This window comes from Mustelus asterias, chromosome 8 (genome assembly GCF_964213995.1).
Source record: "Mustelus asterias chromosome 8, sMusAst1.hap1.1, whole genome shotgun sequence".
NCBI lineage: Eukaryota > Metazoa > Chordata > Chondrichthyes > Carcharhiniformes > Triakidae > Mustelus > Mustelus asterias.
This window is the reverse complement of record NC_135808.1, coordinates 133,162,777-133,301,607: the sequence shown is the minus strand read 5'-3', so window position 1 is coordinate 133,301,607 and position 138,831 is coordinate 133,162,777. Positions and strand designations below refer to the sequence as shown.

The 138,831-nt window shown below is 45.8% G+C and overlaps 4 protein-coding genes across 4 annotated transcripts; 2 read left to right on the top strand and 2 right to left on the bottom strand.

Annotated features, from left to right (window-relative positions):
* The first annotated feature begins 5,369 nt into the window (after positions 1 to 5,369).
* LOC144497565 (guanine nucleotide-binding protein G(I)/G(S)/G(O) subunit gamma-5-like) lies at positions 5,370 to 26,784 on the top strand. The gene is made up of 3 exons (XM_078218992.1): positions 5,370 to 5,578; positions 22,738 to 22,889; positions 26,462 to 26,784. Exons 1-2 carry the CDS (start codon positions 5,498 to 5,500, stop codon positions 22,861 to 22,863), a joined length of 207 nt encoding a protein of 68 aa, XP_078075118.1. The 5' UTR covers positions 5,370 to 5,497; the 3' UTR covers positions 22,864 to 22,889; positions 26,462 to 26,784.
* Positions 26,785 to 29,566: 2,782 nt separating this feature from the next.
* Positions 29,567 to 54,279, bottom strand: rpf1 (ribosome production factor 1 homolog). The gene is made up of 9 exons (XM_078218989.1): positions 54,040 to 54,279; positions 41,584 to 41,640; positions 40,690 to 40,770; positions 39,872 to 39,967; positions 38,316 to 38,469; positions 36,425 to 36,507; positions 35,273 to 35,454; positions 30,886 to 31,012; positions 29,567 to 29,927 (listed from the first exon to the last, which is right to left on the bottom strand). Exons 1-9 carry the CDS (start codon positions 54,220 to 54,222, stop codon positions 29,886 to 29,888), a joined length of 1,005 nt encoding a protein of 334 aa, XP_078075115.1. The 5' UTR covers positions 54,223 to 54,279; the 3' UTR covers positions 29,567 to 29,885.
* A 14,327-nt stretch (positions 54,280 to 68,606) lies between these two features.
* On the bottom strand, positions 68,607 to 89,413 carry dnase2b (deoxyribonuclease II beta). The gene is made up of 6 exons (XM_078218988.1): positions 89,279 to 89,413; positions 85,003 to 85,180; positions 81,469 to 81,547; positions 77,504 to 77,665; positions 74,859 to 75,056; positions 68,607 to 71,314 (listed from the first exon to the last, which is right to left on the bottom strand). The coding sequence occupies exons 1-6, from the start codon at positions 89,383 to 89,385 to the stop codon at positions 70,941 to 70,943; spliced, it is 1,098 nt and encodes a 365-aa protein (XP_078075114.1). The 5' UTR covers positions 89,386 to 89,413; the 3' UTR covers positions 68,607 to 70,940.
* An 18,192-nt stretch (positions 89,414 to 107,605) lies between these two features.
* On the top strand, positions 107,606 to 138,445 carry uox (urate oxidase). The gene is made up of 8 exons (XM_078218990.1): positions 107,606 to 107,734; positions 113,470 to 113,685; positions 117,228 to 117,344; positions 125,015 to 125,093; positions 130,127 to 130,313; positions 134,463 to 134,586; positions 135,899 to 135,982; positions 138,102 to 138,445. Exons 1-8 carry the CDS (start codon positions 107,702 to 107,704, stop codon positions 138,174 to 138,176), a joined length of 915 nt encoding a protein of 304 aa, XP_078075116.1. The 5' UTR covers positions 107,606 to 107,701; the 3' UTR covers positions 138,177 to 138,445.
* Positions 138,446 to 138,831: the final 386 nt, after the last annotated feature.

Below are 138,831 nucleotides of genomic sequence, written 5' to 3'. Positions count from 1 at the left end.
GTTAAAGTGGATTGGGGACTGGCTATCCGACAGGAAGCAAAGAGTCGGAATAAATGGGTGTTTTTCCGGTTGGAGGTAACTAGTGGCGTGCCGCAGGGATCGGTACTCGGGCCGCAACTGTTTACCATTTATATAGATGATCTGGAGGAGGGGACGGAGTGTAGGGTAACGAAGTTTGCAGACGACACAAAGATAAGTGGAAAAGTGAATCGTGTGGAGGACGGAGAAGATCTGCAGAGAGATTTGGACAGGCTGAGTGAGTGGGCGAGGATATGGCAAATGGAGTATAACGTTGAGAAATGCGAGGTTATACACTTTGGAGGAAATAATAACAAATGGGATTATTATCTCAATGGAAACAAATTAAAACATGCTACCGTGCAAAGGGACCTGGGGGTCCTTGTGCATGAGACGCAAAAGCCCAGTCTGCAGGTACAACAGGTGATCAAGAAGGCAAATGGGATGTTGGCCTATATTGCGAAGGGGATAGAATATAAAAGCAGGGATGTCTTGATGCACCTGTACAGGGCATTGATGAGGCCGCAGCTGGAATACTGTGTGCAGTATTGGTCCCCTTATATGAGGAAGGATGTATTGGCATTGGAGGGAGTGCAGAGAAGGTTCACCAGGTTGATACCGGAGATGAGGGGTTTGGATTATGAGGAGAGGCTGAGGAGATTGGGTTTGTACTCGTTGGAGTTTAGAAGGATGAGGGGAGATCTTATGGAGACTTATAAGATAATGCGGGGGCTGGATAGGGTGGAGGCGGAGAGATTCTTTCCACTTAGTAAGGAAGATAAAACTAGAGGACACAGCCTCAAAATAAAGGGGGGTCGGTTTAAGACAGAGTTGAGGAGGAACTTCTTCTCCCAGAGGGTGGTGAATCTCTAGAATTCTCTGCCCACTGAGGTGGTGGAGGCTACCTCGCTGAATATGTTTAAAGCGCGGATGGATGGATTCCTGATCGGTAAGGGAATTAAGGGTTATGGGGATCAGGCGGGTAAGTGGTACTGATCCACGTCAGATCAGCCATGATCTTATTGAATGGCGGGGCAGGCTCGAGGGGCTAGATGGCCTACTCCTGCTCCTATTTCTTATGTTCTTATGTTCTTATTGTTGTCATCTCAAAATTATTTCTCAGAACCATCTCCAGAAGTACCAACTTCTTTAGTCCCGAGTATTGTGAATGCTATTGCGAATGGAAGACTTAAATGAAACTGACTTGGCTCGATGATTGTCTCTGCTAATGTACCAAGTGGAAATGATACAGAATTAGTTCCAAGAGGTTTCTACTAAAGCTCTCAATCATACTTCTTGGGTCAAGAACAGCCAAATTTCAGAATGTCATATACAACCAAAGAGGAATAGATGTCCTCCTGATTGACTCTCTTATTGACTGTGCATAATAATGAATGGTGTATAGTATTGTGTCTAGAGTGATTTTTTTTGTCATGACCACAGACAGAAAGGGGGAGGGATGTTATACATTTAAAACAGTTGCAGATTACTTGAAGAGCTGATCATATGATTTGATGGTGATGTCATTAGGGTGTTGCAGAGAGCTGTTTTCCTTTCAGCTTTGTATTCTGTGCAGTGCATTGGACACCTTGTTCAATAAAACCTGTTGTGTATTAGTATGAATCTCCATGTGCAAACCATATTTCTGTATAAAATCCACAACCCCTAAGATAGTTTGAACATTACAGTGTCCAAGCAAGGTCCAACAATCTTCAGCTGCTTCATCAATGACCTTCCTTCCATCATAAGGTTAAACATGGTGGTGTTAGCTGATGCCTGCACAATGTTCAGCACCATTCATGACTCCTCTGATACTGAAGCAGTCCATGTCTAAATGCAGCGAGACCTAGACAATATCCAGGTTTGGGCTAACAAATGACAGGTAACATTCACCCCACACAAATGCCAGGCAATGATCATCTCCAACAAGAAATAAACTAACCATCGCCCCTTGACATTCAATGGTATTTCCATTGCTGAATCCCCCACTATCAACATCCTGGGGGGTTACCATTGTCCAGAATCTGAACATGACTAGCCATATAAATACTGTGGCTACAGGAGCAAGTCAGCGACTGGGAATTCTGTGGTGAGCAACTCATTTCCTGACTTCCTGTCCACTACCTAAAAGGCACAAGTCAGGAATGTGATAGAATATGCTCACTTGCCTGGATGAGTGCAGCTCCAACAACACTCACACAGCTCAACACCATCCAGGGCAAAGCCCGCTTTTGACTGGCACCCCATCCACAAACATCCAGTCCCTCCACCACTGAAAAACAATGGCATAATGTTTACGGATCCACAAGATTTAATTTGATTTGATTTATTATTGTCACATGTATTAGTATACAGCGAAAAGTATTGTTTCTTGCGGACAAAGCATACCGTTCATAGAGAAGGAAAGGAGAGTGCAGAATGTAGAGAAAGATCAATATGAGATAGGTCCATTCAAAGGTCTGATGGCAGCAGGAAAGAAGACGGCAAATTTATTTCCCCGAAGGGAACTAGTTTTGATAACAATCAGTGATAATTGTCATGGTCACCATTACTGAGACTAACTTTATATTCCAGATTTATTCATTAAATGCACGCAGGTTGCCCTGATGGGATTTAAACCCAAATCTTTCAAACACTAGCCTGCACCATGAGGTTACTATTCCAGTAACCTTACCACTGTGCCACCATCTCCCTCATTTTTTGCAATTCCTTTAACTCCATAACTTGGAATTCAAACTTTTTTTTTAGAAGTTAATGGTCTCTATAATGATGGTAACAAAATCTCTTTCCTTATCCTCAATTTTGCCTTTATGTCTTTAGTAATCTGTAATGCCTCATTAGGATTTAATTTGTTCTTGGTATTTTGAGGAATATACATTACCTGGACAAACACCATTTGAAGTATTTCCTGTGGTTAACCATTATTTGCCAGTATTGCTGTCTATTTTACTTTTATTTCTCAGCCCCTCAAGAACAACTTCTTTCCAATCGATCACCCAATCTTTAACAGACTTATGTCCTTCACAGTTTTTATCCTACCTCCATGTATTTTTATTCATTCAGTAAGGCTGGGGCCAGTCTCCTATCTTTTAGAGATACAAGGTTGCTGCATCATGGAACATGAACGTCACCTGAGGAGGAGAGTAGTACCTGGTACAAGGTGACTCCAGCAGTGCATGTAGCTCCGCCTGGATTGGTTACAGGGATCCTGGATGTAAATGTGGAACTAGAACCTCCAGTTGTTTCAGTAACTGAGAATACAACAGTTACGGAGGACGATCTAGACCTTGGGCTGATGAGTTTGCCTTTTGTCTCGGCCTGATTGCATTTCTCAGGTCCAGATGAACCTTGCTCGGAGCTGAGACGTTCCACAAGCATTCAGAAGTCATTAGACTGGCTAAATGTAAGATGGGGGTTTCCCTTAAACCAAAAAAGAAAACGCTGCAAAATCTCAGCAGGTCTGGGCAGCATCCGTAAGGAGAGAAAAGAGCTGACGTTTCGAGTCCAGATGACCCTTTGTCAAAACTTTGGTCTCTGCTCTGCTCATCCCTTCTGTCCCAGTAATGGTGCCAGTTCCCCTCAGTCACATAGAGCGCGTAGAGTCTGCTTCAGAGCACAGTCAAAAATAATCACGCAGCATGTGTCTGGAGTGTGTTTAAATGAAAGGTCAGTGTGCTGGAGATTGGTTTACTGTTCTGAGTGGTCAGTGCATTTAGTTTGTGTTCTCTCTCTCTCTCTCTCTCTGAGCGGTCAGTGAGCTGTAATGAGTGGTCAGTGAGCTGTATTTCTGGCTGTAATGAGTGGTCAGTGAGTTGTAATGAGTGGTCAGTGAGCTGTTGCCATATCGAGTGGTCAGTGAGCTGTAATGAGTGATCAGGGAGCTGTAATGAGTGGTCAGTGAGCTGTTGCTGTAATGAGTGGTCAGTGAGCTGTAATGAGTGGTCAGGGAGCTGTAATGAGTGGCCAGTGAGCTGTAATGAGTGGTCAGTGAACTGTTGCTGTAATGAGTGGTCAGGGAGTTGTAATGAATGGTCAGTGGATATGCAGATATCCACTCCATCTGACGAAGGAGCAGCGCTCCGAAAGCTAATGGCATTTGCTACCAAATAAACTGTTAGACTTTAACCTTTTGTTGTTAAAACTCTTACTGTGTTTACCCCAGTCCAACATCGGCATCTCCACATCATGACTGGAATGAATAGTCAGTGAGTTGTAATGAGTGGCCAGTGAGTTGTAATGAGTGGTCATTGATTCTTTTCTTGCTGTAATGAGTGGTCAGTGATTTGAAATGAGTGGTCAGTGAGTTTAATTTCTGACTGTAATTAGTGGTCAGTGAGTTATATTGGGTGGTCAGTGTTATATTGGGTGGTCAGTGAATTATATGAGTGATCAGTGTTATATTGAGTGGTCAGTGTTATATTGGGTGGTCAGTGAGCTATATTGAGTGGTCAGTGAGTCATATTGGATGGTTAGTGAGTTATATTGGGTGGTTAGTGAGTTATATTGGGTGGTCAGTGAGTTATATTGAGTGGTCAGTGTTATATTGAGTGGTCAGTGAGTTATATTGGGTGGTCAGTGAGTTATATTGAGTGGTCAGTGAATTATATGAGTGGTCAGTGTTATATTGGGTGATCAGTGAGTTATATTGGGTGGTCAGTGAATTATATTGAGTGGTCAGTGTTATATTGAGTGGTCAGTGTGTTATATTGAGAGGTCAGTGAGTTATGTTGAGTGGTCAGTGAATTATATGAGTGGTCAGTGTTATATTGAGTGGTCAGTGTGTTATATTGGGTGGTCAGTGAGTTATATTGAGTGGTCAGTGTTATACTGAGTGGTCAATGAATTATATGAGTGGTCAGTGTTATATTGGGTGATCAGTAAGTTATATTGGGGGGGTCAGTGAATTATATTGAGTGGTCAGTGTTATATTGAGTGGTCAGTGTGTTATATTGAGAGGTCAGTGTTATATTGAGTGGTCAGTGTTATATTGGGTGGTCAGTGAGTTATATTGAGTGGTCAGTGTTATTTTGAGTGGTCAGTATTATATTGGGTGGTCAGTGAGTTATATTGGGGGGGTCAGTGAATTATATTGAGTGGTCAGTGTTATATTGAGTGGTCAGTGTGTTATATTGAGAGGTCAGTGTTATATTGGGTGGTCAGTGTTATATTGGATGGTCAGTGAGTTATATTGGATGGTCAGTGTTATTTTGAGTGGTCAGTATTATATTGGGTGGTCAGTGAGTTATATTAAGTGGTCAGTGAGTTATATTGAGTGGTAAGTGAGCTATGTTGAGTGGTTACTGAGTGTATTTCTTGCTGCTTATCTCAATGTGGACAGTGCGGGGCGCAGCAGCAGATGTGTAAAAGGGAGAGACCGGAAAAAGCCTGAGCTCCGCTGAAGCGCCTGGCGGAGTCCCCGGCACACGGATTCAGACAGAGGATCGCAGCTTCGCCGCTAGCAGCCCCCTGGGGAGCAGAGATGTCCGCCACAGCCAACCTGAGCGCCACCCGGAAAATGGTGCAGCAACTCCGCTCCGAGCTGGGAATCAAGAGGCTGAAGGTGAGCTGGTTAGCGATGCGACTTTACACTGAGCAGGGCGGGGTAGCGACACAAACACCCACTGAAAACAGGCTACAACGCCATTCCTCTGAAACACGCAGAAAGCTGCGACTCCGGGGGAGAACTACTCACCTCCCCAACACTGGCTGGGACACAAGGAGGCCATTCGGCCCGCCGTGTCTGTACTGGCCCTTTCATAGAGCCACCCACTGATCCCCGCTTCCACATATTCCTGCAACCACCTCCCCCCCCCCGGCCCGCCCAATAATTATCCATTCCCTTTTGAAAGTTACCATTAAATCTGATTTCAAACAGTGAGGCTGTCGCCTGGGTGAGGTTACTCGCTGGCTCTTGGGGTTGTGTGGTGTCAGAGACAAGCTTTATGTACAATTAACCCCAAATTTTTCCCCCTGCTCTGGAGCTAGCTAATCCCTGTGTAAAATCCTCTCCTTTTAATGAGCTTGATCAAGAACATTTCTTCAATCGTGTCTAAAATCCAGCAATCCATTCTCACTAGGACTGAATTTCCAGTTTATTACCTGTCTTGACTGTCAGACCTCAATCTAACAAAGCTCACATTTTTTGCCCCTTTGTGTTTTTAAATGAATTCCTGAGATGTCTCCTATTATATTATGGATCACCTTCCCTCGTCTCCATGTCAACAGCCCTGTATTCTTTTTTTAAGTTTGGCACCATATTTGAAAGGGGGTTTAGGTAGTTCCAAGTTTAAACATTAAGGACATCTTTGGAACATGTTTTTTCTTCCCACCCAGTCGTTTCTTAATTAACAAGTTCAGAAACCAGCAAGCAAAAACGATTCCCTCTCTTTCTCTGAAGAAAGATCTTTTTAAAAAGAAAGACTTCCTTGAACTCAGCAAATGCCCAATGCTTTGTAAACTTCCGTGTCATTGTTATGAGGAAGCAGATTTTCAGTTTTCTTCGTGAGTAACATCATGGCACTAAGTTGCAGATTTCAGACCAAATATCGAATTAAGCTTCATCGCAGGGAGTATGCATTTGCTTTCAGAGCTAAGGGAACCAGATTAATTGCTCTAAAGTCACTAGTTCCTGTGAGATTCGGCAGGGTTTTATTTGCTATTCTGTTCAATGTTTCAGTTTCTGTACTTGACACATTCACTCTCAAGGCCAAAGTGAGAATATTGCCTCACATTCAGTCAGCAAACCAGGAAGCTGACAGGAATTTGTAGGAATCTTGTTGACGGTTGAATTGTGTAAAACATGTGTTGTGCAGAAGTATTTGCGGAATTAGTGTCCCTGTTGTTGTTCTAGATATTTGTGAACTTCAATGTTAATCTGAATTCTGGCAATAATCCCCATTTTGGTTATAGTTTGAACAGTATAATGTGACATTACGGTGCTTGTTGTACATCAGGATCAACAACCAGATTTCATAAAAATGTGACACATACACACACAGTTGTAAATTTCACAAGTTGGGAGAGGAAATTGCAATGTGCTGCAATAGTGTGTTGAGGAGAGCGCCCCACTTGCAACATCCACACTGCAAGTGTATCACTGCCCACATTCTAAGTCCTTTCATTATTCAGAGCACCATCAGTGTGAATCTTGTATCACACCAGTCTGATAAGTGTTTCATTTTAATTTGGAATATAAATCTAATTTGTAATTTGATGTCATAGAGTCATATAGGTTTACAGCATGGAAACAGGCCCTTTGGCCCAACTTGTCCATGCTGCCCAGTTTTTACCATTAGGCTAGTCCCAATTGCCCACATTTGGTCTATATCCCTCTATACCCATCTTACCCATGTAACTGTCTAATTGCTTTTTAAAAGACAAAATAGTACTTGCCTCTGCTACTGCCTCTGCTACTACCTCTGGCAGCTTGTTCCAGACACTCACCACCCTCTGTGGGGGGAAAAAAGTGCCCCTCTGGACCCTTTAGTATCTCTCTCCTCTCACCTAAAATCTATGCCCTCTAGTTTTAGACTCCCCTACCTTTGGGAAAAGATGTTGACTATCTATGCCCCCTCATTACTTTATAGACTGCTATAAGACCACCCCTAAGCCTCCTATGTTCCAGGGAAAAAAGTCCCAGTCTACTCAGCCTCTCCTTATAACTCAAACATCAAGTCCCGATAGCATCCTAGTAACTCTTTTCTGCACTCTTTCTAGTTTAATAATATCCATGTTGTGTAAAAAAGAAAATCCTTTTGGTTGCATTCGCAAAGATATTCTCTGAGCTCATTGCTTAGAATCCCTGCAGTGCAGAAGCAGGCCATTCAGCCCATCAAGTCTGCACTGACTCTCTTCTGTTGGACTTTAACCTGGTGTTGTTAAAACTCTTACTGACTCTCTTCTCCAGACCCTCTTCCCCCACACCCTATCTCTGTAATCCCCAGATATTTTACCACGGCTAATCCACCTAAGCCACACATCTTTGGTCTGTGGGAGGAAACCGGAGCACTCGGAGGAAACCCAAGCAGACACGGGCAGAACGTGCAAACTCCACACAGACAGTTACCCGAGGCTGGAATTGAACTCTGGTCCCTGGCGCTGAGGCAGCAGTGCTAGCCACTGTGCCACCACACCACTTGTTCAGTATATTCTATTTTGAAATTTACCTCCTGCGTTTGTATTCACAATAGTTGTCAAGAGTTCTGAAGGCATGGACTGGATTTTGAACAGGGTGAAGGAGGGGAAAAACAAGAATTTTAACACAGAAAATGTTTTGGAGGGTTTGTGGCAAAGGGTAGGATCAGACAATGAGTTGTGGTACTGGTTACTGGTGCTGGGTTTTAAGAAGATATTTAAAGATGTGGCAGGAAAGAATTCCAGAGAGTAAGGGCCAAGATGGCTGAAGGCTCTCCTTTCAATAATTAGCTTAAAAGAGATGGAAATACATCAAAAGTTAGAGGGAGTTGTAAGATTGGAATCAGAAGGAATGGGCAAATCATTGGGGGGTTAATTTACGGACCTTTGGAATTTAACAAACATTTGGCTGCTGTGACGAGGATCTTGTCAACATTCTAAATGGATTGGTGGAATTGGCTTTCCTCATCTGTATTTTGTGCTGCTTTTGACTGCTCGTGTACCAAACATTTACAAGTTGGTTTTCTTATTTGGTGATTCATCTGATTGAGCCTCTTGTTAAGGATTAGTCCTCTTGCTATAGAGTGCCGGTTTCTATCCAGAGAACCAAAATCTTTTGCAATTATTCATTTGTGGGACATGGGCATCGCTGGCTGGCCAGCATTTATTTGGTATTTGCTACCAAATAAACCTGTTGGACTTTAACCTGGTGTTGTGAGACTTCTTACTACAGCATTTATTGTCCATCCCTTGTTGCCTGAGGGCAGTTGAGAGTCAACCACATTGCTGTGACCCTGGTAAGGACAGCAGATTTCCTTCCCTCAAAGATGTTAGTGAATCAGATGGGTTTTAATTTTAATTCTAATTCCTATCATGCCTTTAACAAAATTTTAAAAAGCCCAAGGTCTTTCACAGGAGCATTATCAAACATAATATGACATCAAATCACACTGAGATTTGAGTGCCGATGTACAAAAGCTTAAAGGAGTGTCTGAAGAAGCACAATGGAGAGGTTTAAGGAGCTGAGGGCCATGGCAGCTGAAGGCGTAGTCACTGGTGGTGGAATGAGTAATATCAGGGATGCTCGTGGTCAGAATTGGAGGAGCTCAGATATCTTAAAGGCTTGTGAGATGGAGAAGATTACAGAAAGAGGCAAAGCTAGGTAGGTGTTTGAAAACAAAGGTGAGATTTTTAAAATCGAGACATTGCTTAACTGGGAATCGGTATAGGTCAGAGAGGTGATAGAGGAACAAGAATTAAGACAAAGGCAGCAGAGTTTTGGATAACGGAGGGAAGAATGTGGGAAACCAGCGTTTGGGTACTGATCGGAAACCCCAAGGTATGCTATGAAGCCACACTAGACCCCAACAATGTTTCTATTTTGGCATTAGTGTGAGGACAGGATGTTTCACTCCAGGTGTGATTCTTTTTGATTTGATTTATTATTGTCACATTGTATTAGTATACAGTGAAAAGTATTGTTTCTTGCGTGTCATACAGACAAAGCATACCGTTCATAGAGAAGAAAAGGAGAGAGTGCAGAATGTAGTGTTACAGTCATAGCTAGGGTGTAGAGAAAGATCAACTTAGTGCGAGGTAGGTCCGTTCAAAAGTCTGATGGCAGCAGGGAAGAAGCTGTTCTTGAGTCGGTTGGTACATGACCTCAGACTTTTGTATCTTTTTCCCGATGGAAGAAGGTGGAAGAGAGAATGTCCGGGGTGCGTGGGGTCCTTAATTGTGCAGGCTGTTTTTCTGAGACAGCGGGAAGTGTAGACAGAGTCAATGCTTCCCGCATTGACACACTAGGAAGCTTTTATCAAAAAAAACTGTACAGTTTTACTATATCAAATGAATCAGTATAACATTTAACATTTGAACACGACTTAAACAAGATATATTTCTTAACTGTTAACCTATCTCTATTAGTTCCAATTTGAGCAATATTTCTCTTACAGAATTAAACTCTTCAAAATCAATTGCAACACACCAGCTTGCATTTTTGTACTTCAGCTGCCAGTCCTTGAGCCTCCAGAACACCTCTGGAGAGAGAGACAGAGACCTATTTCTCCTAACTGATCCCAAACAGCAGCCTCCAAAGAGAGAGAGAGAGAGACTGTTTGCTTCATTCAGAACCCAGCAGTAACTGCCTGCTTTTCCCTGTAAGCTTAGCTCCTCTCCTTAAACATATGACTCTGTCAGTCAACTTTATCAAAAGCCTACTCTGAAGCCCCAGTGAAAAAACCAAAATAAAAATGAATCAACGCAGATTAAAAGAAACACATCTCTAGCTAAAATCAATCATTAGCTTGCACTCTCAGCATGTGAGCTACCTGGTGCAGATAAATTGGCACTGTGTAAAACAGAGCTGAATTCTAAACATACCCCTCACAAGAAATATGATATAAATACATTTCATAAAGGTTCAGTATCATCATACCAGCCAGATGTAAATTAGAATAGTTGAGTCGAGAGGCAACAAAGGCAGCAGGTTGGCTGAGCAAGGGACAGAGTTGCAATATTATGGAGGTGGAAATTAGTGATGTTAAGCCTGGTTTAGCCTCGGCCAGTTCCTAGAGAGAGAAGTGTAATTGCGAGCTGGAGAACAGTGTGAGGCGCCCACTGGCTTTGCTCTTTCTGCTCAATATTGAATGCCAGGTAAGCAGTCTGATACAGACCGTGCAAACATGGAGAGGAGGGCCGGCGAAGGGGTCGGGAGGGCGGCCAGCGAGGTAGCATTGGTTGTCAGCAGTGTACAATTGTGTTTTTGGATGATGTCGCTGAAGGGCAGTATGTCGATGAGAAATAGGAAGAGGCCAAGGATAGATCCTTGGGTGGGAAAGCCAGTGCAGATGATTCTTTGACTATGATTAGAAATTGGTGTGAACGGATCCACCCAATTGCGCAATGCAGGGTAACCTTGACAGCATTAACTAACTGTCGGTAACTGGTGTGGGTTTTAAAAGGATCTGGTAACTATTATATTGGGAAACACATGGTCCATGATTGGTCACCAGATGTAGCTGCCATGTGGGCGACACGGTCACACAGTGGTTAGCACTGTTACCTCACAGTGCCAGGGACCCAGGTTCAATTCCAGCCTTGAGTGACTGTCTGTGTGGAGTTCGCACATTCTCCCCATGTCTGCTTGGGTTTCCTCCAGGTGCTCCGGTTTTTTTCCCCACAGTCCAAAGATCTGCAAGTTAGATTGATTGGCCATGCTAAATTGCCGCTCAGTGCCAGGGGGACTAGCAGGTAAAATATGTGGGGTCTGGGTGGGATTGTTGTCGGTGCAGGCTCGATGAGCTGAATAGCCGCCTCCTGTAGGGATTCTATAATGCATGAGGCAACAAATGCAGCCTTGTGCTAACTTTAACACTGTTACAGACAGTGTGAAGCTAGCTGACCGCAGACTGTACACTGGTATCTTAGGATTTTTACCAATTATGTCCAGTTCTAATGTAAACTAAGTGTTCGTATCCCATGCAGATTAATAATTTTTGGAACAATGTGAGTTATGGCTATAGTCAAAATTCTAACTTTGTTTGATATAACCGCAAGTGAAATATGTTCACAAAGGCAGCCCAGGGCATACTGGGAACAAAGTGATGTCTTCTGTTGCATCCTCCCCGCAAACATTAGAATTAAGAAGAGTTTTCAAATCATTTTTTCTATGAAGTCTCATTTAAGAGGATTTAAATTATATTAAACTTCCTTCTGCAGATATCTCCTGCATTCTCATTTCTCCTTCAACATCCTCATTCTGTCTGGCTTTGAACTTGTCAAACAGTTTCTTACTTCACAACTCTTCAATTACTCATTATTTCATGGGATGTGGGTGTCGCTGGCTAGGCCCCAATTTCGCCTTGAACTGAGTATCTCACCCAGCCATTTTAGAGGGCAGTTAAGAGTCAACCACATTGCTGTAGGTCTGGAGTCACATGTAGGCCAGATCAGGATGGCAGATTTCCTTCCCTAAAGGATGTTAAACCAATTGGGTGAATTTTTATGCCAATCGTTGATGGTCAAATTGGGATGGTTACCATTACTGAGACTCACTTTTTCATTCCAGATTTTATTAATTGAATTTAAATTCCCGCAGTTGTTGTACCCATGTCACCTTAACGTTTGCCACCATCTCCCCTCAAGAGATCCCGACCATCTTCCTTCATCAAGTGTTTTTCATGTTTTTAATCCCTAATCCATTTGCATTCCAATTCCAATTGCATTTGTAGTGTCTTTGGGATTGGCTATTTTTCTCTCAGAACAAAGAAAATTACAGCACAGGAACAGACCCTTCCACCCTCCAAACCTGCACTGAACATGCTGTCCGTGTGAACTAAAACCCCGTACCCTTCCGGGGACCATATCCTTCTATGCCCATCTTATTCATGTATTTGTCAAGACACCACTTAAAAGTCACTATCGTACCTGCTTCCACTGCCTCCCCCAGCAGTGAGTTCCAGGTAACCACCACCTTCTGTGTGCTTGCCTCGTACATCTCCTTTAAACCTTGCCCCTTGCACCTTAAACTTATGCCCCCGAATACTAATTAACTTCACTGCCCGTTGACTTGTAGAACAACTTATCACTTCACTACTTTTACTATTTTTTTTAAATGTGAAGTTTACACTAAGCAATAAGAGAACTGGGGCCAGCATTTCTACTGTAAACCTGTAGCTGGTTCAGTGCAGCTATACAAGAACAGGATTATTGTTAGCAAAGCTCATTCGTTCAATACTTGTCTGCTTTGGCCCTGTTGACTTTATTATACTTCACTGTAATTAATGTGCTTGACGCACAACACCTCCTTCAAAGGGTTTAAAAAGTCTGCCACGGCTGAGTTCATCGTGCTCTCACTTCTCAATCTGAGGTTTGTGGATTCAAGTCCCATACCAGAAGCTTGAGCTCATATTGAGGCAGTACCTAGGGAGTGCTGCACTGTTGGTGGTGACATCCTTTGGATGAGATGTTAAACGAAGACCCCAACTGTTCTCTGAAGTGGATGTAAAAGATCTTGGGGCACTATTTTAAAGATATTGAGGGAAGTTTGTCACCATGAGGAGCGCTTGAGGACTTTGGGTCTATACTGGATGGAGTTTAGAAGGATGAGGGGGAATCTAATTGAAACTTACAGAATACCGAGAGGCCTGGATAGAGTGGATGTGGAGAGGATGTTTCCACGAGTGGGAGAGACTAGAACTCGCGGGCAGAATCTCAGAGTGAAGGGACGCTCCTTTAAAACTGAGATGAGGAGGAATTTCTTCAGCCAGAGGGCGGTGAATCTGTGGAACTCATTGCCACAGAAGGCTGTGGAGGCCAGGTCATTGAGTGTGTTTAAGACAGAGTTAGATAGGTTCTTGATCAATAACGGGAGCAAAGGTTACAGGAAGAATGCAGGAGAATGGGGATGAGAGTCATATCAGAGACTCGATAGGCCGAATGGCCTAATTCTGCTCCTATATTTTATGGTCTTATGGTGTCCGATCAAATACTTATCCCCCCCCATCTAACACTCCAAACAGATGTTGTGGCCGTTTAGTTAATTGCTGTTTGAGTAATCTTGCTTTGTACAAATTGGCCGTCTCATTTTCCGACACTTGATATCACTTCAAAAGTACTTAAATAGCTGTAAATCGCTTTGGGACGTCCTGAGGTCCTGAAAGATGTTTTAAATGGTCCTGCATTGTAGCTTCACCAAGGTGACACCTAATTATTTTGGGTTTGCCTGGTGCTGCTCCTGGCATGCTATCTTCATTGAACCTGGTGGTAACAATAGAGCGGGGGATATGCTGGGGCATGAGGTTATAGATTGTGCTGGAGTACAATTCCGCTGCTGTTGATGGCCCACAGCGTCTCATGGATGCCTAGTTTTGAGTCGCTAGATCTGTTTGAAGTCTGTCCCATTTAGCACGGTGATAGTGCTACACAACACGATGGAGGTTATTTTCAATGTGAAGATGGGATTTTGTCTCCACAAGGACTGTGCGATGGTAACTCGTACCGATATTGTCATGCACAAATGCATTTGCAACAGGCAGATTGGTAAGGATGAGATCAAGTGTGTTTTTCCTTTTTCTTGGTTCCCTCATCACCTGCCGCAGACCCAGTCTAGCAGCGATGTCCTTCAGGACTTGGGCAGCTCAGTCAGTGGTGGCATTACAGAGCCACTCTTGGCGATGGACATTGAAGTCTCCCACCCACAATACGTTCTGCATGTTGCCACACTCGGTGCTTCTCCCAGGTTGTGTTCAACATGAATGAATACTGATTCAGCAGCTCAGGGGGGGCACAGTAAATGGTAATCAGCAGAAAGTTTCCTTGGCCGTGTTTGACCTGGTGCCATGAAACTTCATGTGATCTGGAGTCAATGTTAAGGACTCCCTCTCAACTGTACTTCACTGTGCCACCCAGCTCTGGGTCTGCTCTTCCAGTGGGACAGGACATACCCAGGGTTGGTGAGGGTCGTGCCTGAGTCACTGTCTGTAAGGTACAAGTCTGACTCTTACAGAGTAAGGTGGTTTGACAACTCTCCCAATTCAGCCTCCACTTCCTGGCAGTGCATTCCAGACCCCAGCCACTGGCTGTGTGAAAAGATTTTTTTTTCTCACATCACATTGCTTGTTTTTCAAGTCACTAAGTCTGTGCCCCCTCTTGATTTACAAGTGGGAACAGTTTCTCCCCGTCTACTCTTTCCAGCCCCCTCGTGATTTTGAACATCTCTATCAAATCTCCTCTTAGCCTCATTCTCTCCAAAGAAAACAGTCCCAACCTCTCCAAACTATCCTCATAACTGAAGTTTCTGATCCCTGTAACCATTCTTATAAATCTTTCCTGCACTCTCTCCAACGCGTTCACATTCTTCCTAAAATGTGGTGCCCAGAATTGTACACAATACTCTCGCTGATGTCCAAATAGTGTCAAGTTGGACATAACGTCCTTGCTCTTATTATACAAAGTCTCAAAACTTTGTTACGCGCCAAGTATCCAAGTTCAGTTTCACTTCTTTATACACAAAGTATTCAAACTCTGTTCCACAAAAGATATCAAAACTCACGGCTTAGACCTGATTCGTTAAAAGGCAAGGTGATCGATCTCTCTCTCTGTGGATTCTGATGTCCTCTCTCGAGTTCCAGACGCAGGAAGCTGCTTCTTTCGATGGTTGTTCTTGCAGGTTGTCGCTCCAGAAGTTCCTTTGTCTCTCCTTCTACAGATCTTACTGGTAACCAGTCATGTACTCACAGAACAGGAACTAATCAATTACTGTATTGGTCATGCCCCTCTCGGGCGGGGTGGGGGGGGGGGGGTTGGGGGCGGTTGTGTCCCTCTCAGGAGCACAACATGGGTTTGTATTTAATTCACACCTTCTATTCTCTCTATGGACTGCAATTAGCACCTCTTAGCCTTTCCCCTTGTTTTTGTGGCTGTAACTCATCTTTCATTCCCTCACCCTGCAGTATAAATATCTCCCACTTTCTGTGCCTTTTAGCTTTGAAAAGGGTCATCTGGACTCGAAACGTCAGCTCTTTTCTCTCATTACGGATGCTGCCAGATCTACTGAGATTTTCCAGCATTTTCTCTTTTGGTTTTGCATTTAATTATTGTCCATCTAGAACATAGAACATAGAACAGTACAGCACAGAACAGGCCCTTCGGCCCACGATGTTGTGCCGAGCTTTATCTGAAACCAAGATCAAGCTATCCCACTCCCTATCATTCTGGTGTGCTCCATGTGCCTATCCAATAACCGCTTAAATGTTCCTAAAGTGTCTGACTCCACTATCACTGCAGGCAGTCCATTCCACACCCCAACCACTCTCTGCGTAAAGAACCTACCTCTGATATCCTTCCTGTATCTCCCACCACGAACCCTATAGTTATGTCCCCTTGTAATAGCTCCATCCACCCGAGGAAATAGTCTTTGAACGTTCACTCTATCCCCTTCATCATTTTATAAACCTCTATTAAGTCTCCCCTCAGCCTCCTCCGCTCCAGAGAGAACAGCCCTAGCTCCCTCAACCTTTCCTCATAAGACCTACCCTCCAAACCAGGCAGCATCCTGGTAAATCTCCTCTGCACTCTTTCCAGCGCTTCCACATCCTTCTTATAGTGAGGTGACCAGAACTGCACACAATATTCCAAATGTGGTCTCACCAAGGTCCTGTACAGTTGCAGCATAACCCCACGGCTCTTAAACTCCAACCCCCTGATAATAAAAGCTAACACACTATAGGCCTTCTTCACAGCTTTATCCACTTGAGTGGCAACCTTTAGAGATCTGTGGATATGGACCCCAAGATCTCTCCGTTCCTCCACAGTCTTCAGAACCCTACCTTTGACCCTGTAATCCACATTTAAATTAGCCCTACCAAAATGAATCACCTCACATTTATCAGGGTTAAACTCCATTTGCCATTTTTCAGCCCAGCTTTGCATCCTATCTATGTCTCTTTGCAGCCTACAACAGCCCTCCACCTCATCCACTACTCCACCAATCTTGGTGTCATCAGCAAATTTACTGATCCACCCTTCAGCCCCCTCCTCATTAATAAAAATCACAAAGAGCAGAGGACCAAGCACTGATCCCTGTGGCACTCCGCTAGCAACCGGCCTCCAATCCGAAAATTTTCCATCCACCACCACCCTCTGTCTTCGATCAGACAGCCAGTTACCTATCCAATCGGCCAACTTTCCCTCTATCCCACACCTCCTCACTTTCATCATAAGCCGACCATGGGGGACCTTATCAAACGCCTTGCTAAAATCCATGTATATGACATCAACTGCCCTACCTTCATCAACACACTTAGTTACCTCCTCAAAAAATTCTATCAAATTTGTGAGGCACGACTTGCCCTTCACGAATCCGTGCTGACTATCCCGGATTAATCCGCATCTTTCTAAATGGTCGTAAATCCCATCTCTAAGGACCTTTTCCATCAATTTACCAACCACCGAAGTAAGACTAACCGGTCTATAATTACCAGGGTCATTTCTATTCCCTTTCTTAAACAGAGGAACAACATTCGCCATTCTCCAGTCCTCTGGCACCATCCCCGTGGACAGCGAGGACCCAAAGATCAAAGCCAAAGGTTCTGCAATCTCATCCCTTGCCTCCCAAAGAATCCTAGGATACATTTCATCAGGCCCAGGGGACTTATCGACCTTCAGTTTATTCAAAACTGCCAGGACATCCTCCCTCCGAACATCTATTTCCTCCAGCCTATTAGCCTGTAACACCTTCTCTTCCTCAAAATCATGGCCCCTCTCCTTGGTGAACACTGAAGAAAAGTATTCATTCATCACCTCGCCTATCTTTACTGACTCCATACACAAGTTCCCACTACTGTCCTTGACCGGCCCTAACCTCACCCTGGTCATTCTTTTATTCCTCACATAAGAGTAAAAAGCCCTGGGGTTTTCCTTGATCCGACCCGCCAAGGACTTCTCATGTCCCCTCCTAGCTCTCCTAAGCCCCTTTTTCAGCTAATTCCTTGCTAACTTGTAACCCTCAATCGAGCCATCTGAACCTTGTTTCCTCATCCCTACATAAGCTTCCCTCTTCCTTTTCACAAGACATTCCACCTCTTTCGTGAACCATGGTTCCCTCACTCGGCCATTTCCTCCCTGCCTGACAGGGACATACCTATCAAGGACATCCAGTATTTGTTCCTTGAAAAAGTTCCACTTTTCATTAGTTCCTTTCTCTGACAGTTTCTGTTCCTAACTTATGCCCCCTAATTCTTGCCTAATCGCATCATAATTACCTCTCCCCCCAATTGTAAACCTTGCCCTGCCGTACGGCCCTATCCCTCTCCATTGCAATAACAAAAGACACCGAATTGTGGTCACTATCTCCAAAGTGCTCTCCCACAACCAAATCTAACACTTGGCCCGGTTCATTTCCCAGTACCAAATCCAATGTGGCCTCACCTCTTGTTGGCCTATCCACATATTGTGTCAGGAAACCCTCCTGCACACACTGCACAAAAACTGCCCCATCCGAACTATTTGACCTACAAAGGTTCCAATCAATATTTGGAAAGTTAAAGTCCCCCATGACAACTACCCTGTGACCCCCACACATATCCATAATCTGCTTAGCAATTTCTTCCTCCACATCTCTATTACTATTTGGGGGCCTATAGTAAACTCCTAACAACGTGACCGCTCCTTTCCTATTTCTAACCTCAGCCCATATTACGTCAGTGTGCAGATCCCCCTCGAAGTGCCTTTCCGCAGCCGTTAAACTATCTTTGATTAACAATGCCACTCCTCCACCTCTTTTACCAGCTTCCCTACACTTAGTGAAACATCTATACCCCGGAACATCCAACAACCATTCCTGTCCTTGTTCTACCCACATCTCCGTAATGGCCACAACATCGTAGTCCCAAGTACCAATCCACGCCCCAAGTTCATCTACCTTGTTCCGGATGCTCCTTGCATTGAAGTAGACACACTTCAACCAACCTTCCTGTCTACTGGTACCCACCCTTGACCCTGATACCTTCCCCAATACCTCACCACCCTCACTGACTTCTGGACTACAACTCCTTTTCCCACTCACCTGACAAATTAGTTTAAACCCCCCTGAAGAGCCGTAACAAATTTCCCTCCTAGGATATTGGTGCCCCTCTGGTTCAGGTGCACCCCGTCCTGTTTGTACAGGTCCCACCTTCCCCAGAATGTGTTCCAATTATCCACGTATCTGAAGCCCTCCCTCCTACACCATCCCTGCAACCACATGTTTAACTGCACTCTCTCCCTGTTCCTCAACTCGCTATCACGTGGCACCGGCAACGTACCAGAGATGACCACATGTTTTGTCTTGGATCTCAGCTTCCAGCCCAGCTCCAGAAATTCCTGCTTTAAATCCCCGTCCCTTCTCTTACCTATGTCATTGGTACCAATGTGTACCGCGACTTGTGACTGTTTCCCCTCCCCCTTCAGAATCCGGAAAACACGGTCTGAGACGTCACGGACCTTGGCATCCGGTAGGCAACATACCATCCGTGAGTCTCTTTTGCTGCCACAGAACCTCCTATCTATCCCTCTAACTAACGAGTCCCCAATAACTATTGCCCTCCCGCTCTGCCCCTTACCCTCCCGAGCCACAGAGACGGACACAGTGCTGGAGATCCTTAGCTGGAGACCTAAGTTATATCAACATCTCGCATGAGGTGACTGCCCAATCAGCTCTTGTGCCCTGTTCATGGCCTGTTGTATGCTGTAGACCGTAGCAGTTATGCTGTTCCCACAATTCTTATGCTGATGCAAAGAGCCTTTTTACCCATCATACTTTGCTGGTGTCTTCTCAAATGCCCATCAGGCTTCATGTCTCTCCATGTTCTTCTTACCAATATGCATCACCTCACACTTCTCCACATTGAACTTCATCTGCCACCTATCTTCCCACTTCACCAACTTGCCTATGTCCTTTTGAAGTTTTACACTGTGCTCACAGATTACAATATTTCCAAGTTTTGTGTGATCCACGAACTTTGAAATTGTCCCCTGCACACCAAGATCTGGAAAGTTAATGTACATCAGGAAAAGCAAGGATCCTAATACCAACCCTTGGGGAATACCACTACAAACTTTCCTCCAGCCCAAAAAATATCCACTAACCATTACTCTCTGCTTCCTGTTATTCAGCCAGTTTTGCATCCATGTTGCTCCTGTCCCATTTATTCCACAGAACTCGATTTTGTCTCTAATCCAACCAAATCTTTCCTGACATTCCTGCCCTATTTCGAAAGGAACCAAAATCTTTGGCCCAGAAAGGGTTGCTGGCTGCTCCGAACACATCTGTTTGCAGATTTAAATGATTCACTTGCTCTCATGCTGAATCTCACTGAATAATTTCCACAAATGAGTTGTTGATCTCTTGGATGTTAACCCAGATTACTTTGGGCAAATATATATTGTTCCAGACAATAAACATCTATTTCCACGCTCTTTCAACTTTGAAGTTCCAGTGCCATCTTATTCTATCTTTTTTTTTAGTGTGTGTAGTAATCACCAAGCCAGACAGTAACTTTCGCAGTGGCTAAATGGAGCTGTCTGAACCCTCCGCTGAATGGTGTTGAGGGGGCAGTCTGCAATGATGTGAATCATTGATTGGGGGCACCACAGCTGCAGGCCGGGCTCCCTGCAAGGCCCCACTTGTGTCAAATTGCTGCACAAAGGCCTTGACGAGGGCGCAAACGGTTCAGGAGTGCCCAATGAGTGGCTGGTTGAAGTCAGGTGAGGGAGCTGTGAGATCTGCAATGAGAAAGTGGTGGTGTTATGGTTCCATTCCTCTGCCAAAGGGCCTCTGCTGTTATTCCTTGGCATGCTGGCCATAGCCATGTAGGCTGGTGTGATGGGAGGGGAGCGGCCAATGGATTGATAAGGTCTTTGTGTAGTGACAGGCTTGGGTTGATGCAAACCTTTTCCAGCTTTCTTGATATAATCGCCTTCTTCATTTGACGGGATGGTATGTTGCTCAGGGAGCCAGGGGAGTTAAGTTGTTTGGAGCGTATCTGGGATGATGCACATTGTTGTGTTGAGCTGTGTATCTACAAGACTGGAATGGGATGAGTTGTACCAAACTGGCGCACAGTACTCTGCAGTCGTGTAGACAATAGCCAGAGCTGAGGTCTTCTATCAATTTTCTATCAATAGAATTCATTAACACTGAAGCCTTCGACTGACCTTTGCAAAATAATTGAGAGGGGATGTAAAGGTCTATCTGGATCATCATAGTCCATATAGAATCAAAAGCACACTTTCAAATAGGGAACTAAATAAAGAAAGAAATCCTTGCAAAATCCTCCAGATTCCCGAATGACGTGGAATGCTGGGCAGGTTGCCACTAATTCCAGGCCTGTGCCTAACCCTCGTGGTGAGTAATGCTGATGGAGTTGGATGGAGAGAGGTGAGATGAGGCTCATGTGGAGCCTAAAAGCTGGCATGGAGCAGTTGAGCCGAATGGCCTGTCTCTGGACTGTGTATGTTCTGTATTGAGCCAGCTGCTTTTAACAAGCACTTCAGTAACCCAGTGAACTTTGATTCTTAAAATGCCCTCTGAAATGGCCTAACAAGCCACTCAGTTCAAGGGCGATTGGGGATGGGTAACAAGTCCTGGCCCAGCCAGCGATAGCCACAACCCATGAATGGATTTTTTAAAAGTTGAACTGTTTTTCATCAGCATGACTGCAGTGGTCACGGTGACCAGCTTTCGACTGTTTATAATGGTGCACTTTTTAATTTTCCAAACTTCAGTGATTCAGGAAAGGATGGAGGCGAAGGAAGTTTATAGTTTATATGAATTGCATGTTTCACACAAGAATGGCATTTTCAGAATATTGAAGTATTTTGGCTCAAGTACAATGTTTGTTTTCTTTCCGTATTGTTCTTTTCCCAATTATGCAGGAAAAGTGAGCAGGATTGCAAAATGCAATTCCTCAACATTTTATAAGTCCTGGATTTTGCGATGCTAAAACCCCAGTGTGACTTTTTAAAAACATTTGCCAGAAGCCAGTGCTGCTGCTAACCTTTGTACAAATGTGAGCCTGGCATGCTCCGAGATGAATACAATTGAATATTTTTGCCCCGAACTTAATTCCTTTTGAGTGGTGTTTTTAGACAGATTCTGAATCCGTGTCCTGGTCCTACAATCAATTCTTTAATGCAGTGAAGTAAATAATAGACTCGCCGTCAAGTCTGACCAGCACATCAGACAAGAAATTGTAATTATTTTTATTATTCATTTGTGGGACATGGGCGTCGCTGGCTGGCCAGCATTTATTGCCCATCCATAGTTGCCCTTGAGAAGGTGGCGGTGAGCTGCCGCCTTGAATCGCTGCAGTCCCCGTGCTGTGGGTTGACCCACAATGCCGTTAGGGAGGGAATTCCAGGATTTTGACCCAGCGACAGCAAAGGAACGGCGATATATTTCCAAGTCAGGACGGTGAGTGGCTTGGAGGGGAACTTGCAGGTGGTGGTGTTCCCATATATCTGCTGCCCTTGTCCTTCTAGGTGGAAGTGGTCGTGGGTTTGGAAGGTGCTGTCTAAGGATCTTTGGTGAATTCCTGCAGTGCATCTTGTAGATACTATACACTGCTGCTACTGAGTGTGGGTGGTGGAGGGAATGAATGTTTGTGGATGTGGTGCCAATCAAGCGGGCTGCTTTGTCCTGGATGGTGTCAAGCTTCTTGAGTGTTGTTGGAGCTGCACCCATCCAGGCAAGTGGGGAGTATTCCATCACACACCTGACTTGTGCCTTGTAGATGGTGGATAGGCTTTGGTGAGTTACTCGCCGCAGTATTCCTAGCCACTGATCTGCTCTTGTAGCCACTGTGTTTATGTGGTGAGTCCAGTTGAGTTTCTGGTCAATGGTAACCCCAAGGATGTTGACAGTGGGGGATTCAGTGATGGTAACACCATTGAATGTCAAGGCGTGGTGGTTAGTGTCTCTTATTGGTAATTGCCTGATATTTGTGTGGCGCGAATGTTACTTGCACAATTGAATAACAATGGAAAGTCGTAACATTGAATATAAATTTAATTCTCGTGTCTTCTCTTTGCCCCACCCACATTCAGGTGTCTCAAGCAGCTACAGATTTGAAGCAGTTTTGTCTGCAGAATGCACAACAAGATCCTTTGCTGATGGGAATACACCCAAATACTAATCCTTTCAGACCAGCTAAACCCTGTTTGCTATTGTAGCTGAAATGTGATTCTATTTTCTTTTGGTAAGTAAATGTGTGGTTCACCAAAAACAATTGTTTCAAATGTTGATGGTGATTCAAATAATGCTGGTGTTTGATTCAAGGTGGAAAGCCCAAGATTGGTCGATGTACTATGCAAAGGCAGGGCAGGACTTATTCAGTTAATGATAGGTCATTGGGGAGAGTTACAGAACAAAGAGATCTAGGGGCACAGGTTCATAGCTGCTTGAAAGTGGAGTCACAGGTGGAAAGATGAAGAAGGCAGTCGGCATACTTAGTTTTATTGGTCAGAACATTGAATACAGGAGTTGGAATGTATTCTTGAAGTTGTACAAGACATTGGTAAGGCCACACTTGGAATACCGTGTACAGTTCTGGTCACCCTATTATAGAAAGGATATTATTCAAGTAGAAAGAGTGCTGAGAAAAGATTTATTAGGACACTACCGGGACGTGATGGTTTGAGTTATCAAGAGAGGCTCGTTAGACTGGGACTTTTTTTCCTGGAGTGTAGGAGACTTGGAGATAAGAACATAAGAAATAGGAGCAGGAGTAGGCCATCTAGCCCCTCGAGCCTGCCCCGCCATTCAATAAGATCATGGCTGATCTGAAGTGGATCAGTTCCACTTACCCGCCTGGTCCCTATAACCCCTAATTCCCTTACCGATAAGAACATAAGAAATAGGAGCAGGAGATGATCTTTCCAAAGGTAGGGGAGTCTAAAACTAGAGGGCATAGGTTTAAGGTGAGAGAGGAGAAATACAAAAGGGTCCAGAGAGGCACTTGTTTTTCCACACAGGGTGGTGAGTGTCTGGAACGAGCTGCTAGAGATAGTAGTAGAGGCAGGTACAATTTTGTATTTTAAAAACTGTTTTGACAGTTACATGGGTACAGAGGGATATGGGCCAAATGCTGGCAATTGGAACTCGCTTAGTGGTTAAAGCAAAAGAGCGGCATGGACAAGTTGGGCAGGAGGGCTTGTTCCCATGCTGTAAACCTCGATGACTCTATTATATACTGTAGGACCAGAGTAGGCTGGAAAGGGACATCCTTAGTTAGATCTGTTCATGCATGTTGTCATTTTTAAAAACCTTATCACAAGTTAGTTGCAGGTGTAAGCTAATAATGGGGCAGCAAGGAGAAGGGGTGGGCCTTAGTGACTGCTGCCATCAGTGAGAGCAAAGGATTGGAATCTAAACAGAGGCATGAGTAAAAGTGCTGGAGGGAGAACAGTTGCAGAGAACATTGGGAGAACTCCCCGTTCTTTAACTTTGTGCCCACCCAAGCAACATGCTGGGTCTTTTTTTAACCACAGGATTTGAACAGCATCTATTGCCCATCCATAATTTCCATAGAACCATTGAATCTCTACAGTGCAGAAGGAGGCCATTCAGCCCACTGAGTCTGTGCCAAAAGAGCTGCCCAGTAAACCAGTCAATTGTGATAATCCAGAAGATTTATTTCAATCCCCCAGTTGTGATGATTGGAATTTGAACTCCTGTCTGTGGATCGTTTGAGCAGGGTGAGCTGTTGCAGCATCCCCAGCCAAGGAAGAGACTTCAGACATTGAAAAATTCCCTCAGTGCTGCACTGAGAGTCATCCAATTGGTCCACAGCTCAGTTTGCTGGAGAAGCATTTTGACCCACTGATCAAGGACATGGAGGCTTTGGAGAGGGTATAGAAAAGGTTTACCAGGATGTTACCTGGTATGGAAGGTATTAGCTTTGAGGAGAGTGAATAAACTGGGATTGTTCTCCCTGGAAAGACGGATGCAGAGGGGTGACCTGATAGTTTATAAAATTATGAGGGGTCTGGATAGGGTGAACAGTTGGAAGCTTTTTCCCAGGGCAGATGACAATTACAAGGGGCACAAGTTCAAGGGAAGGGGGGAAAGGTCCAGTGGAGATGTGCAGGAGAGGTTTTTTACACGAGGGTGGTGGGGGCCTGGAATGCACTGCCAAATGAGGTGGTTGAGGCAAATACGTTAGGGACATTTAAGACTAATCTGGACATACACAAGAACAGATGGATATAAGCGGTTGGTCTAGATAGGACAATGTGATCGATGCAGGCTTGGAGGGCTGAAGGGCCTGTTCCTGTGTTGTGCTGTTCTTTGTTCAATAAGACTCTTTACACGCCATGACTCCTGGCAGAATGATAACAGGTTATCATGTCCCTTTTGACCAAAAGACTGGATATCGTTAGAGAACACTTGCAATAAGCAGGTGAGGGATGGGGATGAACTGGGGAATGATGTAAAAACTCTATAAATTGAGTGGGTTGGAGGTGAAAATGGGATTATGGACCAAATTGCATGTCAACATTAACAGTACAAAGAACAAAGAACAATACAGCACAGGAACAGGCCCTTCGGCCCTCCAAGCCCGCGCCGCTCCCCGGTCCAGGATTGAATCCTGAATCCAGGATCCCCGCCCAATTTTCCAGCCTATCTACATACCAATATCCTATCCACTGAGCTGTCCCTCACAGCTACGATGCTTTGTTCATCACAACCTATTAACTCACCCCCACCCCCCCATTCCAGACCATGTGATCTCCAGGGAGAGGCGAAAACCCAGAGTGAAAACCCCAGGGCCAATATGGGGAAAAAAAAATCTGGGAAATTCCTCTCCGACCCCCTGAGGCGATCGAAACGAGTCCAGGAGATCACACTGGCCCTGATCGGAAAATGCTTCCCAACCCTATTCATTTCCACTTCCACGAACACCATATGAATTCCCTGCCCCAGAGACAGGTTCCCAACTATCCGCAGTCTCGCTCTGTACTGGCACCAGCAAGATGATCATAGAATGAAGCCTTGAAACGAGAAACAAGGAACAATTAGCCCGTGCCGCTCCCTGGTCCAAACTAGACCACTCTTTTGTATCCCTCCATTCCCATTCCGTTCATATAGCTGTCTAGATAAGTCTTAAACGTTCCCAGTGTGTCCGCCTCCACCACCTTGCCCGGCAACACATTCCAGTTAAACCTCCCCCCCCCTTCACCTTGAACCTATGACCCCTCGTGAACGTCACCACCGACCCGGGGAAAAGCTTCCCACCGTTCACCCTATGCCTTTCATAATTTTATACACCTCTATTAAGTCTCCCCTCATCCTCCGTCTTTCCAAGGAGAACAACCCCAGTTTACCCAATCTCTCCTCATAACCAAGCCCCTCCATACCAGGCAACATCCTGGTAAACCTCCTCTGTACTCTCTCCAAAGCCTCCACGTCCTTCTCAGTACAATGAGGTGGGGGAGAGGACAGGAGTGGAAGAGCTTTTGTTCTGCAGTCAGATGTAAATAGAATTCATGTTACACTCATCAGAACATAGAAATCAAAATTTTCAGGAATTGTCTTTTTGGGGAGGGGAGAGAGACTTGGGGTAAAATGTAATCTTGTTGAGAACTCAAAACAGGCATTAACCATTAAGCCTCCCGCTATGCCTGCTCTTTGATTCTGTCGGTTGCATTTTACCCCCCCCCCCCTGTATGCACCACTGGCACTTAGATTGCCCTGTTTTTGGGCAGTGTTGTGGCCACTACTTGCTGTAAATTAATCTTTGTTCCTTGAACTTGTTTGTCCTTCTTGCAGGTTTCTGGGTCTTAAGTGGGAAATTCACCCTTGGTACATGTTCTGAAAACAATGAAGATGTTTACACTAATCCTGATTCTCAATGGCCTTCGGACCAATGGACAAGACATGTCAGATATGTTTTTAAAAGCCTTTTAAAATCTGTGCCAATTTTCCTTACTGTCACTTTGTAAATTGCCTGTTCTTTGATACTGATCTTACACCTACCTCATTGAAGCAATGAGGTGCTGTATGTACAACTTTAGTTGCTGCTTGTGCACAGTCCTGTTTCTAGAAAGATTTGTACACTGGTAGAGAAAATTTTCAATAAAGATCTGAATTCATTTATGTATTTTATACAGTTAAATGCATCATGAAAGCTCTGACAGAGTTATCCAGACTTTAAGTGTTGGCTCTGTTCTCTCTCCACAGATGCTGTCTGATCTGCTGAGATTTTCCAATATTTTCTGATTTTGATTCCAGCATCTGCAGTAATTTGCTTTTGAAACTATACTGTATTTCCTAATGTAAAAAGTTGGATATTTTGGATACCAAAGGTCCCTCACTCCCATAATATTTGATTTGTAACATGAGCCTCAGTATTATTGGAGGAAATAGCAGGCTGATTGGAATAGTTTATGAAGAGGGAGCAATTAAGAATGGGAACACCTTAAATTAGGGTTTGGTAAGAGGTGGAGTTTCCTTTGGTTCTGGCCTTGGTCCTCTATTGTTCATTATGTTCTCAAACTGATCAGTAGCATCAATTAGCAGATAGGGTAATTCTTTCACAAGGAACTCCTGCAGCGATGTCCTGGAACTGAGATGATTGACATCCAACAATCACAGCTATCTTCCTGTGTGCCAGGCATAACTCCAACCAGTAGAGAACATTCCCCTGAATCGAGGATTGCTTGGTGCCACTCTTGGTCAAATGCTGCCTTCACAGCAAGAGCAGTCACTCTTACCTCTTCAGGAATTCTGCTCTTTTGTCCATGTTTGGATCAAGCCTATAATGAGGTCAGGAGCTGGGAGGCCTTGGCAGACTCCCACTGCTCCTGATTTTGAGCCTTTGGTACATTATTGTTCGGAAAGTATTTCTGTTACCACAGCTAAAGACATCAAAGTGGTTGTAAAAAGTGGGCAAATATTGCAATGTTAGCCCTGGAATATGTTGGAGAGTTTGAATTTTTCAATTGATGAAAGGTCATGAAATATGTTGGAGAGTTTTTGGTAAGATATTGAACTGAAATGTGCCTTCAACCTAGGGGAACAATTCATAGGGTGGCACAGTGGGTAACACCAGGGTCATGGTTCAATTCCATCTTTGGGTCACTGTGCAAACTTCACAGACATTCCCCGTGTTTACGTGGGTTTCCTCCCGTAGTCCAAAGACATGGGTTAGGTTGATTGGCTATGCTAAATTGACTCTGGTGTCAGGGGAACTAGGAAGGTAAATGAGGGTTACGGGAATAGGGCCTGGGTGGGATTGTGGTCGGTACAGGCTGAATAGCCGCCTCCTATACTGTATGGATTCTATATCTACTCCCTACAAATCATAATCACTTGCGTTAACCACAGCATAATACTGAGTTAGTTTAGGCCTGAAGAGAGGAACTATATATTGGCAATCTTGGTTAACACTATATTTAGCTCATTTTATAAGGCCACACCCAATTATTTTGAAATCAAGTATAGACTGAGAAAAAGGAGGCTTGCAGGTTGGGCTGTGGAGAGGTCATGACAGGGGATTCATTGGGAGGGTCCCGATACCAGTGACCTGTATTGCTATGCCGCCAATGATGGGTGTGTGGGTTGGGAGGCAGGGGGTTTCCCAGTTCGAGGCAAACAGCCTGCAACCACACCCCCCCGAAAAAAAAACTGGTAAAATCATACTTCTGTCCAAAACAGTGACAGGGTGGCATAAGATTGCATTTTCAAACTTGCCCCAAAAAAACAGGTCTGAAACTCCCATTTTCTCACTCAGCACTTTGGATTTTTTCGCAAGATCATGCCCATTCTGTACAAGTGGTTACCTTACAGCTTACACAACTCCCTCCTGCAAGTGGCGACCTCATGTTCCACAAGCAACTGATGAAGACATCCAGCAACCTATGAACCATCTTGTACCATAGGACAATGAATACGCTTAAAGTGCTTAACTGACTGCAAGGTCCTTTGGAACACAGTCCTGAAAGACACATATGTAAAAATGTCTCCACAATCTTAGGCAATCGCTTATGATTGAGGGTGACATGTTTCCACTCTGGTCCAAAAGGATGTCCAATGCAGGATCTGCCACTTGCGGCACAGGTGGTGCTTGCAGGGTTGGTAGATGGGCTGTTTGAAGGCTTGTGAAGCAAGACCAGTTGAATGGAACCAACTGGACTGCTCTGAAAAAAAGTTGGCAGGGGTTCAAGACGAAATGAGGACCTCCTATGCTGTACTGTTCTATGTGTTGTATCTAATATGTTGTATCTAAGCATCAGTATCAATGTAAAATGCACAAACATCTGGTTCAGAACAGGATTACATATAATCCTTTCTTGCTGAAATCAACTATTTTGATGGGAGTCGATTTCACATTCACCAACCTAAGCTGAAAGCTTTATTTATTTAGATACCAACATACAAATTAGGAGCAGGAGGCCATTTGGCCCGTTCAGCCAGCTCCGCCACTTGATAACATGGTTAATTTGATTGAGGCGTCTTTACTCTCCAATCTACCTCTTATACCCTTAGATACTTGACTGACAAGGGAGTCAATCTAACTCAAGTCTCAAAAATATTAAATGGCTCTATAGGAACCTGTAAGTTTCGAATAAGACCAAGTCATTTGGCATCTTGAGCCTGCTCTGTCATTTGTAAGATAATGGCTGACAGAGCATCCAAATTATCCATGCAGGTTAAATATCCTAATCTCAATCTTTTCTCTAAAGAATAATTCAATACATCATGTTAACCAACAATTTAAGTTCCCCAAGATTATCTTAAATACTGTTGAAACTTTTCTTTAGAAGATTGCATCCTCTGAATTAAAGGATATTTGAAATGTGGGCACACCTTTTATATTTACAGGGTCAAAATTAGTGTTATTACTTCCAAATTCAAGAGCATAAATCCTGGATATAAATTTAAATCAATAATTTAATTGATCCCAAATTGTAATCCTTTTACAAAGTACATTTACAAGGAGTCCTTTAGCTTGTAATAGATCCAAGTAAATGCGAGTATAATACTTAACAGAAACATTGCTGTAGACTTCAGCAACCAGACATCTACTTCTCCACAATTTATTTTCAAACAATCCAGTTGACGTCAGTTTTGGATAAAAATGGAGGACTGTTTAGATTGTCTTCAGGATATTAAAAATACATCAATGTGTAAAGTCAGTGCTGCCAAGGGAGCCTGCGTCACGGCTTCGAGCGGTCCCAATGAAAGCCCGACTTTACAAGTGGAACTTCCTTCGGCTTGTATCCATTTCGTGACGCTGAGGGAAAAGAAAGTGAAGCAGGTCAGAGAGAGCATGCAATAAAATACCCTGCACATACTCAGCATTGACAGGTAAATCTCCTAACTCCAGTTAGTGGCAGGGATTCATTTCTCTATTAGAAAGATATTAAACACCGCTGCCGAGTAAATCTATACACTCCATTTTTGCACTACATTCGACTGGGAATGGTTGAGCTATGGCACGTTTAGGAATAGTTGAACCAAATTTTCTTTATCCGTCGGGCGACATGGTGGCACAGTGGTTCGCACTGGAACCCGGGTTCAATTCCGGCCTTGGGTGACTGTGAGTTTGCACGTTCTCCCCGTGACCGTGTGGGTTTCCTCCCACAGTCAAAAGACGTGTAGGTTAGGTGGATTAGCCATGTTAAATATGGTTACGGGGTTGGGGCAGGGGAGGGTATGATGCTCTTTCAGAGAGCTGGTGCAGGCTCGACAGGCCGAACAGCCTCCTTCAGCAATGTAGGGATTCTATGGTTCACGATGGTTTGGGCCCCATGTGCATATTTATTGGAAACTGAAGCGGCAGTAAGTCAGCATTAAAATTTTGTCAATGGCCTTAACTGCACCTACTTTCCAGCTTCAATCCCAGACTCGAGATATTTCAAAGAACCAAATTATTCTGCGCTACATGATCGCATTTCAGGAGAATCTACAGAACAATGTTGCTAGCAATAACACTTTACACATCCCTTTCCCATAACCCTCCCTGCAAGTAGATAAAAGCAACATGAAGTGATTTACATAATAGAACATATACAACTCTGTCGTACATATCCTCACACATCAATATATTTATTCTTAATTTTCAGTCACATTTGACTGTGATTTGAGACAGTCAGAATCGTAAAAAGACTCAGCTATAGACATTTAATCTAAAATCACCTCCAGTTAAAGTCCATGTAACCCCAAGACAACAAAACATCTTAAAAACTGACCTTGTGGACCCATTCATATTCTCCATATTTTGAATCAAAGGTCCCTTTCTGAAGTGATCTCAGTTTCAGGGTGAAGCGTGGCCCAAGTTCCTGAAGGCCCACTTTCTTTTCATTTCTAAATATGTACCTTTAAAACAACAGCTCTGTTAGCATCTGGTCGGAATTAAGCGCACACATCAGCTTCACATTCTTTTGATACAGAATTAATTCACAGCGGTGGTTCCTGGGAGGAAGGGATGGCTGTTTAAGAAGTTTTTAAAAAAATATTTGATCATGGGATGTGGGCGTCGCTGGCAAGGACAGCATTTGTTGTCCATCCCTATTTGCTCCTTGACAAGGTGGTGGTGAGCTGCCTTCCTGAACTGCTGCAGGCCGTGTGATATAGGAACACCCACAGTGCTGTTAGAGAGGGCGTTCCAGGATTCTAACCCAGCCACAGTGAAGGAACAGTGATATTGTTCCAAGTCAGGATGTTGAGTGGCTTGGAGGAGAACTTGCAGCCCGCTGGGGCTGTTCCACCATTCAACCACATCATGGCTGATCCTTTAGCCTCAATTCCACACTCCCGCAGTGTACGCATATCCTCAATTCCCTCAGGAATTATAATTTATTGACAATCTGTCTTGAATATACTCAACTTCTGATTATCCACATTCAAACTTGAATATGGAACTCAAAAGATTTACAAATCTCTGTGAAGATATTTCTCCTCATCTCAGCCCTAAGCAATCCACCCTAATCCGGATTCTCGAACCATGTTCTCAATTCCCCAGACACAGAGGCATTTTCTCAACTCCTACACTGTCAGGCTCCTCAGAAGCTCCTTACAAAATTTTCTGTTTCAATTAGATTATTCCTCGAAACCTCAAGAAATATAGGACAAACCCAACCATCTTCAGCTGCTTCAATTACTTTTCCTCCATTATAAGCTCTGAAGTAGGGGGTGGGTGGTTTGTTCATTGCATCATGTTCAGCACCATTTGAAAGTCTGCAGATACTGAAGCAACCAGTGCCCACGTGCAAGACCTGGACCATCAGGCTTGGGCATGCAAGTAACATTCGCATCATACCCGTGCCAGAAAATGACCATCCCCACTTGCAATTCAAGGCATCTTCACTGAATCCCCACCATCAATACCCTGGGAGTCACCATTGACGAGACACTGAAATGGACCAGTCACAGGGGAGAGATACAAAAGTGTCCAGAGGGGCAATTTTATCCCCACAGAGGGTGAGTGGTGAGCCAGAAGGGGTCATGAGTATCTGGAACAAGCTGCCAGAGGAGGCAGGGTACAATTTTGTCTTTTAAAAAGCATTTAGATAGTTACATGGGTACGATGGGTATAGAGGGATATGGACCAAATGCAGGCAATTGGGATTAGCTTAGGGGTTTTTAAAAAAAGAAGCGGCATGGACAAGTTGGGCCGAAGGGCCTGTTTCTATGCTGTAAACCTCTGACTCTATGACATAAATGCTGTGGTTACAAGAGCAGCTTCACCACCACCATCTAAAGGGCAATAGGGGTGCGGGTAATAACTAGATGGCCTTGCCAGTGACTCACCCCCATGCAAATAAAAAAGAAATTCAGCAGTGCCTTCCAGATTGGAACAACTGGCTGCATAATTCTCTCTCTCCCTCGTTTCCACTCTGGTTCTTTTGATCCTCGGGTTATCGAATAGATTGCGGTGCACAAATGATGCAATAGCTCCGACCTCAGCAATATACTGTACTATTATCGAAAAGGTATAGGCAGTGGTTTAACCAAATTTCATTGCACTTTCATTCATGGGACATGGACATCACTGACATGCCAGCATTTATGTCCCTGCTGGAACGCCTTCCTGTTTGTTTGCAAAGTCAGAAACTTCTGTTTTCCGTTGTTAGATTTAAGGTGTTTTACCCCCACTGGGTTGAGGGTTTCAGAATGTCACTGAACTCACCTATACTGTTACATTTTATTTTTACACAGTCTATCCTTTCCTTGCATTTAGTAAGATCACCAAGTCAAATATATACACTACATAGACCGAGGGGCAGCATGGTGGCAGAGTGATTAGCACTGCTGCTTCACAGTGCCAGGAACCCGGGTTCGATTCCCAGCTTGGGTCAATGTGGAGCTTGCGCCTTCTCCCCATGTCTGCGTGAATGTCTTGTGGAATGTCTTGTGAAAAGGAAGAGGGAAGCTTCTGTAGGGATGAGGAAACAAGGTTCAGATGGCTCGATTGAGGGTTACAAGTTAGCAAGGAATGAGCTGAAAAAGGGGCTGAGGAGAGCTAGGAGGGGACATGAGAAGTCCTTGGCGGGTCGGATCAAGGAAAACCCCAAGGCTTTTTACTCTTATGTGAGGAATAAAAGAATGACCAGGGTGAGGTTAGGGCCGGTCAAGGACAGTGGTGGGAACTTGTGTATGGAATCAGTAGAGATAGGCGAGGTGATGAATGAATACTTTTCTTCAGTGTTCACCAAGGAGAGGGGCCATGTTTTTCAGGAAGAGAAGGTGTTACAGGCTAATAGGCTGGAGGAAATAGATGTTCGGAGGGAGGATGTACTGGCAGTTTTGAATAAACTGAAGGTCGATAAGTCCCCTGGGCCTGATGAAATGTATCCTAGGATTCTTTGGGAGGCGAGGGATGAGATTGCAGAGCCTTTGGCTTTGATCTTTGGGTCCTCACTGTCCACGGGGATGGTGCCAGAGGACTGGAGAGTGGCAAGTGTTGTTCCTCTGTTTAAGAAAGGGAATAGAAATGACCCTGGTAATTATAGACCGGTTAGTCTGACTTCGGTGGTTGGTAAATTGATGGAAAAGGTCCTTAGGGATGGGATTTACGACCATTTAGAAAGATGCGGATTAATCCGGGATAGTCAGCACGGATTTGTGAAGGGCAAATCGTGCCTCACAAATTTGATATAATTTTTTGAGGAGGTAACTAGGTGTGTTGATGAAGGTAGGGCGGTTGATGTCATATACATGGATTTTAGTAAGGCGTTTGATAAGGTCCCCCATGGTCGGCTTATGATGAAAGTAAGGAGGTGTGGGATAGAGGGAAAGTTGGCCGATTGGATAGGTAACTGGCTATCTGATCGAAGACAGGGTGGTGGTGGATGGAAAATTTTCGGACTGGAGGCAGGTTGCTAGCGGAGTGCCGCAGGGATCGGTGCTTGGTCCTCTGCTCTTTGTGATTTTTATTAATGACTTAGAGGAGGGTGCTGAAGGGTGGATCAGTAAATTTGCTGATGACACCAAGATTGGTGGAGTAGTGGATGAGGTGGAGGGGTGCTGTAGGCTGCAAAGAGACATAGATAGGATGCAAAGCTGGGCTGAAAAATGGCAAATGGAGTTTAACCCTGATAAATGTGAGGTGATTCATTTTGGTAGGACAAATTTAAATGTGGATTACAGGGTCAAAGGTAGGGTTCTGAAGACTGTGGAGGAACAGAGAGATCTTGGGGTCCATATCCACAGATCTCTAAAGGTTGCCACTCAAGTGGATAGAGCTGTGAAGAAGGCATATAGTGTGTTAGCTTTTATTAACAGGGGGTTGGAGTTTAAGAGCCGTGGGGTTATGCTGCAACTGTACAGGACCTTGGTGAGACCGCATTTGAAATATTGCGTGCAGTTCTGGTCACCTCACTATAAGAAGGATGTGGAAGCGCTGGAAAGAGTGCAGAGGAGATTTACCAGGATGCTGCCTGGTTTGGAGTGTCGGTCTTATGAGGAAAGGTTGAGGGAGCTGGGGCTGTTCTCTCTGGAGCGGAGGAGATTGAGGGGAGACTTAATAGAGGTTTATAAAATGATGAAGGGGATAGATAGAGTGAACGTTCAAAGACTATTTCCTCGGGTGGATGGAGCTATTACAAGGGGGCATAACTATAGGGTTCATGGTGGGAGATATAGGAAGGATATCAGAGGTAGGTTCTTCACGCAGAGAGTGGTTGGGGTGTGGAATGGACTGCCTGCAGTGATAGTGGAGTCAGACACTTTAGGATCATTTAAGCGGTTATTGGATAGGCACATGGAGCACACCAGGATGGTAGGGAGTGGGATAGCTTGATCTTGGTTTCAGATGAAGGTCGGCACAACATCGTGGGCCGAAGGGCCTGTTCTGTGCTGTACTGTTCTATGTTCTATGCGTGGGTTTCTTCTGGGTGCTCCGGTTTCCTCCCACAGTCTGAAAGACGTGCTGGTTAGGTGCATTAGCCATGCTAAGTTCTCCCTCAGTGTACCCAAACAGGTGCCGGGGTGTGGCGACTAGGGGATTTTCACAGTAACTTCATTGCAATGTTAATGTAAGCCTTACTTCTGACTAATAAATAAACTTTACACACACACTCCAACAAGGACTTGTTATGAATACAGTTTGCTTATTATACTTGTAAAAAAGCATACCTGTGAAATCTGAAAAAGATATAATCACGCTGGTTATGAAAAGTTGCCACTTGGCGTCCTACAAATTGTGGATCGTAAGGGAAGAGGGAAGCAAGCATTCTCCCAATACTGTGCCCCAGCCGGGTCGAAAAGTTATTAAGGATCACTTCTGGTATATGCTCTGTTGGATTCTTCCCTTTCCTCTGCAAGAAAGTGTACAGATGTGTGTTAAGATACTCTTTCATTTCTAAAGTGCAGGATCTTATTAAGCATCATTCACTCCTGAGAAAGGGTTCAATAATAACAAGAAAAATCTACTGCAGCAACACTCAAGTCACTAGTTTATGTGAACACTGCTTGATATATTAAAGCATCTGAACAGCTAACAAAGGTGATGTTAACATTGCCGTCTTGACAAGGGGGCTCAGTGAGATTTTAGAATAAGAACTCTACTATTGTTAAGGTAGGCAGAACAGTGCCACAATGGCTAGCACTGCTGCCTCAGTGCCAGGGATCTGGGTTCAATTCTGGACTTGGGTGACTGCCTGTGTGGAGTTTGCACATTCTCCCTGTGTTTGCGTGGGTTTCCTCCAGGTGCTCTGGTTTCCTTCTATATTCCAAAGACGTGCAGGTTAGGGGGATTAGCGGGGTAAATACGTGGGACCACGTGGGCAGGGTCTTGGTAGGATGCGCTGTTGGAAAGTTAGCGCAGACGCGATGGGTTGAATGGCCTCCTTCTCCATTTTAAGTATTCTATGATTCTAACCCTTTGCCTGGTTCTTTTACAAGCTATTTTACGCAAGAAATGGTCTAACAGACAGCATCACCTCACCCACAACATTGTCCATTTTCTGTGGCATTGCGTAAAGATTAAATTTGATATAATTGCATTTATTTAGTTTTCTATTGCTGAAAAGAAACATGTTGCTGAAGCTTTTTGTCTTGAACTCATCAGGACAAACACAAGAATGCCAAATTTCAAACAATCACAACAATTATACTACAGGAGAAAGGGGTGCTGACCGTTTCAGCACCGGGTCTCTCTTTTTCTGTACTACCTTTAATTATATAATTCACTAAGAATTTAGCAATCATTTACCCAGCCAACAGTCAACTTCTTAAAAAATCCAACATTTCACATGGGACATTAAACCAAGTTCCTTAATGCTTTACCTTAAGTTCTTTTGCTAGACGCACACTAGACATCTTGAAATGTGCTGTTGGTCCATTGGGAAGGTGGCTAATAACTAATCCATCTGTCAGTTTTGGTTAAGGCGAAAGAAGTTGAGTTTTCAGGAAACTTCACAAAAAAAATCAGTTGAAACACAAGCTTCTCTTTAAATGCGAGTTGGTGATGGAGTTAGAGTACTACAAGGACTCCCTACCATACTACCTGTTGCCCTATATTGTTACAGACAATTGGTTATCACATAGAATGTAGGCAACGCTGGAAAACCAGCATTTGATTGTCCATCCCTAATTGCCCTTGAAGGTGATGGTGAGCCACCTTCTTAAATGGAGTCAATCATTTTGCTGTGCATCTGGAGTCACATGTTAGGTCAGACCAGAAAAGACGGTAGATTAAAGCAAAATACTGCGGATGCTGGAATCTGAAACAAAAACAGAAAATGTTGGAAAATCTCAGCAGGTCTGACAGCATCTGTGGAGAGAGAATAGCGGCAACGTTTCAAGTCTAGATGACCCTTCGTCAGAGTAGATGGCAGATTTCCTTCTCTGAAGGACATATAAACGACTAGATGTGCTTTTGCATCAATCGATGATAGTTTCATGGTCACCATTGCTGAGGCCAGCTTTCAATTCCAGATTTAACTGAATTTAAATTCCAACAACTACCACGGTAGGGTTTGAACCCTGGTCCCCAGAGTGTTAGCTCGGGCCTCTGGATTACTAGTTCATTAACTCTGTCACAGTTTCTGTATTAAATATTGAACAAAATCATAACTGGTAGCTGCATAAGCTGTGCAGAGGAAGAGGATGTTTTAAAAAAAGGATGCTTAGCTATACTGTGGGAAACAAGTGAGGTTCTGAGGTCTAGAAATTCTGCACAAGGATAATGCCATGCGCACTCGAGCACTAATGTCATTACTGTGCATAACACATAGTTGAGATGTTCTTAACTGATCTATATCAGGTGTAAACACCCACTAGATTTTAATCTTCCTGCTTCTGAATTGTTTTCAACACAGCTATCATGAAAGTCTCACCCCCCAGTTTCCAAGTTTACCATGTGGTTTGTGAAAAGCTGTGTAAAGGCAAGAAGATTTTCGCTCAATGTAACAGCTTACAGAAGCTAATTAGATGGTGCAAATGTGATCAGCAATATTGTACAATTCTTGATCACAGGTACTGATAAGGGCACTCACCTAGAAAAAGCTTACAGCATCTAACTTGCCCAATCTTAGTTGCCGCAAGAGCATTACGTGTCAGCCAAGCAGCGTGCGACTCGAATCGCATGTATGTCAGGCAAGGGAGGGGCTCACGGAAGGAAATTAATGAACTAGTTTTTAAAACAACAGCTGGACAGTTTTCATGGTTCTAAAAATATTGAATTTAATTTCACAACCTTCACGGTGGTGCTGGAGCCACTTGGCGATACTGTATTTAAGTATCAAATAAGAAGTGCTGTGGGTTTACCTCCTCCATGCTGTTCAATGCCACATATACACACTTCTCCAAGGTGCCCTCTTATCTGCTTCCCTTCAAAAGCTCAGGGCCCCCCGATTTCCTCCTACAATACCTCAATTAGCAGGTATCACAGCGAGTAAGACTGCCAAACCTTCTTCCTCACACTTTATTAAAATAACACTACTGAGATGTACAACAATAAGAAACCATTTTACAATGCTATTAGCAATCTCAGGATGTTCCAAAGCATCAGACTGCAAAAGTAGCATTCAAAAAGGAACCAAATAAATATAGCACTGGCAATTTCTGAAATTTGAGGAGGATTAGAATACACGAAACACTGCGGCGAGTCCAAGTTTAAACAAACACTGAAGAAAGCCAATGACATTTTCAAATAAACTCAATAATAAAAGGATACTCGGGACTTTCCGATCTTCATTGATGACGAGCAGGTCTGTAAAATCTCTAGCAACACACTGCGGTATGATTTTTTTCAGAGCCAATCCCCTCCTATAGAAGACATGCGAGTTTGGCACTACCTTTGCCATTTGCTCACATAGCCTTACCGTTCTCTGTAAAACAAAACCATCCATTCAAGATTTTAAAATATGCAGCAGCTGAGGGCAGTGATTAAAGCACTGTGACTGAATGCTGGAACCCTGGGCTTGGAGGAGAGGTGCTAAGAACCTGAGCCCAATTGTTTTCTACTGGGCTCAGCTGATGCACAATTACAGTAAGAAGTCTCAACACCAGGTTAAAGTCCAACAGGTTCATTTGGAATCACGAGCTTTCGGAGCACTGCTCCTTCATCAGGTGAGTGATGTATGGGTGAGTGATCACTCACCTGATGAAGGAGCAGTGCTCCGAAAGCTCGTGATTTCAAATGAACCTGTTGGACTTTAACCTGGTGCTGTGAGACTTCTTACTGTGCCCACCCCAGTCCAACGCCGACATCTCCACATCGATGCATGATTACTACAGGGAAGAAATAACAGACTACAACAAAAACACAATCACACCAGCCATATTATGGCTAACAAGAGCATGTCTCAGGCTGGGAATTTTGTGGTGAGTAACTCACCTCCTGATTCCTTAAAGCTCGTCATCTATAAGGATCAAGTTAGTGTGATGGAACACTCTCCACTTGCCTGGATGAGTGCAGCTCCAACAACACTCAAGATGCTTGACACCATCCAGGACAAAGCAGCTTGCTTGATTGGCACAACATCCACATTCACCTCCTCCATTACCGACGTGCAGTGGGGGCAGTGTGTACCATCTATAAGATGTACAGCAGCAACTCACCAAGGCTCCTTTGATAGGGGTTGCACGTTTGGAAGATACTATCTAGACAGAGGACAAGGGTAGCAGATACATCGGAGCACCACCACCTACAAGCCATCCTGGCTTGGAAATATTTTGGCATTCCTTCTCTGCCACATGGTCAAAACTCTGGCACTCCATCCCTAACAACAGTGGGTGTACCCACACCACATGGACTGGACTATAGTAGTTCAAGGTGCCGGCTCATCATCACCTTTTCAAGGGCATTTAGGGATGGGCAATAAATACTGGCCTTGCCGGCAACACCCATAACTCAAGATCAAATAAATCACACGTACCTTTATTGTGTAAAACAAATTGAAACAGCGGAATGGGAATGGACACCAATCGTGGAAGTGGAAACAAGGAGTGTTGGTCAGAAGAGATGAATTTTAGGAAGATTTTATAATGAGAAGGGATTGGAAAAGGAGAGGAGCTCAGAGACAGAGTTCCAGAGTGCAGCCAAGTCTCTGAAACCCAATGTGGGTGAAGAGAAATAGAGGGGGGATATATAAAAGACCAGAATCTAGTGGTACACATGGAACTTGGAATTGTATCCAAGCAGGAGTAAGTAGCTCCAGGTGAGAAGAACTGATGCAAACTTCCCCTTTACAATTTTCTCTTGTCCTGTCAGAGTTTAATTTCACGTACCCCTCGAGGCCTGTCAGATGTGGTGATGAGGATCTTCGGACTGGTTTCTCGGTTGAAGTAGGACGAAAACTCATCAGTTGCTTCATCGAAAGCCACCTGTGGAAGATTGTTTAATTAAAGATGAAATCAATCTGCACATTCTCCTGATTAAACGTCTGCATAAAACTGTCATCTCTGCCCAGCTCCAATTTACAGCACTTGGAGAACAGTTTTTACTCACATACAAGAATTGATGGAGACAAGAACACCAAAACATTGTTACTTCTCTCTCATCTCATCAATGTCCATTATAAAGAAAACATGTGGGCCCTAAAGCTAAATCACAAGATTCAAAATGGAACATTTTTGGTGTTTAACTCAATGGTAATCATAGAAACCCTACAGTACAGAAAGAGGCCATTCGGCCCATCGAGTCTGCTCCGATCACAATCCCACCCAGGCCCTACCCCCATATATTTTACCCACTAATCCCTCTAACCTACGCATCTCAGGACACTAAGGGGCAATTTTAGCATGGCCAATCAACCTAACCCGCACATCTTTGGACTGTGGGAGGAAACCGGAGCACCCGGAGGAAACCCACGCAGACACGAGGAGAATGTGCAAACTCCACACAGACAGTGACCCAAGCTGGGATTCGAACCCAGGTCCCTGGAGCTGTGAAGCAGCAGTGCTAACCACTGTGCTACCATGCCGCCCGTTGTGCTACCGTGCCGCCCGTAATATTCATTAACATGAACATGCATCCCAATAAAGGACAACACATCAGAAAGGGCCTTTCACTCTGACGAGGAATGAGAGAAAACCTGTAAAATTACCTCTTCATCTTGCGGATCCACGGTTGTTTCGTCATAAACCCGTTGGTTTTCAATCGTCTTCGGAACTGGTTTTGGTGGTGCCTTGAGCAGAAAGGTGTAATCAGGGAGAGCAAAGTTACATTCGCTTACAGACAAGTGATCTGCCCCTATTGGTTTAGCCTGTAGACGCAAACCGCAAGCCCATTTTTACCAAGTCGGCACTCTCAGCACTAATCCGTTGGATGTGAGCAGCCATTTGCATCTTCCAAAAATGGGTTCCCTTATTTAAAATGGATTTAAGATATCATGTATATTTACAGATTATCCTACTTAAATAAGGGAAGCAATTACCAACACTACTGCGCTGCATTCCTGTAAAGAATAAATTCCACCCCCGCCTTCCAACATAGTGGTACAGCAAACCAAACCAGAACAATACCAGGTTGACTTGGGCAGTAACTGTGTGGTCCAAGAACTGGCCCTAGAGCTCGAGCACTGCGGATAGGAAAAATCAATCTGTGCCCCTTTGTTCATTCGCCCTCAGCGCTCTTGATTAATAAACATCAATCATTCAATCTCAGTTTGAAACTGTCAACAAGCCTCCTGCCTCCACAGCTTCTCGAGAGGAGAGTTCCAGACTTATACTCCCCTCTGGCATCAGCCCTGAACGGCCTCGCTCTAATTTTCAGATTATTCCTCATTGCAGTGTTAATATAAGACCACGTGACACTAATAAAATAAACTTTAATCCTTGCTCTGGACAGCAAACAAAATTGTGCTAGACTGCGAAACCGTACTGCAGCAGGTTTTTAGCACCTTCAAGACTGAAGGAACCAACATCACTGAATGGCCAACAAACTGCCAGCATCTCAAAGAATAAGATTATTTTGAACTCGTACATTAAGCGACAGTTACCTTGTCTCCGAGTGCCTCTCTCTCTTTCTGCCTCTTCTTTTTGGCTGCCAATTGCTCCTGGATAACAACAACAGGCAAAATCATTCAGGATCAGAAAGCACATAAAACTTGGTCTCCATTAGAAATCCACCCACAGCTTAAAACTTAGGCTGAATCACAAATACCACCAGTTATCTGTAATTATTTTAGTACTTTCCCAAGAACAATGCCAGTGGAGAGAGCTACTTGTTGAAACTATAGTTAGGGTCAGCACTAACTTGTAAAAATTGTTATAAGTGCACAGAGCAGCGCAGTGGTTGATACAGCTGCCTCACAGCGCCAGGGACCCGGATTCAATTCCAGCCTCAGTGACTGTCTGCATGGAGCTTGCACGTTCTCCCTGTGTGTGTGTGTGGGTTTCCTCTCACACTCCAAAGATATGCAGGTTAGGTGGATTGGCTAAATGGTGGATGCTAAATTGCCTTTTAGTGTCCCAAGACGTGTAGATTAGGGGGATTAGCGGGGTAAATACTTGGGATACTGGAGAACAGATCTGGGTGGGATTGCCCCTTCATGTCTGGGGGATTACAGAGGGTTACAAGGATAGGGCCTGGGTGGGATTGTTGCCAGTGTAGACTCAATGGGCCGAACAGCATCCTTCTGCACTGTAGGGATTCTATGCAAAACACTCAATGGAATTCAGGCTTGATTTTACTACATGGGATCATTCATGTCAGCAGGCACGCGCTTAGAAAGAAATGACTTGCAAATATGTAGTATCTTTCATAACCTGGAACATCCCAAAAACCTTACAGCCAATAAAATACTTGAAGTGTAGCCAATGCTGTAATGCAGGAAACATGGGAACCAATTTGCCACAGTTCCACAAGTGATCAGACAATCGGATTTAGTAATGTTGGTTAAAGGGTAAATATTGGGCAGGAATCTGGGTGAACTTTCCCGCTCTCTCTGAAACCGTACCATGGGATCTTTTACATCAACTTGGCTTAGTGTCTCATTTAGAAAGTAGCACCTCCAGTCAGTGTTGTGTTTCCTCAGACCTGCCTGGTGTGTTAGCCTGGATATAAGGAACACAGGAGCACTGAATCCCTCCTCTGTGTGTTTGCCTCTGAGATCAAAGGTAACCAGGACGAGAGGTCGGTAAAAGGGCTGGAACCTCCGCTCAGCTGAATAGTGGAATGCTTGATCCAAATGGACATTCTACAAAGACAGCCTTTTCTGTTTCCTGCGGCATAAATGTGGGAAATTCAACAAAAATGGGAATGATTTTTCTCCAGAAGCAACTCCATAATTTTAAAATGGTCCGATTGTTAGTGCAATTAGACTCACACTGAAGCCTTCTGAATCCATCCTGTAATTAATGCAATAGGATCAAAAAAGAAATCTAGAAAATATTGCCGAGGGAAAATGGAATCTTCTAAAAGGCAATCTTGCACAATAACACTAAAACACTCCTTGAATATTTGTCTAGCTCCTTCTCGTGCATTTCTTCCCACATGAAAGGACTATGAACCACCTACCCACACAAACATTGTCAGCTTCCTTGCATCATTACCACAGCAATTGCAACATTGAAGAGAATTGTTAGGTCTTGCTTGTTTTTTCCTTCTATCATGCTGTCACAATGTTAGCTTACTATATTGGCAAAATAGAACTTGCATTTTATAAAGTGCCTCATCAGTTCCTAGGAATGAAATCGCCTTTTTGAGGCTAAGTTACAATTATGTGGATAAAAATGGCAACTGACTTCCACACAACAAGGTTGTAAGAATGGGAAATGAGGAATAACCAATTAAAAATATCTGTCGTGTTGGCGGAGAAATTGGGTGGGATGCCAGAACTCTCCTGCTCTTCGTCAAATGGTGCAAGGGGGTTTTAGTTTTACATCCACCCAATAGGCAGATAGAACCAGGTGCTACCATCTCACCTGGGAAAGGGCACCTCCAACAATGCAGCACTCTCGCAATGCCACTTCAGCCTAGAATATATATTTGCCATCTAGAGGATGACAATGACAATTCTGATTTTATCATCACTGCTGCAACTGTTGAACCTACACGCCACTCCAGTGGGCAGCACTGCCATGGTCACAATTAATGCCCACCTCTAGTTGCCCCGAAGCGGCAGCTGTAATCATCTTTTTTCAACTGCTGCGGCTCTAGTTGTAGCTGTGCTCCCACAATGATGGGAGTTTTGGAATTCAGCAATACAGGCAGGAATTGACATTATACATCTTAAGTTAGGGCAGTGTGCGACTTGGGAAGCAATGACATTTACAATGCATTGCTGTTTGGACTTGCAGGCAGCAGAGGTTACAAGGTGCCTGTGAAGTAACTTGGACAAGTTACTGGAGAGCATAAATGCAGGCAGATTGAATCTAGTGGCAACAACAATCAAGTACCCTGTCCTGGGTGTGTCAAGTTTCTAGATTGTTTTCACGGACAGAGCAGTGAGAATTTCAGTCTTCTTATGACAGTTTGAATTCACCACTTTAAATTGTTTTTACTGTGCTGGACAGACCTGCAGCCCCTATACTTCATCTAGTGAGAGTATTTTGAGTTGCATGGCACCAGTCACACTTGACAGGCACAGAAATAAAAGCTATGGAATTGCTGATAGCTCAAGTTGACATGGGTTGAAAATTTCACTTAATCTCCACCATACTTCACTGAAAACTGTTAGCAAACCTGTTAGAGCGTAACTGTCCTCCCTAGAATCAAATGTCACAGTACGGGTATCAGATAACAGACAAAACCAGTTTCATAGATATTGGAACCACACGCTGATAGAGCTTTAAAGAAATGTGGCAATGTATCCAAATCAGCCAGGAGAATATTTGCATCCAAATATCTATCAGACTGTGAAGCATTTGCATCCTACAGGATACTTGCAAGGCAAGAGTCTCGCTGCCTGCAGATAGAGTTTGCAATTTGAAGTTCCAACTAAACCTACCCAAAGTGACTTGAACAGAAGAGGTGGTCACATCAACTAATGCATCTTTATTTTATGTAAGGGAACTGCAACAGAAATGCCTTCTGGAAATGAAAACTATTTTACTTCACCCAATGCTGATTAAAGTGTTCACCATCCGCGTGTGAAGTAGCTTCAAATCTGTCCTGAGAGATGAAACAGCAATGCTTCTACATCTCTTTTATCAACATGAAGCATTGAGAATAACCAGAACCAGCTACCAAAAATAACTCTAAAATCATGAAAATGTAACATTGCAAACCGTCTCCCACTTTCTAACTGGCAGCTGCAGTAAAGACAATAGAAATGTTCAACCCAGTTCATGCGTTTCCTCTACACAAGCTGTAATCCTAATCAACTGAGCACGCCCAGTTCCCATATTCCATTGTTCCCCATTTCTAACCAATTCATAAAAAGTTGACATGGTTTTTGTTATTGACACTAATTCCACTCTCGCAGTCCTCAACCTCAATACACCCACTGCAAAAACAATTTGCTCCTATTCAGTGTCCCAAACTTCTTTTGTTTATAGTTCTGGTTTCTACATTATAAAAAGGATATGGAGGCACTGGTGAACGTGGGGAGAAAAGACTCTCGGAATGTGGAACGCACTGTCACGGGGAAAAGCTCAGCAACTAGAATAATTAAGTGGGAAGCTGCACGACACATGTTCACTAAATTGGTCCCCGAGGTGAGGGGGCTGTCCTATAAGAAGCTGAGTAACCTGGTCGATATTCTCTGGAGTTTAGAAGAATGAGAGGTAACTTCGTTGAAACATACAAGATTCTGGATGGGCTGCACAGAGGTTGTTTCCACTGTTCGGGGAATCTAAAACACAGCGGCACAGTCTTTGGATAAGGGGCTGATTATTTGGGAATGAGATGAGGAGACATTTCTTCTCTCAAAGGGTTGTGGATCTTTGGAATTCTCTACCTCAGAGGATTGTGGGGAAGCTGCATTATTAAATATATTTAAGGCTGGGAAAGCCAGATATTTTTGTCTCTGAATTGAAGTATATAGGGAGTGGGCAGGAAAAAGGAACTGGAGCCTAAAATCAGCCATGATCATACTGAATAGCAGAGCAGGCTCAATGGGTCATACAATCTACACCAGCTTCTATTTGTGCTCACACAAGGGAGAAAGGATGATACTGATAGGGCGAGAAAGAATAAAGTTTCAAACGCTGTGTGTGGAACATAAACGCCAGTATTGACCTATTTGGGTAGAACGGCCTCTCTCGATGCTGCAGACGATGAAGTTTTATGGAATATGTCATCTTCAGTCGATGTAGGAAACTTCCTAAAGCGATCGGATTATATATCGTGCTGTGGCTTTTGAACAAGAGACAGATTTTACTTACCTCTAGCTTTATTCCCCAAACCAGCTAGTTTCCAAGGAGCAACAGTGAGCAGTGTCAGATAAGCAGGAGAAATCAAACCAAAGGTTTGGTTTTTAGCTGTTTAACTACAATGCACGCAGCCTTGTCAAAGCAAAATTATATGTTTGGAAAAATTTGTACCAGTTCCAAGACAGAGTACAATTGGAATGGAAGACAGGGAAATGACAGATGGAAACCAGATGGCAGATCAAGTCAGACTCAGCATAGCGACAGCAACAGGCAGGAGACATCAAAGAAACATCTCAGTCTAGTTCGTTCAGATTTCTCTCTCCCGCTGGGCACCCTCACTTTTTCCCTTTTTATTTCAATAGTGACTACACTTCAAAGGTACTTCATCACGTTGAACGAGATTCTAACCATCCCCCTGCTTGACATTCCACAGATTACCATTTCTGAATCCAAAACACTATCAACACCCTGAGGGTTACCACTGACCAGAAACTGAATTGCACCAGCCCTATAAATACTGTGGCTACAAGAAGTCAGAGGCTGGGAGTCCTGCCAGAAGTAATTCACTTCCTGACCCCCTGAAGCCTGTCCACCATCTACGAACTAACTAGAGTTTTTCTGATGACATAACTAGTAAAATAGATGAGGACTAGTCAGCGGGTGTAATAAGTCCCACATCAGAGGTTAGTGTGCAAAATTAAAAGGACACAGGATTGGGTGTGATGGCAGAGTCATCAGGAGTATAGAAACACAGAGGGACCTAGGTGTGCAAGTCCACAAATCCTTGAAGGTGGCAACACAGGTGGAGAAGGTGGTGAAGAAGGCATATGGTATGCTTGCCTTTATAGGACGGGGTATAGAGTATAAAAGCTGGAGTCTGATGATGCAGCTGTATAGAACGCTGGTTAGGCCACATTTGGAGTACTGCGTCCAGTTCTGGTCGCCGCACTACCAGAAGGACGTGGAGGCATTGGAGAGAGTGCAGAGAAGGTTTACCAGGATGTTGCCTGGTATGGAGGGTCTTAGCTATGAGGAGAGATTGGGTAGACTGGGGTTGTTCTCCTTGGAAAGACGGAGAATGAGGGGAGATCTAATAGAGGTATACAAGATTATGAAGGGTAAAGATAGGGTGAAAAGTGGGAAGCTTTTTCCCAGGTCGGAGGTGACGATCACGAGGGGTCACGGGCTCAAGCTGAGAGGGGCGAAGTATAACTCAGACATCAGAGGGACGTTTTTTACACAGAGGGTGGTGGGGGCCTGGAATGCGCTGCCAAGTAGGGTGGTGGAGGCAGGCACGCTGACATCGTTTAAGACTTACCTGGATAGTCACATGAGCAGCCTGGGAATGGAGGGATACAAACGATTGGTCTAGTTGGACCAAGGAGCGGTACAGGCTTGGAGGGCCGAAGGGCCTGTTTCCTGTGCTGTACTGTTCTTTGATAGATTGGCATGGACTGAGAACTGGTCAGCAGACAGGAAGAGTTTTAACAACACCAGGTTAAAGTCCAACAGGTTTATTTGGTAGCAAATACCATAAGCTTTCGGAGCGCTGCTCCTTCGTCAGATGGAGTGGAAATCTGACGAAGGAGCAGCGCTCCGAAAGCTTATGGTACTTGCTACCAAATAAACCTGTTGGACTTTAACCTGGTGTTGTTAAAACTCTTACTGTGTTCACCCCAGTCCAACGCCGGCATCTCCACATCATAGCAGACAGGATGCAGAGAGTAGGAAGAAATGGGTCTTTTTCAAAGCGGCAAGCGGTGATGAGTGGGGTCCCGCAGGGATCAGTGCTTGGACCCCAACTATTCATAACATGCATCAATTATTTAGATGAGGAAACCAAATGTAATATTTCCAAGTTTGCTGACGACATAAAACATGGTGGGAATGTGAGTGGTGAGGAGGATGTTAAGAGGCTTCAAGGTGATTTAGATAAGTTGAGTAAGTGGGGAAATACATGGCAGATGCAGATTAATGTGGATAACTGTGAAGTTATCCACTTCAGATGGAGAAACAGAACGGCAGAGTATTATTTAAATGGTGACTGATTGAGAAATGTTGATGAACAAAGAGCCATGGGATGCCCTCATAAACCAGACACTGAAAGCAAGTATGCAGGTACAGCAGGCAGTTAGGGATATAGGCAAATAAACGGTATGTTGGCTTTCATTGCAAGAGGACTTGGGTTCAAGAACAAGGATGTCATACTGGAGTTGTACAGGGCCTTGGTGATACTACACCTGGAGTGGTGTGTGCAGTTTTAGTCTCCTTATTCTAAGAAATGAGATACTTGTAAAGGGGGTGCAGTGAAGGTTCACTAGACTGATTGTTGTGATGGCAGAATTTCATTACAAGGAGAGATTGGGCTGACTGGGCCTGTATTGACTGGAATTCAGAAAAATATAAAGGGATCTAATCAAAATATTTAATATTCTGACAGGGCTGGATAGACAGGATGCAGCGATGTTGTTTCCTCTGGCTGGAGAGGTCTAGAACAGACAGCCACAGACTCAGAATACAGACTATGAGGTGAAACCTCTTCACTCAGAGGGTGGTGAACCGGTGGAATTCTCTACCACAGAAGGCTGTAGAGGCCAAATCATTGAATATATTTAAAAAGAAAATAGATTTCCTAAAGGCGTCAAGGGGTATGGGGAGAGACAGGAGTACGGCATTGAGCTAGAGGGTCAGCCATGACTGTATTAAATGGCAGAGCAGGCTCAAAGTGGCGAATAGCCAACTCCTGCTCCTTTCTATGTTTCTACAAGGCACGAGTCAGGAGTGTGATGGAATACTTTCCACTTGCCTGGATGAATGCAAGCCCAATAACACGCAAGAAGCTTGATACCATCTAGGACAAGTTAACACCCCATCCACTGCCTTAAACATTCACTCCCTCCACTACCAATACACACAGTGGTAGCAGTGTGCACCCATCTACAAGACGCACTGCAACAATTTGCCAAGTACCTTTGACAGCACCTTCCAAACCTACAACCTCTGCCACCTAGGAAAAGGGCAGCAGGGGAACACCAACACCTGCAAGTTCCCCTCCAAGCCACTCATCATCCTGACTTGGAAACATGTCGCCGCCGTTCCTTCACTGTCGCTGGGTCAAAGTCCTGGACCTCTCTGCCTAACAGCACTGACTGTACGTCGACTGCAGCAGTTTAAGGCAGCACCAGCACCACCTTTCCAGGAGGCAATTATGGATGGGCAATAAATGCTGACCTAGTCAGAACTGCACAACACATGGACGAATAAAAGTGACCTATGAACATCATGAAATTAGAAATGGCACTACAGAAGTACCAGCACATCATTCATACGCACCAAAACCTCACTTGTCCATCACCCTCTTCCCCCTACCTCTACATACCTGCTCCTCACTCGTGCTGCCACCTCAGCCTCACCTCTTTCCCTACTCATTCCTTCACTGCCAGCTCCTTCCCTCTTAAACATACATTAGGAACAGGGGTAGGCCACTCAGCCCCTTGAGCCTGCTTCACCATTCAATAAGATCATGGCTGATCTGATTGTAACCTCAACCCCATATTCCTGCCTGCCCCCCATAACAAAGAACAATACAGCACAGGAACAGGCCCTTCGACCCTCCAAGCCCGCGCCACTCCCTGGTCCAAACTAGACCATTCTTTTGTATCCCTCCAGTCCCACTCCGTTCATGTGGCTATCTAGATAAGTCTTAAACGTTCCCAGTGTGTCCGCCTCCACCACCTTGCCCGGCAGCGCATTCCAGGCCCCCACCACCCTCTGCGTAAAATACGTCCTTCTGATATCCGTGTTAAACCTCCCCCCGCCGCCCCCCCTCACCTTCAACCTATGACCCCTCGTGAACGTCACCACCGACCTGGGAAAAAGCTTCCCACCGTTCATCCTATCTATGCCTTTCATAATTTTATACACCTCTATTAGGTCTCCCCTCATCCTCCGTCTTTCCAGTGAGAACAACCCCAGTTTACCCAATCTCTCCTCATAATTAAGCCCATCCATACCAGGCAACATCCTGGTAAACCTCCTCTGTACTCTCTCCAAAGCTTCCACATCCTTCTGGTAGTGTGGCGACCAGAACTGGACGCAGTATTCCAAGTGCGGCCGAACCAACGTTCTATACATCTGCAACATCAGACACCAACTTTTATACTCTATGCCCCGTCCTATAAAGGCAAGCATGCCATATGCCTTGTTCACCACCTTCTCCACCTGTGACGTCACCTTCAAGGATCTGTGGACTTGCACACCCAGGTCCCTCTGCGTATCTACACCCTTTATAGTTCTGCCATTTATCGTATAGCTCCCCCCTACATTAGCTCTACCAAAATGCATCACTTCGCATTTATCTGGATTGAACTCCATCTGCCATTTCTTTGCCCAAATTTCCAGCCTATCTATATCCATCTGTAGCCTCTGCCAATGTTCCTCACTATCCGCAAGTCCAGCCAATTTCGTGTCGTCCGCAAACTTGCTGATCACCCCAGTTATACCTTCTTCCAGATCGTTTATATAAATCACAAACAGCAGAGGTCCCAATACAGAGCCCTGCGGAACACCACTAGTCACAGGCCTCCAGCCGGAAAAAGACCCTTTCATCCCTTTGATTAACAAGAATCTAGCTAGCTCTGCCTTAAAAATATTCAAAAGACTCTGCTTCCACTGCCTCGAGGAAAAGTTCCAAAGACTCACGACCCTAAGAGAAAAAACACCTCTGCTTTAAATGGGCAACTTATTTTTAAACAGTAACCCCTAGTTCTCGATTTTCCAACAAGAGGAAAGATCACAATATTGGCTGTGACGTTTCAGAATTTCTTGGATTCTTGTAAGGTCCTAGTGGATTGGAAACATGCTAATGTGATGGGTATCAATGATTTGGATGAGCATGTACAAAGCACGATCAGTAAGTTTGCAGATAACACTAAAATAGGTGGTATTGTAGACAGTGAGGAAGGTTATCAAAAATTGCAGCAGGATCTTAATCAGCTGGGGAAGTGGGCTGAGAAATGGCAAATGGAGTTCAATACAGATAAATGTGAGATGTTGCATTTTGGAAAGTCAAATCAAGATAGGACTTTCACGGTGAATGGTAGGGCCTTGGAGAGTATCGTGGAACAGAGGGACCTCGGAGTTCAGGTGCACATTTCTCGAAAGGTGAAGTCACAAGTAAACAGGGCAGTGAAGAAGGTTTTTGGCATGCTAGCCTTCATCAGTCACGACACTAGGGATTCCATGACAGTCTCAGTGCAGAAGCAGGCCACTTGGCCCATCGAGCGCACTGACCACAATCCCACCTAAGCCCTATTCCCACAACCTCTCAAATCAATCCTACGAATCCCCTGACACTAGGGTCAATTTAGCATGGCCAATCTACCTAACCCCCACATGTTTGGAGTGAGGGGGGAAACCGGAGCACCCGGAGGAAACCGCAGACACGGGGAGAATGTGCAGACTCCACAGAGTCAGTGACCCGAAGCTAGAATTGAACCTGGGTCCCTGGCGCTGTGATGCAGCAGTGCTAAACACTGCCACCCACAGAGAAGCACAGGCCGCATCTGGAGTATTGTGTTCAGTTTTGATTGCCTTGTTATAGGAAAGATGTTGTTAAACTGGAGAGAGAGTGCAGAGACAATACTTTTCACTGTATCCCAATGCATGTGACAATAAATCAAATTAAATCCTCCTACCGCATACTCACTCCCCACACACTGCCCCCCCCACACACACACACACTGCCCCCCCCTCACACACTGCCCCCCCCCACACACACACTGCCCCCCCCCACACACACACTGCCCCCCCCCACACACACACTGCCCCCCCCCACACACACACTGCCCCCCCCCACACACACACTGCCCCCCCCCACACACACACTGCCCCCCCCCACACACACACTGCCCCCCCCCACACACACACTGCCCCCCCCCACACACACACTGCCCCCCCCCACACACACACTGCCCCCCCCCACACACACACTGCCCCCCCCCACACACACACTGCCCCCCCCCACACACACACTGCCCCCCCCCACACACACACTGCCCCCCCCCACACACACACTGCCCCCCCCCACACACACACTGCCCCCCCCCACACACACACTGCCCCCCCCCACACACACACTGCCCCCCCCCACACACACACTGCCCCCCCCCACACACACACTGCCCCCCCCCACACACACACTGCCCCCCCCCACACACACACTGCCCCCCCCCACACACACACTGCCCCCCCCCACACACACACTGCCCCCCCCCACACACACACTGCCCCCCCCCACACACACACTGCCCCCCCCCACACACACACTGCCCCCCCCCACACACACACTGCCCCCCCCCACACACACACTGCCCCCCCCCACACACACACTGCCCCCCCCCACACACACACTGCCCCCCCCCACACACACACTGCCCCCCCCCACACACACACTGCCCCCCCCACACACACACACTGCCCCCCCCCACACACACACTGCCCCCCCCCCACACACACACTGCCCCCCCCCACACACACTGCCCCCCCCCACACACTCACTGCCCCCCCCCACACACTCACACTGCCCCCCCCACACACACACACTGCCCCCCCCCCACACACACACTGCCCCCCCCCACACACACACTGCCCCCCCCCCACACACACACTGCCCCCCCCCACACACACACTGCCCCCCCCCACACACACACTGCCCCCCCCCACACACACACTGCCCCCCCCCACACACACACTGCCCCCCCCCACACACACACTGCCCCCCCCCACACACACACTGCCCCCCCCCACACACACACTGCCCCCCCCACACACACACACTGCCCCCCCCCACACACACACTGCCCCCCCCCCACACACACACTGCCCCCCCCCCCACACACACTGCCCCCCCCCCACACACTCACACTGCCCCCCCCCACACACACACACTGCCCCCCCCACACACTGCCCCCCCCACACACACACACTGCCCCCCCCCACACACACACACACACTGCCCCCCCCCACACACACACACTGCCCCCCCCACACAGCCCCCCCCCACACACACACACTGCCCCCCCCCACACACACACTGCCCCCCCCACACACACACACTGCCCCCCCCACACACACACACTGCCCCCCCCCACACACTGCCCCCCCCCACACACACACTGCCCCCCCACACACACTGCCCCCCCCCACACACACACACTGCCCCCCCCCCCACACACACACTGCCCCCCCCCCCACACACACTGCCCCCCCCCACACACACTGCCCCCCCCACACACACACTGCCCCCCCCCCACACACACACTGCCCCCCCCCACACACACACTGCCCCCCCCACACACACACACTGCCCCCCCCCCACACACACACACTGCCCCCCCCCACACACACACACTGCCCCCCCCACACACACACACTGCCCCCCCCACACACACACACTGCCCCCCCACACACACACACACTGCCCCCCCCACACACACACTGCCCCCCCCACACACACACTGCCCCCCCCCACACACACACTGCCCCCCCCACACACACACACTGCCCCCCCCCACACACACACTGCCCCCCCCCCACACACACACACTGCCCCCCCCCACACACACACTGCCCCCCCCACACACACACACTGCCCCCCCCACACACACACTGCCCCCCCCCACACACACACTGCCCCCCCCACACCCACACACTGCCCCCCCCACACCCACACACTGCCCCCCCCACACACACACTGCCCCCCCCACACACACACTGCCCCCCCCACACACACACTGCCCCCCCCACACACACACTGCCCCCCCCACACACACACTGCCCCCCCCACACACACTGCCCCCCCCCACACACACACTGCCCCCCCCCCACACACACACACTGCCCCCCCCACACACACACACACTGCCCCCCCCACACACACACTGCCCCCCCCACACACACACTGCCCCCCCCACACACACTGCCCCCCCCCACACACACACTGCCCCCCCCCCCACACACACACTGCCCCCCCCCACACACACACTGCCCCCCCCCACACACACACTGCCCCCCCCCACACACACACTGCCCCCCCCCACACACACACTGCCCCCCCTCCCCCCTCCCCCAGCCCGCACCTGCCGCCGGGCCCGCTTCCAGCGCTGGAACATGAACTGCCGCCGCTGTTTGTTTTTAATCTCGGACACACTGAACCCGGGCGGGAACAGGACCTCGGGCTGGGCCCCGGGCTCGGGCTGAGCCTCCCCCTCGGCCCCACCGCCCGGTTCCCGCCGCTTCCTGCTCTTCCCCTCGGCCGCCATCTTTCGCACACCGGCTCTCCCCCGTGACCTTTCACCCAGCTCCGCTCCACGCCGCCGCCGCATCCACTTCCGGGGACAAGTCGACGCCGCCACTTCCGCTTCCGGGGGAGGTCAGCGCCACCTGCTGACGGGAGAGAGCACGGCCGCCTGGGGCGCATGCGCGATACCAGCTATACCCAAAGAGCCAACATTGAACCCTGATTAAACCAAATGAGAAAATACAATTGTTGCACCAGCTGACACTCAACCTGTTGCAAAAGGGGGTGGAATATAAAAGTAGGAATGTGTTGCTACAGCAGTACAGGGTCTTGGTGACCCTGGATCGTCCCAAACTTTAGAGGATTATCCCATAATTAGGCTAGTTGTCCCATATCTCGCGCAATGATCTCGTCAAGGCCAGTCCTCCAGTACAACAGTGCTTTATTGAAATAAATAAAAACGCTGCGTCTGCAGTTTACAAGAATTCAAACGAGACCTATAAACTCTGGATCGTGGGTTTTAAACCCACACTACATGAAGCTCATGGGGAGATTCATTAGTGATGCCTCGTGTCCCTCATGTCCGCTGTAACATCTCAGAACAAAGTCTTTCACCATATTTATGGCGTTTGAGATTTGTTCTGGCAGCATCCACCCCCCTCCCCCACCCACATCAATCTCCCCCACTGTTGCAACTATATAAGACCCTGGTCAGACCACACTTGGAGTACTGTGCTCAGTTCTGGTCACCTCGTTACAGGAAGGAAGTGGAAGCCGTAGAAAGGGTGCAGAGGAGATTTACAAGGATGTTGCCTGGGTTGGGGAGCATGCCTTATGAGGATAGGTTGAGTGAGCTCGGCCTTTTCTCCTTGGAGAGACGAAGGATGAAGGGTGAACTGATAGAGGTGTATAAGATGTTGAGAGTTATTGATCGAGTGGATAGTCAGAGGCTTTTTCCCAGGGCTTAAATGGTTGCCACAAGAGAACACAGGTTTAAGGTGCTGGGGAGTAGGTACAGAGGAGATGTCAGGGGTAGGTTTTTCACTCAGAGGGTGGCGGGTGCGTGGAATGGGCTGCCAGCAACGGTGGTGGAGGCGGATTCGATAGGGTCTTTTATGAGACTTTTAGATAAGTACATGGAACTTAGTAAGTTAGAGGATTATAGGTAAGCCTAGTAATCACTAAGGTAGGGACATGTTCGGCACAACTTTGTGGGCTGAAGGGCCTGTATTGTGCTGTAGTTTTTCTATGTTTCTATGTTACTCGTTCGCACCAATGTCAAACAAAACTTTTCACTGGGCATTCCTTACTCTGGTGTCAGCACAGCTAGAGGATTGTGTGTCATAAGAACATAAGAACATAAGAAATAGGAGCAGGAGTAGGCCATCTAGCCCCTCGAGCCTGCCCCGCCATTCAATAAGATCATGGCTGATCTGACGTGGATCAGTACCACTTACCCGCCTGATCCCCATAACCCTTAATTCCCTTACCGATCAGGAATCCATCCATCCGCGCTTTAAACATATTCAGCGAGGTAGCCTCCACCACCTCAGTGGGCAGAGAATTCCAGAGATTCACCACCCTCTGGGAGAAGAAGTTCCTCCTCAACTCTGTCTTAAACCGACCCCCCTTTATTTTGAGGCTGTGTCCTCTAGTTTTAACTTCCTTACTAAGTGGAAAGAATCTCTCCGCCTCCACCCTATCCAGCCCCCGCATTATCTTATAAGTCTCCATAAGATCCCCCCTCATCCTTCTAAACTCCAACGAGTACAAACCCAATCTCCTCAGCCACTCCTCATAATCCAAACCCCTCATCTCCGGTATCAACCTGGTGAACCTTCTCTGCACTCCCTCCAATGCCAATATATCCTTCCTCATATAAGGGGACCAATACTGCACACAGTATTCCAGCTGCGGCCTCACCAATGCCCTGTACAGGTGCATCAAGACATCCCTGCTTTTATATTCTATCCCCCTCGCGATATAGGCCAACATCCCATTTGCCTTCTTGATCACCTGTTGTACCTGCAGACTGGGCTTTTGCGTCTCATGCACAAGGACCCCCAGGTCCCTTTGCACGGTAGCATGTTTTAATTTGTTTCCATTGAGATAGTAATCCCATTTGTTATTATTTCCTCCAAAGTGTATAACCTCGCATTTCTCAACGTTATACTCCATTTGCCATATCCTCGCCCACTCACTCAGCCTGTCCAAATCTCTCTGCAGATCTTCTCCGTCCTCCACACGATTCACTTTTCCACTTATCTTTGTGTCGTCTGCAAACTTCGTTACCCTACACTCCGTCCCCTCCTCCAGATCATCTATATAAATGGTAAATAGTTGCGGCCCGAGTACCGATACCTGCGGCACGCCACTAGTTACCTTCCACCAACCGGAAAAACACCCATTTATTCCGACTCTTTGCTTCCTGTCGGATAGCCAGTCCCCAATCCACTTTAACACACTACCCCCAACTCCGTGTGCCCTAATTTTCTTCAGCAGCCTTTTATGGGGCACCTTATCAAACGCCTTTTGGAAATCCAAAAACACCGCATCCACCGGTTCTCCTCCATCAACCGCCCTAGTCACATCTTCATAAAAATCCAACATGTTCGTCAAGCACGACTTTCCCCTCATGAATCCATGCTGCGTCTGATTGATCGAACCATTTCTATCCAGATGCCCTGCTATCTCCTCTTTAATAATGGATTCCAGCATTTTCCCTACTACAGACGTTAAGCTGACCGGCCTATAGTTACCCGCCTTTTGTCTCCTTCCTTTTTTAAACAGCGGCGTAACATTAGCCGTTTTCCAATCAACCGGCACTACCCCAGAATGCAACGAGTTTTGATAAATAATCACTAACGCATCCACTATTACCTCTGACATTTCTTTCAATACCCTGGGATGCATTCCATCCGGACCTGGGGACTTGTCCACCTTCAGTCCCATTAGTCTACCCAGCACTGCCTCTCTGGTAACATTAATTGTATTAAGTATTTCTCCTGCTGCCAACCCTCTATCGTTAATATTTGGCAAACTATTTGTGTCCTCCACCGTGAAGACCGACACAAAAAACTTATTTAAAGACTCAGCCATATCCTCATTTCCCACTATTAACTCCCCCCTCTCGTCCTCCAAGGGTCCAACATTCACTCTAGCCACTCTATTCCTTTTTATATATTTATAAAAACTTTTACTATCATTTTTTATATTAATTGCTAGCCTAGCTTCATAGTCTATCCTTCCTTTCTTTATCGCTTTCTTAGTCTCTCTTTGTTGTTTCTTAAATTTTTCCCAATCACTTGTTTCTCCACTATTTTTGGCCACTCTGTACGCAGCTGTTTTTATTTTAATACTCTCCTTTATTTCCTTCGTTATCCACGGCTGGTTCTCCCTTTTCTTACAATCCTTGTTTTTTGCCGGAATATATTTTTGCTGAGAACTGAAAAGGATCTCCTTAAAAATCCTCCACTGTTCCTCAGCTATCCTACCTGCCAGCCTGCTCTCCCAGTCTACCTTAGCCAATTCATCCCTCATCCTATCATATTTCCCTCTGTTCAAACAGAGGACACTGGTTTGGGACCAAACTTTCTCCTCTTCCATCTGAATCAGAAATTCGACCATATTGTGGTCACTAGACCCAAGAGGGTCCTTCACAATAAGATCCTTAATTCTACCTACCTCGTTACACAATACCAGATCCAAAATAGCTCGTTCCCTCGTCGGTTCCGTAACATGCTGTTCAAGGAAACTATCCCGACAGCATTCTAAGAACTCTTCCTCCATTCCACCCTTACCGACTTGAGTCTGCCAGTCAATGTGCATGTTGAAGTCCCCCATGATTATTGCCGTTCCGTTTTTACACGCATCCCTTATCTGCTTGTTTATAGCCCTCCCTACCTCAACATTATTATTTGGGGGCCTATATACCACACCTACTAGTGTCTTTCTCCCTCTACTATTCCTCATCTCTACCCATAATGATTCCTCAGAGCCTATGTCATCCCTCAGTACTACCCTGATATTATCTCTTATTAATAGCGCGACCCCACCACCTTTTCCTTCCTGTCTATTCTTCCTAAACGCTTGATACCCCTGGATATTCATCTCCCAGTCCTGGTCACCTTTCAGCCACGTTTCTGTAATGGCCACTAGATCGTACCCACTTGTGCTGATTTGCACCATCAACTCATTTACCTTGTTCCGAATGCTTCGTGCATTCAGGCAAAGTGTCCTTATTCCAGCTTTTATCTGGACCCGCTTTGATGAGTCGCGAACACCCTCTCCCTCTATTCCCTTATCTAAATTACCACCTTCATTCACTTGCACCCTCTCCTCTACCATTAATTTTGTAATTCCCCTTACCCCTGCATCCTCCCCCCCATCAATTAGTTCCTTGATCCTAGTCAACTCGTCTAGCTCCCCTCCCCCCAACCTATCTAGTTTAAATTCTCCCCAGTAGCCTTAGCCAACCTACCGGCCAGGATATTGGTCCCCCTGTGATTCAAGTTCCACCCGTTTTTTGTACACAGATCACCCCTGCCCCTAAAGAGGTCCCAATGGTCCAGGAACCTGAATCCCTGCCCCCTGCACCAGTCCCTCAGCCACACATTCATCTTCCACCTCACTCCATTCCTGCCCTCACCTTCCCGTGGCACAGGCAGTAATCCTGAGATTACTACCTTTGCTTTCCTCTTTCTCAGCTGTCTCCTTAATTCCCTGTACTCCCTTTTCATGACCCCTTCTCCCTTCCTACCCACATCAGCGGTACCAATATGTACCGCTACCTCAGGCTCCTCTCCCTCCCACCTCAGGATTTCCGGGACGCGACTAGCGACATCCTGGATCCCGGCCCCAGGGAGGCAGACCACCATGCGAGAATCCCGCCTACCTCCGCAGAAATGCCTGTCTGTCCCCTTCACCATCGAGTCCCCGATTAATACCGCCTTCCTCCTCTTGTCCTTAGCCCTCTGAGTTACAGGGCTGGACTCCACTCCTTCTAGTGTCCTTTTAGCCTCCTTGAGGAGGGATGTAAGGAGGTCTTGTGGCGCAGTGGGTAGTGTCCCTATCTCTGGAGCTGTGGTTCTGACCTCAAGTTCCAATGTTCCCAACGGATCTCCCACTCACCTGACGAAGGAGCAGCGCTCCGAAAGCTAGTGGCGTTTGCTACCAAATAAACCTGTTGGACTTTAACCTGGTGTTGTTAGACTCCTTACTCAAGTCCCAACCCAGGACTTGATTGTCACAGAAGGTGAGTTGGTAATGTGGCCAAACAGGTTGATTATCAGTTTGTAAATCCTCCCAATATGCCTGATGGCAGGCAGTGAGACTAGGAGAATTCCCAGGTCGTTCTTTAAAATGCAACGGGAAACCACTGCACTACCTTACCAAGCATAATCAATGAAGCCATCCGAATGGATGTCTGTGGTCACTAATGCCCTTAAGGATATACTTGCATTGGAAGCAGTTCAGACAAAGCTCGTGAGGCTGATTCCTGGGATGGAGGGATTGTTTTATGAGGGAAAGTGGAGCAGGTTGGGCTTAGACTCACTGGAGTTTGGAAGAATGAGAGGTGATCTCATTGAAGCAGATAAGATTCTGAGGGGGTTTGACAGAGCGGCTGCTGAGAGGATGTTTCTCCAATTGGAAAAATCTAGAAATGGGGGGCACATTTCAAATATGGGGTCTCCCACTTAAGACAAAGATGAGGAGATTGTTTTTGTCTTTCAGAAGGTCATTAATCTTTGCGATTCTTTTCCCCAGAGAGCAGTGGGAGCTGCATCATTGAATACATTCCAGACTGAGTTAGACAGATTTCTGATTGATAAGAGAGTCAGGCAGGAAAGTGGAGTCAAGGACACACTCAGGTCAGCCATGATCCAATTGAATGGCAGGCTTGAGGGGTTCGAATGGCCTACTTCTGCTCCTATTTCTCATGTTGTTACATTGACATCCTATTTGATCCTGAGCTAAGCCATATCCTCCCCATCATCCTGTGGTCAAATGGACAACAGCCTGAGCAATTAGGCCCAACATCAAATTGGACACTTTAAATTAGTGGGTTTCGTCCGGGTGCTCTGGTTTCCACCCACAGTCTGAAAGACGTGCTGGTTAGGTGCATTGGCCATGCTAAATTCTCTCTCAGTGTACCCGAACAGGTGCCGGAGTGTGACGACTAGAGGATTTTCACAGAAACTTCATTGCAGTGTTAACATAAGCTTATTTGTGACACAAATAAATCAACTTTAACTTTACCAGAATTGTTTCGCATATCGAACAGGGACGCTTCACTTTAACAATAGAGAAGTCAGCATGACCCGAAACCAGAAACCAGACCTCTTACATATTAAATAGAGAAGCTCAGGTTTCAGAATGGAAGAGTTGTTATGACCCAAAACCCATCAGGAGGTACTCAGCCAGAAGACATTACGATTGTGTATTCAGCCAGACTCCCTGCTATTAAAGATGGATGTACAATTAGGATGACCTGACCTAACCTCATTGGGTGTTGTGAACCCACCCCCAACCTGTCACCCCTTTGGCCAAAAGCCAGGGAGCGTTTAAAAAAGGAAGGGGAAGGATAAAAATAGCCATTTTCAAGACAAACTCCAGCAAAGAGTCCACCAAACCTACTGCGAGCTGGGATGACACAAGAGAGCGTGCAAGAAAACAACAACCATCACTCCTACCTAAGCTCATCTGCTTTTGGTACCTCCATTCTCGACTATTCCAACGCTTCCCTGGATCTGCCCTCATTGTCCACATCCCTGATACTTGAGCTCACCCGGAACTCTGCTGTCTGAATCCTGACTCCCACCAAGTCCCATTCATCCCTTCACCTTGAGCCAGCCAACCTAAATTTGCAACAAGATGAGATTTAAATCTTCATGCTTGCTTACAAAGATCTCCATGGCCTATTCCCCACCCTCTCTCCATAACCTCCTTCAGTCCTATAAACCTCAGAGGCCTCTGAACTCTGCAAACCTAAATTATTATTCGCCAAACACAGCAACCAATGCAAGCAGTGTGATCCCATGGACTATAAAGCAGATAAACAATCATAGGCTGGAATCTTAGAATTCTATCAACATATAAGGAAGTAAAAGCAAAATACGGCAGATGCTGGAATCTGAAACAAAAACAGAAAATTCTGGCAAGTCCTAACAGGTCTGGCAGCCTCTGTGGAGAGAGAATAGAGCCAACATTTCGAGTATAGATGACTCTTCGTCAGAGCTAATGAAGCTCTGACGAAGGGTCATCTAGACTTGAAACATTGGCTCTATTCTCTCCCCACAGATGCTGTCAGACCTGCTGAGGTTTTCCAGCATTTTCAGGTTATATAGGGAGATAATTCGGTTCATCATGTCTATGCCAGCTCTTAGTGCAACAACAATTTAACTAGCCTCATTGTTCTGCCTGTAATTTATTTCTCTTTGGGTGCTTATCCAATTCTCTTTGAACACTGCGATCTGTCTCCATCACATTCTCCAGCAGTGCATTTCAATCCAAACCACTCACTGTGCAAGAAAAACTTTCTTTTGCCATTCACCTTAAATGTCCTTTGATTCTCAATCTTTCTGCCAGCGATGCCAGTTTCCCTCTATCTTCTCTTTATTTTTAATTGTTCATGGCATGTGGTGGCTGGGGCAAGCATTTATCGCCCTTCCCTGAGAGCATTTAAGAGTCAACCATATTGCTGTGGGTTTGGAGTCACACGTAGGCCAGATCAGGTAAGGAAGGCAGATTTCCTTCCCTAAAGGACACAAGTGATAATCAATCATTCCCAAATTGAATTTAAATTTCACCAATTGCCACAGTGGGATTTGAACCTACATCCCCAAAGCATCATCCTGGGTCCTCTGCATTAATAGTCCATTCACAGTACCACTAAAACACCTCCTCCCCCTGACTGACTGAAATGAATGATTAAAGTAAAGTTTATTTGTAAGTCACAAGTAAGGCTTACATTAACACTGCAATGAAGTTACTGTGACATCCCCTTAGTTGCCACACTCTGGCACCTGTTTGGGTCAATGCACCTAACCAGCACATCTTTCAGACTGTGGGAGGAAACTGGAGCACCTGGAGGAAACCCATGCAGACACGAGGAGAATGTGCAAACTCCAAACAGACAGTCACCCAGTTAAATGCATGGTGTCATGGTGATAGAGTCTGGGTGGGATTGTGGTTGGTGCAGACACAATGGAATGAATGGCCTCTTTTTGCACTGTAGGATTCAATGTTGCAATGTAGGAAAATGTGACAGATAATTTACAGTCAACAAGACCCCAGAAACAGCAATGTGACCATGACTAGATTCTCATTTTCTTTCTGGTGTTGTTTGAGGGACCAGTTTTGACCCAAGACACTGGGGAGAACTGACCAGGCATGTAACCTCATTGAAGGATCAAAAAAGGATGGATTAAATAATATTTCACTGAAAATCTTTAACACTAACAGGAGCGATCATAGGGAATACCCTCCCGATTACTCAGAGAAGGAAATAATGTTCACAGTAGCCACTAGGTGGAAGCAATCTTACAACTTTTACAATCATATTTATCATGAAACCAATGAATGGTTATAATCCAACAAAGAGGACAAAAGCAATTTGTTCCCATAATTGAATGAAACATTTTGTTAGGTGGGATTTTAAATCAAAGGAATGTTTCTCAGGCAGGCATGGGTGGCACGGTGGCACAGTGGTTAGCATTACTGCCTCACAGCGCCAGGGACCCGGGTTCAATTCCCACCTTGGGTCACTGTCTGTACGGAGTCTGCACGTTCTCCCCGTGTCTGTGTGGGTTTCCTCCGGGTGCTCCAATTTTCTCCCATGGTCCAAAAGACACACTGATTAGGTACATTGGCCATGCTAAATTCCCCTCAGCGAACGTGAACAGCACCAGAGTGTGGCGACTAGAGGATTTTCACAGTAGCTTCATTGCAGTGTTAATGTAAGCTTACTTGTGATTCTAATAAAAAAACTTCTAATTAAGTTGAGGGTTAAATTGCCCCGAGAACAACAAAATTTATACCTTACCTATCACGTAAATATCCAAGACTTTCCAAAGGAGATAATCAAACCGAAAATTCAATACGCCACATTGGCTAGAACTCTCCATCCTATCTTATATTAAGTTGATCTTTCTCTACGCCCTAGCTATGACTGTAATACTACATTCTGCACTCTCTTCTTTTGTTCTCTATGAATGGTATGCTTTGTCTGTATAGCGCGCAGGAAACAATACTTTTCATTGTACACTGGGATTTTCCAGTCCCGCTGCTGTGAATGAAGATTTGGCTGAGTGCCAAATTCTCCGTTCTCACTAGCAACGGTAGCGGGGTGTTCAAAACAGGAGAATTCCAGCCATTCGGTTAGACAACCAAAAGCTGGTCAAAGAAGTAGATTTTAAAGAGAATCTTCACTTGGCTGTTCCACAGGGTAACTTGCTGCTGCATTACTCACAGGGGCAGCATGGTAGCACAGTGGTTAGCACTGCTGCTTCACAGCTCCAGGGACCTGGGTTCGATTCCTGACTTGGGTCACTGTCTGTGTGGAGTTTGCACATTCTCCTCGTGTCTGCGTGGGTTTCCTCCGGGTGCTCCAGTTTCCTCCCACAGTCCAAAGATGTGCGGGTTAGGTTGATTGGCCATGCTAAAATTGCCCCTTAGTATCCTGGGATGTGGAGGTTAGAGGGATTAGTGGGTAAAATATGTAGGGATATGGGGGTAGGGCCTGGGTGGGATTGTGGTCAGTGCAGACTCGATGGGCCGAATGGCCTCTTTCTGTACTGTAGGGTTTCTATGATTTCTATGACATCCACAGCAATATCGCTGATAGGAATACTAAGGGTGGACAGCCCCACTGATTCTGTGTGCGATTCTTTCCTCAAATGTGTTCCTTTACCCTTTTACTTTGGACAACAATTTCATTTGACTCTGGGCCTGTTCCGGCCACGACCATCCCAGGTATCCAATTGGGACCAGCACCATAATTCTTCACACCTGCCAAGTCCTCACCTCAAATGCCCTCTCCATTTTTGCCGAGTTGTGATACTGCTTCTGTGTGCTCTGTTTTGCCTCTATCCTCCCCATTAAATTAGGGAATATAAGATCTAACCTCGTTGACATCCGCCTACTCATTAGTAAGTCAGCAGGTGTAACACCTGTGGTGACATGAAGTGTCGTGCTATAACTGATCAGGAAATGGGTCAGTTTGGCTTGTGGAGAGGCTGACAGCCAATTGGATTTGATTTATTATTGTCAGACTGATGCACTATCAATCAAGTCAAGACTAGTTGTGAGCAAGACAAATAGGCTTTTATTAGCAAGAACTTGGAGCCATCCCTGTCGGAGATCTGGTCTGTACTGAAGGCTAGGGGGAGGAGCCACAGCCTTTATACCCGGACCAGGGGGAGGAGTCTTGGGCAGAACCGACAGGGATGTGCCACATGTACAGGTAATAATAAATACTAACTAACAGTGGTTAACCACAACAGATAACAGTGGTGTACCACACAGATGTATTAGTATACAGTGAAAAGTATTGTTTCTCGCGCACTATGCAGACAAAGCATACCGTTCATAAAGAAGGAAAGGCGAGGATGCAGAATATAGTGATTTAGTCATAGCTAGCGTGTAGAGAAAAATCAACTTAATGCGAGGTAGGTCCATTCAAAAGTCTGATGGCAGCAGGGAAGAAACTGTTCTTTAGTCGGTTGGTACGTGATCTCAGACTTTGGTATCTTTTTCCCACTTAAGAAGGTGGAATGTCCGGGATGCGTGGGGTCCTTGATTACGCTGGCTGCTTTTCCGAGGCAGCAGGAAGTGTAGGTGGAGTCAATGGACTGCGATGGACTGGAGATGGACTGGGCTACGCTCACAATCCTTTGTAGTGAATAGGCTGGGAATAGAGGGATGCGGACCGCATAGAGACAAAAGGTCTTTAGCTTAGAAAGGTGTCATGTGCCGGCACAGGCTTGGTCAGCTGAAGGGCCTGTTCCTGTGCTGTACTATTTCTTTGTTCTTTGTTCTAATAAGGGTTTGTGGTCAGTGACTATTATGAAATGCCATCCATAAACGTACCAATGGAACTTCTTGGGCTGGATTTTATGGCCTCTCTCATCCCAAAACCATAAAATCCCGCCTGAAGTCAATGGACCTTCCCCTGGCCCACCCCTCGCCCGCTCCGATTCCCGTGGTAGGCGAGTAGTTAAAATTCCACCACTTCACTCCAAAGGTGACGGCTAGTCCCACTTTCTCAATTGGAGAATAAGTTTCTTTAGCATCGGTCAGAGGTCACCATGCCGAAAAAAATTTTCAATTCTGATATAGTTCTGGGGCCAGTGCTTCCTTAATCGCTTTTATCTTCTCCTCCACAGGGTACAGCCCCTTTACGTCCACTTTGAACCTTAAGCACGTTGCCTCATGGGCCTTGAACATACATTTCTCCCTTTTTAGCCTCACTGCTGCCTGCTTAAATCTTGTTAAAACTTCTTCAAAATTTGCCAGATGCTCCTCTTCGGATTCTCCTGTAATCTGTACATCATCTGGGCGCCCCTGAAAGGGGAGAGCAGCCAATGGTCATCTGGGATTATGGTGACTTTACCTTTTACATCATTTGGATAGACAACCATCTTCAGTAGGTTCTGTAGCAAGCTTACCGTCGTGAGCTGGATAATTGCACATGCTGATGAGTCTCTGAAGGGTAGCCGAGTATACTGATGTTGATTGCAACAAATTCTCACGATGCCTCATCTAACTCTAATTGTTGCTACACATGGCTCACATCACGCTTAGTGTAAGTTAAGTCTCCTGCTAATTTAACGTTCAAATCTTCAATCCTTGGTATTGGATACTGAGCAAGTTTTGCTGCCTGATTGATGGTTAACTCCTCACATATCCTAATGGTTCTATCTGGCTTAAGCACTGGCACAATGGAAGCCGCCCATTCCAAAAACTGTACAGGTTTGATGATGCCTAATCCTTCCAGCCTCTTGAGTTCAGAGGCCTTTACACGTGAGGCACAGGATACAGGTTGGGCTCTGTAGAACTTGGGCGTGGCCTCAAGATCCATGTAAATGTTTGAATTTAGGCCCTGTATCTAGCCTAACTCATCTTGGGACATCTCTTGATTTATTTTAAGACATCCTGGATGTTTTCATCGTTGGTCTTGAAGATTTCCAGCTAACTTAATCTAATTTGACAAAGCCAATTCTGGCCCATCAAACTGAGCCCTTGGCCCTCTATTACTATTAGAGGCAGTTGAAGTGACTGTTGCTGATCGCTTACGGTGTTGTTGTTCCGAGGATTGTGATGTTAGTCTACCTTTAAGAGATTTTATTAATCACAGCCACAGCCTTAGGTGATGTCATTGGTGGGAGGAGAAAGAAATGTGTGCCAGTCAGGTGACAAGGATTGTTTTTAGTTTGGTTTTGGCTGCAGTGTTAGAAGCACAGCTGACAGAAGTCTCCCTCTCTGTTTTTATTTTGAAAATTTTACCAGTTAGCTGATAGCACATCTTGCTTGCCACCCTGCGGTAAAGAATCTGTGTTTTGGTGTTTTTGGGGAGCTGAAGACTACAAGCTGCTCTGAGTTTTCAAGATCATTTGAAATCAGCATTCAACCCAGGGAACTGGATTCCAGTATCATGTGAGCTTTAGCCTGTGCAGTGATAAATCTGTTTAAAGGGTTTTGTTTATTGGATGTTGGTTTTGGTTGGAACATCTGATATATATATTGGTTAAGGGTTATAATACATTATTGTGGTTGTTTTGTTTTCGCTTGTAATTGATAAAAATTCTTGTTAATTTTCTTACTATACATGCTAACAGTATTCTTAAATAAACTTTGTTTGATAAAAGCTCCCTAGTGGGTCACTTGAATTATACCTGAAATGAAACATCTCATGCTTATCCTAGCCAAATCAAGACCGATAACAAGATCCTTAAAGCTTCCCCTGTATGTGTGGCTAGTCTGGACATTGTGCTTCTGAACCCCTCTTTGTATAGAATGAAATGTTTGTTCCCCTTCACTTGCATTGGAGGCACCCATGTCCACCTCCATTCACCAACAACATGTCCTGCTCCCCCCGTGCCAACACTGTGGTTAAGAAAGCTCACCAACACCTCTACTTTCTCAGAAGACTAAGGAAATTTGGCATGTCACCTATGACTCTCACCAACTTTTACAGATGCATCATAGAAAGCATTCTTTCTGGTTGTATCATAGCTTGGTATGGGCTCCTGCTCTGCTCAAGACAGCAAGGAACTACAAAAGATCGTGAATCCATCACACAAACCAGCCTCCCATCCATTGACTCTGTCTACACTTCCCACTGCCTCAGAAAAACAGCCAGCATAATTAAGGACCACACGCACCCCGGGCATTCTCTCTTCCACCTTCTTCTGTCGGGAAAAACATACAAATGTCTGAGGTCACATACCAACCAACTCAAGAACAGCTTCTTCCCTGCTGCCATCAGACTTTTGAATGGACCTACCTTGTATTTAGCTGATCTTTCTTGACACCCTAGCTATGACTGCAACACTACACTCTGCACCCTCTCCTTTCCTTCTCTATGAACGGTATGCTTTGTCTGTATAGCGCGCAAGAAACAATACTTTTCACTGTATGTTAATACATATGACAATAATAAATCAAATCAAATCATTCTGACTGGCTGACCATTAACCATCAACACAATTATAATTGGGGCCATTTTGTCCACCTTAATGTTGTTTAACCTGTGTACTTCAGAATCTTTTTCACGGTTATTCTCAACACTGTGCACTGGGGTCGGAATTTATTTTTTGCTGGCCCCCCAGTAGGCTCTGCTTAGTCTTACATTTGCTCCTAATGTGTCCCTTCCTATTGCAGACAAAATATGTAGCTTCCCTGAATTTACATCTCTCCTGGGGGGTGATCTCTCCCACACTGGTAGCATTCTTCATAGTTCCTGGTCAATGGACCAAATTCCCTATACCTCTACCCTCTCTTTCGCACCAAGCCTCTTTGCTCATTATTTCCTGTGCCGCCCTCCCTGGCACTTCGACTACCAGCAGCTTCCCGCCAAACCTGGTGGACCTCACCTGCTTGTACATTCTGCAGTTCCATCATCCCCCCCTTTTGGCACTTTATATGACCTGGGTGTCATTCAATGCCTTCTTCAAATTAATCCCTGTCTCTGCTAGTATTTGTTTTGTATAGCTGTATTTTTAATACCGCAGACCAGCTTGTCTCTCAACATGTCATTGAGTGCAGAACCAAACTCGCATTGTCTTAGGCACAAAACAAACACCGCTATCAATTCCCCTGGGATTCTTGTCACTGAATTAAATTTGCATCCCTAGTTGACTGAGACCCTTGCTCCAACTGATTGATAGACACAAAACCATTATTCTTGAATCAAATCACTTCTTTATTAAACAAACTATAAAATCTCAATACTTATCACCACTATTCCCAGTTTAAAACACACAAATTATTTTACCTTCCTTTACAACTACTACAAATCCCTCAGCATAGGCTTAAACAAACAATACGTATCTTATGACTTCTAGTGAAGTTGTGGAGACATCACTACCTAATTGTCCTGGCCAGGAACGAACGAGGATCAGTGAAACTCTGCAGGTCCAGGCAGGCTGTGGGGATTACAAATAGTGTGACATGAACCCAATATCCCGGTTTAGGCCGTCCTCATGTGTGCGGAACTTGGCTATCAGTTTCTGCTCAGCGACTCTGCGCTGTCGTGTGTCGTGAAGGCCGCCTTGGAGAACGCTTACCCGAATATCAGAAGCCGAATGCCCGTGACCGCTGAAGTGCTCCCCAACAGGAAGAGAACAGTCTTGCCCGGTGATTGTCGAGCTCGACAGCCTGCCTGGACCTTGCAGAGTTTCACTGGCTGTCCTGTCTGAAGACAATACACATCTTTTTAGCCTGTCTTGATGCTCTCTCCACTCACATTGTTTGTATCTTAAAGACTTGATTAGCTGTAAGTATTCGCGTTCCAACCATTATTCATGTAAATTGAGTCTGTGTCTTTATATGCCCTGTTTGTGAACAGAATTCCCACTCACCTGAAGAAGGGGCTTGGAGCTCCGAAAGCTTGTGTGGCTTTTGCTACCAAATAAACCTGTTGGACTTTAACCTGGTGTTGTTAAACTTCTTACTGGTGAGGTCCCAGAGGATTGGAGGATAGCCGATGTTGTCATATTATTTAAGAACGGTAGCAAGGATAACCTGAGTAATTATAGGCCAGTGAGCCTGACGTCAGTGATAGTGAAATTGTTGGAGAAGATTCTTAGGGATAGGATCAATACACATTTGGAACTGAACGGTCTTATTATCGACAGACAGCATGGGTTTGTACGAGGGAGGTCATGTCTCACTAATTTGATGGGAGTTTTTAGAGGAGGTGACAAAAATGATTGACAAAAGGAGGGCCGTGGATGTTGTCTACATGGACTTTAGTAAAGCATTGGACAACCTCCCTCATGGCAGGTTGATGCAAAAGATTAAATCACACGGGATCAGGGGTGAACTAGCTGGATGGATTCAGAAGTAGCTTGGCATAGAAGACAGAAAATAGCAGTGGAAGGGTGATTTTCTGAATGGAGGTCTGTAACTAATGGTGTTCCGCAGGGATCAGTGCTGGGACCTCTGTTGTTTGTAATATATATAAATGACTTGGAAGAAAACATTGCTGGTCTGATTAGCAAGTTTGTGGATGATACTAAGATTGCTGGAGTTGCGGATAGTGATGAAGATTGTCTGCAGGATATAGATAGGCTGGAAAATAATCCGGACAAATGCAAGGTGATGGATTTTGGTAGATCCAACTCAGGTGGGAGCTATAAAATAAATGGCAGAACCAACAGGATAGATCTGGGAGTACAGGTCCACAGATCCTTAAAAGTGGCAGCACAGGTGGAAAAGATGGTAAAGAAAGCATATTGCATGTTTGCCTTCATCGGCTGGTAGTATAAAAGTTGGCAAATTATGTTATAGCTGTATAAAACATTGGTTAGACCACATTTGGAATACTGTGCCCAATTCTGGTCGCCACACTACCAGGAGGACATGGAGGCTTTGGAGGGAGTACAGAAAAGATTTATCGGGATGTTGTCTGGTATGGAGGGTATTAGCTATGAGGAGAGATTGAATAAACTGGGATTGTTCTCCATGGAAAGACGGAGGCTGAGAGGCGACCTAATGGAAGCTTATAATGAGAGGTGTCGCTAGGGTTGGAAGCTTTTTCCCAGGGCAGAAATGACAATTACAAGGGGGCACAAGTTCAAGGTTCAGTGGAGATGTACGGGAAAGTTTTTTAGACAGAGAGCGGTGGGGGTCTGGAATGCACCGCCAAGTGAGGTGATTGAGGCAGACATGTTAGCGACATTTAAGACTTATCTAGATAGACACATGAACAGGCAGGGAATAGTGGGATACAGGCTGTTGGTCTAGATGGGACAACGTGATTGGCATAGGCTTGGTGGGCCGAAGGGCCTGTTCCTGTGCTGTTCTTTGTTTGTTCTTTGTAAATGGCAAAAATCTTTTTAAACAATCGGGTCAAGATTACTAAATTAAATGAGCTTCCAAATGAATTACATGGTAAGTTTAGCAAGGAACTACATTGACAATCTCTGCTGCCTGACTCATTGCATCGTAGGAGGACAGCACCCAGGTTTGTAGGGTCAAATATACTCCGAGAGTTACTCAATTATAACAATGAATCCTTCAGATCCACGTCTCTCCTGGTTCCACTAACTGGGTGTCCGTACAGTTCTGGTACCAGGAGACGGAGCGGCGGAAAGCTTTGTAAATACTCGGGTGCTGTGTGCAGAGAAGTCCTCCACTTCTCCACATCTGGCCAAATGCCCGATTCAGATCACCAATACAGATCCAATGTTCATGGTAACGCAGAGACACGCACCACTTGCTGTGATCGCTGTATGAGTAAAAGAGGGCAGGCCCCGGCAGTTTGACCCTGATGACATTGTAGACGTGTTTGGGGAGGGAGCAATTGGAAGGGAGCTCGTGATTGCTGCCATTCCAAGTTTCTACCAACAAATCCGTCTTCAGGGTCTGAGCAACCCAACCTGTGTAAATATCTGGAAGATAACAGGGAAAGTAACTGATGGTGAAAAATAGCCGCCAGCACTGAAATGTTGCATAAACATCGAGAATGTATTTAAACCATCATACATCTGCATCCATTTCTGACCACAATATTCTTTAATTCCTTCTTTTTTAATAATGTTATTCTCATCACAGTTGTATCTTCATTTTTAAGAACACAGAAATTGAAGAACAAAATGAAGCCATTCAGCCCCTTTTTTCTATTCTAGATTCCTGAGTCCCCAGTGAGAATGGACAAGAAATAAAGACCTGCAGAGGAAAGTAGAGACCATTGAAATGCAAATGCTAAGACGTATGTGCCAGAACTTGACCCCCTCGCCCGCCCGAGGCTCGTAAGCTCCCACCCGAGGCCAGTGGAGAAGGCCGTCTGCGAGCCGCGCCCGCCACAATTCTGGGGCGGGCGAGGCGGTAAAATTCCAGCCATGGTTATGACTCCATTGCAAACAATAAGATGGATGGAGAGGTGCTTGAAATTGCAAAGAGCTCAAAACGCTCTTAAAAAGTGACATCCAGAAAATAAAATGTCAGTAATTTGACCATTTGATCAGAGCTGAAAAACGACAGAGATCTCCCAGAGAGCACAGGGAGCAGAAAGAGGATTCGACCGAGGCATATGGTTGGATGATAATGTCGCAGGAGATTGTGGATGAGCTACAGCGGAACAAAGAACAAAGAACAATACAGCACAGGAACAGGCCCTTCGGCCCTCCAAGCCCGCGCCGCTCCCCGGTCCAGGATTGAATCCTGAATCCAGGATCCCCGCCCAATTTTCCAGCCTATCTACATACCAATCACCGAGCTGTCCCTCACAACTACGATGCTTTGTTCATTACAACCTATTAACTCACCCCCACCCCCCCATTCCAGACCATGTGATCTCCAGGGAGAGGCGAAAACCCAGAGTGAAAAACCCCAGGGCCAATATGGGGAAAAAAAAAAATCTGGGAAATTCCTCTCCGACCCCCTGAGGCGATCGAAACGAGTCCAGGAGATCACAATGGCCCTGATCGGAAAATGCTTCCCAACCCTAGTCATTTCCACTTCCACGAACACCATATGAATTCCCTGCCCCCGAGACAGGTTCCCAACTATCCGCAGTCTCGCTCTGTACTGGCACCAGCAAGATGATCATAGAATGAAGCCTTGAAACGAGAAACAAAGAACAATTAGCCCGCGCCGCTCCCTGGTCCAAACTAGACCACTCTTTTGTATCCCTCCATTCCCACTCCGTTCATATAGCTGTCTAGATAAGTCTTAAACGTTCCCAGTGTGTCCGCCTCCACCACCTTGCCCGGCAACACATTCCAGGCCCCCACGACCCTCTGTGTGAAATATGTCCTTCTGATATCTGTGTTAAACCTCCCCCCCTTCACCTTGAACCTATGACCCCTCGTGAACGTCACCACCGACCCGGGGAAAAGCTTCCCACCGTTCACCCTATCCATGCCTTTCATAATTTTATACACCTCTATTAAGTCTCCCCTCATCCTCCGTCTTTCCAAGGAGAACAACCCCAGTTTCCCCAATCTCTCCTCATAACCAAGCCCCTCCATACCAGGCAACATCCTGGTAAACCTCCTCTGTACTCTCTCCAAAGCCTCCACGTCCTTCTGGTAGTGTGGCGACCAGAACTGGACGCAGTATTCCAAATGCGGCCGAACCAACGTTCTATACATCTGCAACATCAGACCCCAACTTTTATACTCTATGCCCCGTCCTATAAAGGCAAGCATGCCATATGCCTTCTTCACCACCTTCTCCACCTGTGACGTCACCTTCAAAGATCTGTGGACTTGCACACCCAGGTCCCTCTACGTCTCTACACCCTTTATGGTTCTTCCATTTATCGTGTAGCTCCTCCCTACATTATTCCCACCAAAATGCATCACTTCGCATTTATCAGGATTGAACTCCATCTGCCATTTCCTTGCCCAAATTTCCAGCCTATCTATATCCTTCTGTAGCCTCTGACTATGTTCCTCACTGTCTGCAAGTCCTGCCAGTTTTGTGTCGTCTGCAAACTTACTGATCACCCCAGTTACTCCTTCTTCCAGATCATTTATATAAATCACAAACAGCAGAGGTCCCAATACAGAGCCCTGCGGTACACCACTAGTCACAGGCCTCCAGCCGGAAAAAGACCCTTCCACTACCACCCTCTGTCTTCTATGACCAAGCCAGTTCTCCACCCATCTAGCCACCTCCCCCTTTATCCCATGGGATCCAACCTTTTTCACTAGCCTACCTAGCCACCGGAGATGTGGGAATGGCATAAGATGATGATCTCCCATGACAGCACATCTCCTGTTGGGAACAGCCACAAGCAGCGGAGGCAGCATTTTTATTGGGAGACCATGCAAAGTCGTCATCTGGCCGGATTTCTCCATAAGACCATAAGACATAGGAGCAGAATTAGGCCACTTGGCCCATTGAGTCTGTTCTGCCATTCAATCATGGTTGATATTTTTCTCATCCCCATTCTCCTGCCTTTTCCCCATAACCCCTGATCCCCTTATTAAGCAAGAACCTATCTATCTCTGTCTTAAAAACACTCAATGACCTGGCCTCCACAGCCTTCTGCGGCAAGGAGTTCCACAGATTTGCCACTCTCTGACTGAAGAAATTCCTCCTCATCTCTGTTTTAAAGGGTCGTCCCTTTAGCCTGAGGCTATGCCCTCTGGTTCTAGATTTTCCTACTGGTGGGAACATCCTCTCCACGTCCACTCTATCCAGGCCTCGCAGTATCCTGTAAGTTTCAATACGATCTCCCCTCATCCTTCTAAACTCCAATGAGTACAGACCCAGAATCCTCAACCGTTCCAAGCTCCTGTCAGCGGGTTTCTCGGCAGCGGGAGGCGGCGCAGCGTTCACTAGCGGCAGGATCCTCTGGCCCGCTGCTGTCAATGGGATTTCCCATTGTAGGAACCCCATGCCGCCGGGAAACCCGCAGTCTGGGTTGCGCTGCCGACGGGACCAGAGTATCCTCCACTAGCAAACAGCCGGAGAATTCCGGCCTCTATCTCCTGACAGTGCCTTCATGGGGAGCGAGGGGAGTGTGTAAAATGGCAGGTGTTTATTGTCAGTTTCTAACAGACATACGGATATAAGAACCTGAAGTAAGAAAATTAGACAGAAAGTGGCAAATCAGAGGGTGAGCAGCTCGAGGTACAGGGTTAAGGTCATTTGAAAAGGAACAGAAGGGGCGATGAGGAGAATTTTTATTTACACACAGCGAGTTGTTGTGATCTGGAAGGCGCTGCCTGAACAGACGGCGGGAGCAGATTCAATAATATCTTTCAAATTGGAGAAAATTGGAGAAACATTTGCAAGGCTACAGGGAAAGGGCAGGGGAGAGTGGGACTAATTGGATAGCCCGTTCAAAGAGCCAGCATAATCACGATGGACAGAATGGCATCCTTCTGAGCTGCATCACTCTCTGGATGGCCCCATCTTCCTCCTCCATTCTTGAATCAGAAGACATTTCCTGCAGTCTGTTTTCCCTATTTGGCCACTTACCATCTTCAAAATTCTTGTACTTTGCGAAGTTCTGGAAGCGGACTCCCCCGGAGGATGTCAGCTGGGTCTGGCGAATCCATGGCGGCTTGGAAATGCTGCGGCCTTTGGCGACCAATTGGAGATCCGAAAGCTCAGGCAGGAAGGTATCAGGAAGAGACCAATTGTAGACATGCGGGTTATAATATAAAAACTGTCTTCCTGCAAAGAAAGATCTTTGTGGTGTTAGTCTGTCGGTGAGAGGTCTGCAAGGTCATGTCTTCAAATACAGAACAGAAAGGCTGTAAATTAAAATCGGCTGTGCTTAAAGCATGTTTCCACCTTCCAGGAATCAATCTCCCACTGATTTATGTGCAGATCACATGCTGTGGATTGGAGTAACAGTAACAACATCAACATGGATTTCTGTAGCATCCATAACACGATAAAACATTCTGAGATGCTTTGCAGGATATTATAAAACAAGATGTGACACTGAGGCGCATTAGGAGATATTAGGCGAGATGACCCAAAGAAAAATGGCCCAACAGGCAGGATGGGATTCTCCTGTCGCGCCCTTCCCAAGACCGGACATTTCCACCCAAGGTCAATGGACTTTCAATTGTCCATCCCACCCGCGGTGATTCCCACACTGGAAAAATTTACCCCATAGACTTTAAGGAATGTCTTAAAGGAGGAAAGCAAGTGGCGAGGTGTAGGGCAGGTGTTTCAGAGACTGTGGCCAAGGCCACTGAAGGTGCCACCATTCACTGGTGGAACAATTAAGATGGGGGATGCAATTAGCTGGCAAAATTGGCCACCCATCGGGCAGCCACTCCCCTGAGCCACCCGCTGCTGATTACCCAGAAGAAATTACAATCAAACGGGGAAATGAAAGTAAGCCACTAGCGCTGTGGTGTTGTCACTAGTAATTCAGAGACCCAGGGTAATGTTCTGGGGACCCTGGGTTCTAATCCCACCACAGCAGATGGTGAAATTCAAATTTGATTTAGAAAAATCTGGAATTAAAACTCTAATAGCCGTGAAACCATTGCTGATTGTTGTAAAACCCGTCTGGTTCACTAACATCCTCTAAGAAATGAAATATTCTGTCCTTATCCTTTCTGGCCTACATGGGACTCCAGACCCACAGACTCTCAAATGTCCTTTGAGTCAGGCTAGCAAGCCACTCAGTTCAAGGGCAATTAGCGATGGACAACAAATGCTGGCTCAGCCAGCGACACCCATTTCCCATGAACAAGTTTTTTAAAAAACACTGGTCTTTAATGCTTCAAAATTGAACACTAGTCAAACAGGGAAATAAGAATACTTTTATTTATTAATTCGTGGGACATGGGCATCGCTAGCTGGCCAGCATTCAATGCCCATTCCTTGTTGTTCTTGAGAGGGCAGTTGACAGTCAACCACATTGCTGTGGCTCTGGAGTCACGTGTAGGCCAGACCAGGTAAGGACGGCAGATTTCCTTCCCTCAAGGATATTAGTGAACCAAATAGGTTTTTCCGACAATCGACAGTGGTTTCATGGTCATCAGTAGATTCTTAATTCCAAGTATTTTTTTTATTGAATTTAAATTCCACCATTTGCCGTGGCGGGATTCACACTCAGATCCCCAGAACATTAGCTGAGTTTCTGGGTTAAGAGAGGCCATTGCCTCTCCAAGATGGTGACAAGTGTGAGATATTGCACTTTGGAAGGACAAATCAAAGTAGAACGTACAGGGTAAATGGTAGGACTCTGAAGAGTGCAGTTGAACAGGGGGATCTGGGAATACAGGTACAGAATTCCCTAAAAGTGACGTCACAGGTGGATAGGGTCGTAAAGAGGGCCTTTGGTACATTGGCCTTTATAAATCGGAGTATCGAGTATAAAAGTTGGAGTGTTATGGTAAGGTTATATAAGGCATTGGTGAGGCCGAATTTGGAGTATTGTGTACAGTTTTGGTCACCTAGTTACAGGAAGGATGTGAATAAATTGAAAGAGTGCAGAGAAGGTTCACAAGGATGTTGCCGGGACTTGAGAAGCTGAGTTACAGAGAGAGATTGAATTGGTTGGGACTTTATTCCCTGGAGCGTAGAAGATTGAGGGGAGATTTGATAGAGGTGTATAAGATTTTGATGGGTATAGATAGAGTGAATGCAAGCAGGCTTTTTCCGCTGAGGCTAGGGGAGAAAAAAACCAGAGGGCATGGGTTAAGGGTGAAAGGAGAAAAGTTTAAAGGGAATATTAGGGGGGGCTTCTTCACGCAGAGAGTGGTGGGAATGTGGAATGAGCTGCCGGATAAAGTGGTAAATGTGGGGTCACTTTTAACATTTAAGAAAAACTTGGACGGGTTCATGGATGAGAGGCGTGTGGAGGGATATGGTCCAAGTGCAGGTCAGTGGGACTAGGCATAAAATGGTTCGGCACAGACAAGAAGGGCCAAAAGGCCTGTTTCTGAGCTGTAATTTTCTATGGTTCTATGGTTCTATGGTGATGGTCTGAACTGTTTATTTTTCCCCTTCTGGGTGGATGCTGTGGCATTGGAAGGTATCAGGCCAGCTCCTGACACTTTCCTCCGTCATTGGACCAGCTGTGTCACCTCCAGCATTCCTTTCCCAGGGGCTAACTCTCCAACATATACGCAGCAATAAAAATAATAATTCCTTACCAATTTCCATCACTTGACTGTATTTGTATGTGAAACAGAAGAGAGTCTGTCCATATTTCTTTCCAGAGGAAGGCCACGAATATTTCTTGTTAGGAAAAGGAGGGAAATGTGGAACACTGTGACTTAGCCAGAATCCTTGGTTATTGTCGAACAGCAGAACACCTAGAATTAGTTAACAATGAGTGACACACCATCAAAACACATGACTGATAAACATCATGAGGGACACTATGGGACAGGATTTAGAAGTTTGTATTAACAATGCAGACATTTAGCAACAGGAAGGAATATTGGGGATTCAGATACGGAGATTAGGGGGACTATAGGAAACCAGAAACTCTCGTGAGGCCTACTCAGCTCAGATCCTGAATTGCAGATTTGGGCTCCAAGATGGTGAAGCTGGAATTGACGACTCCGGCTGAACACGTGTTCTCACCAGTAACTCCCCAACACGCTGACATGGTGTACTGCCTTCGCAAACCAAACTGGACAGCAGGAGGTCCACTCTGTTTCAAGTACAAGGATAGCAGTCTTTTCCAGTGTCTGTTTTGGTGAGAAGTTTTATTGAATGGATCTGAAAATGTCTGCCTCCTGAGGCAGCCTCATGGCATAGTCACATGACTACAGAAATCCAGCAGTGTCAATCAGACTGATTACATTTCAAAACTCAACATGTTGCCTCCACAATTAGATGATGCTCAACAATTAGCCAAAGTGCCATTTTCCCCATCTCCAATATCTTTTATAACTAATCAGAAATATTTTATTATGGGTGACACGGTGGTTTGCACTGCTGCCTCACAGCGCCAGGAACCTGGGTTCAATTCCAGCCTTGGATGACTATCTGTGTGGAGTTTGCACGTTCTCCCTGTGTCTGCGTGGGTTTCCTCCAGGTGGTCCGGTTTTAACGTTTATTTATTAGTGTCACAAATAGGCTTTCATTAACACTGCAATGAAGTTACTGTGAAAATCCCCTAGTCGCCACACTCCGGCGCCTGTTCGGGTACATTGAAGGAGAATTTTGCATGACCTATGCACCTAATCAGCACATCTTTCAGACTGTGCGAGGAAACCGGAGCACCCAGAGGAAACCCACGCAGACACGGGGAGAACATGCAGACTCTGCACCGGCAGTGACCCAAGCCGGGAATTGAACCTGGGTCCCTGGCACTGTGAGGCAGCAGTGCTAACCACTGTGCCACCATGCCATCCAGGTTTTCTCTGACAATCCAAAGATGTGCAGGTTAGGTGGATTGGCCATGCTAAATTGCTCCTTAGTATCAGGGGGATTAGTAGAGTAAATACCTGGGGTTACAGGGATGGGGCCTGGGTGGGATTGTTGCTGGTGCAGGCTCGATGGGCCGAATGGCCTCCTTCTGCACTGTAGGGATTCTATGATTCTAATAAACAGCTGATCAAAGAAAATGAATAATTGTACAGTATCCGCACTCGATATTTGAACTCCTTCTCAAATTCCCAAGTGTGCTGACCTCTCTGCTCTAGTTCCTGATGTTGGCTGAGTTGTTTGTTCAAATTTCTGAAATGTTTTATTCGCTGTGAAGGTATACGATTTCATAGCTGAGGAACTGAAACCCATTTATTTAAAAAGCAAAAATTGCAAAGCTGGCTCAGCCAATCTGTCGCAAGAAATACCTTAGACTGAGTTTGTGCTGAATCGATTACTTCACCTCAGAGAGAGAGTCACACTGGAACGGTGCTAACATTAGCTGTGTGTTCTTGAGGGAAAGGAAAACAGAGCCTTCTGCTCTTGATCACCTCCCAGTGACTCCTGCAACAAACTGGGATGTTGTCTGCTCTCCCAGGTTTAAACCTTGAAAGGTCCCTTTAACACAACCGAGAAGAAGAGGAGGGAAAGCTCTGGCTGATCCCTCGAGAAGACTTTAAAATAGATTAATAGATTATTAGAGGAAAGGTTGAGGGAGCTAGGGCTGTTCTCTCTGGAGCGGAGGATGCTGAGGGGAGACTTAATAGAGGTTTATAAAATGATGAAGGGGATAGATAGAGTGAACGTTCAAAGACTATTTCCTCGAGTGGATGGAGCTATTACAAGGGGGCATAACTATAGGGTTCATGGTGGGAGATATAGGAAGGATATCAGAGGTAGGTTCTTTACGCAGAGAGTGGTTGGGGTGTGGAATGGACTGCCTGCAGTGATAGTGGAGTCAGACACTTTAGGAACATTTAAGCGGTTATTGGATAGGCACATGGAGCACACCAGGATGATAGGGAGTGGGATAGCTTGATCTTGGTTTCAGATAAAGCTCGGCACAACATCGTGGGCCGAAGGGCCTGTTCTGTGCTGTACTGTTCTATGTTCTATGTTCTATCCGCTAATTGTCACGATGCAGCTTATGGGAGCTCGCTGTGCACAAATTGGCCACAGATCAGAGGCTGGGAATCCTGTGGTGAGTAACTCATCGCCTCACTCCCCAAAGCCTGTCCATCATCTACAAGGCACAAGTCAGGAGTGTGATGGAATACTCCCCACTTGCCTGGATGTGTGCAGCTCCAACAACACTCAAGAAGCTTGACACCATCCAAGACAAAGCAGCCCACTTGATTGGCACCTACAAACATTCAATCCCTCCACCACCGACGCTCAGTAGCAGCAGTGTATAGTATCTACACGATGCAGTGCAGCGATACACCAAAAATCTTTAGATAACACCTTCCAAACCCATGGCCACTTCCATCCAGAAGGGCAACAGGTACTTGGGAACACCACCACCCGCAGGTTCCCCTCCAAGCCACTCACCATCCTGACTTGGAAATATATCGTTGTTCCTTTGCAGTCTCTCGGTCAAAATCCTGGAATTCCCTCCCTAACGGCATTGTGGGTCAACCCACAGCATGTGGACTGCAGCGATTCAAGGCGGCAGCTCATCACCACCTTCTCAAGGGCAACTAGGGATGGACAATAAATGCTGGCCAGCCAGGAATGCCCATGTCCCATGGTGATTATTTTCAAAAGTGTTTCATTGGCTGTAAAGTGCTTTGAAACATCCTGATATCACGAAAGGCACCACATAAATACAATCTCTCTTTCTGTGTAGATTCTGGAGGTGAGGATGGATCAGCAGTGGATGCTGCATGAAGGTTGGGATCAAATTGGGTTCAAAGTACCTCAGGTAGGAAATCCATCTCTTATCGACTGGGTTCATAACTGAAGCTGACCATGAGCATGAAGGACACAAACACAGGAACTAGGAGCAGGAATAGGCCCTTCAGCCCATCATAACTGATCCACATTCAATACAATCATAGGGTCATAGAATCATAGAATCATACAGAGCATAACAGGCCCTTTGGCCCATTATCATTGAGGCTTGGTGTTTGATTCCCAAGAACCATGAGTTAGAAAAACAGCAGGAAAAGGAAGAAAGAAAAGTGGACAAAAAACTCATAAAAAGATAGCATGAAAAAAACCCGTGTCCTCTCCTGCTATTGGAAAAGAGAACTGCTATCAGGTTGGTAACCAGAACTGAGGTATAAACTCAAGGTTAACTGTTGTCGAGGTCATTATCCTTCACCTCCCCAAAGAAGCGACCAATGGTGAAGCCCATTACAAGTTGGCTAATTATTAACCAATAGTGAACAGCAATAAGTTGTGTGTCATGTCATGTAAAGCCTTTCTAATGTTGACAAGTGACTGAAGTTATTTGAATATTACTCTGAAAACTGATAATCCTTCATGTTTCACTTTTGCCTCGAATCAACATCATTGCCAAATGTATCCAGAGATTCCATGAATCCCAACTGTGGGGAAGTAAAATTATCCTATAGCAGCCGCTTTGAGACATTTTCTTCCCCTAAATCTACGAATGAGTCCTAGATTCATCATTAACCAAAACAAACGAACCAAGTTCAACTCTGGACTTTCAGGCTCCACGCACTTTGGTTCAGTCAATCAAAACTCTGTGCCAACGTATATAAGATTCAATTACCTTTAGTATGTCCATGCTTCATATCATAAGGCATTAATGGTGCAGCATCATTGTAGAGAAAATATGCTCTGTCATCGACCTGTCTCCAAGGGAACAACAGTGATCCAAGCATATAATTCCATAAAGTCACACGAGATAAAGAATATATTAGCAAACTTGAAGGATGGGGAGAGTCAATGGCAGATGGATCTCAGTAAACACAAGCGTGAGGCAGTGCATTTTGGTAGGTGGTTTAAGATGGAATCAAAATAGGAGGTTTCAAAATGGAGATGAGTAATTTCTTCTTTCAGAGAGGATGGTCAGTGTTTGGAATTCCCTTCCCTATAGGGCGATGGAGGCTGGGTCACCATATATTCAAGGCTGGGTTTGACAGATTTTTCATGAACAAGGTGAGTCAGCAAGGGTTATCACAGAATCCCTTCAGTGCAGAAGGAGGCCATTCGGCCCATTGAATCTGCACCAACCACAATCCACCCCCTCCCCAGGTCCTATCCCCATAATCCCATGCATTTACCCTCGCTCGTCCCCTGACACTCAGGGGCAATTTAGCATGGCCAATCCACCTAACCGCACATCTTTGATCTGTGGAAGGAAACCGGAGCACCCGGAGGAAACCCAGGCAGACATGGGGAGAATGTGCAGATGCCACACAGACAGTGACCCAAGCTGGGAATCGAACCCAGGTCCCTGGCACTGTGAGGCAGCAGTGCTAACCGCTGTGCCACCACGCCACCCTGGCTATGGAAGGGGGAAAACAGCAAAGTGGAGATGAGGCCACGATCAGATTGGCCATAATCTTATTGAATGGCAGAGCAGGCTCAAGAGTTCAAATGGTTCAAAACCTTCTCTTGATACCTTTTATGTATTTTTTATGCCTCATGCTCCTCGGGAAACAAAAGTCTAAATGAAGCACAGGATCAAAGGGAACTGGGGGGACAGGTTCACAAATCACTAACAGTAGCAACACAGGTTAACTTAGGTGTGGTGATCCTCAGGTTAAATTACCACCAGCCTCTGGTCATCAGGAACTATGATGACTTTACCTTACAGATATATTTATGAAGGAGTAAATAGGCAGCTGAAGGTGAAAGAAGAAGATTCTGTTGATACGTTGCAGACCAGTTGATCCAAATGACCAGTTTTGGTGCTGTAATCTCTACATTGATCAAATCTAAGGTGATGTAAATTCAGGTGAGTGAGAAGGGGCTTAAGGCTCTGAAAGCTTGTGTGGCTTTTGCTACCAAATAAACCTGTTGGACTTTAACCTGGTTGTTGTTAAACTTCTTACTGTGTTTACCCCAGTCCAACGCCGGCATCTCCACATCATAACTGATAGAAGACAGAGAGTTGGGATAAGAGGGGTATTTTCAGAATGGTAACCTGTAACCTGGAGTGCCACAGGGATCAGTGCTGGGACCACAATTATTGATGATATATATTAATGACTTGGATGAGGGAAGTGAATGTACCATTGCCAAGTATGTGATGACACAATACTTGGGAAGGCAAGTGGTGAGGATGACATAACGAGTCTTCAGAGGCACATAGGCAGGTTAAGTGAGTGGGTAAAATCTAGCAGATGCAATATAACATAGGGAAATGTGAAGTTATGCACTTTTGTAGGAAGGATAAAAGAGCTGAATATTATTAAAATGGAGAAAGACTGCAGAAAGCTGCAGAACAGAGGGATTTGTGGGCCCTCGTACATAAATCAAAAACGTTAGCATGCACATCCAGCAGCTCATTGGGAAAGCAAATGGAATGTTGGTCTTAATGAGGAGCGTTTAAGGATTCTGGGTCTGTACTCGATGGGGTTTAGAAGGATGAGGTGGCATCTCATTGAAACTGACAGAATACTGAAAGGCCTGGATAGAGTGAACGTGGGGAAGATGATTCCATTAATGGGAGAGACTAGGATCCGAGGACACAGCCTCAGAGTAAAGGGATGACCCTTTAGAACTGAGATGAGGAAGAGACTTTTCAGCCAGAGGGTGGTAAATCTGTGGAATTCATTGCTACAGAAGGCCGGGGAGGTCAGGTCATTGAGTATATTTAAGACAGAGATAGATAGGTTCTGGATTGGTAAGGGGATCAAAGGTTACGGGGAAGAGGTGGGAGAATGGAGTTGAGAAACATATCAGCCATGATTGAATGGCGGAGCAGACTCGATGGGCTGAATGGCCGAATTCAGCTCCTGTATCTTATAGTCTCAATTTCAAAGGGAATGGAGTATAGGAGTGAAGGTGAAAGAAGAAGACTCTGTTGATAAGTTGCAGACCAGTTGATCCAAATGACCAGTTTTGGTGCTGTAATCTCTACATTGATCAAATCTAAGGTGGTGTAAATTCAGGTGAGATAGAAGGGGCTTAAGGCTCCGAACGCTTGTGTGGCTTTTGCTACCAAATAAACCTGTTGGACTTTAACCTGGTTGTTGTTAAACTTCTTACTGTGTTTACCCCAGTCCAACGCCAGCATCTCCACATCATAACTGATAGAAGACAGAGAGTTGGGATAAGAGGGGTATTTTCAGGATGGTAACCTGTAATTAGTGGAGTGCATGATGTGGAGATGCCGGCGTTGGACTGGGGTAAGCACAGTAAGAAGTCTCACAACACCAGGTTAAAGTCCAACAGGTTTATTTCGTAGCAAATACCATAAGTTTTCGGAGCTTGCTGCTCCTTCGTCAGATGGAGTGGTCTCTGTTCTCCAACAGGGCACAGACACAGAAATCAAATTACAGAATACTAATTAGAATGCAAATCTCTACAGCCAGCCAGGTCTTAAAAGGTACAGATAATGTGGTTGGAGGGAACATTAAACACAGGTTAAAGAGATGGAGTGCCACAGGGATCAGTGCCGATAGGGAAGTCTTGCTAAAACTATACAAGGCACTAGTTAGACCGCACCTGGAATACTGTGAACAGCTTTGGTACCCTTATCTAAGGAAAGGTATACTGGCACTGGAGACAATCCAGACAAGATTCATTAGGTTTATCCCAGGTATCGAGGGATTTTCTCATGAGAAGAGGTTGAGTAGGGTGGTTCTGTGCTCATTGGAGTTTAGAAGAATGAGAGGCAAACTTATTGAGACATATCGGATGCTCAGGCAGACTGACAGGGTAGATGCTGAGAGGTTGTTCCCTTTTGTGGGAGAGTCTAGGACCAGAGGGCATAAGGGGTCATCCATTTACGACAGATGAGGAGGAATTTCTTCTCTCAGAGAGTAGTGAAATTGTGGAGTTCTTTACCGCAGAGGGCTGTAGAGGCTGTGTCAGCAAGGCTGAGATAGATGGGTTTTTAATGAGTAAGGGAATCAAGGATTATGGGGATAAGGCTGGAAAGTGGAGTTGAGGATTATCCTATCAGGTCAGTTATGGTTTCATTGAACTGTGGTGCAGAGTCAATGGGTTGAATGGCCTCCATCTGCTCCTGCGTTTTATGGTCTACAAGATTCTTTAGTGTGCATCTGGTTTGGTCACACACCATGTTAACACCCCCGCAGTATTTTGCTTTTATCTTTATGTTAACACTTGCCTTTGATTTATAAGTGGAGTAAAGTTGCTGCAGAGTTCTCCCGGTGGCACTCTCTGTCATATTGACAAGGTATTTGCTCTGCTGCCAGTTTCCAGTTGAAGGATCTAAGTACAAGTATTTTACTCCCTTCCCGATGGCTTGATGAACTCTATGTTTGGGCAACTTGTAAACGACAAACCTGTGAGGCGAGAAATTGACAAATGGCAAAAGATAAAAGGAAACACAAAAACACCCAAAGCGTATAAGTGTTTGAAACATTAATCTATTTAGAACTGTAAAGGTTTAACTTTGCACCTTCAACAATGCGGTCCTTCCTGCTGCACTTGAGTGCAAGTTTAGTCCAATATGTCCAAGCAATATGATATAAAGTTGTGTCACACCTTACTTAGTGCTGAAACACTTATTCATGTCTTTGTACCGCTATGCTTGACTATTCCACACACACCTGCCTGGCCTTGCTCACTCTAGGAACAGTGGTCATCCCAGATTCAGCAGCCCATGTCCTTATTCGCACCAAATCCCATTCACTCACCAACCCTGTGCTCCCAGTCAAGCAATGTCTTCATTTCAAACATTCTCATCCTTGTTTCAAAATCCCCCATGCCCTTCCCTATCTTCTTAATCTCCTCAGCCCCACAATCATTGAATTATAGAATCTCTGTAGTGCAGAAGAAGGCTATTCGGCCCATCGAGTCAGCACCAACTCTCCAACAGAGCATCCCATCCAGGCACTATATACATAACCCGTAACGTACTTACTCCGCTAATTGCCCTAACCTACACATCTTGGGACATTAAGGGGCAATTTAATCATGGCTAATCCACCTAATTCACACATCTTTAGACATCTTCGATCCTCTGAGATAATTTTGGCCTCTTGAGCACCTATTTCTATGTCTTCCTTTCTTATGAATAAATATTCACTTTCCTTGAAATCTGCTAGAATAATTCCTGCATTTATAATCAAAGAACACAATTTCCTAATCACCAGTTGTGTTCCACGACAAGGTCCTTGTAAAGTTTTGTGGCAACAATATAACTGCCCCTTCATTGAGTCCAGGTTAGTGCATTGGTCTGCCCATTGGTGTTAGCCTGTGTAGAAATTCTAGAACATATCACCCTCTTCATCTCTAGCATTGATGCTGATGTATTCTTTCAATTCATCACACAGCTTTTCTAAAATGTTTTCATTCAAATCTAGTGGATCTTTATTTTTATCACAAAGAGTAACTTTTCAATAGCTTGTGTCAAATATCTGCCCCTTCATTTTGCCACATTTAACCAATTCTATCATTTGATCCACCCCATCTTCCCATGCGATCCCCATTCCTCACGGAAATTCTTTCTCCCGCCAGGGTAATTTTGTTGTAGTGCTCCCCTTATCTTCCTCTCTTTTTGCTCCCTACAAACCCCACCACCCAATAATCCATCCATACCCCTATCCCCACTACCCGCGACCCCATCCCCACCCCACCAATACCCTTGCCATGTCCACCGCCACTCCACCACCAATCATTGGCAGAAGAATCTGAATCATATACTCCAGTTCTCTGAGCCCCCCCACATGCCCAAGATACGATTCACCAAATAAATCCACCAACAGATCAAGAACACCAAGATCCCTTCAACTAACTGATCAAAACAGTCTGAGCAGACTAAAACCTTATTAAAAATTACATGAGTGAATGCTCATATCCAGTGCATCACAAATGCTCTTCCTGAGGCCAGCAACTACTGGAGTGGGGATTGAACCCAGTGCTTCATAAACAGGACTGTGACCCAATGCACTACCAAACCTCTCTTGGTGTGGCTAGCCACTGCCTTCAACCCTGCTTTATCTGATACCCATTCCTGATTTTTGCACCTTGTGCCCAACAGCACAGGAAATAATTGAGTTAAGGGAGGCATGGTGGCACAGTGGTTAGCACTGCTGCCTTACAGTGCCAGGGACCCAGGTTCGATTCCCAGCTTGGGTTACCGTCTGTGTGAAGTTTACACATTCTCCCCGTGTCTGCATGGGTTTCCTCCCACAGTCCAAGGATGTGCTGGTTAGGTGGATTGGCCAAGCTAAATTACCCCTTAGTGTGAGGATGATTAGCAAGGTAAATACATGGGGCTACGGGGATAGGACCTGGGTTATTGGGGGCTTGATGGGTGAATGGCCTCTTTCTGCACTGTAGGGATTCTATGATTCTATCTCACGGGGAACATGAAGCTATGTACCAATGTAACACCGTCATTCACAAAAAGCAGCCATTAAATATCCATTCATGCTATAATAATATGAAGTTATTGTGGACGGTGTGAAGGATTTTGAGTGTTTTACAACAAGGAACATCGATGCTGGAAATAAGGATACTTTCTAATTCATGCATTCAGTTTTAGAACCGAGCTGTAACAGGGCGGATAGATGCAGACGGCTCCTATTTATTACTTTGAGTGAGTTGAGCCTATGAATTAGCGTGACATTTCTTTTAACCCCCACACCAGACAGCCCACGTACTCTCTGAATAATGATCTAACCTGTGGGTCAGTTGGTAGCTCTTGCCTTGAGTCAAAGTGTTTACCATCTCACTCCAAAGACTAGAGCACACAGTTTGCCTGTCACTCCAGGGCAGTACTGAGGGAATGTTACACAGGAGGCGTCGTCATTCAGACCAGAAGTCAAACTGAGGCCCAATCTGCCTTTCTGTCTGTTTAAAAATATGTCCCGTGACACCATTTGAAAGAAGACTTGGGGACAAAGAACAAAGAACAAAGAAAATTACAGCACAGGGACAGGGCCTTTCGGCCCTCCAAGCCTGCACCGACCATGCTGCCCGACTTAACTAAAACCCCCTATGCTTCCGGGGACCATATCCTTCTATTCCCATCTCATTCATGTACTTGTCAAGACGCCCCTTAAAAGTCACTACCGTATCCGCTTCCACTACCTCCCCCGGCAATGAGTTCCAGGCACCCACCTGGCCAATATTTATCCCGCAACCGACATTATCTAGGTTGATACTACAGGGCAGTACTGAGGGAGTGCCACACTGTCTGAGGCACCATCTTTCAGATGAGATGTTAAGTGTGAGCTGGTAAAAGAAGCTCCACAGCATAATGGGGAAGGGAAGCAGGGGAGTTCTCCCCAGAGTCCTGGCCAATATTTATCCCACAACCAACACTGCTAAAACAGAATGCCTAATCATCTATCCCATTGCTGTCTATGAGGTCTTATTCACAAATTGGCCGTTAGGAATCCAATATTAAGACAGTGAGAAACACGTCTGTGGCTGCACAACACTTTAGCACATCCTGTGTTTGTGAAAAGAGCTAATCTTTTTTCTCTGGAGCATAGGAGGCTGAGGGGTGACCTTTAAGAGGTCTATAAAATAATGAGGGGCATAGACAAGGTAGATAGCCAATATCTTTTTCCAAAGGTAGGGGAGTCTAAAACTAGAGGGCATAGGTTTAAGGTGAGAGGGGAGAGATACAAAAGTGTCCAGAGGGGCAATTTTTTCACACAGAGGGTGGTGAGTGTCTGGAACAAGCTGCCAGAGGTAATAGTAGAGGCGGGTACAATTTTATCTTTTAAAAAGTATTTAGATAGTTACATGGGTACGATGGGTATAGAGGGATATGGGCCAAATGCGGGTAATTGGAATTAGTTTAGGGGTTTAAAAAAAAAAGGGCAGCATGGACAAGTTGGGCCAAAGGGCCTGTTTCCATGCTGTAAACCTCTATGACTCTAATCCTTTCTTTCTCAATTACCCCAATTTCTCAATTAGCCCAATCCATCACGCAAACCAACCTCCCATCCATTGACTCTGTCCACATTTCCCGCTGCCCCGGACATTCTCTCTTCCACCTTCTTCCGTTGGGAAAAAGATACAAAAGTCTGAGGTCACGTACCAACCGGCTCAAGAACAGCTTCTTCCCTGCTGCCGTCAGACTTTTGAATGGACCTACCTTGCATTAAGTTGATCTTTCTCTACACCCTAGCAATGACTGTAACACTACATTCTGCACTCTCTCCTTTCCTTCGCTATGTACGGTATGCTTTGTCTGTATAGCGCAAGAAACAATACTTTTCACTGTATGTTAATACATGTGACAATAATAAATCAAATCAAACAAAACCATGAAATGGATAGATGTTGATCCACTAGGATCTAGACTCACATGGCATCAACCCCCCCCCCCACCCCCACCCCCCCCCCCACAAACCCCCCCCCCCCCCCGCCCCACCTCCCTACTCCCACCGTTCGCTGGTTGTGTGCCATGTAGTACTCACCAATCCACTGGCTGGCCAGTCTCATCTCTGCAGGAGATGTCAGCAAAACTGGAACTGGTGGGAATCGTCACCAGCAAGAACAAGACACAGATGTATTGTGCTTCCATTTCAGAAGGAGCCTTGTCAACTGCTGGCGAGGGAACTGCCTCAGCTGGACTCGATTTGCTGTTTCAGGATAGAGAAAGCAGAAGTGACACTGCGATAAATTAGGCATCAAAACTTGAAGGGCCCCGCGCCTTGTGATTTGTTTCTCTGCCACGTGATTGTGGAGAATTAACATCATCAACCGAATAATGACCTGCAATTAAACTGCAACCCAAACCCCAACCTCAGGGTGTGCCAGGGTGTACCAGGACAGAGAAATAAAAACCAAAAATACTGGAATTACTCAATGGATTGGCAGCATAAGGTGGCCCCCCGGTTGTGTTACAATGATCTAATAATTTTTTTCCTTATTCTTTCTTGGGCTGTGGGCCTCACCAGACATTAAACTGAGGCCCAATCTGCCTTTCTGGCCGTTTTAAAAGATGCGGCACCATTTTACTGAAGACTGGGGGAGACCTTCCTAAATATTTATCCCTCAAGCAACATTATCTAGGTTGACACTTCAGGGCAGTACTGAGGGAGTGCTGCACTGTCTGAGGCACTATCTTTTAGGTATTAAACCAACAATAATTACCTATCCCAAATTACCCTTGAACTGAGGGCACTTATGAGTCAACCACAATGCTGTGGACAAAAACAGAAAATGCTAGAAAAGTCCAGCAGGTCTGACAGCATCAATGGAAAGAGAAAGTTATGTGTTGAGTCCATATGAGTCATATGGACTCCATAGAACCGTAGAAGCACCATAGAGTAGAAACAGGCCATCTGGCCCATCGTGTCCACACTAACTCTCCAAAAGAACATCTTACCCAGGCCTTCCCCTCTGTCCCATCCCCACAAGCCCACACATTTCCCATGGCCAATCCACCCAACCTGTACACCTTTGGACACTAAGGGGCAACTTAGCATGGTCATTCCACCTAACCTGCACATCTTTGGACTGTTGGAGGAAACCAGAGCACCTGGAGCACGCAGACACGAGGAGAACGTGCAAACTCCACATAGACAGTAACCCAAGGCACTGTGAGGCAACAGTGCTAACCACTGTGCCGCTTGAGGCATTAACTAGATTTCCTCTCTGCACAGATGCTGCCAGACCTGCAGTGTAGTTATGAAAGCATTTTAGTTTCAGCATCCGCAATATTTTGCTTTCATCATGTTGCTGCGGGTCTGGAGTCACATGTAGACCACACCATCAGATTTCCTGATTTGTAAATTGAATTTAAATTTCACCAGTTGCTGCAGTGGGATTTGAACCCATGCCCCCAGGGCATTAGCTTGGACCTCTGGATTACTAAACATCATTGTCCCTGCATTGTATTTTTAGTGTCATAAAACTTTCAAGAAGTTCATCAAAAGGTTTAAAAAAGCCAACAGGTTCATGTCAAAAATGTTTCTGTTCCCCTTGTGTGGGAACCTTACTCTGTCAAGCTCTGCACTATCTTATGACTTGACCAGTCTTCTGTTCAACAACCCAACATATCCTTGAAAAACACTTTCAAAAATAGCTGTGGTCATATTGTACTGATGGTAACTGTCCTGAAGCCAAGATAATAACCCTAATGTGTTAAATCTGTTGGTAAATAAGGGGCTAAAGGCTAACAGATAGTATTTGGTTCCCAATGAAATGTTAGCTCAGGATAGTTATGGAAAAGGACAAGGATGGGCCTGAAATTAAAATTCTAAACTGAGGAAGGCTGATTTTAATAAGATCAATATGATTTGGCTAGAGTGGACTGGGAGCAGACACGTTTAGGTAAATCTGTGGGACGCTGTGAACAGTGGGACATATTCAAGAAGGAAATAGGGAGAGCACAGGGCCAACATGTTCCAACAATGAAAAAGGCTGGGACCAACAAATCCAGTGAAGTTGGATATCGGGGGTGATTTGTCTTTGACTAGCACAGACACGATGGGCCAAAGGGCCTGTTTCTGTGCTGTAGACCTCAAGGTCTCTCTGATAAAGTTATTACTGCTGTGGGGAGTTTGGATCTGGAGAGCGAAAGGAATTTTTAAATTCTTTCATGGGATGTGGCAGTCGCTGGCTAGGCCAGCATTTGTTGCCCATCCTGAATTGCCCCAGAGAAGGTGGTGGTGAGCCACCATCTTGGACCGTCGAAGCCCTTGAAGTGTAGGTACACCTACAGTGCTGTTAGGAAGGGAGTTGCAGGAATTTGATCCAGCGACAGAGAAGTAACAGCGATATAGTTCCAAGTCAGGATGGTGAGCGAGCTGGAGGGAAATGTGCAAGTAAAGGTGTTCCCAGGTATCTGCTGCCTTTGTCCTATGAGGTGCTAGATGTCGGTGGTTTGAAAGATGATATCAAAGGAACCCGGTGAGTTGCTGCAGTGCATCATGTATCTCGCTCACAGTGCCGCCACTGTGCATCAGTGGCAGAGGGAGGAGAGGTTTTGGTTCAATCAGCCCAGTGGTTTTGATTGCCCATCCTCTCCCCCACCCCATGTTCGGAAGCTAGCCGAGGATAAAGGATGTAGCCCAGAGTTCATCCTGGATTGGTAAAATATAATCCTGATTTCACTCCTGGATTTAAAACAAAGGTTTGCCTATCCCAACATTCTCCCAATCTGTGTTGCCACAAGCTGGTACAGGAAAGCCAAAGTATCGATCGTTCTGGGCAAAGGCAGTTGAGTTCCAGTCATTTACATCACTCGGTGTTCTATTTACACTCGTACTGCAAGGTTCAATTTGCTAAAGTTTACACCACAATCACAGATGTTGGCCCGGATAAATATCATGTGTTGTTTGTCATCTGGCTTTCATCAAAACTTAAAAGGGTAAGTTCTGGGGATTTCCTTCATGTCCCCATGGGAGCTACATAAAGATATTAGAGACAGCAGCAAGAGCCGGTGTCTCAGCTTTGCAAACCTTCTCCTCCGTTTAATATCCTGGCTAATCCTAAACCTGAACTCCACTTTCTCACCAGTTCCACCTCTTGATCCCCTTAGATCCAAAAATCCATCAATCCCAGTCTTGAATATTCTCAGTTACTGCAGTAAGGAATTCCAAAGATTCGGAAGCCTGCATGCTGGAATTGTCCCTCACCTCAGCCCTTATCCTGAGACGGTGACCCCGTGTTCCAGACTCCCCAGCCTGGGGGAACAGCCATCAGAGTGGGTTGGATCTCAAACGATGAGATGGAGTACAGGAAAGAAATAGAGAATCTGGTGAATTGGTGCAATGACAATAATTTCCCCCTCAATGTCAACAAAATAAAGGAGATAGTCATCAACATCAGGAAGCGTAGTGAAGGGAATGCCCCTGTCTAGATAAATGGGGATGAAGTGAAAATGGTTGAGAGCTTCAAGTTTCTAGGTGTCCAGATCACCAACAGCCTATCCTGATCCCTCCAAACCAACACTGCCTCTACTTTCTCAGGAAGCTAAGGAAATTTGGCATGTCTGCTACGACTCTCACCAACTTTTACAGATACACCATAGAAAGCACTTTTTCTAGTTGCATCACATCTTGGTATGGCTCCTATAAGGCAAAGGAGAATCCAAAGAGCTTCTACAAATACATAAAGGGCAAAAGAGTAGAGCCTCTTAAGGATCTACAAGGTCATCGATGTGCGGATCCATAAGAGATGGGTGAGATCCTAAATGAATATTTCTCATCAGTATTGACTGTTGAGAAAAGCATGGATGTTAGGGAACTTGGGGAAATAAATAGTGATGTCTTGAGGAGTGTACATATTACAGAGAAGGAGGTGCTGGAAGTCTTAAAGCGCAGCAAGGTAGATAAATCCCTGGCACCTGATGAAGTGTATCCCAGGACATTGTGGGAGGCTAGGGAGGAAATTGCGGGTCCCCTAGCCGAGATATTTGACTCATCGATAGTCACGGGTGAGGTGCCTGAAGATTGGAGAGTGGCAAATGTTGTGCCTTTGTTTAAAAAGGGCTGCAGGGAAAAGCCTGGGAACTACAGGCCAGTGAGCCTCACATCTGTAGTGGGTAAATTGTTGGAAGGTATTTTGAGAGACAGGATCTACAGGCATTTAGAGATGCAAGGACTGATTAGGGACAGTCAGCATAGCTTTGTGAGTGGAAAATTATGTCTCACAAATTTGATTGAGTTTTTTGAAGGCGTAACCAAGAAGGTAGTTGAGGGCAGTGCAGTTGATGTTGTCTACATGGACTTTAGCAAGGCCTTTGACAAGGTACCACATGGTAGGTTGTTGCATAAAGTTAAATCTCATGGGATCCGGGGTGAGGTATCTAAATGGATACAAAATTGGCTTCTTGACAGAAGCCAGAGTGTGGTTATAGAGGGTTGTTTTTCAAACTGGAGGCCTGTGACCGGCAGTGTGCCTCAGGGATCAGTGCTGGGTCCATTGTTATTTGTCATTTATATTAATGATTTGGATGAGAATATAGGAGGCATGGTTAGTGAGTTTGCAGATGACACCAAGATTGGTGGCACAGTGGACAGTGAAGAAAGGTTTCTTGGATTGCAACGGGATCTTGACCAATTGGGCCAGTGGGCTGACGAATGGCAGATGGAGTTTAATTTAGACAAATGCGAGGTGATGCATTTTAGTAGATTGAACCAGGGCAGGACTTACTCAGTTAATGGTAGGGCATTGGGGAGAGTTACAGAACAAAGAGATCTAGGGGTACATGTTCATAGCTCCTTGAAAGTGGAGTCACAGATGGACAGAGTGGTGAAGGAGGCATTCGGCATGCTTGGTTTCATCGGTCAGAACATTGAATACAGGAGTTGGAACGTCTTGTTGAAGTTGTACAAGACATTGGTAAGGCCACACTTGGAATACTGTGTGCAATTCTGGTCACCCTATTATAGAAAGGATATTATTAAACTAGAAAGAGTGCAGAAAAGATTTACTAGGATGCTACCGGGACTTGATGGATTGAGTTATAAGGAGAGGCTGAATAGTCTGGGACATTTTTCTCTGCAGCGTAGGAGGCTGAGGGGTGATCTTATAGAGGTCTTTAAAATAATGAGGGGCATAGATCAGCTAGATAGTCAATATCTTTTTCCAAAGGTAGGGGAGTCTAAAACTAGAGGGTATAGATTTAAGGTGAGAGGGGAGAGATACAAAAGTGTCCAGAGGGGCAATGTTTTCGCGCAGAGGGTGGTGAGTGTCTGGAACAAGCTGCCAGAGGTAGTAGTAGAGGCGGGTACAATTTTATTTTTTAAAAAGCATTTAGATAGTTACATGGGTACGATGGGTATAGAGGGATATGGGCCAAATGCGGACCATTGGGATTAGCTTATGGGTTTAAAAAAAAAGGCAGCATGGACAAGTTGGGCCGAAGGGCCTGTTTCCATGCTGAAAACCTCTATGACTCCTGCTCTGTCCAAGACCGCAAGAAACTACAAAGCGTTATGAACAAAGCACAGCCCATCACTCAAACCAGTCTCCCATCCATTGACTCTGTCTACACTTCCTGCTATCTCGGGTACAAAATTCTAAGGACACGTACCAACCGACTCAAGAACAGCTTCTTCCCTGCTGCCATCAGACTTTTGAATCGACTTACCTTGCATTAAGTTGATCTTTCTCTACACCCTAGCTATGACTGTAACACTACATTCTGCACTCTCTCCTTTCCTTCTCCCCCATGTACACTATGAACGGTATGCTTTGTCTGTACAGCATGCAAGAAACAATACTTCTCACTCTATCGCAATACATGTGACAATACTAAATCAAATCAAGTAAATCAGCCTCTCCATGTCCTTCCTACCAAACCATCTCTGAATCTTACATAATTCAATCAGATCAAATCTCATCGTTCTAAACGCTAATGAATGAAGTTCCATTCTATTCAATGTCTCCTCCTAGGATAATTGCCTCACCCCAGGAATCAATCTAGTTCGCCTGCTTCACATTCTTTCCAAGGCAAGTTCCCTAAGGTACAGAGACCAAAACTGTACACAATACTTCAAGTGTGGTCTCACTTCATAGAATAACAGAATCATAGAATGTATTGCACAGAGGCAGGCCCTTCGGCCCAAACTGGTCCATGCCGACCAAAAAGCTAACCCCACAGTCCAAAGATGTGCGGGTTAGGTTGATTGGCCATGCTAAAATTGCCCCTTCGTGTCCTGGGATGCGTAGATTAGAGGGATTAGCGGGTAAAATATGTAGGGATATGGGGGTAGGGCCTGGGTGGGATTGTGGTCGGTGCAGACTCGATGGGCCAAATGGCCTCTTTCTGTACTGTAGGGTTTCTATGATTTGCCTGCGTTTGGCCCATATCCCTCTTGCAGCAAGTCTTCCTGATTCTTGTGCTTCAACTCCCTTGCCCATTAACACAAACACACTATTTGCTTTCTTAATTGCTTGCTGTATCTACAGGGTAACTTTCTGTGATTCATGTACATGAACACCCAGATCCTCCATTATACCAGCACAGAGTGGTTTCCCCCTATCTGAAAGAAAATTCTGTTGCTCTATTCCTGATTAGGGTCTTCCTGGGTATTGAAGGAGTACACAATAAGAGTTTTAACAACACCAGGTTAAAGTCCAACTTTGGTAGCAAATAACATTAGCTTTCGGAGCGCTGCTCCTTCATCAGATGGAGTGGAAATGTGCTCTCAAACAGGGCACAGAGACACAAAATCAAGTTACAGAATACTGGTTAGAATGCGAATCCCTACAACCAACCAGATCTTAAAGATACAGACAATGTGGGTGGAAGGAGCATTAACAGCGCCAGGGACCTGGGTTCGATTCCCGGTTTGGGTCACTGTCTGTGTGGAGTTTGCACGTTCTCCCCGTGTCTGCGTGGGTTTCCTCCGGGTGCTCCGGTTTCCTCCCACAGTCCAATGATGTACGGGTTCGGTGATTGGCCATGCTAAATTGACCCTGCTAAATTGACCCTAGCAGGGTAAATATGTGGGGTTACGGGAGTAGGGCTTGGGTGGGATTGTGCTCAGTGCAGACTCGATGGGCTGAATGGCCTCCTTCTGCACTGTAGGGATTCTAGGATTCTAGGATTAAGCACAGGTTAAAGATATGTGTATTGTCTCCAGACAGGACAGCCCCAGTCCAACGCCGGCATCTCCACATATTGAAGGGAGTGGCAGTGGAGAAAGTGGATCCATTGGTTACAATATTCCAAGCTTTCCTGGGTGTGGGAAAAGTTCCAGTGATTTGGAAAAATGCTCATGCTTTCCTGCCTCCCTCCCTTATTCAGAAAGGGAGGGAGGCAGAAAGTAGGAAACGACAGACCAGTGTAATGTCTGTTGTTGGGAAATGGTAAGAATTCATGAGTAAGGAAATATAACAAGACATTTGGAAAGTCAAAATGCAATCCATCAGAGTCAGCATGGTTTTATGAAGGGTAAATCATATTTGACTAATTTCCTAGAGTTCTTGAAAGATGTAACAAGCCAAGTAGATAATGGGGATGCTGCAGATGTAGTATATCTAGACTTCCAGAAGGCATTTGCAAGGTGCCACACAAAAGTGTATAAGGTAAGATCACGTGCGGTTAGAGGTAATTTATTAGCTTGGATAGAAAATTGGCTAACCAACAGAAAGCAGACAGTAGGGATAAGAGGACATTTTTCTTGTTGGCCAGATGTAACAAGTGGGGTGCCACAGGGTTTCATCCTTGGGCCCTAACTATTAACAATCTATATTAATGACTTGGACAGAGGGATAGTCAGTACTGTAGCCAATTTTGCAGATAACATTAAAATAGTTGGGATAGTAAGTTGAAATAAAGAAAAAAGCAATTTACAAATGGATATAATGCATTTTGGAAGGTCTAACACAGATAGGAAATATACAGTAAATGGCAGAACCTTTAAGAGTATTGATCGGCAGAGGGATCTGGGTGTACAGGTACACAGGTCACTGAAAGTGGCAATGCAGGTGGAGAAGATAGTCAAGAAGGCATACGGCATGCTTGCCTTCATCGGCTGGGGCATTGAGTTTAAAAATTGGCAAGTCATGTTGCGGCTTTATAGAACCTTAGTTAGGCTGCACTTGGAATATAGTGTTCAATTCTGGTCACCACACTACCAGAAGGATGTGGAGGCTTTGGAGAGGGTACAGAAAAGATTTACCAGGATGTTGCCTGATATGGAGGGCATTAGCTATGAGGAGAGGTTGGAGAAACTTGGTTTGTTCTCACCGGAACGACGGAGGTTGAGGGGCGACCTGATAGAAGTCTACAAGATTATGATAGGCATGGACGGAGTGGATAGTCAGAAGCTTTTTCCCAGAGTGGAAGAGTCAATTACTTGAGGGCACAGGTCTAAGGTGCGAGGGGCAAGGTTTAAAGGAGATGTACAAGGCAGATTTTTACACAGAGAGTAGTGGGTGCCTGGAACTCGTTGCCGGGGGAGGTAGTGGAAGTGGATACGGTAGTGACTTTAAAGGAGCGTCTTGACAAATACATGAATAGGATGAGAATAGAGGGATATGGTCCCCGGAAGGGAGGGGGTTTTAGTTAAGTCGGGCAGCATGGTCGGTGCAGGCTTGGAGGGCTGAAGCTGTAATTTTCTTTGTTCTTTTTCTTTCTTTGTTCTTTATATAGATAGGTTAGGTGAGTGGGCCAAATTTGTCAGATGGAATTTAATGTGGATAAGTGTGATGTTATCCATTTTGGTTCAGAAAATAGAAAGACAAATTATTATCTAAATGGAGAGAAACTTTGGAGTGCTTTGGTGCAGAGGGATCTGGGTGTCCTTGTGCATGAATCACAGAAAGCTGGTGTACAGATACAGCAGGTAAGGCAAATGGAAGCTTGGCATTTATAACTAAAGAAATAGAAAATAAAAGTAGTGAAGTGTTGCTGTAACAGTACAAGGCATTAGTGACACCACACCTGGAATATTGTGTACAGTGTTTCTCCCCTTACTTGGGGAGGGATGTAGTGTCATTGGAGGCGACTCAGAGGAGGTTCACTAGATTGATTCTGGAGATGAGGGCTTTGTCTTATGAAGAGAGATTGGGCAGTTCAGGCTGATACCCTAGAGTTTAGAAGAATGAGGGAAGTCTAACTGAGGTATAGAGTTTGCATGTTCTCCCCATGTCTGCATGGGTTTCCTCTGGTTGCTCTGGTTTCCTCCCACATTCTGAAAGACGTGCTGGAAGAGGCGCCGGAGTGTGGCGACTCGGGGAATTTCACAGTAACTTCATTGCAGTGTTGGTGTAAGCCTTACTTGTGACTAATAAATAAACTTTACTTTACTTTTACTTTATAAGATGCTAAAGGGGATTGACAGGGTAGATGTAGAGGGGATTTTTCCTCTTGCGGGGCAATCTAGAACAAGAGTTCCTAGCTTTGGGATAAGGGGTAGCAAACAGAGATGAGGCAAAATTACTTCGCTCAGAGGGTGGTGAATCTGTGGAATTCACTACTCCAGAGCATGGTGGATACTGGGACATTGTGCAAATTTAAAGAGGAGATGGTCAAATGTTTAATTAGTAGCGGGCTGAAGAGTTATGGAGAATGGGCAGGGAAGTGGAGTTGAGGCTGAGATGAGATCAGTCATGATCGTATTGAATGGTGGAGCAGGCTCGATGGGTTGAATTGCCCGCTCCTGCTCCTTGTTCCTACGTTCACTTGTTCTTATTTCTGCCAATAGGAAGAACCTCACAATTCCCCACATTATATCCGCTCTGCCACGTTGCCCACTCACTAACTGTACAATTCAAATTTCACCATCTGCCATGGTGGGATTCAATCCCAGGTTCCCAGAGCAGTGCCCTGGGTCTCTTGATTATTAGTCCAATGGTAATACTGATGCAACACCACATCCATCGGAGAGATCACATAAACCTGAGCTACTGATTTGGGCTGGAATTTACCATGGGCTTTGGGACCCCGACATTGGGAGTCGTTGGGGATCCCAAACCCGCAATTATCGGAAATAAGATGGGCTCGGAAATATTATCATGGGTGCTCCACCATGTCGTTAGATCATAGAATCCCTACAGTGCAGAAGGAGGCCATTCAGCCCACTGCATCAACTCTCCGAAAGAGCATTGTACTCAGGCTCACCCCTGCCCAGCCCTATTGTCATAACCCCGTGCATTTACCACGACTTATCCGCCTAACCTACATATCTTTGGTCACCAAGGGGCAATTCAGCATGGCCACCCCTCCCTAACCTGCACCTCTTTAGACTGATCATGCCTGACTTAACTCTAAATTCCCACATTTTCCCCATATCCCTTCGTACCTTCAATACAAAAGTTAATCAATCTTAATTAATCTTAATGAAAGGGAATAGAAATGACCCTGGTAATTATAGACCGGTTAGTCTTACTTCGGTGGTTGGTAAATTGATGGAAAAGGTCCTTAGGGATGGGATTTACGACCATTTAGAAAGATGCGGATTAATCCGGGATAGTCAGCACGGATTTGTGAAGGGCAAATCGTGCCTCACAAATTTGATAGAATTTTTTGAGGAGGTAACTAGGTGTGTTGATGAAGGTAGGGCGGTTGATGTCATATACATGGATTTTAGTAAGGCGTTTGATAAGGTCCCCCATGGTCGGCTTATGATGAAAGTAAGGAGGTGTGGGATAGAGGGAAAGTTGGCCGATTGGATAGGTAACTGGCTATCTGATCGAAGACAGAGGGTGGTGGTGGACGGAAAATTTTCGGACTGGAGGCAGGTTGCTAACGGAGTGCCGCAGGGATCGGTGCTTGGTCCTCTGCTCTTTGTGATTTTTATTAATGACTTAGAGGAGGGGGCTGAAGGGTGGATCAGTAAATTTGCTGATGACACCAAGATTGGTGGAGTAGTGGATGAGGTGGAGGGCTGTTGTAGGCTGCAAAGAAACATAGATAGGATGCAAAGCTGGGCTGAAAAATGGCAAATGGAGTTTAACCCTGATAAATGTGAGGTGATTCATTTTGGTAGGACTAATTTAAATGTGGATTACAGGGTCAAAGGTAGGGTTCTGAAGACTGTGGAGGAACAGAGAGATCTTGGGGTCCATGTCCACAGATCTCTAAAGGTTGCCACTCAAGTGGATAGAGCTGTGAAGAAGGCTTATAGTGTGTTAACTTTTATTAACAGGGGGTTGGAGTTTAAGAGCCGTGGGCTTATGCTGCAACTGTACAGGACCTTGGTGAGACCACATTTGGAATATTGTGTGCAGTTCTGGTCACCTCACTATAAGAAAGATGTGGAAGCGCTGGAAAGAGTGCAGAGGAGATTTACCAGGATGTTGCCTGGTTTGGAGGGTAGGTCTTATGAGGAAAGGTTGAGGGAGCTAGGGCTGTTCTCTCTGGAGCGGAGGAGGCTGAGGGGAGACTTAATAGAGGTTTATAAAATGATGAAGGGGATAGATAGAGTGAACATTCAAAGACTATTTCCTCGGGTGGATGGAGCTATTACAAGGGGGCATAACTATAGTGTTCATGGTGGGAGATACAGGAAGGATATCAGAGGTAGGTTCTTTACGCAGAGAGTGGTTGGGGTGTGGAATGGACTGCCTGCAGTGATAGTGGAGTCAGACACTTTAGGAACATTTAAGCGGTTATTGGATAGGCACATGGAGCACACCAGGATGATAGGGAGTGGGATAGCTTGATCTTGGTTTCAGATAAAGCTTGGCACAACATCGAGGGCCAAAGGGCCTGTTCTGTGCTGTACTGTTCTGTGTTAATTTTATGACCATCTAACACCAAATAACATTTGTGTTGGAGAGTTCCAAACTTCTACTTTCTTTTGTATTAATGTGCTTCTTTCTTTTATTCTTGAAATGCCTGGCTCTGAAGTTTTGGACATAGGGTGTGAGTTCCTGGCCTTTCCACTGCGTGTTTCTCATGGTGGGAGGTGGCACATTGTTGGCCAGAGGTAGAAACCATAGAAACCACAGAAACTCTACAGTGCAGAAGGCCATTTGGCCCATCGAGCCTGCACCAACAACAATCCCACCCAGGCCCTATCCCCGTAACCCCACATATTTATCCTGTTAATCCCCGAGTGGAATCCCCTGGTGGGATCTTCTGGTCCCATTTTACCATTGACTCCACCCCAACGCTGCTGGGAAACCGCACGGCTAATATCATGCAAATTATGATATCAATATGCTAATTAGCTTTCTGACTGCAAAGCTGATCCCGCTCGCAGAATGGGGCCGGGAACTGTGCATGTGGCGCCAAACCAGATGTGAACACAGTTTCTGGCCTCGCCTGTGGTAAGATCACAGTCCAAGGGGGCAATTTTCCCAGCCCGAGTGGGCCGGGAGGCTCGAGCGGAGGCCATTTAGGGGCTTCCCCGCTGGACACCACGGCCTTCGTGAGTCTCCGGGCGCCGGATTTCCGGCGCGGTCAGCTCCATGCCAGAAATCGGAACGGAGCTGCATAAATTATGTTAATGCTAATTTTCATATTATTTGTATTTCATTAGTGGGCCCGGGACTGAAATCTCCAGGCCTGCTAGTCTCTCCCTACCACCACGGGTGTTTCACTCCAGCAGGGTCTACAATAGCTCCCCACTAATGGGGAGCTGGCAGCCCGACCCCACTAGAGTAAAGGGGCATCAGGGGGCTGGGGATTGCTGATGCATCATTGATTCACGCAAAGACTAGATGTTGCGAAACAGCAGGCTTTTATTAACAAGAACAGAAGCACTCCCAAACCGATGGCTAACCCAAACTGAGGCAAAAGAGGCGGAGAGCAGCCACCTTTATACCCCGAGGTGGGCGGAGCCCCGGATTGAGGCAGCAGGGGCGTGCCCAGGCATATCCCAGATACAGACAGTATTACAGCAGGGGCGTGCCCAGGCATATCCCATATACAGACAGCATTACAGTGGTTCACCACATTCACCCCCTGTTTAAAAAGAGTTCGGCGGGGGCGAGGTGGTGGAACGACAGTCACAAGTTATTGATTCAAGTTACAAGTTCAGTCTCTCCGGGGGCTTGATCTGCCGCTGCGACCGCCGCAATGTCAGCCGTGGTGCCGGTTCAGGAGGTCGCGGTGATGGGTCAGACGCCAGTCCATAACCGGTGAAGCCGTCCGTAGCGCCTTCAGACTGCCGGGTGTGTGGAGGCTGCTCCTGGGGCTCAGGCGTGCCGTGCACGGGGGCTAAGTGAGCGTGCTGCGACTCTGGTGCATCATGGACGACGTTGGGAGCTGAGGGTGAGGGGCCGTGGGACGTAGTACCTGCGGGGGCCAGATCGTGAATGGAGACCGTGTCCTCCCGCCCGTCGTGATACGCCACATAGGCGTATTGGGGGTTGACGTGGAGGAGCCGGACCGTTTTGACCAGGGGGTCCGACTTATGAGTCCGCACGTGCTTCCGGAGCAGGACAGGGCCAGGGGACGTCAGCCACGACGGTAGTGAGTCCCCGAGGAGGACTTCCTGGGGAAAACAAACATTCGTTCATGAGGGGTGGCGTTGGTAGCCGTGCACAGCAGTGACCTAATTGAGTGTAGCGCATCAGGGAGGACCTCTTGCCAGCGGGAGACTTGAAGACCCTTAGACCGGAGAGCTAATAAAACGGTCTTCCAGACTGTCGCGTTCTCCCTCTCCACCTGTCCGTTCCCCCTGGGGTTGTAGCTGGTGGTCCTACTCGAGGCTATGCCTTTGGAGAGTAGGTACTGGCGCAGCTCGTCACTCATAAAAGAGGAACCCCGGTCGCTATGAATATAGCTAGGGAAACCAAACAGGGTGAAGAGGCTGTGCAGGGCCCTGATGACCGTGGCCGAGGACATATCCTGGCAGGGAATAGCGAAGGGGAACCGCGAATACTCATCAATGATGTTGAGGAAGTATATGTTGTGGTCAGAGAAGGGAAGGGGACCTTTGAAGTCAACGCTCAGGCGTTCGAAAGGGCGGGTGGCTTTGATGAGGTGCGCTCTGTCCGGCTGGTAGAAGTGCAGCTTGCACTCCGCGCAGACTTGGTAGTGCCTGGTTACAGACCTGACTTCCTCGATGGAATAGGGCAGGTTCCGGGCCTTGATGAAATGGAAGAACCTGGTAACCCCTGGGTGGCAGAGGTCATCGTGGAGGGTCTGTAACCGGTCTAGGTTTGCGCTGGCACAGGTCCCCTGGGACAGGGCGCCTGGGGGTTCATTGAGCTTCCCAGGCCGGTATAAAATGTCATAATTGTAGGTGGAGAGCTCGATCCTCCACCTCAAAATCTTATCGTTCTTGATTTTGCCCCGCTGCACGTTACTGAACATAAAGGCAACGGACCGTTGGTCCGTGAGCAGGGTGAACCGTTTGCCAGCTAGGTAGTGGCGCCAGTGCCGCACAGCCTCCACAATGGCTTATGCCTCTTTTTCGACAGAGGAGTGTCGAATTTCGGGGCCCTGGAGGGTGCGCGAGAAGAAGGCCACGGGTCTGTCCGCCTGGTTAAGAGTGGCGGCGAGGGCAAAGTCAGACGCATCGCTCTCCACCTGGAATGGGGTGGATTAGTCTACGGCGTGCATCGTGGCCTTCGCGATATCCGCTTTGACACGGTCAAAGGCCAGCCGAGCCTCCGCCGCTAGGGGAAAAGATGTGGATTTGATGAGCGGACGGGCTTTGTCCGCATAATTGGGGACCCACTGGGCGTAGTATGAGAAGAAGCCTGGGCATCTCCTCGGCGCTTTGAGGGTGGTGGGGAGGGGAAGTTCCAGGAGGGGACGCATGCGGTCAGGGTCGGGGCCGATGACCCCGTTCTCCACAACACAACCAAGGATGGCGAGGCGGCGCGTGCGGAATACACACTTCTCCTTATTGTAGGTCAGGTTGAGGAGTGCCGCAGTGTGGAGGAATTTTTGGAGGTTGGCGTCGTGGTCCTGCTGATCGTGGCCGCAGATGGTGACGTTATCCAGGTACAGGAAGGTGGCCGCAACCCGTTCTGGTCCACCATTTGGTCCATCTCATGCTGGAAAACCGAGACCCCGTTGGTGACGCCGAAGGGGACCCGAAGGAAGTGGTAGAGACGGCCATCCGCCTTGAAGGCAGTGTATTGGCGGTCTTCCGGGCGGACAGGGAGCTGGTGGTATGCAGACTTCAAATCAATGGTGGAGAACACCCGATATTGTGCAATCTGATTGACCATGTCAGATATGCGGGGAAGGGGATACGCGTCCAGCTGCGTGTATTGGTTGATGGTCTGACTGTAGTCAATAACCATGCAAAGTTTCTCCCCAGTCTTGACAACCACCACTTGGGCTCTCCAGGGGCTGGTACTGGCCTCAATGATCCCCTCCCCCAGGAGGCGTCGCACCTCGGACTTGATGAACGCTCTATCTCCAGCTCTGTACCGTCTGCTTTTGGTGGCAATGGGCTTGCAGTCGGGGGTGAGGTGCTCAAAGAGCGAGGGAGGGGCGACTTTGAGGGTTGAGAGACCACAGGTGGTGCACGGTGGCTGGTCTGTTAGCTGTGGATTTTGGACAGAGACTGGGGGAAAAGGCCCATTATACACCGTATTGACGCTCCCAAGGTGGCACATGAAATCTAGCCCCAGTAGTACGGCAGCGCAGAGCTGTAGCAGCACGAGGAGCCTGCACTTGTCGTACACCGTGCCCCGTATAGTCAGATTTGCTGCACAGTACCCAAGGACATTCACTGACCGGGACGTCGAAGCCATAGAGATTGATTTCTGCATTGGCAGTACTGGCAGTGCGTAGCGACTCACCGTGTTAGGGTGGATGAAACTCTCCCTACTCCCACTGTCAAATAAGCAGTTAGTAGTGTGGCCGTTTACCTTGATGTCCATCATCGACCAGGCGCGTTGGTGAGGCCTGGACTGGTCCAACGCGACCGAGGCCACTGTCGGGTTAGGCGATGCGGTGGATGGTTCCCAAAATGGCGACCCCTGTGACTCGGCCCCATCACCCAAGATGGCAGCCTCCGTGGGTCACACGCGGCTGCTGGCGTCCAAAATGGCGGCACCCGCGGATCGCACTCGGTCGATGGCGTCGAAGGCAGTCCCTCCCGCGGATCGCACGCGGCGCTGCTGGGCCTGGGGGCCGATTTTGCCCTGCAAACTTTCAGGTAATGACCCTTCTTACCGCAGCCAGAGCAGATCGCGTCTTTCGCCGGGCAGCGTCGTCATGGGTGCTTCTCCAGGCCCAGAAGTAGCACCTCGGGCCTCTGGGGACTGCCGCAATGGTCAGTGCGGCTTCGGGACGGGGCGTGGCGTAGGTTTGCGGCCCTCCCGGGTACAGCGATGGCTGCGGTCGCGGTGTCCACGTTGCGCCCTCATGGTCGGGGGTGTAGGCCTCGAGGTTCAGGAACGCTACCTCCAGGGAGCCGGCAAGTTCCACAGTTTTCTTCAGGTCCAGCCCACCTTGTTCCAGGAGACGCTGCCAGATATAGGTCGACCTGATGCCCGCGACAAAGGCATCTCTGATCAGATTGTCGGCATTTTGGGCGGCTGAAACGGCCTTGCAGTTGCAGGCTCTGCCGAGTGCACGCAGTTCGCGCAGGAATTGCTCAGTCGATTCCCCGGGCTGCTGTCTGCGAGTGGCCAGCAGGTGTCTGGCGTAGACCTCATTCAGCTGCCGGTTGTACTGGCTCTTGAGGAGATCGATTGCCTCCTGGTAAGTTTCCGCGTCTCGCATTAGCGCAAAGACGTGAGCGCTGACACGGGCGTGGAGCACATGCAGTTTGTCGATGTCTGTTACGACGACGGCGGAGGAGGAGGCGATGAAGGTCTCAAAACAGCGCAGCCAGTGATCGAAAGAGTTAGAGGCGCCAACTGCCTGCGGATCCAGATCCAATTTGTCAGGTGTCAGGAGTTGCTCCATTTCAAAATATTGTTAATAAAATTGATGCACCGTTGATACATGCAAAGACTAGATGTTGCGGAACAACAGGCTTTTATTAACAAGAACAGAAGCACTCCCAAACCGATGGCTAACTCGAACTGAGGCAAAAGGGGTGAAGAGCAGCCACCTTTAAATCCCGAGGAGGGCGGAGCCCCGGATTGAGGCAGCAGGGGCGTGTCCAGGCATATCCCATATACAGACAGTATTACAGTGGTTCACCACAATTGCCACTTTGGCAGTGCCAGCCTGGGCCCCCTGGCCATGTGGCAATGCCCAGGGGGCACCCCAGCACTGGTGCCAAGGGGGCGGGGCCGAATGGGGGGCCTAGTGGGGGGCAGGTCTGCTGGGGGCAATCATTGGGGGTGGGGGCTCCCGCTGCCACACTGCAATCCAGCTGGGTGACAGAGGGAGGGAGGCCAGTGATCAGGACTAGCCATCGGGGTGGGGTCGGGGGTCGGCCTGCCGGGGCAGGTGGGGGAGATTAGGAGATCAGGCTGCCGGGAGTGGGGGTTTGCAGGGGGCGTGGGGGAGAGGTGAAGCTGGGCCCGGACACCTCCAAGAGGCCAGTGATCGGGCTGTGCGGGGGTTGGAGAGGTAGCGTTGCAGTGTTGTTGGTCTTGCCAGCGATCGAGCTGGCCAGTAATTGGGAGGCCGGCAGACAGGGCTAACTGGGCATGCACTGATCTCGGCGCTGACAGATTGGCGCATGCGCAGTGGCTCACTCAGCGCTATGCTGCCGGCCTTTCCAGCAGGAATAGGCCCCGTCCCCCCGATTTTCCACGCCAATCACGCCAGTGCACTCTGCAGTGCACAGACTGTGGGGAGATTCATTTTGAAACTCCCGCTGAGAAAACTGGGATTTACTCTAGTTTTTATGCAAATTCAGCACTTAGAAAATTTTTGGGAGAATCGAATCCCCATATTTCTGAAAATCCTTCTGGATTTGATAAGTGGTTTTTGTGAAGTGTTGCAGTGTGTGTGGTTCCAACACTAATCACAGGTTCCCTTGACCTGACCCTTCAACGGTCCATTTCATTGATTTGGTCCTTTTGGAGAGACTTTTGTTTCTTTTTATTAATTCGTGGGACATGGGCGTCGCTGGCTGGGCCAGCATTTATTGCCCATCCCTAGTTGCCCTTGGAGAGCAGCTGAGAGTCAACCACATTGCTGTGGCTCTGGAGTCACATGTAGGCCAGACCGGGTAAGGATGGCAGATTTCCTTCCCTAAAGGACATTTGTGAACCAGGTGGGTTTTTCCGACAATCGACAATGGTTTCATGGTCATCAGTAGATTCTTAATTCCAGATATTTTTTATTGAATTCAAATTCATGGATTTGAACCCGGGTCCCCAGTATATTTCGTGCCATTTTATACTTTTTATTTTTCTGTGTTTCTGACTTGAACAATACCAGCATGAGAACTAAAAACATTCCAACTTAATTTCCTATCTCTTTGCTCAGGATTGAAACTGCCCCAATTTTAATCATTAACTACAGGACAAGGTGACCATAAAATGCAGACAAGACAACATTTTTCCAGAATCACTGCGATCCCATCGGATAGGAACGTCTCCTGGATTTAAGGAAAATGTCCAGTTCGTATTATACAGGGTATAAAAAGGTAAGTCACGGAGAATGCACATTATTATTTATTTGTCAATGTTTCTTGCCAAATGAACGTCATTGTGACCTTCACTTTGAATATGATTTACAAGACAATTCTTTACTGGGGTGAGTGGCATTTGTCACAGTGTCTTTCTGAAATCTTTAGGGTGGAATTTCCTGTCCCTGTGCGGTGGGTGTGTGAATGTCACATGCGGCATCTTGTTCAAAAGCCCATTGACTTTGGCACCTCAAAGAATCAGAGAATCCTACAGTGCAGAAGGAGACCATTCGGCCTATCGGCCACAATCCCACCCGGACCCTATTCCCGTAACCCCACATATTTACCCTGCTAATCCCCTGACACTAGGGTTAATTTATCATGGCCAATCCACCTAACCCACACATCTTTGGACTGTGGGAGGAAACCAGAACACTCGGAGGAAACCCGCGCAGACACGGGGAGAATGTGCAAACTCCACACTGACGGTGACCCGAGGTCAGAATTGAACCCGGGTCCCTGGCGCTGTGAGGCAGCAGTGCTAACCACTGTGCCACCGTGCCGCCCTGTACCACCTGAATAAAATTCGGCCTCATAGTCTGAATTGTATTTCTGTGCCTGCACCTCATTATAAACTTGGTTCAAACATGGACGCAAGAGCTGAACTCATGAGGCGACAGTGACTGCCCTTGACATCGAAGCAGTATTTGAGTGAGTGTGGCATCAAGGAGCCCAGGCAAAACTGGAGACAATAGCAATCGGGGGGAAATCTCCATTTGTTGGAGCTGCACCAGGCATAATGGAGGATAGTCTTGGCTGTCAGAGGTCAAACACCTCAGTCACTGGACATCACTGCAGGAGTTCCGAGGCCCAACCATCTTCAGCTACTTCATCAATGGCCACCTTGTTTGAGCTTGTGGCGCAACCATTGCGTGTCTGACTTCACTTCAGAAGGTTGGGTGTTCAAATCACGTGAGACTCTGCAGCTCTGATTCCTGGATTTTATAGGTGGACACAGTATGAAGTCTCACAACACCAGGTTAAAGTCCAACAGGTTTATTTGGTAGCAAATACCATAAGCTTTCGGAGCACTGCTCCTTCGTCAGATGGAGTGGAAATGTGGAAATGAGTGAAAATAGCATGAAACACATTTCCACTCCATCTGACGAAGGAGCAGTGCTCCGAAAGCTTATGGTATTTGCTACCAAACAAACCTGTTGGACTTTAACCTGGTGTTGTGAGACTTCTTACTGTGTTCACTCCAGTCCAACGCCGGCATCTCCACATCATTTTATAGGTGGCACAGTGGTTAGCACCACTGCTTCACAGCGCCAGAAACCTGGGTCTCTGCACGTTCTCCCACGCAGACACGGAGAGAACGTGCAGACTCCGCACAGACAGTGACCCAAGCCGAGAATTGAAGCCAGGCCCCTGACACTGTGAGGCAGCAGTGCTAACCACTGTGCCACCGTGTCACTAATTATACTCATTATAATAAGGAAATAGAACCTCATCAAAGCAAAATGGCTGGATTAAATCTATCACTGTTAGCAGTGTCTCATTGATCATTAACAATTGTGCAAAGTAACATCGAATGACATCCCAACGGGAAAAAACAGGGAAAACTGGGAAATATGAATGCTGGTCTGACCTGTTTTTTTCCCCCATTGGGGAGGTGTCAGATGAAAGCCACGATTCTGAATTAAACGTTCAATGTTGAAAATGTCTGACCTCAGTAACAAAGGATTTCTGAGGGGAAACCTGATAAACTTTTCAAAATTATGAGAGGCATGGATAGAATGAATATCATTCAATCCCTACAGTGCAGAAGGAGTGCGGTGACTAGGGGATTTTCATAGTAACTTCATTGCAGTGTTAATGTGAGCCAGTCTGTGACTAATAAATAAACTTTAACTTTAAGGAAGCCATTCGGCCCATCGAATCTGCATCAACAACAATCCCAGCCAGCCATTATCCCCTTAACCCCACATATTTACCCTGCTAGTACCCCTGACACTAACCCCTGACATTTGTCATCACCAACCAATCTAACCCGCACATCTTTGGACTGTGGGAGAAAATCTGAGCATCTGCAGGAAACCCTTGCAGACACGAAGAGAAAGTGCAAACTCCACACAGACAGTCACCCAAGGCCAGAATCGAACCTGGGTCCCTGGCACTCTGAGGCAGCAGTGCTAGCACTGTGCCACCGTGCCACCATAATAGTTGGAGTCTTTTTCCCAGGGTAGAAATGTCAATTACTAGGGGGACATAGGCTTAAGATAAAAGGGGGAAAGTTTAAAGGAGATGTGAGAGGCAAGTTTTTTTACACAGAGGGTGGTAAGTGCCTGGAATGCGCTGCCAGAGGAGGCGGTAGAAGCAGATACAATAGCAACATTTAAGAGGCATCTTGACAGATACATGAATATTCAGGGATATAGGGATACGGACTGAGTTGAGGCAAAAGGTCTCTAGTTTAGAATGGCATCATATGTCGGCGCAGGCTTGGTGGGCCGAAGGGTCTGTTCCTGTGCTGTACTGGTCCTTGCTCTATCACAGTTTGGAGGTTTATTGTGCCATTTTCTCTTGAGGGCCAGGGATACATTGCAGATTTCAGTTTTCTCTGAACATTGACCTGTGGCTCCATGTGGCTGCAAACAGTAAACGGGGGTGAATGGACTCAAGGTTGATGAGGGAACATCAATAAAGAAGCTCAAATGTAACTACTTACAGACTGATGGATATATGAAACAAACCACTGAGCGAGATAGCAAAGGCAAAGTTAGGGAGGAAATGCATGAATATTTTGCAAAGGTTGTGAGAGCTGGACTAGTGGATGATTATTGAGGTATTGTGGATGGTCTATATTACTCTCTTGCAAAGTGGCACATTTTCAAGATTCTAGAGGTTAAACTATAGTTTCTAGAGCTCCCAGTGTAGAGCTCAGGATACTGGAACATGTATTGAGTTGTTCTTTGATGAGAGGCTGAGTGAACTGGACTTATATTCCCTGGAGGTTAGAAGAATGCGAAGCGATTTCATTGAAATATACAAGATTCTCAAGGGGTTTGACAGGGTAGACACCGAGAGGTTGTTTTCTTTTACAGATGCACCATAGAAAGCATTCTTTCTGGTTGTATCACAGCTTGGTATGGCTCCTGCTCTGTCCAAGACCGTAAGGAACTACAAAAGGTCACGAATGTAGCCCAATCCATCACGCAAACCAGCCTCCCATCCATTGACCTGTCTACACTTCCCGCTGCCTCGGCAAAGCAGCCAGCATAATTAAGGACCTCATGCACCTCAGATATTTTCTCTTCCACCTTCTTCCGTCGGGAAAAAGATAAAAAAGTCTGAGGTCACGTACCAACCGACTCGAGAACAGCCTCTTCCCTGCTGCTGTCAGACCTTTGAATGGACTTACCTTGCATTAAGTTGATCTTTCTCTACACCCTAGCTATGTCTGTAACACTACATTCTGCACTCTCTCCTTTCCTTCTCTATGAACGGTATGCTTTGTCTGTGTAGTGCGCAAGAAACGATACTTTTCACTGTCTGTTAATACATGTGACAATAATAAATCAAATCAAATCAAATCAAATCCCTAGCTGGGGAATCTAGAACACTGGGGCACAGCCTCAGGATAAGGGGTCGGCCATTTGCGACTGAGACGAGGAGAAATTTCTTCATTCAAAGGGTTGGAAATCTTTGGAGTTCTCGACTCCAGAGGGTTGTGGGTGCTTCATCATTGAATGTATTCAAAGATGGGATGGACAGATATTTGGTCTCTCGAGGAATCAAGGGATATGGAGAGTGAGCAGGAAAGTAGAATTAAAGCCATGATTTTATTAAATGGTGGAGCAGGCTGGACGGGCTATATAGACCATAATAGGAACCTGGAGGAGGCCATTCGGCCCCTCAAGCCTGTTCTGCCATTCAATAGGATAATGATTGATCCAACATTCCTCACATACATTTTCCGCCCTTTCCCCGTAACCCTTGATTCCCGTACTGATCAAAAATCCATCTGTCAGAGCCTTAAAAATAAACAAGGACTCTGTCCCCACAGCTCTCTGTGGCAAGGAGTTCCAAAGTCTCACAACCCTCTGAGAGAAGAAATTCCCCCTCATATCATTCTTAAATTAGCCCCCCTTTATTCTGAGATGGCCTGGTCTACTACTGCTCCCATTTCTTAAGTTTTATGTATAGATTGGAACTATACTCATTGGAATTTAGAAGAATGAGGAGAGGATATATATATATAAAATTATGAAGGGAATCGATAGAAGAAGGGAGGTTATTTCCACTGGTGGTGAAACCAGAATTAGGGGGCATAGACTCAAGATAAGGGGGAGCAGATTTAGGATTGAATTGAAGAGGAACTTCTTCACCCAAAGGGTTGTGAATCTGTGGAATTCCCTGTCCAGTGAAGCAGTTGAGGCTACCTCATTGAATGTTTTTAAGGCAAAGATAGACAGATTTTTGAACAGTAAAGGAATTAAGGGGTATGGTGAGCGGACGGATATGTGGCGCTGAGTCCACAAAAAGATCAGCCATGATCTTATTGGGTTAAAGTCCAACAGTTTATTTGGAATCATGAGCTTTCAGTGCGCTGCTCCTTCATCAGGTGAGTGATGAACTCACCTGATGAAGGAGCAGTGCTCCGAAAGCTCGTGATTCCAAATAAACCTGTTGGACTTTAACCTGGTGTTGTGAGACTTCTTATTGTGCCCACCCCAGTCCAACGTCGGCATCTTCACATCATGATCTTATTGAACGGCAGAGCATGCTTGAGGGGCAGATGGCCTACTCCTGCTCCGGGTTCTGAACCTGGATATGCCTCATCATGGGTTGCATAGTTTTCCATCCATTATTTCTCTTGGGGGTTGTGCATCAGTCATTCCCAAATTCTCAGTGTGTGTTCCCAGCTGGTGAAGCTATGTTTGGGATATGCAAAGGGTGAACCTTCTTCTGTATGTATAGTTCATAGTTTTTCTCTGATAATACTTTTCCTTTCTAAATGATATTTTTATCAACACTCTTAAACAATGATATCAGTGATACATGAAACAAAATATTGTTGATGTTGGACATTTGGACTTGAAAGGAGAAAATTCTGGTAGTGCTCAGGTCAGGCAGTTCTATGGAGAGAGGGACATAGGGTTATATTACAAGACGGTGGTCTGACAAAGTTCCAACAAAGCCGCATAAGAGCTGAATTGGTAACCTTGCCTTTCTCTCTTCATGCATGATACCTTGTATTTCCAGCATTTTCTATCTGTTGGATTTGAACATATGAACACACGAATTAGGAGTAGGAGTAGGCCACTCGGCCCCTCCAGCCTGCAATGCCATTTAATAAGGACATAGCTAATCTGATTATAACCTCAACGCCACATACCACCACAACATTTCACCCCTCTGGGTGACATGGTGGCACAGTGGTTAGCACAGCTTCCTCACAGCACCAGGGACCCGAGTTTGATAACCGGCTTGGGTCACTGTCTTTGTGGAGTTTGCATATTCTCCCCCGTGTCTGCATGGGTTTCCTCCAGTTGCTCCGGTTTCCTCCCACAATCCAAAGACGTGCTGGTTAGGTGCATTGACCATGCTAAATTCTCTCTCAGTGTACCCGAGCAGGCGCCGGCGACTAGGGGATTTTCACAGTAACTTCATTGCAGTGTGAATATAAGCCTACTTGTGACAAATAAATAACTATTACCTATTAGATTGTATTTTCCTTTGTGACACAGGGAGATACGGAATTTGTCCACACTGGATATGGGAAAAATGTGGTAAAGGTTCTAACCATCAGGAGAGAAGGAAAGCATCACTACATCAAAGAGATTGAAGCAAATATCCAGCTGACACTGAAGACATTAAAGGATTACCTACATGGAGACAATTCTGACATCATTCCTACCGACACAATAAAAAATACCGTTCACGCCTTGGCTAAGCTCAAAGGGGTAAGTTTAGTTGAGGTATTGTTATTATAACCCACTTGTCCTCACACACATACAGATTAGGGTTTTCAACTTTGGCTGAATACATCACTGGAGGTTTGTTTTTGTAGGTATCCGATATTAGAGGTTTGTCAGCAAATCCAAGATGATGCTAGTTTCTAAGTGTGCAAGATCTTTATTCGTAGAGTTTTATATAATGCTTTAAAATGTCTACACCATGCTTCAGTTCACAGTTTCTTGTAGCTTCTGTGTGTTCGTTTGCTTATCTTTAGCCAATCAAGCACAGTGAGCATAGATCAGTTAACAGACTCACATAAGCAAACTCAGGACAATTGAGCAATTAAACATGCAGTTTCATCACAAGACCTTCTGCTTGCAACCCCCACACTCCTGCCATTGGCCACCCAACATGTCCATCCTCACTGCTTGCTCTCATGCCCACATGTCTGCTCCTTGTCTGCTGCGATGCTCCACTGATGCTTGACACAAACTGGGAGAATAGCACCTCATGTTCCGATTAGGCATGTGGCAGCCCTCTGGTTTCAACATTGAATTCAACAACTTTAGATTGCAAACTTTCCCCTCCATCCTGACACCCCGCCCTCCTTTTGTTTTCTGTTATTCAATTTCCTCTGGCTTGTCCCAAGACAATCCCACCCCTCCCCCACATGGCCATTGTCCCTTGCTGTTCAGTCTCGCTCCCACTGAACGCTGTGCTCGGTTTAATCCAGCTTTTCTGTTCTCATGTCCATCCTCACAGTGCTCTCTCTGCCCCCTCCACCATTTGGAATGCGCAAAGCCTCTTTATCGGCCAATTGAATGTCTATCAATCAACCCAGACTTCTTTCCCATCTCCAGTATTTTTGTATAGAATCATAGAATCTGTACAGTACAGAAGGAGGCCATTCGGCCCATCGAGCCTGCACCAACCACAATCCTACCCAAGCTCTATTCCCGTAACCCCACATATTTACCCTGCCAATCCCCCTGACACTAAAGGTTAACCTAACCTGCACGTCTTTCAGACTGTGGGAGGAAATCCATGCAGACAAGGGGAGAACGTGTAGACTCCACACAGACAGTGACCCGAGGTCAGAACCGAACCCAGGTTCCTGGCGCTGTGAAGAAGCAGTGCTAACCACTGTGCCACCGTGCCAACCTCAGAGATAATGAAATAAGCCGATTCTGTTTGAAGCTTCTATGATTTTTCTCCAGGTTGTTTGTGCCCTGGCGAGGAATCTTCTATTCCCGGAATCTCCAAGTCATTGGGGAGGTGGTGATGCAGTGGTATTTCCACTGGACTAGTAATCCAGAGATCTAGAGTAATACATAGGAACATACATAGAACATAGAAGCAGGAGGAGGCCATTTGGCCCTTCGAGCCTGCTTCACCATTCATTTTGATCATGGCTGATCATCGAATTCAATATTCTGATCCCGCCTTCCCCCATAACCTTTGATCCTTTAGCCCCAAGACCTATATCTATGATGCACTATCAATTACGATACGAGGACTCCAGCGAGTGAGTGAAATAACAGGCTTTTATTCGCAAAGAACTGGAGCACACCCTTGTAGCTGACCTGGCCCAGACTGAGGCGAGGAGGAGGAACCATCACCTTTATACCTCGCTCAGGTGGAAAGGGTGGAGTCTCAGGTGGAAAGGGAGGAGTCTCGGGCCAGGTGCAGCATGGGTGTGTCCAGGCACACACATGTAATTACAGTGGTTCACCACAATCTAATTTCTTCTTCAAATCACAAAACATTTTGGCCTCAGCTATTTTCTGTGGGAGTGAATTCCACAGATTCACCACCCTCTGGGTGAGAAATTTCTCCTCACTTCAGTTCTAAAATGTTTACCCCTTATCCCCAAACTATGACCCCTAGTTCTGAACTCCCCCACCATTGGGAACATTTTTTCTGAATCTACTCTGTCTAATCCTGTGAGATCCTTTCTCACTCTTCTAAACTCCAATAAATATAATCCTAACCGACTTAGTCTGTCCTCATATGACAGACCTGCAGTTCCAGGAATCAGCCTGGTAAATCTTCGCTGTACCCCCTCTATAGCAAGGACATTCTTCCTCAGATAAGAACACCAAAACTGCACACAATACTCCAGGTGTGGCCTCACCAACACCCTGTACAATTGCAGTAAAACATCCTATCTCTATATTCATACCCTCTCGCTATGAAGGACAACTTAACATTTGCCTTCCTCACTGCCTGCTGTACCTGCGCGCTTACTTTCAGCGACAGGTGCACGAGGACACCAAGGTCTCACTGAGTATCGATCTCTCTGAGGATCTGGGTTTGAATCCTATCATGGCAGATGTTGAAATTTGAATTCAATTTAACAAAATCTGGAATTGAAAGCCTAATGTTGACCATAAATCGATCGTCATAAAAACCCATCTGGTTCACTAACGCCCTTTAGGGATGGAAGTCTGCTGCCCTTACCTGGTCTGGCCTACATGTGACTCCAGAGCCACAATAATATAAATGGCTGTTAGCCCAGCCTGTGGTGCCCACATCCCGTAAATGAACGAATAAAGGATTTACGGGCCCACTGCCACAAGAGAGACTGTGGTGTGATGGGAATGTCACTGGAATGGTAACCTTGAGGCTCTGTGGTTTCAAGTCCCAGCTTGTGAAATGGAATTTTACTTTTATTCTCAGTAATTATTTTTAATGAAAAGATATACCAAGTACCCACTATCGAAGCCAGATTTTAATTAATTGAAATTAAATTCTACCAGCTCCTGGATTTGAACCCATGACCCCAGAGCCATTCGTCAGGGTCTATAGATTACTTGTGCAATGACACTCCCATGACACCATCAGATCCCCTCCCATCGCCACTGCAGTCCTTAAACCTTCTTACCAGCTTGTCAGTTTCAGAGGTGATACATATATTGAAACTGTGAAGAAATGTACAATTTCACTCAAACTAACTCTTAATCTAAACTGACGTCCGGAATTCTCCAGTCTCATGCGTCCTGACACTGCTGCCGGCGGGAACGGAGAATTTGGTGCTCATCCAAAATTAAACATAAATAAAAGGGGCAGGAGGAGGCCAAATGGCCCTTCGAGCCTGCTCCACCATTCATTTTGATCATGGCTGATCATCAAATTCAATATCCTGATCCCGCCTTCCAGCGTGAATTCTCCGGGTTCTCCAGCGGCTGAGATTCTCCAGTCCTGCTGCAGTTAATGGAGTTTTGGCTGAGCGCCAAATTCTCCGTTCCTGCTGGCAGCAGTGATGGAGCGAATGAGACCGGAGAATCCCAGCCGACATTTGCTGCAGCGGGGCTGGAGAATGGCTGAATGAAATGGAAAGAAAATGAAAAATGACCTCAGTATAATAAGACCTCATGGTCTTATTATGGGAACCAAGGGTTACAGGGAGAAGGCAGGAGAATGGGGATGAGAATCAGATCAGTCATGATTGAATGGCGGAGCAGACTCGATGGGCCGAATGGGCTAATTCTGCTCCTATATTTTATGGTCTTATGGTCTTATACATTGAAATGTTTTATCTTGTCAGATTCGAACTATTGAAGAATTTGCTCTGGATATCTGTGACCACTTCTTAACTTCCTTTCAACATGTCAGACAGGTCATGGTCTACATGCAAGAGGCACCCTGGAAACGTTTGGAGAAAGTAAGGATTTTAGACAAACATTATTGAGAAGTATTGATGCCTTGCTGCATTTTAATTTCATGAGTACTCCCTGCCATTTCTACCCCGTCCGAATTCCTGCTTCTCGTGCACAAAACTGTTCTCATTCTTGCTTTCTTGAAGTGTCACGGTGGCACAGTGGTTACACTGCTGCCTCACAGCACCAGGCACCTGGGTTTGATTCCCGGCTTGGATCACTGTTTGTGCGGAGTCTGCACATTCCCCCCGTGTCTGCGTGAGTTTCCACTGGGTACTGCGGTTTCCTCCCACAGTCTGAAAGACGTGCTGGTTAGGTGCGTTGGCCGTGCTAAATTCTCCCTCAGTGTACCCAAACAGGCGCCGGAGTGCGGCGACTAGACGATTTTCATAGTAGCTTCATTGTAGTGTTAATGTAAGCCTGCTTGTGACACTAATAAATAAACTTTAAACTTCAAATCCCTTGCTGGCCTTTTACTCCTCCCATCTCTGTAACCTACTCCAGACCCAAATCCCTCTGCGATCCCAGCACTCTTCCAATCCTAGAGTCTCATGCATTCCTTATTTAAATCGCTGCACCATCGACTGTTGCTTCTTCAGCTGTCAACATTCTGAGCTCCAGAATTTCCTCCTTGACCTTTCGACCTCTCCTTCAAAACAAGTCTATCTCAGATCAGGTTTCTGGTCATCTGTCTTAATACCTCCTAGTGTGGCTCGGGATCAGATTTTGCTAGATATTGGCTCCTGTGAAGCGCCTTGGGATATTTTGTTATACTAAAGGTGCTACATAAATGCAAGTTGTTGTTGTTGTGGTAGGCTTCTGCAGAAAATGCAGATGTATGGGATTGGGGGTGATCTAGGAAATTGGATCAGGAATTGGCTAGCGGATAGGAAACAGAGGGTGGTGGTTGATAGTAAATATTCATCATGGAGTGCGGTTACAAGTGGTGTACCTCAGGGATCTGTTTTGGGGCCACTGCTGTTTGTAATATTTATTAATGATCTGGATGAGGGTATAGTTGGGTGGATTAGCAAATTTGCTGATGACACCAAAGTCGGTGGTGTGGTAGACAGTGAGGAAGGGTGTCGTAGTTTGCAGGAAGACTTAGACAGGTTGCAAAGTTGGGCCGAGAGGTGGCGGATGGAGTTTAATGCGGAGAAGTGTGAGGTAATTCACTTTGGTAGGAATAACAGATGTGTTGAGTATAGGGCTAACGGGAGGACTTTGAATAGTGTGGAGGAGCAGAGGGATCTAGGTGTATGTGTGCATAGATCCCTGAAAGTTGGGAATCAAGTAGATAAGGTTGTTAAGAAGGCATATGGTGTCTTGGCGTTTATTGGTAGGGGGATTGAATTTAGGAGTCGTAGCGTTATGTTGCAACTGTACACAACTCTGGTGCGGCCGCACTTGGAGTACTGTGTGCAGTTCTGGTCCCCACATTACAGGAAGGATGTGGAGGCTTTGGAGAGGGTGCAGAGGAGGTTTACCAGGATGTTGCCTGGTATGGAGGGGAGATCCTATGAGGAGAGGCTGAGGGATTTGGGATTGTTTTCGCTGGAAAGGCGGCGGCTAAGAGGGGATCTTATTGAAACATATAAGATGATTAGAGGTTTAGATAGGGTGGATAGTGATAGCCTTTTTCCTCTGATGGAGAAATCCAGCACGAGGGGGCATGGCTTTAAATTGAGGGGGGGTAGTTATAGAACCGATGTCAGGGGTAGGTTCTTTACCCAGAGGGTGGTGAGGGATTGGAATGCCCTGCCAGCATCAGTAGTAAATGCGCCTAGTTTGGGGGCGTTTAAGAGATCCGTAGATAGGTTCATGGACGAAAAGAAATTGGTTTAGGTTGGAGGGTCACAGTTTTTTTTTTAACTGGTCGGTGCAACATCGTGGGCCGAAGGGCCTGTTCTGCGCTGTAATGTTCTATGTTCTATGTTCTATAGTTCCACTGGGCATCACAGCTGAGCCAGAATCACTCCATCTGACACATGCACACAAGTGTGGTTTCCAATAGGCGGGGCTGAACAGTGATCGTGGGAGACAACCTTGGAGCAAGTTTTAGGTGCAGGAGTTAATTTTTGTGTGTCCCCCCGTAGTCACCTTGGTAGTCAATTTCAACTTGTCTTGCCCATGGCACTAACCAGCCAGGTGATGAGGGAACCAGTCACCTGAGACTCCCAATTATCAACTAGTTCTTTGATAGCACAGGACGTGAATTTTGCTGAAAGAGAGACATGTTGTTGAAACTTTAGCAGCACTTGCTCAATCCTGAGAGCGCTAATAGCTATACCAACAAACTGGTGAAGATAATCAGCCAAGTTCCTAACCCGGCTCATTTACCCTTGCTAGAAGTTCGTAAATTCATAAATTCATAAGATATAGGAGCAGAATCAAGCCATTCAGCCCATCGAATCCACTCCGCCATCCGATCATGGCTGATATGTTCCTCATCCCCATTTTCCTGCCTTCTCCCCATCACCCTTCAACCCATTACCAATTAAAAACCTGTCTAACTCCTCCTTAAATTTACTCACTGTCCCAGCACCCACCACACATTGGGGTAGCGAATTCCACAGATTCACAACCCTTTGGGAGAAGTAGTTTCCCCTCAACTCTGTTTTAAATTTGCTACCCGTTATCCGAAAACTATGACCTCTCATTCTAGAATGCCCCACCAGCGGAAGCATCCGCTCCACGTCTACTTTATCCATACCTTTTATCATCTTGTATACCTCAATTTGATCTCCTCTCATTCTTCTAAATTCCAGAGAGTATCGGCCTAAACTGTTCAATCTCTCTTCATACAACAAACCTCTCATCTCTGGAATCAATCTAGTGAACCTCCTCTGAACTGCCTCCAATGCCACTGCATCTTTCCTCAAATAAGGGGACCAGAACTGTGCACAATACTCCAGGTGTGGCCTCACCAATGCCTTGTATAGTTGCAACAATGCTTGCTTACCTTTATATGACATTTACCTTTATATGACCTTTATATGACACACATTCATACACAGGGAGCCGTTCTCTGCAGACAAATGGAATATCCTCAAACCTTCCACATTTTCTGAATTACTCAGAAACATGGAGCTCTTTAGTTCCCATGGTTTCTCAGCCAATCAGAATCAATGAAAAAAACCAATCAACATTCTTTTCTCCAGTAGTATAAATTGTTGCATTTGTCCTGATGAGTGCAAGATGAAAAGCTTTGGCAACATTTTAAAAATTCTTTCCTGGTGTTGTGCCTGCCGCACAGCCTATTTTAACACTTACACGGTGGACAGAAAATTGCGAGTAGACTTCTTGTTAGTACAACAATATTTATTTAAACAGACAATCAATAATCACCCACCCAATCAACAATAAGTTATCTTACAGAAATACTAGAGTTCAAGTCCAATACAAGACCTTGACTTAACTTTTGCGTGACTGGCAAGTACCCAAGCAGATATTGGCCTTTATCTGCGCGCTGGTCTCCGTAGTCCTCTGCGTAGTCTGGTCCTTTGGTCTGGTCTGGCACTCTGGCTCTGGTCTTCCTTCCTTCTCGGGTGTGGTGGCTCTCCTCGTGCTGGTTGTTGCTGGCGACGGTCACCGTTGTTGTAGCTCGTTCATGGGGTCAGAGAGAGAGAGAGATTCTTGGTTGCGCAGCACCCTTTATACCCCATTGGTTTTTGCGCCCCTTTTGGCCATTGCCAATCAATCAATCAGGACTTGATCACCCTGATCGATAAAGTCCAATCGGGTGCTGCCACACCAATCTCTGGGTGTGTCCCCAACGGCCATGCCTGTAGGTGCTGGGGGCACGTAGGACACACACCTCCCTCCCAAATAAGGAGTTAAGGCGCCCCTGTGTCTGGTAAACAACCCATTTTGACCAGAAAGTCCCCATTGCCCTGGAGATGGCCCATATCCTGTGTATTCATTTGTCTGAGCTGCAGCCTGTTTATTTCTGTCTTTTAGGCGGCAGCCTGCTGTTTTAGTTCTTGCCCAATTGTCCCAGAGTGCTTTACAAATCGCCATTTTGGGTGGCCCGTTTGACCACACTGGGATATGGGAGGCACTGGCTAGACCATCATTTATTACCCAGCCCTAATTGGCCTTGAAAAGGTGATGGTGAGGCACCAATTTGAACCACTGCAGTCCATATGGCGTGGGTACACCCAGTGTGCTGTTAGGGAGAGTGTTCCAGGATTTTGGCCCAGGAACAATGAGGGGGCGGTAATATATTCCCAAGCCAGGATGGTGAGTGGCTTGGAGGGGAACTGCAGGTGGTGGTGTTCCCATGTGTTCTTCTAGGTAGTAGTGGTCGCGTGTTTGGAAGGTTTTGTTAAAAGGGCTTTGCTGAGTTGTAGTGGTACCTCTTGTAGATGGTACATACTGTGCGGCAGCAGTGGAGGGAGTGACTGTTGAAGGTGGTGGATGAGGTGCTGATCAAGATGGTTGCTTTGTCCTGAACAGTTTCTGTCTGTCTGAGTTGTACCATTCTTACCATTGTTAGCTCAGTGAAAACAGCATTTAGCTGCCTCACTATTGAGGGAGGTACTGTGGAGCAGAAGGTAGATTCCCTGCCTCTAAACCAGACCCACTGGCTTTGAGTCCCACCCTCGGACATGATGGTCAAAGAAGGGGCAGTCATAATGCAGCCAAACAGTTTGAGTATCAACCTGCTAATCCTTCCAAATACACATCAGTAGCAGGCAGTAAGAGTGAGGGAGATTCCTGGTCAGCCATGTGATGGAAAGAGCATTGGTGCCTCTACCATCACTGCCCATATCTCCAGACTAGAATATATATGTAAAAGTGCATGTGGCCACAGCAACTTGGAGCCCCTGAGCAAACTCTAACACACTAACACTCACCATTAAAAATCTTTGAGAGCTATGAAATTGCTGCATTTGCAAGGGAGATACAAACTAGACGTGCAGCATATGTTTAGTGCTGGGAATTAGTGGAATCAGTATCCTTTAAACTAAGCACTAATCGTTAATTGTTCTAAATCAACTCCTCTGGTTATGAGAATTAGCCATTAGTGTGGGTAAGATTTAGGATAGGGACAATTTTATATTTTAATTGTTTTTCTTACTTTTCATTTTTGATTCTTCTTTTCCCTCCTTCCTGTCTTTCTTTGCTCTGTTTATTCCTTGCTCTGTTCCTGCTTTGACATTTAATTCACACAATTTATTTCACTCTCTATTGCAGTGTTTCTGCAAATAAAATGGTGGCTAAACTCAGCAAGTCTGGCAGCATCAGTGAAGAGAGAAACACGGATAATGTTTCGAGTCTGTACGACCCTTCTACAGTTCAATTTCAGATTTCCAGCAAAGTATTTTGCTTTTATTTCAGTGTTCATTTCTGAATCGTTAAATCCCATCGGTTATGGAGATGTGCAGTGTGTGGCCAGGGGTGACTCGGGTCTCTGTTTATCAGCTCACACTTTCAGTAGCTTTGGGAAAAGAGGTTCTGAGTTGAGGGTTGCAATGTCAAGTCTAACGAGCGGCAGATGCTGTGAGATGCTGCATTGGGGCAGAATTTGATTTGATATTTTCATTATCTAGATCTTTAGGTGAGTGGGCAAATCAATGGCAGACACAGTATAATTTGCATAAATGTGAGGTTATTCACTTTGGAAGCAAAAACAAGAAGGCAGATTACTACCTGAATGGCTATAAATTGGGAGAGGGGAGTGTGCAGGGGGACCTGGGTGTCCTTGTGCACCAGTCGCTGAAGGTAAGCATGCAGGTGCAGCAGGCGATAAAGAAGGCAAATGGTATGTTGGCCTTCATTGCGAGAGGTTTCGAGTACAGGAGCAGGGATGTGTTGTTGCAATTATACAGGGCCTTGGTGAGGCCACACCTAGAATATTGTGTGCAGTTTTGGGCTCCTTTTCTGAGGAAGGATGTTCTTGCTCTCGAGGGAGCGCAGCGAAGGCTTACCAGGCTGATTCCGGAGATGGCGGGACTGATATATGAGGAGAGATTGGCTAGGTTGGGATTGTTTTCACTGGAGTTCAGACAGATGGGGGGGGATCTTATAGAGATTTATAAAATTCTACCAGGACTAGACAGGGTAGATGCAGGAAGGATGTTCCCGATGGTGGGGTGTCCAGAAACAGGGGTCACAGTCTGAAGATACAGGGTAGACCATTTAGGATAGAGATGAGGAGACATTTCTTCACCCAAAGAGTGGTGAGCCTGTGGAATTTATTACCACAGGAAGTAGTTGATGCCAAAACATTGAATGCATTCGAGAGCCATGATTGTGATGAATGATGGAGCAGGCTCGAAGGGCTGAATGGCCTCCTCCTGCGCCTATCTTCTATGTTTCTTTTAACCATAGCCTTCGCCCATTTCACGTGAATCTGAAAGTAGGCAGTTGGTGCAGGTGAAGCCAAGCTACTCTACAGCTAACAATTCTGCCACCAATGGGGTGGCATGGTGGCACAGTGGTTAGCACTGCTGCTTCACAGCACCAGGGACCAGGTTCGATTCCCAGCTTGGGTCACTGTCTGTACGGAGTCTGCACGTTCTCTCCGTGTCTGCGTGGGCTTCCCCCGGGTGCTCCAGTTTCCTCCCACAGCCCAAAGATGTGCTGGTTAGGGGCCATGCTAAAATTGTCCCTTCGTGTCCCAAGATGTGTAGGTTAAGTGGATTAGTGGGATAAATGTGTGGGGTTATGGGGATAGGGCAGGGGGTGGGGTGGACCTGGGTAAGATGCTCTGTCAGAGAATTGATTTAGACTCAATGGATCGTTTGGCCTCTGTAGGGATTCTATGAATTTGTAACTCTGCAGGAACGTACTTGATCCCTTTTGTTATTCTCTGCTCATGTGAAGTGCATCCTGGCACCCTGGCACCCCATCAAACCACAGACCAGTGGCACTCATCGGAGGAAGAGAGACACTTACGGACATTATCAGCATTCAGAGCATTGGTGGAAGTGTCCATTGCCAAATGGATTGTGACAGTTGGAGGTGGTTCAGAGGTGGATTACCAGACTGATACCTGGAACGAGCAGAGGTTGTGAGGAGAGGAGACAGACTGGGCTTGTTTCCACTGGAGTTTAGAAGAGTGAGGGTGACTTGATTGAAATGTATAAGGTTTAAAGTGGTCTTTACAAGGTGGATGTGGAAAGGATGTTTCCTCTTGTGGGTGAGTCCAGAACTAGGGGGCACTGTTTTAAAATTCACTGTTATAGGACAGAGATGAGGAGAATTTTTTCTCTCAGAGTGTTGTGCGACTTTGGAACTCTCTGCCCCAGAAGGTGGGGGTCATTGAATATTTTTAAAGTGGAGGTGGATAGATTCTTGTTAGGCACAGGAATCTCCCTTTTGAAACCTACTATTGAATGTGTTTTATCACCATTTCAGGCAGTGTATTCCGGATCATTCACCAAAATCTTGCTGCGGTTTACACTGGTGGAACTCACCGTTTCACCGATGGTGAAACCCTGCGGGTTTGCCAGTGGTGAGGGGTGTATTCAGTGGGAAACTCAATTGACAACAGTGGGACCATGAGGAGTGCTGCCTCCGGCCAATCCCGCTGCCATGAAACATGCCATGGGGCAGGAGGGAAATCCCGCTCGTATTTAATTACCTTTCACTTATTGTGTTCTACTTAGCTGCTCTTCACAGGAAACCTGTGTTTGGCAAAAATAAATGAATTTTATTTTCGTTACAGGGCGGGGTTGGACATGTACATGCCTTCATTCATACTCAGGAAGCAACACACTTCTGTGAAGTTGAACAAATCCAAAATGGTAAGCCTTCGGTCCCAACTCTAAGCAAATCCGATGAATGCTCGGGGCCATTTAACAAACTGGTTCGCCAATGCTCTTCAGGCAAGGTAGCCTGTCAGGTTCACCTGGCCTGACAAACCTGCAGTTCCAGTTCCTCACGACATGGTTGATTGTCATTGCTCTCAGAGTTCCTGTCAACGCATGAGAAATATTGCTTGCCCCAGTGCTCTCAGGGATATCAGGGGCGCCACGGTGGCACAGTGGTTAGCACTGCTGCCTCACAGTGCCAGGGACCTGGGTTCGATTCCCGGCTTGGGTCACTGTCTGTGTGGAGTCTGCACATTCTCCCCCATATCTGCGTGGGTTTGCTCCAGTTTCCTCCTACAGTCCAAAGATGGGTGGGTTAGATGGATTGGCCATGCTAAATTGATCCTCGTTTCGGGGGGATTGGAGGGTAAATATGTGGGGCTACGGGCTAGGGTAGTGGTGTTGTCTGTACAGGCTTGATGGGCCGAATGGCCTCCTTCTGTACTGTAGGGATTCTATGATTTTTTAAAAGTTATTCCACCCATGGCATCAACTCATCACAGGGGGCCGAAACTTTAATAAAATGTGAAAACTAACAGTTTGCACATCGCAGTTTCTGGCACACATGAATGTCAACCATATTACGATTGATCAGATCTAGATAAAGATTGTGTCTATTAACTGCCAAAAAAACATAGATCTTCTAGATCAGTATCATGGGTTTTCCAGTTGACCAAGGCCTTTAACAATGCTGCCAACCTTAAGGGCAAAGACTTCCTCTCAGGATATTCATTGTGTCTAACAGAGCATTTCCAGCAGAGTCCAAGGCTCCCCCGTAACATCGAAGCCAGTGTTCCAGCCCCTGCCAGCACCCAGAGAGGAAGAATGCCCCTCAGAGTTCTTCCTGACAACTCTTCAGGGATTTTTGCATTGATTAATCAACAGCTGATTAGATGCTAACTGGGAGAATAAGTGAGTCTACAAGCTGGGATTTGTAAACCAGCAGTGAGGTGTTTAAATAAAAATGTAAATGTTTTTCCCTCGTTCGGTGCTAGCTAATTAGATAGTGCTCTTGCCTTTGACTCAGATGGTTCTGAATTCTTCTTTCACCCCAGAGAGTGAAGCTCCGAATCTGTGTTGACACATCACCAAGTACTGAGGCGCGGAGCACAGGTGGAGGTAGTGTTTTGTTGATGAGTTGTTAAATCAAAACCCTGTCCTCCCGATGTAAAATCTTCTGCTGCTAAAATTCTCATTTTTGTCACGGGACTGCACAGTGGTTAGCACTGCTGCCTCACAGCGCCATGGACCTGGGTTCAATTCCAGCTTGGGTGACTCTCTGTGTGGAGGATGCACCTTCTCCCCGTGTCTGCGTGGGTTTCCTCCGGGTGCTCCGGTTTCCTCCCACAGTCCAAGGATGTGCAGGTTGGGTGGATTAGCCATGCTAGATTGCCCTTTAGTGTCCCTAGATGTGTAGGTTAGGGGGATTAGTGGGGTAAATGTGTGGGGTTACGGGGTGGGATATTCCATCAGAGAGTTGGTGCAGACTTGATGGGCCAAATGGCCTGCTTTTGCTAATTCTATGATTGGCACACCTTCTGTCTTCAATCTCTACGTTCCATAAACTCCAACCTATCCTTCACCTTCCTTTAGTCTTTCATGGGTTGTGGCTGAGCTAGCATTTGTTGCCTTTCCCTAATTGCTCTTGAACTGAGTGGCTTGCTGGGCCATCTCACAGGGGCATTTACAAGTTGTTGGAGCTTTTTCAGAGGCTAGGTATTAAGCTGGCTTTCATTTAATCTACGGCTCAGCTAACATAAACACTCACAGAGACAACATTCTGGTTTAAGACAAATCTTTATTTACTAGCCCTAGTAAACGTATGCAGGAGAGCGATTTGGTGCAGTTTCAAATCACTCTGAAATTACATTTCTCTCAGTATTACACTTATACAATTTTCAAAAGTCATTTGCCCGCCCCTCTGCTCACCTCGGCCGGGTATGAGCCAATCATTATTAGCATGGATTATTTGCCTTGGCCAATAACATTTACCCTCTGACAGCATGGGAGTACATGAGTTTGTGGACTTTGAGAGACTTTCTCACAGTCTCCTAAAATTCTCTGGACTTTCTTATCTGGTGTAATGTATGACCTATTCATTCAAACTGTCTGAGATCTTTTGGACTGTCTGCAGTCCACACTGATAAGAGTTGCTCTCTTCCTTCACTCAGTAGTTGTATTGTTCTGAAGAATGTGAGTCATTTTACTTGATTACATCCCATCATGCCTTAGAGCGTTGTGCCATTGACCAAGGTATATGCTTTTAATACAGAATACTCAATAATACATGTCTAAATTCTCTGCCAGTGGTTAGAAAAGAAACATAGAAAAACTACAGCACAATACAGGCCCTTCAGCCCACAAAGTTGTGCCGAACATGTCTCTATCTTAGCGATTACTAGGCTTACCTATAACCCTCTATCTGACTAAGTTCCATGTACTTATCTAAAAGTCTCTTAAAAGACCCTATCGAATCCGCCTCCACCACCGTTGCTGGCAGCCCATTCCACGCACCCGCCACCCTCTGAGTGAAAAACTTACCCCTGACATCTCCTCTGTACCTACTCCCCAGCACCTTAAACCTGTGTCCTCTTGTGGCAACCATTTCAGCCCTAGAAAAAAGCCTCTGACTGTCCACTCGATCAGTACCTCTCAACATCTTATACACCTCTATCAGGTCACCCCTCATCCTTCGTCTCTCCAAGGAGAAAAGACTGAGCTCACTCAAACCTTTCCTCATAAGGCATGCTCCTCAACCCAGGCAACATCCTTGTAAATCTCCTCTGCACCCTTTCTATGGCTTCCACATCCTTCCTGTAATGAGGCGACCAGAACTGAGCACAGTACTCCAAGTGGGGTCTGACCAGGGTCCTATATAGCTGCAACATTATCTCACGGCTCCTAAACTCAATTCCTCGATTGATGAAGGCCAGTACACCATACGCCTTCTTAACCACAGCCTCAACCTGCACAGCTGCTTTGAGCGTCCTATGAACTCAGACCCCAAGATCCTTCTGATCTTCCACACTGCCAAGAGTCCTACCATTAATATTATATTCCGCCATCCTATTTGACCTGCCAAAATGAACCACCTCACACTTATCTGGGTTGAACTGCATCTGCCACTTCTCCGCCCAGTCTTGCATCCTATCAATGTCTCGCTGCAACTTCTGACATCCCTCCACACTATCCACAACACCTCCAACCTTTGTGTCATCAGCAAACTTACCAACCCATCCCTCCATTTCCTCATCCAGGTCATTTACAAAAATCACAAAGAGTAAGGGTCCCAGAACAGATCCCTGGGGCACTCCACTGGTGACCGACCTCCATGCAGAATATGACCCATCTATAACCACTCTTTGCCTTCTGTGGGCAAGCCAGTTCTGCATCCACAAAGCAATGTCCCCTTGGATCCCATGCCCCCTCATTTTCTCAATACGTCTTGCATGGGGCACCCTATCAAACGCCTTGCTGGTTCTATGTGTCTCTATGCAAACATACCCTTGTAAACTACATTCCGGGTACTTTGTGACTTTTCAATACTGTATTCACTCTGATCTTGTTAGTCTTCTACTCCCAAGTTATTCTAAACTCCCTCTTACACAAGTCAACCTCATTGCTGTGGATCTGGAGTGCCATGTAGGCCAGACCAGGTAAAGACGGCAGATTTCCTTCCCTAAAGGAATTAGTGAACCAGATGTTTTTTTAAACAATAATCAATGATAGTTTCATGGTCACCATTACTGAGGCTAGCTTCCAATTGCAGATATTATTGGATATAAATTCCACCAGTTGCCGTGGTGGGATTTGAACATGAGTCCCCATTACATTGACCTGGGCCTCTGAATAACTAATCCAGTGGCTTTACTACCAAGCCACTCTTTCTAACAATCCTACATTAAGCTCAGCTTGTCCAAACCTATATCGATCCCTCATATGGTCCATGTCTCAGTGTAATACCTGTCCATGGCCATCCCATTCTGTCTCCAGTTTGATGTATCTGCTCCCACAAATACTCTTGTTCTTCTGATCCCAGCCTCTCTACACCATTGGTGAAAGAGGCTTTATCTGGCTCAGTTCTGTTTTTTGGTGATTCCTCTCTGAATCTCTTTGCCTCTTTCCAGTGTGGTCCAGTCCTTATGCACCTCATCAAAATCTATCTCTTCAACCAAGTTTGGTCACCATTCCATCCACACCTCAATGTTCATGTTCCGTATGTTTGTCCTGTCATGGACATGCTTCACATTAAAGGTGCTATTTTAATGTAAGTTGTTGTTGAATGACCAGTTGGTCTGCTTTTGGCTGTGGGAACTCAGAAAAAACAATTTTTTTTTTCAAATTGCAGCATGGAATTCTTTTACCTCCTCCTGACAGGTCCCTGGTTCTAACAGCACCCGCAGTAACGCAGCATTCCCTCCATAGGTCCATAAGAAACTACAAAAGATCGTGAATGTAGCCCAATCCATCACTCAAACCAGCCTCCCATCCATTGACACTATCTACACTTCCCGCTGCCTCGGCAAAGCAGCCATCATAATTAAGGACCCCATGCACCCTGGACATTCTCTCTTTCATTTTCTTCCGCTGGAAAAAAGATACTGAATTCTGAGGTCACATACCAACCGAGTCAAGAACAGCTTCTTCCCTGCGCCATCAGACTTTTGAATGGACTTACCTTGCATTAAGTTGATCTTTCTCTACACCCTAGTTATGACTGTAACACTACATTCTGCACTCTCTCCTTGCCTTCTCTATCAATGGTGTGCTTTGTCTGTATAGCGCGCAAGAAACATATACTAATATATGTGACAATAATAAATTAAATCAAATCAAATCAAATCGGAGACTCCACCTAGATATCTGCCCAAGTCTCTGGAATGGGGCTTGTATCTTTAAGCTGAGACTGCCACTTCCAAATTAATATAGATCATATTCTCACTTGCGTGCTCCTGGTTGCTTTGCAGAACCTCCTGTAGTTCACGCTGGATTAAAAGACATGAAGGTCTTGAAAACAACACAGTCTGGCTTTGAGGGATTCCGAAAGGATCGATTCACTACATTGCCTGAAGTGAGGGACAGAGTGTTCTCTTCCATTGTATATGCCAGGTGGCGTTATAGTTCACCCAGATACATCAACTTTGATGCGGCCTGGTAGGTTTGTACAACTATACTGTGTTATTGCCATAGATGCAATTGTCAAATTCCTAATGTGAGGATAACCCTCTCTACTTACCTTTCACAACTCCTCTGGGTGGCACAGTGGTTAGCACTGCTCCCTCACAGCTCCAGGGACCCGGGTTCAATTCCCGGCTTGGGTCACTGTCTGTGTGGAGTTTGCACGTTCTCCCCGTGTCTGCGTGGGTTTCCTCCGGGTGCTCCAGTTTCCTCCTGTGCGGGTCAGGTTGATTGGCCGTGCTAAATTGCCCGGGATGTGTAAATTAGAGGGTTTAGCAGGGTAAATGTGTGGGGTTGTGGGGATAAGGCCTGGATGGGATTGTGGTCGGTGCAGACTCAATAGGCCGAATGGCCTCCTTCTGCACTATAAGGATTCTACGATTCTCTGATCTCTCAGGTAGCCTGTCACTAACCAATGAGAGTGGAAATTGGTGTAGCAGCTGGGATGGTCTCTCTTAGAACAGAAAAGTTGAAGGGGAGATTTCTCCGAATGGAACCAGGGATATTGTGTTCCAGTTTTGTGGGGAGGATAAAGAAGCCAGGGTTGTTCTCCATCAGAGGAGAGAAGATTAAGGGAAGCTTTAACAGAGATGCACAGAACTATCAGAGGCTCTGATAGAATACAGAGAAACTCCTTCCATGACAATGAGAGAAAACAGGGTTAAGCTGGAGATGCGGAGAAATATTTCTTTAATGTATTGAGCTGTGATCTGGAATGCACTGTCTGAGATCCAGTAATAATTTACTAAATGGAATTGGATAAATATTTCAAGGGGGGAAAAAAATCATGAGACTGGAAAAGGGCACGGTTTTGGGACATTTCAGGTATGATGGGCCAAATGGCCTCATTCTATTTTGTATCATTCTATAATCTACGAAGGGGCACCAACCAGGTCCACATCCTGAAGTATGTGTGTGTCTCACACTGAGAGCAGTATTGAGCTTTGCTCTACTGTTCCTGATATCAGGTATCCCACTGACCCTTAGGTCTGGGAGTTCCTGGTCTTGAGTTGTTCCATGTTTTTGGTGACAGAATTTGTGTGTGTTGCCGGATTTGTGTGAGGGTGCATTCCAATCACCTCCGCTGGTTGTGACATGTGTCTGCTGAGTCTCTGTCACAGAATGGCATCGATCCTCTCCACTTCCTTCTGCAAAGCAAAACCTCCTTGCTTTGATGTGAGGGCAGTGCAACCCCAAAGCCACTTGATATTTGTCCAACTGAGACCTCTGGAGTTTAATACCATAAGACATAGGAGCAGGAAAAGGCCATTTGGCCTATCGCTCTGCTCCGCCGTTCAATGAGATCATGAATGATCTGACACAGGCAACATGGTGGCACAGTGGTTAGCACTGCCACCTCATAACGCCAGGGACCTAGATTCAATTCCAGCCTTGGGTGACTGTCTGTATGTAGTTTACACGTTCTCTCCGTGTTTGTGTGGTGTCCTCCCACAGTTCAAAGATGGGCGAGCTAGTTGGATTGGCATGCTAAATTATCCCTTAAATTACCCCAAGATGTGTGGGTTGGGGGATTAGTGAGGCAAAAACTTAGGGTTACAGGGATAGGGCCTGGGAAGTCACTCTTTCAGAGAATCAGTGCATGGGCAGAATGGCCTCCTTCTGCACTGTAAGGATTCAATATAATAATCCTCAACTTCACTTTCCCACCTTATCTCCATAGCCCTTGATTCCCTTACTGATTAAAAATCCGTCTCTGTTAGTCTGTGACATAATTAATGATCTAACCTCCATAGCTCTCCATGGCAAATAATTCCACAAAGGGAAACAACCTCTCAGCACCTACCCTGTCAAACCCCCTGAGAATCCGATATGTCTCAATAAGCTCAACTGTCTCTGGGCTGTCTCCAATGGCAATATATCTTTCCTTAGATAAAGGAACCAAAACTGTTCACATTATTCCAGGAATGGTCTAATGAGTGCCTTGTATGGTTTTAGCAAAACTTCTCTATTTTTATGTTCCATTCCCCATGAAATAAAGATGATGTGGAGATGCCGGTGTTGGACTGGGGTGGGTACAGTAAGAAGTCTCACAACACCAGGTTAAAGTCCAACAGGTTTATTTGGTATCACAAGCTTTCGGAGCACTGCTCCCTTCTTCACTCACCCGAGACTTCTTACTGTGCCCATGAAATAAAGGCTAACATTCCATTTGCCTTCCCTACTACCTGCTTGTTAGGAAAACAAAGGTAGTTTTAAGGAATTTATATTGTATGGGTAAATAATAGAAATAAGATATAGTTTTAAGTATGCCTATTTGAATGTTTCTGTGCCTGCAAGGATAAAATCTATAGTTCGATTCATGCTAGACAAAGGTGCTTCTGTGTGTGGGGTAGGCTAATATTCAACTGTGTGTCTAATGTGCTTAGAGGGCATGAAGAATCAATAATAGTAGCAGGCACATTGCTTAGCAACAAGAGATCACCTTCCTTTGTTCTTCGTTTTCACTGGAAGCTAAAACAGTTGGAGACAGGTCACTGAGGAGTGAACAGCTCTCAACTCTGCCAGGAAAAGCTGGACAGGACAGAGGAATTGCAAATATACACGTTTCTTTAGAAACATGATACAGTCCAGATAACCAGGGAATTGGGACATAAAGAATGTCTAAGATTACTTAAGTTAATTGATCAGAGACCATGGTGCTGTTCAGAAGAATTCAAGGAAGCGTTCTGAGACAAAGTGACAGTTCTAGTATTAAACTTAAACGTGGGACCACAGATTTCAGAGGTAAATCAAACATCTGATGCCATATTAACAAAGATCTGGGAATTGTGACACAGCAGTCAAGCCAAAGAAATCCTAAAGGTGTAAAACCCTGGACTGGATTCACTGGTAAAAGTGGAGCGGAAGTGCTGTTTAAAAGTGTCACTTTTAAAACCTGGCCTGAATTTCAGAGCACAAACCCCACCAAGAGAAAGCATTATTATGTGAGAAATAGTTAAGTGGGTTTTGGGAATGAAGTTTGGAAACTCTCATGTCACAATTATCGGGGGGATTCTGAGGAGAAAGCCACAGGCATTCATTTGGGTTCAGAGAGGTGTGTGTATTTGCCCATAGTCATCTTGTGTGCTTAAAAGGGACTTTTTGTGTTAATGAGACCATTGTAGTTTACAATGTACTTTGTAATCCATGTTATTTTATAATGTGTGTATTTGTTAAGATAAGGGACATTGCATTATAATCTATTGTTTTAATTTTAAAAAATGCTTTTTCCCCCTTGTTGCTTTTCCCCCTTGTTGTTAACGAGTCTGTTCCTTCATGTTTTTTTTAAAAAGTAGAAGTTATAGTCTTTTGAGCCAGGGTTTCAATCTGGGATCTTTCTGGCCAGGCACCAACTGAGATAGTAATATACTGAACCTGCATTCTAGCTTTTTGATTTATGCACGAGGACCCCCCAATTCCCTCTGTGCTGCAGCTTTCTCAATTTCAATAATATTCAGCTCCTTTATTCTTCTACCAGTAACTTCACATTTTCCGACATTATATCCCATCTGTCAAGTTTTTGCCCAACGCACTTAACCTAATTTAATCTGATGTGTATTTCTTTTGGAGCTGTGCACAGTAGTGCTGCCAGTCTCAAAGCAGCCAAGAATTGTCAGACGTTGACCACCAGCATCACCACCCCCCCCCCCTCCCCTCCCCTCACACCCACTGTAAGGCTCTGAGTGTGCAGTACCAAAACAGGAGATAGCAACATTGGCATTGTGGGTCAACCCGCAGCACGTGGACTGCAGCGATTCAAGGCAGCTCACCACCACCTTCTCAAGGGCAATTAGGGATGGGCAATAAATGCTGGCCAGCCAGCGACGCCCATGTCCCACGAATGAATTATAAAAATTCACCCGCTGGTACTGGTTTGCTGATGTAGCATCGTTGCTTCACTGCAACTGCATCAACAGGTGGGCGGATCGAGAGATTTGTGGGCAGCTACTGCCGCCGTAATTGGTGCAAATGGGGTTGAGGACATTCTAGGTCTATGAGTGGGTGCCAGCAAAAGGGAATAGCAGCTGGTACTGAGAGCAACTGTACACATCCTCAGAGGGGTAAGGGGCTGTGGGAGGAAACTGGTGGAAAACTAAGTCTAACCAAGTTTGTCTTTTTCCCCAGGAATTCTGTGAAGGAGTCTATCATTGAAACATTTGCTGGTCCCTATGACACAGGAATATACTCCCCCTCCGTCCAGAACACCCTCTATGAGGCTCAGTGCCTCAGTTTGAGCAGAGTTCCAGAGGTCAGTGCTTTTATTTTTAAAGTGGCTCCATCTCATGTTCCTATTTGCACCTCCCATTTCTCTTGCTGTGGGTTCCTAACTCCTCTGCAAAATCCTGGCTATGGGGGTCTTGTACCCTCAGCTGAGGGGGCGGACAGGACTTTGGTTAACATCTAGTGGGCACCCCCACGAATGCAAGGCTCCTTCATTCCTGCACTGAGTTGTCAGCCTGGTTGCTGAGTCCATGTCTGAGAGTGAGACTTGGTCAATAGGGATAAAGTAGAAATCATCGAGAACTTCAGGTTTTTAGGTGTCCAGATCATCAGCAACCTGTCCTGGATCCTCCACGCCCGATGCTATAGTTAAGAAAGCCCACCAACTTTCTCAAGAGACGAAGAAAATTTGGCATGTCCGCTATGACTCTCACTGACTTTTACAGATGCACCACAGAAAGCATTCTTTCTGGTTGTATCACAGCTTGGTAAGGCTCCTGCTCTGCCCAAGACTGCAAGAAAGTACAAAGGGACGTGAATGAAGCCCAGTCCATCATGCAAGCCAGTCTCCCATCTATTGACACTGTCTACACTTCCTGCTGCCTCGGAAAAGCAGCCAGCATAATCAAGAACCCCACGCACCCCGGACATTCTGTCTTCTTCCGTCGGGAAAAAGATACAAAAGTCTGAGGTTACGTAGCAACTGACTCAAAAACAATTTCTACTCTGCTGCCATCCAACTTTTGAATGGGCCTAACTTTAACTATCAGTATGACAAGTAGGCTTACATTAACATTGCAATGAATTTACTGTGAAAATCCCCTATACGCCACACTCTGGCGCCTGTTTAGGTACACTGAGGGAGAATTTAGCACTGTCAATGCGCCTAACCAGCACGTCTTTTGGACTGTGGGAGGAAACCGGAGCACCTGGAGGAAACCCACAGGCACAGGGAGAACATGCAAACTCCACACACAGAGCCAGGCTGGGAATTAAACCTGGGTCCCTGCCAGTGAGACAGCACTGTGCCACCGTGCCATCCTAGTTCAAGGGGTGAGTGTGCCACACCACGCACAAATAGCTTCTGTTGATATTTTGCACCAACTCAAAATTCAGTTAGATGGGTCTGTCAATAAGTTATAAAAAATAATTACTTGTTGCATTTATATTGAAAGCCAAATGGTTTTTCAAACAAGGCAGAGTTCTAGAGAATAAATGTAGCATGTAGACCCCATCCTTTCCCAAAATCTTGTTAGATACGTCATTAAAGGGTATCCCTTCAGGTGTACTGAATCTTGATGCGAGATTGCCGGTGTGTAATGCGGATCTTTGTATTTTAGATGGAGGAGATTGAAATAGCTATGCCAAACAAGCATTACTTCACAATCGATTTGACAAAATTTGGGATTCATCAAAATAATGAGGTAAGCTGAGCATGAAACGTTTACAAGAACATGTCGGTGTTGCTGTCTCAGATTTCAAGGTGACAAAAACATCCCAGAAAAAATGGGACAAGGGATTATTTCAGGCGAGTGGTTTCTTTTGCTCTGAAGCAGTTTCCAATTTGCAAACCACTCATCAACAGCAATTAACACAACACGTAACTGACTCATTTTAGAAGGTAAATTTTTCGACATTGAAGTTACTGGCTAAAAGAAAAAAGGTTCAATTTAACCACAGAATAGTGCAAATTGTTCCCTGGTAGAACAATCATACAGGTCACTATAAGACACGAGGTGGAGATGCCGGCGTTAGACTGGGGTGGGCACAGTAAGAAGTCTCAAAACACCAGGTTAAAGTCCAACAGCTTTATTTGGAATCACGAGCTTTCGGAGCGTTGCTCCTTCCTCAGGTCACATACCAATGAAGTAGAAAAGGTCGAGAGCTTCAAGCTTTAGGTGTCCAGATCACCAACAACCTGTCCTGGTCCCCCCTATGCTGACATTATAGCTAAGAAAGTCCACCAATGCCTCTACTTTCTCAGAAGACTAAAGAAATTTGGCCTGTCAGCTACAACTCTCACCAACTTTTACAGATGCACCCAAGAAAGCATTCTTTCTGGTTGTATCACAGCTTGGTATGGCTCCTGCTCTGCCCAAGAGTGTAAGGAACTACAAAACGTGGTGAATGTAGCCCAATCCATCACGCAAACCAGCCTCCCATCCATGGACTCTGCTTACACTTCCCAATGCCTCAGCAAAGCAGCCAGAATAATTAAGGCCGCCACACACCCCGGACATTCTCTTTTCCACCTTCTTCCGTCGGGAAAAAGATACAAAAGTCTGAGGTCACGTACCAACCGACTCAAGAACAGCTTCTTCCCTGCTGCTGTCAAACTTTTGAATGGATTTGCCTTGCATTAAGTTGATCTTTCTCTACACCCTAGCTATGACTGTAATACTACATTCAGCACTCTCTCGTTTCCTTTTCTATGAACGGTATGCTTTGTCTGTATAGCGCGCAAGAAACAATACTTTTCACTGTATGTTAATACATGACAATAATAAATCAAATCAAATTCACCTGATGAAGGAGCAGCACTCCGAAAGGTCTTGATTCCAAATCATAGGAACCCCACAGTGCAGAAAGAGGCCATCTGGCCTATAGAACATTACAGCGCAGTACAGGCCCTTCGGCCCTCGATGTTGCACCGACCAGTGAAACCAATCTAAAGCCCATCTAACCTACACTATTCCAATATCATCCATATGTTTATCCAATAACCATTTGAATGCTCTTAATGTTGACGAGTCTGCTACTGCTGCAGGCAGGGCATTCCACGCCCTTACCACTCTCTGAGTAAAGAACCTACCTCTAACATCTGTCCTATATCTATCACCCCTCAATTTAAAGCTATGTCCCCTAGTGTTAGCCATCACCATCTGAGGAAAAAGGCTCTCACTATCCACCCTATCTAATCCTCTGATCATCTTGTATGCCTCTATTAAGTCACCTCTTAACCTTCTTCTCTCCAACAAAAAGTCTGCACCGACCACAATCCCACCCAAGCCCCACCCCCTTATCCCTACACATTTACCCGCTAATCCCTCTAACCTACGCATCTCAGGACACTAAGGGGCAATTTTTTAGCATAGCCAATCCACCTAACCCACACATCTTTAGACTGTGGGAGGAAACCGGAGCACCCGGAGGAAACCCACGCAGACACAGGAAGAATGTGCAAACTCCACACAGAGTGACCCAAGCCGGGAATCGATCCCAGGTTCCTGGAGCTGTGTAGCAGCAGTGCTAACCACTGTGCTACCATGCCGCCCCTGTTGTACTTTAACCTGGTGTTGTGAGACGTCTTAAAAGACACTGCATTATCTAACATATCGTAGTGCCAGACTAGATCAGATGGCCACTTTAAAAAAGACACTGCAATATATTATATTTACTGTTTTGCAATGTGTAGCTGGTACAGACATTGGAATTTGACCCATAATTAACTCACGATGAAAAATATTCTCCAATGCATAACCTCTCTGACATTTTACATTCATTTAACTCAAATTTTGATGTCTTCATTTTCATCTATTTTAGGTTCTCCTGCCCGTGGATAACCCCTCGGGCAATATAACGGGCACTCTACAAAAGAGACCAGCATCCAAACTGTAATACCTGCCTCCAGAAGATGGCCGATAGTAAGAGTACGGAAAGATCAAACATTTATGCATCACTTCTGATTCACTCAAAGTCAAAACTTTTTTGTCTCACGTGGAACAATGCAAGTGGAAAATACGAATCATGTGTAAAGTCTGGTGAGTGAATTTTAAATGTTGAACCTTTGTGAAGGTTTCTCCTTTCACGAATTGTAACGCTGACGCATTTTAAATGTTGGAATAAAGATTGGATCCATCTATGCTGCTTTAGATGGTCTAAAGTTAGTTGAGAGTTTCCTCACTGTTTCGTCACAGGGTGCTGACAAATAAAGCTGCAAAAGCTCTTCCCCACAGTTCGAACAAGCACAGGACTGTTTGGTTTCATTGCTGAAATCTTCCTCAAAGAACAGACAGCACAAGCGACAAGGCTTTAACCAACACCATATTATTATATAAAAAGAACAATGTAACATTTCTCTCTTCAGTAACACGTATAAATATTTTCAATGTACATCTGTAATTTAAGATGCCTGGTTACAATACAATATGTCGATAAAATCTGCTATTATTATACACAAAAAAAAATCATAATTTAACATTTCACACGCACAAACATACATGTAGGAATAAGCAGTCAGCAACTTGCTGCTCAATCAGCTCCGCGCCTCTCA

What these genes read in the sequence shown, in the direction of transcription:
- LOC144497565 (XM_078218992.1), top strand. Translation starts at nt 5,498, where the DNA reads ATGTCCGCCACAGCCAACCTGAGCGCCACCCGGAAAATGGTGCAGCAA. An exon ending in TGGGAATCAAGAGGCTGAAG is followed by an intron (nt 5,579 to 22,737) that starts GTGAGCTGGTTA and finishes ACCCACATTCAG; the next exon opens with GTGTCTCAAGCAGCTACAGA.
- rpf1 (XM_078218989.1), bottom strand. Translation starts at nt 54,222, where the DNA reads ATGGCGGCCGAGGGGAAGAGCAGGAAGCGGCGGGAACCGGGCGGTGGG. An exon ending in TGAAGATCGGAAAGTCCCGA is followed by an intron (nt 36,508 to 38,315) that starts GTATCCTTTTAT and finishes CAAAACTGACAG; the next exon opens with ATGGATTAGTTATTAGCCAC. An exon ending in ATCTTTTTCAGATTTCACAG is followed by an intron (nt 31,013 to 35,272) that starts GTATGCTTTTTT and finishes GTTGTTTTAAAG; the next exon opens with GTACATATTTAGAAATGAAA.
- dnase2b (XM_078218988.1), bottom strand. Translation starts at nt 89,385, where the DNA reads ATGGAAGCACAATACATCTGTGTCTTGTTCTTGCTGGTGACGATTCCC. An exon ending in ACTGGCCAGCCAGTGGATTG is followed by an intron (nt 85,181 to 89,278) that starts GTGAGTACTACA and finishes CTCGCCTCACAG; the next exon opens with GTTTGTCGTTTACAAGTTGC. An exon ending in GAAGCATGGACATACTAAAG is followed by an intron (nt 77,666 to 81,468) that starts GTAATTGAATCT and finishes AACTAATTCTAG; the next exon opens with GTGTTCTGCTGTTCGACAAT.
- uox (XM_078218990.1), top strand. Translation starts at nt 107,702, where the DNA reads ATGTCCAGTTCGTATTATACAGGGTATAAAAAG. An exon ending in AGTTGAACAAATCCAAAATG is followed by an intron (nt 125,094 to 130,126) that starts GTAAGCCTTCGG and finishes GTTGCTTTGCAG; the next exon opens with AACCTCCTGTAGTTCACGCT. An exon ending in ATCAACTTTGATGCGGCCTG is followed by an intron (nt 130,314 to 134,462) that starts GTAGGTTTGTAC and finishes CTTTTTCCCCAG; the next exon opens with GAATTCTGTGAAGGAGTCTA.